The 144,179-nt window shown below is 45.1% G+C and overlaps 3 protein-coding genes across 8 annotated transcripts; 2 read left to right on the forward strand and 1 right to left on the reverse strand.

Moving 5' to 3' along the window:
• Positions 1–9,817: 9,817 nt before the first annotated feature.
• mpp7a (MAGUK p55 scaffold protein 7a) lies at positions 9,818–68,216 on the reverse strand. 2 transcript variants are annotated; one of them, XM_079291681.1, is made up of 17 exons: positions 68,035–68,216; positions 45,442–45,613; positions 41,394–41,512; positions 37,513–37,590; positions 36,880–36,960; positions 34,120–34,251; positions 31,641–31,722; positions 31,090–31,175; positions 30,359–30,433; positions 29,534–29,730; positions 28,902–28,966; positions 20,261–20,431; positions 18,220–18,300; positions 17,925–18,018; positions 13,841–13,949; positions 12,144–12,287; positions 9,818–10,070 (listed from the first exon to the last, which is right to left on the reverse strand). In XM_079291681.1, exons 2-17 carry the CDS (start codon positions 45,476–45,478, stop codon positions 9,891–9,893), a joined length of 1,731 nt encoding a protein of 576 aa, XP_079147807.1. In that variant the 5' UTR covers positions 45,479–45,613; positions 68,035–68,216; the 3' UTR covers positions 9,818–9,890. The 2 variants fall into 2 exon arrangements, with proteins under 2 accessions (XP_079147807.1, XP_079147808.1); XM_079291682.1 differs by lacking the exon at positions 68,035–68,216 and adding an exon at positions 49,076–49,146.
• A 2,568-nt stretch (positions 68,217–70,784) lies between these two features.
• Positions 70,785–89,068, forward strand: waca (WW domain containing adaptor with coiled-coil a). Of its 5 annotated transcripts, none has more exons than XM_079292581.1 (13): positions 70,785–71,013; positions 71,189–71,219; positions 72,056–72,248; positions 79,185–79,276; positions 80,455–80,570; positions 80,694–80,809; positions 84,067–84,315; positions 85,682–85,810; positions 85,953–86,104; positions 86,245–86,429; positions 86,845–87,040; positions 87,160–87,287; positions 87,394–89,068. In XM_079292581.1, the coding sequence occupies exons 1-13, from the start codon at positions 70,973–70,975 to the stop codon at positions 87,461–87,463; spliced, it is 1,698 nt and encodes a 565-aa protein (XP_079148707.1). In that variant the 5' UTR covers positions 70,785–70,972; the 3' UTR covers positions 87,464–89,068. The 5 variants fall into 5 exon arrangements, with proteins under 5 accessions (XP_079148707.1, XP_079148708.1, XP_079148709.1 ...); XM_079292582.1 differs by having other exon boundaries at positions 85,956–86,104; XM_079292583.1 differs by having other exon boundaries at positions 85,682–85,804.
• A 5,671-nt stretch (positions 89,069–94,739) lies between these two features.
• bambia (BMP and activin membrane-bound inhibitor homolog a) lies at positions 94,740–98,966 on the forward strand. Its single transcript, XM_079291833.1, has 3 exons — positions 94,740–95,284; positions 96,955–97,236; positions 97,923–98,966. Exons 1-3 carry the CDS (start codon positions 95,209–95,211, stop codon positions 98,339–98,341), a joined length of 777 nt encoding a protein of 258 aa, XP_079147959.1. The 5' UTR covers positions 94,740–95,208; the 3' UTR covers positions 98,342–98,966.
• Positions 98,967–144,179: the final 45,213 nt, after the last annotated feature.

Consider the following 144,179-nt stretch of genomic DNA (forward strand, 5'->3'; position numbering starts at 1 on the left):
CCTATGAAATATTAAAACAATAAAACCCCATTTGCAAAAAACTCAACTCAGCTCCTCAGGTGAAAAACACGTCCGTCGTCTGAGAGCCATCACGCGAGAGAGAAAAAGACTTTAATTCAAACCTCCCACACATTCGTTCGCGACTCCTCCCCTTCCGTCTATCTCAATTTCTATTGGCCAATTTCCCTACGCACTTTTAGCTACTAATCCTACATCACTTTATGTTTATCTTAATTATGCATTCCCAAACCCTTATGTTTATGACTAATTATGAATTCTTAATTATGAATTATTAAACACTTATTATATCTACTAACTACAGTTTTTTGCTCAAATTTCTTACAATTCCCCCCTAACTCACAGTTCACAGTTCACTGTGAGTTAGCTACTCAAATGTAGTTAGTTATTCAAATGTCCCTGGAGACCTCCCCCCTACTCAATCCAGGGAGAGGCTCCCTATCTATCTAAACAGAGGCAAACAATTCATGCATACAGATATCATTTCAAGTATTCCTGTTCAGTCAAAGCAAAAAAGGAAAAAATCGAATCCGTAAAAAAGGAAAAAATCGAATGCGTTGAAGTTCACTGCCTTCAATGTCTTGGGGCTGGCAGGATCAGGATACAGCCTGTAGGCTAGAGAACACATACTGAGAAGCCTTGACTGTTCTTTTACACTTGACAAAATTGCATTTCTTAATCCTTACACCCTAAAATCCCCTTATAACCCAATTAAACAAAAAATAAAATCTCAAAATACTCATCCAAAACAATCCTTCTATTTCCCCAATATCTCACCGGATGTTTTAGAAGTCCATCTGGGCCTTATCAGGTCCTTCAGGATCTCCGAGAGGATGGTCAGGAACCGCTCGTGAAGTTCCTCTGGTGGCCTCATCTAGACTGTGGCCATCAGAAGCTCCAATTCTCCCTCATCCTCGACACATAACTGGTTGCCCTGGACTGGTGTCTGGCTCATCGGTGAAGCAATAAACCCCTGTAGAAGTCCACGGATGCAAGGGAACCCCCATCCACAGACAACTAGGAGGCCTACGACGACGGCACACAGAGTAATTACGATTGACAAAAATGTATGTTTCCACTGGCCAAACATACTTCCCAACCAGTCGGTGAATGGATTTGTTACACCAGAGTTCCCCGCTAACTCTTGGCTGAGTGCTGTCAGTCCCTCCAGAGCCCTGGTCACCGATCCATCAGGAGCTGTGTTATTTGGAATTAAAGTACAGCACGCAGACCCAAACATCTGGCAAACGCCACCTTTCTCTGCTAAATCATATATAATGCCATTCTGTTCTGCAAGGTCATAAAACTAGTCTTCGCCAGCTGTGCATGCAGTCCTGATATGGCGTCCCTGGTGAAGTTTACAAACCGCTGTTGGTTATAGTAAATGTAGTTGATCCAATCGACATTTTTATTAATCATCACCCTCTGAGAGAAAACAGATTCTAAATCTGCTGCTATTTGATTTCTGGCTTGAAAGTTGTTAGACACCCCCCTTGGCAGTCTTATGACATCTTATGTACACTTGGTCATCAAAGGCTCCCTTCGGGCCACCGGCATCTCTTTTGGATCTTCTGTTAGCATGTGGGCGTGGAGAGATGAGTTCTCTATAAGTTGCATCATTGACAGGCAAGATATAGAATGACAATATAAGTTGCACCAACGCACATCTACCTGTCCAATCTTTAGGCAGGATTGGATATATGATTCTTCCTCCACACCACCACCATAAATCAGCTCTGGATGCTGTCTGTCTTAACACACTGTTATATAGATAGTCGCTAGCATTGTGACTGTGGCTACAATTTGCTATAATTTGCAATAATACTACCTACATTGGGCCCCTTAGCTGTATCTGAGACTATACAATCAAATGGACCCTCTGTAACCTTGAACAGAGGTGGGGTATTATATTCTACAGGGGGGTAATCCCAGTGTAGCCCCTGACAAGTGTGATGGAGGGGCAAAGTGTCATCAGTAAACAGAGTTAAAATACAACTAAATTCAGGACTTAGGAGTCTGAATCTTGAAGGAACTGGTGTTGCTAGGGGTATAGGTCCTGAACACACAATACAATCTGTACTTCTCCGACTTGAAGCCGTATATTGTACCCACCATAAATTCCCATCTGCCATTCCAGTTTCCACCCCCGGTACCTCATTCTCTGCGTCAGTCGTATGTCGAACCTGGTCTTTTTGGCAGATCTTAACAATAATCCTAATGAGCCCTTGTGGGGCAGGACTATCAGTAGTTGCCTTTCCCTGTACTACGTAAAGTCCTCCGTCAGTCAATTTTGGGTCTGTTAAGGTAAATCTTAAAGGATTACATCTACCCACCCCCTTTGTACACATCACAGTCATAATATGATAACAGCTTCCCATACTTATTTGTGGCGGGCCCACACTGGTCAGTTATGATGCACAAGGTTTTGGTCATCCAACCGTAGGTGTGTTCATACTTGGGACAGGAAACTACTTCTCAGAAGTCGAACTGCACCGTTGATGTTGTACCTTCTTTGAACATAAGAGTGAGAGTTACATTTTCATAGGTGAGTGTCGTCAGAGAAGCCTCTCTACGTGGTCTGAGATCGGTTTGATTAGCTACTGAGGCTAGATGTCGAATCTTGATGTAGTCATGCATGTGTTCTGGTTCCTGTCTGTGGTTAATTCCCCATACTAAGAGGGAAACTACTGAAATCAGGAAGAAAATAATTACAAACTTCCATAAGCCACTGAACCTAGAGTCTCCTACTGGACGCCCTCGCTTAAACTGTGGGGGAAACGTCATCTTCAGTACTGTCTAAACCCCTCTATTGAGGTGTCTTTAACTTCAAATGTTTCCTGTTTGATGTTCAATCCTGTCTCTGCGAGTGTCTTACTCGTTACCTTCGCTGCTGCACAGTGAGTGAGGTGGTGCCAAGTCGCTCCCATTTTACCTTTTCTGCATGTGAGGTTGCCAATACTACCTCCCATGGACCGGTCCACCTTGGTTCACTCCACCTGCGCTCGTGGACTCTTATCCACACCAGACTGCCTGGTGACACGTCAGCCTGCTTCCTTTCGTCAGCTGCTGCTTCTGCGTTTGTCACCTGAGAAAACAAAACTCGGCTCATGTTAGTTAGAGCTCCCGTATATTTCTCAATTTCTAGAGTTAGCAAGTCTAGGCTAAGACCTATCACTGAGTTAGAGGACTTGGATTGTGCTGTATTTAAATTCAAAAGTTGTGGTTTATCATGACGTTATTAAATCTCAAAAATTGTGAGTAGCACCTTTACTGTTCGTAAAATTCGTAAAATTGTATTTCAATGTTTATTACAAACTGTTTCAGGTAAACCCTCTACTCTCCAAGATGCCGATAATCCAGACTGGTCTCCGTCTCTAAAACTTGGACATGAGAAGGTTACCGAAGCTTCATCGGCCGTGACAGCAGTCGGTACCAGAGACGTGTCGAGCGTGTACAACAGGCGAAACACAGAGATGCAGCCTCAGCTTTGCTTGATATGAGTTTAACATCAGATCAGATCTATATATATATATATATATATATATATATATATATAGATCTATATATATATATATATATATATATATATATATATATATATATATATATATATATATATGTATGTGTGTGGGGGGGGGATGAAGTTAGGAGTTAGTTTAAAGTTAATTCCTACACACAAGCACACAATGACATGCATGTACAATGTAAACAAACACACGTGTCTGTTTGCACTGAGTAAGCATTGACTATTGCTAAATATCTGACCAGATCTGTATATATTTACCCTTCCAATGACGAGATGAGAATTGTCGACGACCGTTGCTTTGACGTCTCGGACCCATCCACTGACAAACTGATTATAAGCGTCGAGCCCTTTGTAGCACTCCAACTCGTCTGGGGGTGTTCACGAGATACGTGTAGATGTTGGCGTAGTTTACCGATGGAAGATATGTAGGATCGGCACTGAAACGATCTGCACTCATCGTATAGGGATCCAAGTTACCAATAACCTTCAATTTGGCCACGTAGCGAACCTTTGACGCACTATCCAGTGATTCAAAGTATGGTATTTTCGCCGCACTTCCTTGTTTACTCGCCGCCATGTAGGATCTGTATGTACTCCAACATGGCGGACAGACCTCGTAACTCAGGAGATCGTGACGTAGGTGAGACCACTCTATTGCATTAATGTACAGCTCCCTTCCTCAGAGATCCCACTGATGAAGGAGGATATTAGTTAGATTAGCGTTTTATAGGGAGAGAGTTCTTCCACATCGCCAAGATCCGTTATCACATCATGATGACTTCCTATACGAGCGCTATCGATTCTGGCGACAAGGAATCATTTATTTACAAGACCTTCTCGAGCCATACATTGAACACCACACGCCGCAGCCGAGCACTGACTGTCTCACAGACTGGATGCAGCCTTGCGCTGTTCTGCGAGTGGTACATTTTTGTACAGTGTCTGCGATGCAGAGAACATGGTGAAAGCCGCTGCATGCCGTGCTGTTCGTAAAGTTTATTTGGCGCTTAATAAACTTATGGATGTGTTCAATACATGACCATGGCACATATTGTATTGACTCACCATTCTGAATAATGTGTTTGTGCTTCGTGTTTACTTGCTCCCATGTCCTCTTGATGGCTGCGTTGCATACATGGAGGTTAAAGCACTCATAATTATATGACAGTGTTATTAGTACACCAGCATATCATTGTTGTAGAAAATGATTAAGGTGGACTCATGATAAGAATAGAGAGAATCACACACTATTTATTTTCACTGCTTCAATAGATTGAATTTCTGATTATGAATAATACACACATACATACTGATCCGCCCATACACAGATTCACACACACATATTCAAACTGCTAGTTCTATATGGTAATCTACACATACATACGTATATATAGTAGGCTAGATGATACACGCATACAGTACATATATCATATTAATTCGTATCAGTTAGATACTCTTTGGGATTGTTTTATCTACTTATTCTGAAAGAGTTGAGATCATTATTTTCGCTATAAGATCTCATTGGATGATGCATTCCATGAAGCCTTCTGCCAGCGGCACATTTAAAGACATATAATCTGATTGATTGGGGTGATGAGGCATTAAAATAAGCCGATACATTTTCCCAACACTTACGCATTTAACTTGTCTGTGATATTTTGCCGTGTTTCTTGTCTGGCCCTCGCAGCGGTGGCGTTGTTAGATTTTGCCGTGATTATGGTCTTGAATTGCTCATATGCGTTCATGATCATCTCCTGCTCGTCAGCGGAGTAAAAAGAGGCTCTTTCTTTGAGTTTATTTGCCATTATACTGTTAGAAAATCATGTTTTCGGTGATTGACGCTTCCCCCTTTTGAAGTAGGACGGGCACGCGCAATTATCCTGATCCTGATCGTCTGGGTCGAATTAACGAGACAGTTTGAGAGCGGATCAGCCTTGGAGAAACCGACATAGCCTGACATCAATCATCTCGTTAATTTAGGCTGGCTAATAGGACATTTGATCGACTTGCTGAACGTACGAACGGGGCCCAAGCCTCAGTAAAACTTACTTTTGCTACACCCATTCTCTACTGTTTATTTTTTTAGCAATATCATACAACTGAAGTTATAACTTCATCATTATTTGGTTAACTGATAAAATTTTTATTTGTGTGACATTAAAGTTATTTTTAAAGACTCGTAGCATTTTGTATTTCCTAGAAATCTGATGAAATGTAACTAATAATAATAACTCCCTAAATGATCCCAGTGAGCACTAACCCGGATTTCAACCTTGATTTCTGGTTGAAAAAGCGTTTATATGGGGTCTGAACGTCTTAGACGTATTTTAACAGTCTTTTGAACCGGCTAAATTACGGTTACAATATCAACGTGTCACAAAACACCAAATTGTTTTAAAATATTGATGGTTTGTTCAGTTGTAGGTTGAAAGAAACGCGATTTTGGTTACTTTAAATTTCTCCAAAATCATATGCTGGCTGTTCATATGTGGTCTATACAAAGACGTGATTTCAACGCATTCAATGTCTCATATAAAACGTCGTAAATATGGAACTATAGACTGTGTGCTGTCAACAAGAAGCTCCCAGGACATCATAATGAGAGCAGAGCACATTATGTCTGTATGTGCACTAAAATACAAGTGTTTACTGCTGGAATACGCATGCGCACGGACTCTGTATTTTTCTAAGTAAGAGATGGCTGGAAACACGATAAGGTTTGAGCTAGCTAGCTCTTACTGAGTGATGAGGAAGTGAACGAGCTGATGGAATAAACGAGGCTTCACGCTAACGACGTACCCTGTAAGTACTTGAACTACTTTATTCCAGTATTGCAAACCAAAGTATCAATATCATGCTCACCATGCGGGCGAGGCTACTAGCTTGTTAGCATGTAGCGTTAGCATGTTACGAACAGTAAACTTAAACAGTAGACATGCGTGTTAGTTAATGTTGGAGACACTTTCTTTGTGGACTGTCCCAGTTGCCCAACGTTATAAAATAGAGTATTTAGGACATTTCACATGTAAAATACCAAGCGGAGGCCCGTTGAATCCTCCAGTGGGTCGCTGGTTTGAAGGCCGGGCTTCTCAGGAGCGCCCCCGCTCCCCGCTCTGGTGCTTTCAGCAGTAACTGGATTCGGGCCCTTTGCTTCAATCTCGATCCAACAAATCCTCAGCGACTCTTTTAGGAGTTCATGCTCCATCTGGATGTCACAACCTAAAGTGTCTTTTTATGCACATTTTCAATTGGTGTGCGGAGGGTGGTAACACCGGATATTAAAAAAAATATATATTTAGCTTGGCTGAGGTGAAACGTTGGTGCATCCATAAAAGCAACGATGCAGTGCAATAAAACAACCATGATGTTGATGAAGTTTCTGCTCCATTTTCCTCAATGAATAATACATGAAACAAACAAACGTCATATTACCATCACGTTGTCCGCATCCTTTTCATTCCTTTGAGCTATGACTCGTGAATTTTATTGACGTCATCGCTGATGTAATAGCATCCGACTGGAGAACTAACACTAACATTCATATGACAGTGGTGGATGGAAATGTGCAGTTTCTTTTGCTGATTTTAAGAACATTTGTTTGAAAATGAGTGTTAAATGTGACGTTGAATGGAAACCTGGCAAGACATGTGCACTTGTGATGACAAAAAGTTTCTGAATACATTTACAGGAATGTACGAGCTGGATGAAAATCTGCAATGGCAGATGAACAGTTATTTTTTCAAGAATTTCATTTTTTTAAGGTTATTTTTTTTGTCTTTATAAGACAGGTCAGACTATAAAGACACCAGCCAGCTGAGCCACCAGGAAGCCAAATCACTATTTAAAATGCATTAAAGGTGATTGCAGTGTGAGGAAAAGTACTGCAATATTCAGAAACTCTAATTCAGCTGTAACGGCCAAATTTACTCACTGACGAGATGAAAGGTGTCAGCTCTGTTTACACAACTGTGCACTCCGGAGCGAACTTCTGTGGCAGCAGCCGAAAGACGTGGCTGCAATATTCTTCTTCTTCTAAAACAAAAAAGGCACTGAAGGGCAGAAATCCCAGAAACACTGGGACACGTATCTCTGCTCTCAATCTTTGCACGTACGAGTTTAGTTGGATTTTCTTTAATATAAAATGTAGCAGTTATCAAGAATAATGTCAATTCATACAACAGCATTTCATTTACAGCAGGAAATTCTAAATATTTTCTGGAGACTGTACAAATCTGATTCTGATCGATAAAGTAGATGACGGGTGAAATATGAACAAGTGAAATAATATATAAAGAGGGGATTTAATGAGACACTAAAATGAATAAAAGACTCGGGGTGTTAAAGTCTCTTTAAAATGTGTCATTACTGAACACACATATTACCCTTTTTTTAAAATGGACATAAATCAAATATATAAATATTACAGTGGGTGGAAAAGGTAGAATAAACAAACAAAGAAATTTGGGCAGGTTAACCTGAGCTGGACATAAAGCTAGTGTATGAGAGGGAATTCATTCATACAGTATAAAAACCAAATGGTCAAAATACATCGTTTGGGGAACAGTTTGACTTGTGAAAATATGCTTATTGTTGTTTTTTGCCAAGTGTTAGTAATCGATACCACTCATGGCTGTACTCTATGCATGGAGCTAGAGGCAGAAAATAATTAGCTTAGCTTAGCATAAACAAAATGCATGGGGAGACAACCACTCTGGCTCTCGCCACAGTTTAAAAAATATATGTGGAGCAGCTCCTTTAAAGCCTACAAATGAATAAATAAATTGTTCACGGAGTGAAAACACAAGTTCATAAAACCACGACTTTAGAGCTGCTGCATATTTCCAATCTTTGGACGGAGCCAGGCTAGCAGTTGACCCCTGTTTCCAGTCTTTATGCTAAGCTAAACTAGGCTAAGCTAATCGCCTCTTGGCTCAAGGTTCATCAATAATATATATGCATGAAAGTGGTCACTATGGTCACCTTCTCGTCTCACTATAAGTAAGGCGGCAAACTATTCCTTTAAAGTGTCAAATATTGCTCTTCATCATTCATCAGCAAAGAAAGGAGAAGCTACCAGGGCTGTACCATTGTTAGTGACAGTCATAATAATAATAATAATAATAATAATACAGCCAGGATTAATAACTGGCTGCTGTGAAAATCAGTTAGAAGTCAAAAAAAAGAAAAAAAAGAAGTAAGTCAGACCGGGAATAGGACTCAAATTAGCAATAAACTTCTAATGCTCATAAAGTCCAGGGCAGCTACTTAGCATTTCTCTGAGTTAGAACCCTGGACGTGTGCTGCAGACCTTCTATTAGCAGCCTCACTGCAGCCATGTGAATAAAAATAAAGACTCCACCCTAATAAAACACAATTGTGAACATTTTCTTCAAGCAGACAGCCAAAAAGTGTCCAGATCTGAGACATTAAATGGCAAAGCTGTTATGTTGGGCACCTTCGTTTGAAGGGCTTTTTTCATAATGCTCCTAAATTGAAGATATAACACCTAAATAAAAATGGCTCTCTGTGTGCTTTGTAGGGAGAAAACTAGTCTTGACTGAAAGATGAGACGCCTCGGGTGCGAGGAGCTGTCAGATCGGTGGCTACAGTTGAGATCAGGAGTCAGGATACGTGTATAAAAGGCGGATATTGGAAAATATATTAATTTCTCTTAAATAAAATTACACTTACTGCCCTTTCTCGGGACTGTACCGCACGGTGCTTTGTTTGGAGTAACAGTCATGGAAGTATTATTGAAGCACAGAAATAGAGTAAGACAGAAGGCAAATATGTTTTCCTCTCCCCCCCTTAAGTGTTCTTTTATAGACATATGCATGTACGTTGTCCAACAAGAAAGAAATATGTCAATCCCTTTGGTTTCTAATGGCCTAATGTTATAAACACACTAAAGACGGAGTCCTGGTTGGCGCGGTTGCTGATGTGCTGGCTCGCTGGTGAGGCAATGGTCCAGGCTCGTTCCACGTTCTGGTTTTGGACCGAGGAGCTCAGACCCCGTTGCCATGGCTGTGCAGCCCAGACTGAGACCCGGATTGATGTCCAAGGGCCGCGTTCTGGACGGACGCCCCTCAGCCTCGACCCTGTCGGATCTGCTCGGACTTGGAGGTCCGCATCCAGACTAGGACAGAGGTCTAAATCCAGCCCGATCTCACGCAAAAGCTTCTTCCTTTTTTTTTGCTCCGTGCAGCTCAGGTATGGCGACGCAGCAGTTTTATTCCCGTTTCCCCCCCCCCCCCCCCAAGCAGACATCGAAAGATTATTTTTTTTAAAAACCTGCATATTTTGGCCAAAGCCCTTCCCTTTTCTCCTCGTAAAGTCCGTGTGGATCTCAGGAGTGAGTCCAGCTGACCGGAACCCAGTGGGTCTCCGTCTCCACTTTCTTCAGCGCCAACCGGAGCTCGCCGAAGGCCGCCGAGAGGTCATCGTTCACTATGACCTTCTCGAACAGGTGGCCGTGTTGGGCCTCCAGCGTCTGGGCGGCGGTCACCATCTCCTGGAAGTCCTCCTCCTGCAGCGTGCGTGAGAACAGAGAGACAGAAGACAGAAGGTGAGAGACACAAAATGCACGAGATGGCGGCAAAACCGAATGGGGGGGGGGAACCGAGGGTTGCCTCGGTAAACAGGAGGGGAGATAAATTCACATACTGTGAACACAAAATAGATGGCCTTGAACACGCAAATAAACACAAAGTGGCCCGTGTGAAGCCCTTTATAACCTCCCGGAGACACGGTACCTACACATGAACCCGACCACGCACTAAAAGCTCCCCGTGCAGCAACCCGACCTCAAGGAATGTTTATCATTTCCTCACACGGTAGTCCAATTCACAAAGAAAATACAAAAAAAAAAAAAAGAAAGTTCTCAAAATAAGCAGGGGACAAAAACATAACCGGCATTTCCAAAAGACAGACATGTAAAACATACACTATAGCCGATCTGGATTTTATATGCGGGTTGGGGAAATCCACCGTCAGGACTGGGAGGGATCGGACCGCCTGAACCCGGCCGAACATTTCTCGAAGGTCAGAAGTGTGTGTGCGAAATAGATCTCAAAATGGGCACGAATATGTATATGTGATCTACAAAGGAAAAATAAGATTCAAAAATGTGAGGATAAATGATTTGTGCTCAGTTTTCTTTCATAATATCACAACATTTGAACACATGTTCACAGATCCGATCGTGGTCGATCTTCCAAAAGATTCCTGTGTGTACAGAAGATGACTCTAGACTCCATTTAATAGAATCAAAACGCGATTCAACTCATGACTTTGTTTGAAAGTTCAGCGTTTACAACTTGCAAGCATCACGTACAAAGGCACATCAGCTCGTGTTTAGATGTTCTGAACTAAGAAATACAAGTGAATACACATCTTGGGACTCCATCCAGTGTAGGACTCCACTGACACTTTGCATTACACACAAACTTACTCAACTTTCATATCGACTTTAAGTCTTGAATTCACTTATATTAGGCGGGGCGTTGTAATATAGACTTGATGATTTAAAAGGGGATGTCTATGCTTATTTTCTGGTTCGTAATTGTTCTCAGTTTTTTTTTTACTGGGACATGTTTACACGCTTCGGTGTTAAAAACAACTCATTTTTCTCACACAGTCCGTACTGTCTGAAACGCTCCGTTTTGGCGCCTGTCTCTTTAAGACCACGTTCTGAAAAAAGCCCGTTCGGCTCTGATTGGCTTGCGAGAGAAATATGACGCGCCTTTTGCAAAGGTAGTTCTTATTCTAATGAGCATTCAATACTAAAATGCCAGTTTTCAGAATTGTGTGCAAAGTTACATTTTTTGTGTGCATTTAATGGAGGAAAACTAGTACAGTATGTTTTGGGGGAATGTCACGTCCAGTTCATAATACTGCAATTATAAAAATATTGCGACGCTTTAGTCAGTGGCTCATTGTGTTACCTTGACTTAACAGACTTTTATATAAATGAAAATCTTTGAGATTGCCACTTTAAATTAAGTAATGGTTTACTAATTCAGTGGGTGAATGAATGAGCTAGTTCACGACATATTGCGGGCTAGGGTTCGCTTGGTTAAGCACACATCCATTTAAAAAGGTGCCTCGTCAGCACAACACGAGAGAGCTGCATGAAATCCCTGCATGCTGCTGCACTGAGGTTTAAATAGGCTAATTGGTTTCATCTGCGTCGGGGGCCGGGATGGAGGTGTGTGAGGGATGACCTCATCACTCACGCACACACATAACGTACACACAGGGTCCAGATAGTGTTGCTGATATTTCTTCTTGCTGCTAATCTGCTGTGTGTTTCTTCAGTATTACACGATGACATCATTGTGTAGAGCTTCATAAATAACTATAATTGATGGTTGCATTGTGGTTGAACACCATTTGTATCTCCCCGGCCGCTTGTTTAAAATCCCTCCTTATTCTAACCTACTGTATATCCTATTATCTGTTTCCTGTTATTTTCTGTTGTAGCTTTCCTCACAGGGGTCATTCAACTTTCATCTAACTTAATGTCATCTGAGACAACATGTCATGCTGATCGATGTCGGACTCAGTGTGAGAGATAAGCGTTCCCCTCGCGTCCTCTTACCGTGAAAGCCCTGGCGGATCCCTTGTCGTCCTTGCCCGATATGATTTTGGCGTTCTGTCTGGTCTCCCTCAGTCTCTCGAGCGCTGGAGGCTTCACCAGCACGACAAAGGGCTTAAACTCCGCCGTCCGCAGGAGCTTTAGGGTCTGGAAATAAATATGAATTATGACATCGGGTTGCTGTGTGTGGAAGGGTGAAGAGGAGACACTACAGGTGAATAGGGTCAACAATGTATAACAAATATATATAGATTACTCGGGCTACATTAAGATGATAAATACTTTACTTTAATATTTTTGAAAATGTATGTTTAAATATACTGTTTCGGCATCATCTCATCAGACAGAACAGAAATCTGAACAAGCCAGGTTTCATTTTGTTGACGTTAAGTCTTTTTTGGTTTTTACTGAGGGAATGTTGGATATCTCTTTGTATCACTCCGTAAATCAGAAAATACTGTCAACAGCCATGTCACCATGTTTTTAGGAACAGAATGTTTTATAAATCAGGCTGTGAATGATATATGAACAAAGCCCTCCGTAAAAACCTTCAGAACATAGAGAGGAATGAAACTGGGATGTTTGGTGGATGTAAGTGGATTTCTGGATCAGAGTCAGAACCCCCCCCCCCCCTTTTTTTTGCAGGTGAATAGAGGAATTTAACTATTAACCAATATGAATAACCATACAACTTCCCCAAGTTGATGACTGACAATAACAATTTTGCATCACAAGTTTTCTGAAATGATGTTTAAATATGCAAATGAGGCAACGCTAACGCAAATAGACAAAAGCTGTAAAATAAGCCCCTACATGTGTGTTTTTCATTCCACTAGTCCAGGGGTCGGCAACCGCATGCGGCTCGCGAGCCTCTAAAATAGGTCAAAATGGCTCTTTGGATAGAAAAGGTTGCCGACCCCTGCACTAGTCTGAAAGAAGACATCTCACGGGAGAAAAAAAATCAAAAACTCAAAGTTGACCAGTGCTTGAAAAACAACGTTTGTGCCCGAGGTGTGTCTCCTTAAAAGCCAACCAGTGGTTGAATGGTTTGTGAAACTAAGGGCAGGCCTCTGCCACATGGACTTGTGTAGTACATGTGGTTCTTTTGGAAGATACTGGAGGACACATTTCTGCCCACATCTGCCTTCTTGCCACTTATTTCTGGTGACAATTGCACGACACGGCACCGCCCATCTGCTTCTCAAGAGGTGGGAGAGAGGTCAGAGCTGGTTAGCGGTGGCGTCAGGCGAGCTTCGGGCTCTTCCCTGGCAATCTGGGCGTCCCGCCGTGCTCACGGGCGGTGGGTCTGAAACCCGCCACTGATAGCAGGACGGATAAAAAGCCAAAGGAGGGGCAGGAGAGGAACCACTGGGAGGCGTTCACCTCCAGCTGAGTCAGCACGGGAGCAATAACATGCTCCGACACAGCCAGTGTCGTTTTTTTCATGGGGTTTGATCGCCACTACACCCAAGAGACATAAGCCAAAGAGGAAATCTTCAAATAGAGGAAATTAGAGGGAATCGCTCCGGGTACAAAAACCCGAAATAAAACACTTTGGTAACCCAGTAAGCAGCCAAGGCCTCAGGAAAGCCAGGGACGAAAGAGATCTGCTTCTGAGGTATCACAAGGCTACAAGAAAAAACAGAGAAGTGAGGAACAACTGTTGGCGAGATGGAGAGGACGAGGTCTGTGTCACTCACAGGAGGCTGGACATCCAACAGGCACACTTTGTTCTTGGAGAGGACGGAGCGTACGGAGTCTAGACTCGTGCCGTAGTAGTTCCCTTTGTACTCCCCGTACTCGATGAACCTGAGAGGTGAGATGGAAAGAGATGGAAAGAGAGAAGAGGTGAGAGGATTGTTAAGTCAGAAAACACCATTTTTTGAGCAGGGCTTAGTTATCTAATGCAGCGGTTCCCAAACTTTTTAGGCCGCGCACCCCCTTCTACATCCCGACCGGGTTCACGCACCCCCAATCCCCCACACCTTAAAAAAAGAAGAATCAACAGAGTCTATTTATAGCCTCATAGAAATCGGACCAATGAGAGAACAGTTTGCTCGCGCGTGGCGTTTGTTTACAATATTTAGTCCGCTGTTAAATGTTGCAGTGTGAACACAAACTGAACAAAGGGGCGACTGCAACATTGTATCATATTAATCCCTGAATCAGAACAAAGCAAACAAACAAACACTGCAACAAAGTTTCAATAACTTTCAGTTACACAAGGCGTCACTTTTAAAGAGCAATCACGATGGCGAGCACACACGCACAGGCTCAGAGGCAGATTGCATCACATTTAATTTACAATTAACCATACATAGAATGAGACTGCAGTTGTTTTTGGCTGTTTTGTAACTCCTCCAATTTCGATATAAAAAAAAAATGTAAGGGTCTTTTGATTTGCACTGGCATGCTTGGTGTTCAGGTGGCGACGTAAATAAGAGGGCTTCAGACTGTTAGCCAGAACCTCACTGCACACAGTTACTCACTGACGGATAATTTTCATCATATTCCCTCTTTTTTCCCAGTCTGATGCTCTCTCGTTTCCTCTTTTACCTTGACTCCGCGATGGGCCTATGTGCTCCCGATTTGTCTGTGCAATCCCTTCCTCCTTCCTCCATCTCATCTTCCTCTGACTCCCGTTCGATTTCTTCTCCCGGTCTCTCCCCAACGCACCTCTCCGTTCCTCTCGCCCCAGATTCCTCTCTCTCTCTCTCTCTGTCCCGCTCCTCTTTTATGACTGATAGCTTCAGATGTCCCACCTGACAGTTTCCCAGATTTTCAGCCAGTTTATCATATTTGCATGAATGTTGCTGAATGAATGAAGTTAGCTGTTAGCTGAGGTTAGCTGCACAAGCTAGGCTAGCTAGTGTACGTAAAAGACAGTCTGGCGGCAGGAGCTGAAGTGCATTTATTTATTAAATTGTACGTTTTTAATTTAAATCTTACAAGGGGAATTTTTATAATTCATGTAACCGAGCGTCTTGGGTTCGTGTATAAGGGCACTTATCATACAGTAGTAACTGGAGTCGGGAGATTAGACATCTTGTATCAGCCCACGGCTATTCTCATTATTATTGTTTTCTCCTTTAGCCAGAGGCGGGGGTTGCGCATTCGCTACGGCAACCCTCAAGGGACATATCATCGTCAACACCAGAACGACAAACATGAGACAGTCTGTTCCATTCATGTTTTTACTTTGTGAAAAATATATTTAATATTAATTATTACACCATTAGACCACCATTACATTTTCCCTCTCGCGCACCCCCTAGAGCACAGGTGTCAAACTCTAGGCCCGCGGGTCGAATCCGGCCCGCCACATCATTTTATGTGGCCCGCGAATCCGCCAGCAAAAAAAATAATATATATATATATATATATATATATATATATATATATATATATATATATATATATATATATATATATATATATATATATATATATACATATATATATATATATATATATATATATACATATATATATATACATATATATATATATACATATATATATATATATATATATATATATATATATACATATATATATATATATATATATATATATATATATATATATATACATATATATATATATATATATATACATATATATATATATATATATATATATATATATATATATACATATATATATATATATATATATATATATATATATATATATATATATATATATATATATATATATATATATATATATATATATATACATATATATATATATATATATATATATACATATATATATATATATATATATATATATATATATATATATATATATATATATATATATATATATATATATATATATATATATATATATACATATATATATATATATATATATATATATTCTTTTTTTTTTTTGGAAAAATAATTAAAAGTTAGACTTGAAAATAAAAGTATCCCCATGGTCGAAGTTATGAGATAGAAAGTTGAAATTATGAGATAGCATGTTGTCTGTGTACAGACATTAAAACTATAACAGGTGGACAGGAGAGGCAACAACCCGTAAAGCAGTTTTCCAACAATTGAAAAAGATCCCAAAATGTCCACGAAGACAAAAATTGATGCAGAGGGAAGAAAATGTAATGAAAGATGTGAAAGTGAATACATGTTTGTGCTTCTAGGAGAAAAACGGGTCTGTCTTCTGTGTTATTAGGCGTGTCGGTGATGAAGGATACAATTCACGTCGGCATTTTGACACCAAACACGGAGCTACATTTAGCCTCCAAGAAAAACACCAAATTGTCCAAGAATTAAAAGGCAGACTGCAATCACAGCAGAATATATTTACACAGCTACAGCCCAGTGCATGCTGAAGGTATGTGAGCAGTGCTCCGACCAGATACAGACTTTTACAAATGTCAGTTTGTGAAGAAACACCATCGCAGACCGAGTTCATGAACTAGCAGCAATCTAACAACACAGCTAGCTAAGAGACGAGCAGGTACTTGTATTTTTAATGAACTGTTGATGAAAGCACAGACAACACGGATACAGAGCATCTATCAGTGTTTATCAGACCTGACTCTCAGTGAGGAGCTCTTGGATGTAGCTGCCATGCACAGGACGACGACAGGGAGGAACATTAGTGATGCAGAGAGGTGACACAAACAGCTTTGAACAAAGTTAATGTAATACCTTGTGTTTGATATTTGTCTTTGTTATTTTCTTTAATAGTTTGATCGAGTAATGTGGGTTTCTTAACCCTAAATTAAAATGATTTATGTTATGATAACAAATGTGTTTAAATATCATTTTTCATTTATATAACTGCATGTACAATATTTTTACACTTGAACAAACAATCAAATGCAGAGAGAGTTATTTAACAATATGTTCGGGAGAAGTTAGTTATACAGTCTTACAGTTACAACTGGCCCTTTGAGGGCGACCGTGATGCTGATGTGGCCCAGAGTGAAAATGAGTTTGACACCCCTGCCCTAGAGGCAGCTCGTGCACCACACTTTGGGAATCCCTGATCTAATGAAACACTGAAGTCCCTTCAGAGAGTGACATTACAATCTTTTCCCAATCTGGTCGACTGTGTCAGCAAAACTCCTGAAATATTTGATGTATAAAAATCCACGGAGACAGAAGGATTACCCTCAGAAGGATTACCCTCTCGACCGCTGACAGATCTGAAGATAGCATCCTCCAGCAGAACTTAAAAACAGATCATAAACGGCAAAACCTTCCCCCCTTTTAATCCACCAGGATTTTAACCCCGCCAAGCAAAACACGTATCCACCAGATAATCTTCCCCCTTTTGACACCAATCAGCTGTCGCGAGGACAAAAACTGGTCTATTTCTTTTTGCAGAAAACAAGGAGGGAAAACGGGCAGCGAGGTGAGTAACAAGGTGGAAAGAATTTGAAGCTAATGGTGTGGCATGCATGCAGTCTGCTCATGACTAGCGCCGGGCAGAGTGACTGATGCCATGTAATAATAATCCATTGTCTGAAATTGATGGAGTCATATTATTTATGAGTATTTGAAGACACTGGAAACAACTTCATGGCCCACCACGATAAAGGCGCTGTAACTGAAAATGTTTTTACCGCAAAAAAGTCTTGCTTTCTTTTTGTTGTCGGGGAGGTTTTATGTTTTCAAATTGGTAGATATTCCCATACCGTATGTAGTCCATGTCTACTGTATGAAGTTAGAATCTATCCAAAGGTTGACCAGTTTGTTGGCTCAGCCTTTAGTTTTCTCCTTTACTTATACCGGGCACAGTCGTGCTTACTTGTTATTGTGGATATCCGTCTCAAAGAGATGTTTGGAGATGAAGTGGTACTCAACGCCGTCGCTCTCCTGGTTCTTCTTGGCCCGACTGGTGTCTGAGGGAGAGAGCGAGAGAGAGAGAGATTACCTCCTATGATCTACAACCATGCTCCGGTAAAAGGCTTAAGCTTTATGGATACAATGTATAAAACACTCACACACACACACAGAGGAACGGTTGGGAGATAATGCTGGATTTGACCAGTGACACACATGCACAAACAGGGCTTGATCCAACCTGAGTGGAGAGAACTTACGTGGGATGGTCACACTGAAGTGCTCGGGGTCTGAGATCAACAGTTTCCTCTTGAGCTCATTCAGGCCGACGCCTGCGGGTCCTGCACAAACACAGACACATCGGTAATGTGACGGATGTCTCACAATCCATCACTACCTTCTCTCACAGAGAACGTGGTGCAATAAATGCCACCAATACAGGCTCTACAAGGGATGTTTTTATGTAGCTATGATCACATAAATATACTAACAGATTCATCACGTAGCATCAAAATTAACATAGCAACATATTAAAGGTGCTCTCCATCAATTAAGCATTGCACCTCCATAAAGCTGTGGGACTCAAAAGAGACAAAAAGGACACTAAAACATAAAAAGAATGGTTGAAATTGGGGCAGCAGAGGCCAATATATCCTCGCTCTTAGTCCCTCGTTTATGGGTCAATCTCTACAAACACTGGATCCTACATTTCCCATAATGCAACTCTCCCATCTGCGTATCAAGACCATCGCTGCCTCGCACACAACCACATCTTTTAAACTGTAAGACCCCGGGCTTTCTTTTAGCACTATGTAGTCTCAAGCCCCAGTCTATACGGTTACCCCGATGACATCATCAGTTGGACATTTTCAATCGGTGGGGTGTCCCTTTAAATAAAAGTAAACACATTACAACAGTACACCTGCTCCACCACGATATATTACTCGTATAATTATTACTATGAGAGCTGTAGTTACGTATCTGGCACGATGTTATTTCATATTGCACTATATTTACTTATTATAATTCTATATACTATGTGTATAGTTCTTATTTTTTTACAACTTTCTTTTTAAGATAATGTCCTAATTTTCTTTCAATCATTTATTCTTTTATTCAAATAGTTCTCTTATCTGTTTTCCTACCTGTGCTGCTGCGATGTGTATTTTCACTCCGGGATGAATAAACAGATTATGCTGACTCTACCTTTTAGACCAGAGTCCCTTTTATTTTTTTCTAAGAAAGTATTCTTTTAGGTTTTGTGTTATGCAATATTAAATCAATTTACCACCGAGTAAATTTAACTCCATATTCTATTAAAACACAATCAGCCCAGTAAAAGCCTTTGGAGCAAAGATAATTGATTTGATGTGAAAAAGCAAGTTACTACAGTTACAGGTTAATTTTTAATAAGGTTGTCTCTACACTACACCTCCATCATAGGTACACAGGAGAGGAAGAAAAGATTTTTCCCTGTATTGTTGCAAGACTTTCCATCACATCCCCAGTGGGGAAACTGAGGCAATGAGTGAGAAAGAGGGAAGGCGGGAGAGGTTATTGGAGTATTGACGATTGATTCATCTGTGGAACTTTGATATTAAGGAACACAAAAAAAAAAGATGGCAAACCTCACACTCGTGAATCAATATCCACATGTTCTCTCTTCTATTTTAATTCTCCCTCCGTCTCTACCCTCCGTCTGTGAAAGACAGACTCTCGGGTGTTTCGGTGGGTGTTACACTGGTGCTACATCACTCTAATTCAAACCGACTGGCATCGATGTCTTCAGCGGACTGGACAAGAATATCAGTTTTGGAGCAACACGTGGCGTGGGCTTGGCGTTTCTCGGTGTTCCACCACAGCTCCGCAGTGTGTGGACAGTTGAGAGAGACGGTGCTCGATTCGGGCTCGGGATTCCTCGCATGCCTGACGTTCTGGGCAGGCACTACAATCGCGTCAAAACCCCGTTGGAAATTCGTTTCTCCGGGCAAATGTGTTTAGCAGGCCGCTCCTCTAAAAGAAACAGACAATGAGTTCACTCAGCGAGGCGGATTAGGCGGAAAGTGAGGGAGAAAATATTGAAAAGGACGAGCTGCGTATTTCTAAGAGAAAGAGGGCTCCTGTTTCCTCTCGTGCTATCTGCACTTCTCCTCCACATCTCATGTGGTGTGAAGCTTTATTAAAATCTACGGTGCCAAGTTTAACAGCCCCCCCCCCCCCCCCCCACCCCAAACGCAGTGAGGTAAGCAGTGACATCATAGCTTTTTTATTTTAAATTTCGGAGTCCAGTCCTCTACTCACCCACTAGGACCACCAGCCTGTGCTTGTCTCCGCTTGGCCTGCGGTGCGGGGTGACCTCCTCGTACGTGGGCACGTCAGCCATGTCGTACATATCGCTCTTCTTGCACTCGTACATGGACTTGTTGGTCTTCTTGTCCCTTCTGCTCAGACGGAAGCTCCTCCTGAACCCAGCTGGAGGTGAGGATGAAAAAGAGAGAGGAGGGGAGAGGAGACAGAAAGAGACGCGTTAATCTAAAATATACCAAAAAAAAAAAAAAACCCAAAACGTTTGTGTGATTCATGGTCGTTTCAGCATCTTGGCAAACGCCTTCACAGCTCGGCGTCCAATACCTCACACTGTATTGTGCAGCTCGGTTTTTCAGACAGCTATCTTTGCTGTATTTGAAAGAAGAACTCGGCCAAAACAGTTTCCCTGGATATCACACTCGAAACCCCTTATTCACATTCTCCTCTGGTGACATGCAGAGGATTTGAATTTCCTTCTTTTTCTGCATCCACATTTCTCGTGGAGACTGTGGTGATGTTTAAAGACTTTCAACGTTTGTGAGACACGACATATATAAAATGATTATATTACCTTTTTAATCAAGGTAGTGATGACTCATCCTTTTTTTTCTCCACACATCTTGAATCCTGTGGTCTCTCAAACCACATTTCTACTGAGAGTTAATCGTGTGATACGGAAGAAACGAAAGATGTTCTTGTCATGTAATTGACTGGTATGTGAATGTATAGTTGGTGAACGGCTGTAGTGTGTCTATGTACGCGTGTGTCCTTTAGTGTTGTTTGGCTCAGGAAAGGTTACCCCACCGTCAGCCGTCATCTCTGATTGCTTTATGGTGTGCGCCGTCACGAAGGCTTCTCATATCAATCCAAGAGTGGACATGCCTTGATCTTATAATCAACGACCGGATCAAAAGGGAGACAAAACTGCAACACACACCATCTCTCACTCTCTCTCACACACACTTTGATTCAAAGTCCTTTCAGAAAAACAGAAACATGTAAAAAAAAAAGTGGGGGGAAAGAAGATGAGCAGATTTAACATAGTGTAAACACAAGCTGTGACTAAGCACATGCACACGCACACGCACACACACACTGACTGAAGTCGCCAGCAGTCCTTCAAGCCCATTTTCCAGAGTGATAATATCTTACAGCCACGTAGGAAATTTTCAGTATGTGCGTGAAGAAAGCGCCTCTGAGGCCTCTGCGACCCTAACGGCGAATGAAAACTGCCCACTCGGACACGATTATCCCGTGCGTTGCTACGAACCCGCACCTGCAAAAAAAAACAAAAGGAAATGGCTACCACTGTAAAGAAAAAGAAGTACAGTGCAGCAAGACAAATGCTCGTAAAAAAATAACAGATGACTCGAAGAAGACTTGAGTCGTGCATTTGCCTACGGACGTCTCATAGAGGAGAAGCCTGAGAACAATACCGGCATCTTCCAGACATCATACGTATAGGCGATCAGTGAGATGTCAAGACGGAGAATAAGAAAAAAAAAAAAAGACATTTTCCCCTCCAATCAAACTTCATTTAGTGCAGAGAGGGAGACAGAAAACGTGCGGTGTAGCTAAGAGGACCAGGCTCATAGTGAAACCACCTGTTGCGAGGCCCCGGTGCCGCGAGGGCCGCCGTCTGAGGCCCGTGGCCTAACTGCAGAACACCGCGCTGACAGCTCCTGTGCCATCCTGGCTCTCCCGGTGGGGGCCCTCTCTCTCCTCTGGACTAATGGAGACGACATCTATGGAATGAAGCGCGCATGGCAGCTGGGGATTAAGTGAGCATTACGCCCGTGGCTCGACGCCGCACGCTGCGGTTTGACGCTGTAATGCTCCTGGGCACCAAATGTGGGAAGCATTACCGGCTCTCTCGGCCCCACTATGCGTGCCCACTGCCTGGCTCGGTTGGTGGGGGGGATGAGGAAGGCTCATGGCGGGCAGCTGGGGAGGCGTAGGACGCTTTCCACACCGTCAGCCGTTATTACCCCAACACCGAGTAAAAGGACGAGGGAGTGTTGTTGCTCATAATGACAAAAATGCAGAAGCCCGGGGTAGAGAGTGGGACTGCTCTGCCTGCTTATTGCTCACATAATACAATGAAACATGCTAGACTGTTGAGGGAAAATGTGCCCACATTTTATGGAGACAGAAGTTGAGCCATGTCTTTGAGGGCCAACATAATGTACTGTAAAACGCCAAGAAGAATCAGGAGAGGAGAGGAATCAATCGAAGAATCAGAAGAGGAAAGGAATCAGGAGAGGAATTGGGAGGGGAAAGGAGAGGAACCAATAGGGGAGAGAAGAGGGACCACGAGACAAGAGGAGAATTCTGAAAGGCTAGCAAGTGAAAAGAAGGAAGGGGACATACCACGACAGACAGGCGTGTGTCCTTCAAATGATCCCTCCGCACAACTGTTAACAGACATCTGTGAAAATGATTTCGGTACTGTAGTAAAAGTGGGCTCCATGGCTGATCTCAGAATATTTGATCGTATCAAACGTCTAACCGTTTCTGGAAGAGGTCATGACAGTGTAAACACAAAGTGCATGACCCAACACCCGGACTTCAGGGAAGCTTCAGTCAAGAGTTCAATGTAGCCGAAAGGCAAAGTTCGTATAGGTCTTCCATTTGAAATGTACGTGTGGCAGTCCACGGTGGTGAACCCATTAGAGTGTTATCTGGGGAGAACACATTCTGGGAGTAGTTTCCACGGCCCCCGCGCTAAGCATTTGGAAAGTGGTACCCGACCCAAGTGTTACGGGCTTATACGGTGGAACAGCGCTCTAGACCTTTGGCTGCGAGAGGTCCATTTGTGTCAAACGCTATTTGCTTTTCCCCTCCATCTTATCCCACAGCTCTTTGGGCTGAGGAATGTCTCGTCTCAAAACGATGCCTGATGCCTCATGTGTTGGCAAAAAACAACAAAAAAAACCACGTACGCACACACACAAGTACTTCTGCTTTTACTGGAGTCCTTGGAAGCCACTATCAACATGCCAAAGGGGCCCTCTGAGGGCCAAAAGTACTGTAATACCTGCTTGTCTCATCAGTCTGATGCTCAGATGGGGAAGAGGCTCTACGACAAAATCGCATTCAAGGAACTTACACGTCTCTTTTTAGACTCTATAAACAACTACAATGTTTGGTGCCAATAGAGATGTTCTGATGCCATTTTATTCCGTCATGAGTCCCATACCCGAACATGCGTACAGCCAAAACAGAGTACTGAATCGATACCACTGTGTAAAACAATAACTATGTACCCTGTATTGATGTATGATTGCTATCATTGCTGCATGGCCTCACTTGACTTAAACCCTTTGTAAAACATGAATAAATGCGTACAGAGAATGAATGTCATAGAACCTCTTATTATCTAGTTTGACAGATTTTCCAGCGTAAAATATTGCCAAATTGCTGACATTTTGCCAGCTCTGGCTAACATTATGCTCTCCCTATTGCGCATGTGCGGCTCTTACGAAAGATGAGAAAGAAGCGAGATGGCTCTTTCGCACCGATGCAGACGATTGTTTTTTTTTTTTCCTGGATGAGTGAGCCGGCTCGCTTCCGTCTCGGAGCTTCATTCACGTGTGCGGTACTGATCAGTGTAAGGACTTTGGTAGCGAGTGTAACGTGTTGCTGTTGTTCCTGTTCCTGTGTAGAGTAATTGAGCCGATAGATAATATGATATTGAGGTATTGGGTCGGTGAGTAGACTCGCATGCTCGCAGGTACCTGATCCAGCATTTCAGGCTGTACTGGAGGCATTTCCGTATCGGAACAACTAGAGTTGCTAATACTGATTAAAGCACCCCTCCATAAAAATGTGTATCGTTTCAATCTACAGATGTTTGGACACAGACGGGGGGAAAAACTGACTAACAAACCTAACCTTGAACCGGCAGCCTGATGGTCTCCTGTCATTTTGGAAATAGAGCATTTTTTGTTTCAGTGAAATAACACTTTAACCATTTTATTTCCATTACTTGGACATAATTGGAATGAGAGGGGCTGATGGATATTCCAGCCCCGGATCGTTCAGCTTTCACTGATTTGGAGCTACTTGCTTGCCTTCCATCCATCCACCTTTCTCATTTGGATATTCAGTGTGTGACTATTGAGATTGTGTTAATGATGTGTCACCGTGCATATGCGCCCATGTCACAGTTAGTGTCTTCTACACTAAATAAAAGTGCCCTGGGTGTCAAAAACTGCTCTTTAATTCTCCGTACAGAGTTAAAAGTCTCAAAGCACTGCTTCCTAGAAAGACCCGATAAGAAGGCATCATGGGATGCAGTTTTCTTCCTCCTAGGTCTGATTCTCCAGTCTGCTGGCTCTAAAAGCTATCAACATCTGAGCACAGGGATCTGTTCTGCTTATTTCTCTCTCTCTTCTCTTCCTCCTGAGGTTCTCTGATTTCAGTTAAACCTCGTTCTGGGCTGCTGGAGTCAAGAAATGCTGCTAACCCGCTAGAGCGCTGGATGTTGTTTGGGTACCGAGGAGGAAGAGGAGAGGCTGAGGTCATTGACCTCACGGAGGAGGCAGGGTGACAGTAAGGGCAAGCCTGAAGGGGACAGAGAGGAGTGGAAAAAACGGACTGGTGTTTGGCATGGTTCGGCCTTGGGAAGTGACCCTGATTGAGCTTGGCAGACATGGCTCAAACTACGTATTTATAAACTCGCGTGTGCACTGGATATCCTGCGAAATCTGGAGTCTGAACGTTGTGTGCAAAGGAGAGTTCACCTCTCGACCTCAACCTCTGAATACAGACCGAATGGGACGCAGAGAGGGAGACGGAGAGAGACAGAGGGAGATGTAAAGAGACAGAAACGAAAGAAAAAACGGCAGACGGGCAGACAGAGGATTTGTGTACGAGCCAGCCGGTACGGCCTGTGGTCCTGCAGCGGGACGATACCTTGTGATTTGTCGGGAAAAACGACAGCGGTAATAAAATCATGATGGGGAGCATTTTCTGTACAAGACGCAGAATTGGAAGCAGCTCTCTGGAAAGGGCTGCAGAACCAAAGCGGCCCACGGTAATTGTCATTAACTCTGACCGGGACCACATCAACGATGCCGGCGCCGGAGCCGGACCTCCAGGACAAAGCGTGCAAAAAACAAAAACAAACCCATCCAGAGCTGTTCTCGAAGACGTCTGCAAGCCCACAGCGGAGGCAGAACAGGGTAACTACTATATTCTGCAAACCCTCGACGAGATCTGCCATTGGACTCACGCCGTCAGCAAGAGGGCAAAAATAGCACACCGTAGGCTTCTGCACCGCTACAGGACTACTCCTCGTGTTTTTCACATGCGAGTCCAAGTTGAATGAGTTAGAGGGAACACGTCAAGTACATTATGAAAAGCAGATAACTATTTGTCAGGGTTGATAATGTGGCACACGCTATGAAGGCTGGACTATGAAGGAGGGGCTAAGGGGATTAATGTAAATCTAACACAATCCTGGCCCACTGTCCAAACTGCTCATTCATCGAAGGGACAGCTGCATCAGGAGGGAGCGGAGGGCAGAAGGAAGAGAAAGGAGGCAACGTCTCTCACCTAGCTGGAATCCGCTACTATAGTCAGCGTCCTCTGGTGATGAGAAGGGAAAGAAAGAAGCCAGAAGAGAGGCACAACATCATGTTAAAGAGAATAGTCAGACATGAGAGCAACAGGCACCTACCCCTTGAACCACGAAGACACACACACACACGAGAACACACACACAGGTACACACAGTCAACGAGACAGACATCTGACGAGATGTTTGCTGTTATTTATGGAGAAGCGTCAGTTAATTAAGTCCTCTTTGTGCAGAGTGATAGCCAGTGATGTAGTGTTGAATAAGAAGAGAGGTTGACTACATTCTAAACTAGTGATTCTCAAAGTGGGGTCCAGAGGTCTGTCAAAGGAGGTTCAGATTCATTGATTTAAAGTATAACTCGGATAAATAATGAAACTTTTTCCCCACCGGTTTTCACAGAAATCCTGGCAAAACTTTTCTTGACCCGTTCTTAAACCAAACACGAAATGTAAAACAGTCTAAATCAAACGTTTTTTTGTCACTCCACTTCTCAGGTCTACCGCAAAAAAAAAAAACATTAAAAAAAAAGAAGTTTTTCTTTATTCTTCCTCATAAACATAAAGATAATACAATGAATTTACCGAAACTAAACTTGTGGATAAACCCTATTAATGAAAATAATAATGAGCCTAAACTGGATTTAAGGTTTACAATCCACTAATCCGCTGGCTATTGCTTTGGATGTTTTCTTTTTTGACGTTTATGAATCATTTTGTATTATTAGTGCGTTCCGCAGGCGCAAGGTGACTGGAGGTGTCCGTGTGAAGGAACGATTCTCTCCTGTCCGCTCTAATGAAAATGACAAGTCAGCTGGTGAAAGATGAGTCTTTGTACAAGGCAAGAGCCAATAAAGTGTGAACTCTCCGCTGTGTTTGAGGGAAGAAGTTGACCGTCTGATGCGCCCCTTTAAGAGCGATTAGCTTTGACATGAGGACACGGGCCAAATGAAAACAAGGATGGAGAGCAGAGGTGAGAGGTGGACCTCTGGTTACGCACAGACATTATGAAGGTGAACCAATCACACAAATGGTTTTACTGTTTGCGTTTCGCAACGCTATTAGTCAGCAACGTCCTATTGAATGGGAGACAGGTAGTACCTTCGATCTCCTCGACTGTGAGAGCAATGGAAGCAAGGAATGGAAGTGAGTCACGGTTAGAGCAATTGCTGGATTACACAGAATAAGTTGAGGGAACGGGGATGAGAGAATAAGGAAGAAGAAGAGGACACCTACCAAACTCTACAGCCACATCGTCTTAGAAAAGCAAAACAAAAGACAAACAAACGACAAAGAGAAGAGTCAACATCCTAATGTCTCGTGTCAAATACTGGAATTTGAGCCACAGTGACAGTAAGCTAGTTTGTCTCGCTGTTATAAACTAAACTAGTACGCAACACTGTGACAAATTCGTATTGAAATAACTCCGAATTATATTTCATTGTGTAATGTTGCTACATTAATTTAACCAGAAAATACCAGCTCACGGTGCACTTACTAGCTTTCAACTGATTTCAAACTGCAACTCATGGTCTTCATCAGTGGGTCAAGTATGCTCAGCTGTCATGACATGGACAAAGTGTGTAAACTCCGGATCCCCAAAGTTTTATCCAGGTTACGTGATAACAACCGAGTGTACTCCATCCACTGATGAAGACCAAGAGATGCAGCTGAAAGCTAAATAAAAAAAAGCTAGTAACTGGACCTTATGTTCAGATGTTTTTGAGCGAACTCGAATATCAAACTATAAAGGCCTTTACACATTGGGGGTGTGACGTATACTATAAACAACACGAAAATGCGAAATATTCCGCATTAAAACTATCCATACTGGCAGCGATGTGAATTTTCGACAAGTGCAACATTCCAATTGACGGCGTGTAAAGGCCTTTAGACTGGACTTGTACCTTCTACCAAACAACATTTCTCGTTACTATTTAGCTACAAGGCATTGACATCCATTGTTACCTAGTGAGACACAGTCTGTGGGATACGTCTGCGGTGCAGCCACTGTGACTACACAGAAAGAAACATATTTACATTCAAAAGGGTTTAAGGTAGCATTTGAAATCACTCCAGCTGTTTAAGAGTGCCATCCAAAACAGTTATAAAACGGCTTTAATGGTAGCCGACGCAGGACCAGTGTGTGTGTGTGTGTTTGGTTTAGGATGCCGTGAACATTTGGAGGCACTTATAAATGCTTCCTCCCCTTCCCGTGTTCCCATTTTTGGCCAAACAAGGTTAAATCAAAACATACATAACACCAGCGACCACAGCATGGGGGCTCGCCTTACGCTCAGGGAGCTGCTACGTCACCGCACGGAGCTAACGAGCAGCCAAAACAGCAGTCAGGAGCGATCACCGCGAAGGTCGCTCCGCGCTAGAGGACGTCGGGGGCCCCCGGGAGCCGTGATTGTTTCTGAAGTGCGGAGCCAAATGTGTCTCGCCTTTATCTGACATCTTGTTTCACATGTTAGTGTTCACGGTAATGTTCCCCACTGATGTTGCCCTCCACCCCGCCGTAATGTGACAGTTTAAGTCGAACCAGTGGCCGAAGCCCACTTCGAGTAGGATGAGAGGTAATTGTAGAGGGAGACTTGAAAGAGGGGAAACAACAAGGACAATATGAGAATGATAAAGGTATCGGAAAAAAAAAACGTCAACGTGCTGCCCTGACTGAACTCGGGGAGGCTTTTCATCTGGTGCCTATCTGCCTCCGCCCCCTTTTTTTCTTCTTCGCATTAAAAAGCCGACCGCGTCAACACGTGGAGATCAGGCAAGAAGGTGGACAGAGCGGAGAGAGAGAGTCTGGTGGGAGAGTGAACCATGGAGCAGACAGGAAGGCAAATCCAGACACAACACTTACTCTGATGACAGGCGTGAAGCAGCGCAACGGCGCCGGCCGGCTTTGGCGGCGGCCTCGGAATGGGGGGATGAGTCCTGAGTGACACCCCTAGCTTCCACCGCTTGTTTGTGCATCTAACCCTCCTAAACCCGCCCACCTGTCGCAGCCTGTTGTCCTGTGCTGGGCCTATCACGGAGAGTGCATGCTTACATGATCGAAGGCTAGAGGTCCTCTGCAGCGGGAGGGTCGCAACAGGTCGCCGCAGTGCAAATCTCCTGAAAGAAAAGAGAGAGGATGGTGAAGAAAGAGGAAAAAAATAAAACCAGTTTTCATGACCGCCTGGGGGACAATAAACACTTCCTGCTGCGCTTCGATATCCACCAGCTTCACGCGGTCAGCTGGTGAAAGGAAAGAAGGATTGAAGAGAGGCAGGATAAACGCACTATTGACGAAACTGTGGGGTGAAATGTTTGCGTATGTTCTCTCTCTTATTTTGCTCTCCTCTCTCTCTCTCTCGTTCTTTTTCACCCCCCCCTACTTTCCTCTGATGCTCGCCGACGTTGCCAGAAAATTGCCCCAGGCCTCCCGAGCTAGTGCGTCGCACATCAAGTGCGGCCGTCCGAGCTCGCACACTGATGTGCCATTTTTCCCATCCGCTTGCCATCTAATGTGGATCCGTACCAGCGCTATCATTCGCTGTCATTACTCATTTCGGGGGCCAGGCATTGTGCGGAAATCCAGACCGTTTCTTTGGCAGCGTGGAGCGAGAGAAAGAGAAAAGAGGGTGAAAGTTGTGACAGCAAAGCAAAGAAGAGGCAACGGTAGCTGGGGTCGTCTCTTACCTCTCCTGGAACTGCTTGGATGGGATTAGGCCGGCGCGGGGATTGGCCTCCCCCTCGTGTTTGGCCTGCCACCAGGTCGCATCGTCCTGGCTCATGATCTGAATGACGGAGCCCCTCTTGAAGGCCAGTCCGGCCTCCTTGCATGGGATGGCTTTGTCCTCTTTAGGGTCGTAGTCAAAGAGCGCCTTCATGAACACCTGGACATAGAGCAGGAAACAAAGAGCTGGATTGAGGGCACAACAGGAAAAAGCAAGGCTTCACTGTAAACGACCTTTTCCCTTCCACTGCGTGGAGGGTGAGCGCTAAGGGGGGAAGCCACCGCGGCAAACACTGAAGGTGCTTCACCAGCGCTCGGGGCGATTATTCCAGAAAGGTCATTGCAATCAGAAGTTGAAACCTGCAACCTCGGGCCAAGTTGGTCCCGCTGTGTGGTTCCGTCAACACGCAGGCCGGACTAAGCCCCGTCACCATCTTCCAAGTGTGGCGAGACTCAACCTCTCCTGAGTCAGAGGCTCCAGTTTGAATGGCTTTGTTCCACCCGCTGACACAATCTAATATCAGTACTCTTTCCACATTAAGGGAACAGGGGGAAAATAAGTTGTTTTCTTTCTTTAAGGGAGTTGGTCTCATTTGCTTTGGCAGCGGGGGTGGACACAACTCATCAACACAAAGGAGGTTGGACACTACGGTGGAAAAATCTCCAACACAATGTTCTGCATCCACCGAAAATAAAGCATCATGATGGAGCAGAGAAGCTCTCCCTGTTCTTTAAAGTAGACAAGTGTAACCCAATCAACATAATGATTGCGCCAGGAGGAGACCTACCTTTGGCTCCTTGGTCGGCTCCTCCTCCTTGGCCCCAGGGATCACTTTGAAGGTAATGGCTCCTTGCGACTGGGCCTGAGTAATTTGGAGAGACAAGATAGATACACCGGCTTAGGTACAAATGGTGGGGGGGGGGGGGGTGGAAACACCAGTCATCTGTCCAGCACCTAATCCAATGAAAGTCAGATATGTCAAAGCACTGTTTATATTTTTCAACAATGGAAGAGTTATTAGGATTGGATGACTGCTTGGCCGGAATATAGTGAGTGTGTGAATGTGTGTGTGTGGGGGGGGGAGTGTTGAAAGCTTTCATCAGCTCCGGAGGCCTTTGTGTCTGCGAACGCCTCCAGAGTTTAAGAGACTCTCTTTCCTCTCCAGTTGCCCTCCCCCCCTCCCCTGCCGTGGTTGAGGCCCACGGCGGAGCGTATTTGAGGCCTGCGGCGGAGCCCGCTCGGAGGAAACTACCAAGCATCAATCTCATCCAGAGGGAACCGTGTGGCTCGATGCATGTGGTCTAAAGGCTTGTAGAGAAAGGCTTTGGTTTTTCAGCGCTACGACGGGAGGCATGTGGTCCTGGGTGAGTTAGAAGGAGGTATGTTTGCAATCACAAACAAGGAATGTTATTTTCGCCAAGGGACTGGAGATGAAAAACATGGAGAAACTCTTGGCCAGCACACACACACACGGGGCCGAATGCAGTCACACACACACACAAACGTAGGATTGCTTACCAGAATACGAATGATCTCCTCTGGTTTCTTGTCGTCCACAGGGATTCCATTGACCTCCTTCAGCTCATCCCCGACGTGAATCAGCCCTGTCACACACAAGCATCCACAATCATTTATTCTAATGTCCTAATATAAGTGAGCTACTGTGTAGAAGTCCGGCGCTCACAAAGAGCCCGGGGGATGTGTACAGTACACCAGATTACTGTTTATCTTCGCGGTGGCATTTGAGATTGGGAAAGAATCAAAGCTTTATTGTCCGCACATGTGGAAATTTGCCTTTGGCGTCGCTGTGGCAGAGCGGAATAACAGACTGGACACAATGAACAGAAAACGAAACAGAAAACATGTGGACAGCAAGCAGAGCGCCGCAGTGTTCTCGTCATTAACGGGCATATTTACAAAGAGGAAAAGGACAAGTTGCGGGACGGAGCTGGCGTGAGGATAACTCCCGATCACGTGCCTGCTTTGTTACACGCTGGGTGTAATCCCGTTTGTGACGTACATATGCAGATCCACGTACAAATGTGGAGACAAAAATGCATAGAACTGACCGCTTCTGTCGGCTGCTCCTCCTCTCATGATGCGGGCCACGACGATGGCCCCCGTGTGATCGTCACGCCTGATCGTCGCTCCCTGCAAAGCCATCACAGAGAATAACATGAAACTTGGATGAACTGCATCGGTTTTCCACTCTGCTGAGAGCTGCATTGTTCAAATGTCACATGATCAGAGCCCAAAATGAGGTATCTGGCTGAAATTCAAGGATGTCAAGTACATACAAGATGCACATTGTTACCAAAATGGCTGATTTATGCTTACTTTTCTAGAGAGAAAAAAATGGATTTCCTCTTTTAAGTGACCAATCTATGGTGTCTTATTTACAGGGATGCACTCTTTCCAGGTGTGTTTGTATAGGTGAAAGCAGTTTCTTCAGTTGACACACTTCCCAATTGATTAAAAATAATGTGGATCTAAGACCAAAGGAGCTTCTGGTTTGTGCCACTTCGCTCGATGCCATTAGCACGTCATCTTGGTTGTTTTCACGACCTGTTCACACCTAATGGTTTTCCTTCTAGATAATGGTTTCCTCAAGGACTTCTTCGGGTGTGGAGATTGGGAAGGACACCGGGATAAGACAGCGGGGAGCTGCGGACCTAATAGAATAATGGGGCTAATTAAAGAAACCCGAGAGGTTGCAGTCGGAGAGAAATCGGTGGAGCGGGTCAGTGCGAGGGGAAGGCACTGTCAGACCCCGAGGTCAGGGTCACATACAACCTCTCAGTGTGACTTAAAGCAGCTGTATGTGATGCAATGACCCCCAGACAGACAGAGGCCTTTGGTGTGTGGCTGAAAGAATAGAGCGCTGCAGGGAAAGAGACGGAAAGGGTGAGATGGGGAGTCTGCAGGAACTCTCGCAGGAGTATTCAGACATGTGGTCATTAACTTTCTCTCTCCGCTTTTGCTTTCTGACTCTCCTTCTTTGGAGCTGGCCGATGGCCAGTGGTGTGATGGATGTTTTTATTGTGTCCCCTGGGGTCCCTGGTGGCAGTCTAAAGGCTAACTACACAGCGCGCGCGTGCGAGCGAGTGAGAGAACCTTGGACTCAGAGTGTGTCAGGACAACAGGCTGTCTGCATAAACTCTGCCTATCTATGGAATCTGCTCACACATGGTGGGTAGATGTAAGTCGTGTTTTGACACATATGGCTTGAATCACACGCTGAAACCCCGATGCCATTTAGAAACACCACTTTTAAGACTTTTACTGCTAGTGGCAGTGGTGATTATAGAGCAGCACATTTGGCGCGCAAACATGAACGGATGGGGTCGCGAACCCAGATCTCTTGGGGAAAGCAAGGAGACCATTTCGTCCCCATTGAAACCATCGCGTTTTATGTGTTTTCACAGCAGAAACTAAACTAACTTTGGGCGTCAGTGGACAAATTTGCCCATTCTCATTTTCCTTTCACACCTCACTGATTCTCCGCAAGGAGCTATTTGGAGCAGACGTTGTTTTCGATGCGATTCTCATCTGACCCACTACCCTTCAACGTGATGGGAATTCACGGGCAGGCCAAGTCAGCAGCGAGGGAGTTATGAAGGGAGGGGGAGCCTCTCTCTTCATCTGGCCAGCATCTTTTACGAGTTCTTACATACTTCCTCAAACGCCACAGCGCTGCTCAGAAAGAGTTAAATCATGCGATATTGGCGCAGTCGGTCATGGTGAGAAAATCCTTTGAGCCTCACGGTCACATATAAAGATTAATACGACGCTGTAAAGAATTAGCAGAAGAAAATCTATATTATTGTTGCGAAGAGGGAGAAAAAGAAAAAAGAACTGACAGCCGTTGCACGACACACACACAGGTCAAAGGGCGGAGTGAGAGCGAGAATGCGGGCCAAGATGCCGCCACCGTAGAAGAGGCCCCCCGAGACAGACGGGTGGTTGTTGACGTCCGGGACGCCATCTGAAGAGCCTGGACGTGAGATGCGTGTTACAATGAGAGACCAGGATAGAAAAAAAGGAAGCCGTTCGCAGACACCAAGCCTAGACGGGCTGAAAATACCCGCGGCCAGGAGCTGGGCAATTGTGGTCGGTTTTGGTGCGCTAACAACTTCAAGGTTGTGGGTTAGATTCCCACAGACAAGTGTCTCGGAAAAAAAACATCTACGGTACTGGCTTGACTTGTGGTGCGATTGCTGCTTTGGGTGTTCAGAAAGTCGGGGATTAGTAAACAAAGCATAGATCACAGGATTTTCCCAGCATTAAGATGTTGAACACAAATAGCAAAGAACCTGATGATGCAGTTATGCTGGAGACATTCATCGGGGGAACACGACGCAACCAAAACGTCTCTGGAATGTCGCGGCCCACGGTCGGGGCCTTGACACCCAGGACACTGGGGGCGCACCATTTTCTACGACCCGTTAGCTTCCCAAAACCATCTTTCAAAGCTGTGGGAGCTGCTGGAAACCGCCATGTACGATTCCAACCACATAATTTCTCAAGACCACTGCCAACGCTACTCACGAGAGGTTCCTTGTTTTTCACCAGTCTTATGATCTTCACGGAATCCTCGTCGTCGTCGATGTCATCAGGCAGCGGAGGTAGTTCGGGGTCGTAACTCTTCTGGGCGATAGTGTCGTGGACCGACAGGAGGCTCTGGAGGAAGGAGAGGGATAGAGGGGTGGATGGGCGGGAAAAATCAAGAGGCAAGGGTCATCAGTCAAGACGAAAAAAGGCCTTGGCTTTATCTCGGTCTAATTAGCCAAATAAAGTGTAGCAATACACGCTATTAAGGGTTCAATCGATGGTTTCTTTCTTTGAGCAGGACAGAGAACACGCAGGGAGGACGGTTATGGATCGGGGTGTCTCCCTCAAGCGCTGGGTGATGGATTCGAACGCGTTCAGAGCCAGAGGTTGTAGCTACATGCGTTAATGGTCATTAGGCCCACACTCTCCCTCCATACGTCTCTCTGATTAAAGGCAACCAGGGAACGCGAGTGAAGGGGTGTGTGTGTTGGGGGGGGGGGGGGGGGGCGAGGAAGAGCGTGGAGGAGAAAGAGAGAGGGGAGAGTTTTTAAAGAGCCTGATTTATATCCCCGCCCTAGGAATGGATCATTTCAGCCATAATTAAGAGTGATACAGTTACTATCGCACAGAGACGCCATTCAGAGGCAGCGGCCATCTGCTTGTGTTTTACACCCACGGCCCTGTGATTTACACCGGGGCTGGCTGGTACGGTATCAAGTGCCCTGGAGGGCAGATGGAGACAGAACGAGATCTTTCAATACTTTATTCCCGAAGCACACATGCAGCCTATAAGAGTTTGAGACGCAATGTCAGACAAACTGCCAAGAAGCCTCCGACACGTCAGCATGTTGCAGTCGAAGCCCTAACCCTCCGAACAGAGGTGCTGAAACTGATCTATTGTTGACCGAGCGTTCCAGCGAGCAGCGTTTGAGGCCCGGAAAAGTTGAGCGGTAGAGAGACTGTTTGGGAACGCATACAGATGTCAATCGCTCAACTTGATGGGTATGGGCGCTGTCGATCTAAACCGGACACACTGAAGCTTGGGGATCCGTGGATTGTGGCTCCAGCTTTCGTTGGTGTTTTGACGGACAGATTATCATTCTGTTCACGTCCGGTTTTCAATAATCTCACAGCAATGTGATGCTTGAAACAAAGCGATACTTAAGTTCTTATTAGAATTAGTCAACAGATCTGAAAACATCAGAATCCATCACATTTAGAGGAGATGGGACACTAACGAACCATTCTTAAAGGGACAGGTCACCCCAAAATCAAAAACCCATATTTCTCCTCTTACCTTTATCTATCAATCTAGATCGGTTTGCCGTGAGTTTCCTACTTTTAAAGCTATTGTCCGTAGAGACGTCTGTCTTCTCTCCAATATAATGGGACTAGTTGGCAAAAAATACATTTGACAAACTCAAAAGCAATGTCTCTTTCCAGAAATCCTGACCCAGTTATTCAAGATAATCCACAGACACGCTTTCCGCAGATTCATGCAGGAACTATTTTCTTTCTGCTGAACTACGCCAACTGTGACGTTAGCGAGCTCAGTGGCGCTAGGTGAGCTAGCAGTGCCGGTCAGCTAAAAACTATAAACACAAGTTTTAAGTAGATGCACACTTCTCTCTCTCAGAGGAAAATAAATGTATTTTTAACGATTTAAACCATCATGATATTGGCCGATGTGTAGCTTGGCCCAAAGTCCCGTCTGCTGCCTTCACCTCGGCGGATGAAGTTGCAGAGCGTTTAAGATCGATGACTTCTTCGCTTTGATGGATTGACCCCGGCCACTCCAAATACCTCCGCTGTAAGCGCAATCGGAATAATAAAAAAACCGCACAGATCTCTCACAGAGCCACGCTTGCGTGGCGCTCATTTGCCGCCGCATTTCACCTCGGGGGTTGACAGAGACGAAAGAGACCCCGACGTCCCTAACGTAGCAAAGTAGGAGAGCCGGCTGTGATGGATTGGGACGTTTGTCTTCGGGACAGTTGCTGCGTGAGCGTGTGTTTGGAGTGCGTGTGTCCACCATGGTGTGTCTACGTGGGATGGTGTGCGTGCATTGCTGGTGAAGTGGTCATGAACTCGTTGTCATGCCTTGCCGGTCAGTCTCTCTATATGCGTATAACTGTATTGTTTTCATTTTGAGAGATTAATCATGACATCACTAGCGCAGACGTTCAAAAACCCACATGTGAGACTGATCCTTTTGGGAACCCTCTCGTCTTTTCACAACCCTTGACACTGAGAGGTATTGAATATGTGAATGTACTGTAAGTGTGTGTGTGTGTGTGTTGGGAGAGGACTTCATACTGAGCTGTTGTTTCTGGCAGAGCCCAAATAAGCATGACGACAGCGCATTAAAGAAAGGAGTCCCGTCCAGCTCTCCCTCCATCCCCGCCGTCTGGCTCAGACACCTGCGGGAGCCCGACGGACGGCCAAAGTCACGCATTTAAAAATAAGAATGTGTAAATCCGTTTTTGCAGCAGTCTGTGACTGGATAAAGAGACCGGCGGGGCCCGGCAGCCGTGAAGACGAGACAAGGGCCGGATCGAAGCGCTAAACTATTTTGAGTGCACAAACGAGTGACACGCGCCGTTTGTGTGACGACATCGGTGAGAATATGAGCCAAAGATTGTGTAGTTTTTAGACAATACTGTGCTCCTCCACAAAAGAGGGCTTGTGCTTTCTTAACATTCGCTGAATGCTGAAATGAATAAAGGCTGTAATGAACTGACCGGGAGCCAAACTCACCTTCACGTGGGGGGAGGCCAGTAGTTTGAGAAGCTCTTTGATTTCCCCGTTGGCGGATTTCCCCTCCAGCTCCTCGGACAGCTACAGGGGAAAAGACACAACATTTACAATATGATATATCAGGGAAGGCAATTAAACACGCTGATGGGAAGCTAAATAATCCCATTATCTTGTGTTCAAAAAGTGATGACCAGCAGAGATAATTATAATGGAAACTACTATTACCAGTAGTTCCCAACCTGTGGTCCGGGCCCCCCCCAATGGGGACCAAAGAACAGAGTTTGTCTCATCTGAGGTTGTCAAAATGATATGCATGTATAATTATATTAATAATAATACACTTACTGGATCATTTATACAAAAGTCTGTGTATAAACTTCTTTAAAAAGATACATTTGACTTGCACGCAGTCCAAAATATGATTTTGAAACCCGGTATTTGGGCACCCTGAAATTTCAACCGAATTCAACACCTAAAGATGTTTTTTCTTCTAGAATGATGTTCATCCCTCCAGTAGAGTCCCAGAGACCAAGACTTTGTGTTGGTTTTCCCCCCTTTTATTTGTCACCCATCAGTATGTGCAACCAAATAAATGGAAGCCTTCCTTCAAAAAAAACAAAAACAAGAACTTACTTCATGGGCCAGACCTGCAGCGTTCTCCAGGATGGGGACTGGTTTGCTCTCTTCGTAGAGCTTCAGCTGTTCATGGATCTGAAAGGACAGATTGTGTTCATCAGTAAGAGAGAGAGAGGAAGGAGGTCAATGTCTGGCTGCAGAGGCCACGGCGAGGCCTCTCTGAGTAAACACACCATGTGAGCAAAGTGTGCACACAGAACCCCATGTGCACCGCAACAAGCACACATGTACGGAAAACATGCACAGCCTCCATCCCCACCATGTCGGACTCTCGCAGTACATCAAAACGGGGGGCGAATCGCGGCAAAAGCGGATCTTTCCCACAGGACTGAGCGCGACAGAGTTCTTCTAAGTATCGCCGCTCGCTCAGCCACTGTACAAAACACTCCAGTTTTCCACCGTGCATTTGATACGCCCCAGTGGCCTGGTAGGGATTCCAAATCATTTCAACAGCCCGGCTAAATTGGCTAAACATTTCCTTATCAGCCTCAATGTGGCGACTGCACAATGTTGAGAGACAAAACTGCATCTCTGGAGACCAGGCTAAAATGGAAAGTAGGCCCAGCTCTCGTGTTTGCTCATTTACACGCAGAGAAACACTTCATCACTCCAGAAACTGACAAGTGGAGCAGAGGGTGGAATCAATCCAGGGTTTTTTTGCGCTTTAAGAGCAGCCGTGTAGGAATGTGTTGACAGCCTACAGGCTGCTGTCTGGTCTCATCAGAGAACGACAGACAGGGACGACTCGTCTCTCCTCGGCCCTGGCGTGGTGGAGGGGAGCTCGGCCACGGGTCTGACTGATAGCTGGGCCCTGGAGCCTCCAGCTGGATGTCCCACAAAGCATTCCAGCACGATGGTGGAACAGAAGGCCCTCCGGCCTGGGGAGAGAGTGACAGAGAAGCCCCCGGGCCAACGTGGTGTGTGAAGAGCCAAATCGTTTCCCACAGGACTGAGCTCAACAGAGTTCTTCTAAGTATCGCCGCTCGCTCAGCCACTGTACAAACACTCCACCGTGCATTTGATACGCACGTCCCGTAGCTCGATACCAGAGAGTAGGCAGATCGGCGGTGTGAGTCCCGTGGCTCGACACCGGAGGGCTGGTAGCTTGCCGGCGTGTGTAGTCCGTAACCACCAAGGAGGGCAGAGCGGCGGTGTGTAGTCCGTTTAACACAAGGAGGGCAGAAGATGCCACGGGGTTGACGCGGGTGAAAGACGGTACGACCTGACAACCCCAGACTGCAGGACCAGAGTTTATATAGTGTCAGGGGAATCGTAAGTGGGACCTGAGTCTGGTGTGTCAGGCTGCAGGAGGTGATTAGCTGAAGTAGCTGCAGCTGTGTGGCCATGGGAGGTGTCTGGTCTGACAGGGATCCTGACAGAATATTTACATTTATTAGCTATGATCAGCGAATTTTGACTTTTTGCGATTAATTCAATTATTGATAAATATTCTATTAATTGATCAACCGTTGTAGCTTTAAGTTCTGATCCGCAAAAAGTGTGTCGATAAGTTAATTAGAATCTTTGTCTGTCATCTGTCTTTGATATCCACCAGAGTCCATGATGTCATCTACAACATAACACGTATGTCAGCGTTCCAACAGCACTTTTAGGACTTTCTGGTGAGAAAAATGTGACATAACTACGTGTTAAATGTCTTCGAATAAGCACGGCCCCCCCTCTGCCCGTCAGAACTGCAGCCCAACTGTTGGCCTTAAACCTAAGTCTTTCTCAGCTCGACTTATCCACACAGATAAATCACGACCCGTTAGGACTGCGTCTCGGCCAACAGAGTGGCCACGTTTCAAGGTCAGCTTAGAGGTTCAAATCCCTGCGCAAAGCCGAACATTACTCGGCTATAAAACACGGTGCATTCGGCACGTCGCGTCGGTAATCTGCTGAAGGCCCAAAGGGAGACGCATGGCCGCTCGGCTCGGCTGTAGAGCTGTGGCTTGAGGACCCCAGACGGGATGTGAAGTTAGACAAACGGCTTTGGAGAGAGCACGCTGTAAATGGCCCGCTGAGACGCGGGAACTTGCACGAGAGTAGCGAAGGCTTAGTAAGGCTTTGTGCATAGCGCGTTCTCTGTCCCCTTTGGTGAGGCAGCAGTGCTCCTGGCAAACGGGAGAAGTGGCCTGGCCTTAAACTATTTTAAACACACAGTGAGAGACAGTGTGCTACAGCCAAGGAGGGCGTCGCTCAAAGTACGACACCTCGGAGACCTCTCAACAATCCTTTGCAATTCAGTAAGACTAACTGTATTGATGTTCTCTTCGTGATCAAAGTGCAAGCCTTGCGAACGCTAATCCAGACACACTACAGCAAGCAATGTCTGGCGCAGAAAGAGGGAGAGAGCGTGCAAGTGAGTGAAAGCTTGATAGATGGAGAGGTGGGCTGATGGAGGGGGAAAGAGAGGTCTGGAGATCACAGGGCTGGATAGTGTTTCTGCTTCGGAGTCCTGAGCTCGAGGCCTCTGGTTAATGTCCACTGCCCGGAAAAACTTCAGACCCGGACCGGTTGGGGTTGACGATCTTTCTCCCGCTCCTGTTTCTGTACCTACCCACCGGAGCGGATCCGGTATCAGGCCTGCGTTAATCCACCAGGGTCCGATCACTCGGTCTGATCCAGAACACCTTGTCAAGGCACCGTGGCCTGGTAGACCAGACCCAGTTCGGGAGACGGGAAGGGGGGGCATCACAGACAGACGTGCAGGGTTGCAACTAGAATAGCTGTGAAATGACTGTGTTTACTCGAGGAAGCGGAAAAAGAAAAGTTGGCTTTTTCTTCTGTTACAGTCGGTCAGTTTACAAAGTGCTGGCTTTGGACCCGGCGTGATGGCATCGGGTCCTGGACATTGTGCTGTGGTCCGTGAACAAGCCAGGATATGCCCATCATTATCCATGTTCAAGAGGCCGTATTCTTTGGCTATCCATAACAATCCCAGGGTGGAGTCCACCTGCTTTCTCTCCCACAACAAGCGGAGACGTATCGTGAGGCCACATACGTTGCGTCAGTAGCGCAGTGTCTGAGAGGCATCAGTTACGGAGGGGACAGCGTGTGTTTGGGGGATGGCTGTTTCAGGTATATATAATTTTATGTATTTCATGTGCTGGGTAAATTCAGTATAAATAAGGAATATGTAATGGTGTATTTGTGTTATTTTAGAGCTTCCTGAGCAGTGCACCCAATGGTAGCTGGGGGAGTTAGAAGAACTGGGAGGGTAGGCCGTCGGAATGACAATAAACTTAGCAATGTACGAATGAGACCGCACGGAAGGGAGGCTGAATGAAGCGGGATCGTGCTTTTTATGGGAATAGCAGAGGTATCAGGGGGTGGGGTGGGGTGGGGGGGGGGGGGGGGGGGGTTCGTGGGAGACAGAGTTTGGATTCTGTCCCGTAGCGGTGGGTAATGTAGACCGAGACGCAGATTTATGGAGATTCCACATCCAGTGATGAAATAGATATTGTCTGTCTGAACTGAGACATGCAACTTCTTAGATTTCTTCTTTTTTTTTAATATATATTTATTACAGAACTTATTATTAAAACAGTGAGACAAATGACATCCACTTTTCTGAAGCCACCTAAATGTTTCTTTTCTATGCCTCCCGGTTGGAGTGTCATCTCTGGCCGTATGCAGGAGCCTTTGTTTCAAAGTTATCAGATCCTGTGGTGAGATTGCAAGCTAAATGTGATTATTCATGACTATTAAACTGTTACACTGTAACCTTAATATCACAACATTTTAGAAAAGCATGCTGGTTAAAGGATTTGCCAGAACGTGATTTTCTACGGTGCTGGTAACGTAAAGTATCAAAATCTGAAGAACATCACAACACACCACTCTAAAAGAAAGGAGGTGTCCTGTTCTTGTTTTACCTTGACCAGCGAGTGGAGGCTTCTCTCCCCAAACATGTCCTGGAGGAAGGTGTTGTCCTCGGGGCGGCTGACATGGGGCTGCAGCTGGGAGGGCAGAGCCGCCAGCAGCTCATACAGACCTGTGGAAGGAGGGGGGATGGGGAAACATCAAGAGTCAGCATGGCAGTGGGAGGAATTACTGCATGCATTCACAGTCACACACAAAAAACAACAACACATGCATAGAAACAGATGTGCATACATCTGTAGTTTGATAATACACAGCAGAGCATAACTGCTGTACGTGTGCAGGAATATATAATATACATAATATAATACATAATACATAGTCAAGACAACGTATGCATTTGTAAACATGCAAATGAACGGCTGTACTGGTATAGGCTCACACACGTAATTTTCATCTATGGATCTTTTTTATTTTGTCTGTCCAACACACACACAAAAAAAAATATGCACCTGAAAGTGCTACAACCTACAAAATACCAAAAAAAGGCTGTTACCATCCCACTTTTGATCGTCACTGCAGTCCTGTCCCCAATCAGAAACAACCCCCCCCCCAAAAAAAAAAACCCACTAGAAATTCCACTTTTTGATCAGTTGAAAAGTTCAATATCAGCCTTCCTTTTATTGAACTATAAACAGATGGCACACATGGCTTCCCAGCCACGCATCCTTCAAGCCTGCAAACAATCAGTCTCTGGAGTAACGAGCACGTGGGTTTGCTAAACAGACGTTTTGGAAGAAGTAGTAAGGATGAACTCTGTGTGGCTGATGTCAGTATTTTTTTACATTTCAAGATGAAATATCCTTTCGTTTTTCACACTCAAAATGATGCTCACAAGGACGGTGGACGTTTGCATTTAACCCGGCCGTAGCATGAGCGATGCTTCAGAACGACATACGCAGAAATCTGCAAGGCCCGCTGAGGTTGTACTAACCAAGCTTGTAAAAAAATGAAAAGATGACTATTTCAAATTCAGTTTACAGAGAACCAGACTGTGGAGCTGATGGTTTCAAGATTAAGCCGAGGGGAGGAGGTGAAGCGCAAAACCAGCGTGTGAGCGGGGTCCCTTCCAAACACAACAGAGTCCTGGAGCATAACCGATGGAGAGTAGTAGCAGATAAGTGTTTGTTGCTCTGCTCTGGTCTTCAGGGTGGCTGTGATCCACTAAACCAGGGGTCAGACCCATACAGAGTGCAGTCAAGCTGAGTTGTTTGCATCAAAGACCCCCTTTATAAATGCACCATTAAAAGCTCCCCCCCCTCCGTCCTCCAGATTCAAACTCATCAAAACACAACCACGAAAAACCCTTTGAAAACGCTACTTATGTGAGGAAACTCCAAACGCATTCGCCCCGGCAGAGCCATCGAAACGTCAAAACAAACTGGAGCGGCTTGGCTACCTCTCCGAGAGTGTCTTTCATCAGAGGACGAGAGTGGAAGAGAGGAAGGATGGAGGAGGAAAAAGAAAAAAGAAGAAGAAATAAAAAAGGATCCACAGACGCAACCGGAGTAATTCGTAGCCTGAGAAATGATGGATTGAAAACAACGGTTGACGCCGTTGGCTGGACGAATGACTGGCTGACTGAACTGGCGGGGCGCTCTGACTGGGTTAGAGCAAGTGTGTTCTGGCAGCGCCGACCGCTTGGCTCATGTCATGTCATGTGCTGCTGCTGGGCAGTCAGATGGATGGAGTGTCATGTGCCACTCTCAACCCTCTGCTTTCCATTTGGGAGGTTTTTCAGGGGAGATCGTTGAGCATCAAGAGGATATTCCCTCCCTGTTCCCAAGGAGGATGTCATCCTGCCCCGACGAAAACGGAAAGAATTCTTCGTATTCAAACAAATAAAAGTCATCGTTTCTCACTCTCAGTCGCACTCACTTGGTTTCTTTCTTTTACATCTGCTTCCTTTGCCTGTGTTTCTTGTCAGCCGGCAGTCGAGTTAGCGGCACTATTGGGCAGACCAGTCAGTCAAAGCCAGCTGATTTTAGGCGACGACTAAATCAGTAATCCACCAATGTGTGTCTCGTTCACCGAGCACGGCTGGCCACAGCTTTATGTGTCGGATTTAGTTCATAACATCATTTTCATGCATGTTCCTGAGAGTTTAGTTCATCAAAATGTATGTTAACCTGACCCGTGTAAGAAGGCGTCATTTGAAACTTTTTGGAAAAGGGAGGGCACTTTTAAAAAAATCCGTGACAGGCGATTGTATGAACCATGTGTCAATCAAACTCTTGCCAGTCGGGATAAGAGAGAAAACATCTCTTCCATTGAGAGAAGCCTTCAGTCGTTCTTTGCTCTTCTTTCAGTGAAGAAATGCTCTCCAGATCCGACATAACTGATGCTGCAATCTAATACAGCATCTAAACTAACCTCTTCAGGGGCCGCCATTGTCGTTTAGAACGAACGGCCGCCTCTCCATCTCGTCCGACACGCACCGAAGACACCGGCGTGGCTGCAAGTTGCTCCTCACGGGACGCCAATTGGTCCGTGACGCTGTGGTTCGGACACAAACGCATTTCTTGAAGACTGACCAGATGGAATTCGGCCCGATACGTGACCCGCAACTTTAGGGTGATCTCGAGACATTTTGAGAATCCAGCTGCCGTGAAAGGTGAACGAAGGCTTTCTTAGAAAAGTCATGACTCCAAATTACACATTATCCCGACTGATGCTGGAGTTTTGAGGCTGGCACTAATAAAGATATTTAAGAGTTAAAAAAAAAAAAGAAAATCTGAGTTTTTTTCTTTCACATGGCATAAAGAAACACTGTTGATGAGGACAACCTTGTCTGACTGTCTCATCCTCAGGACCTAAGCCAGAAACTCGTAAAAAGGCCATCACTGATTAAGACAGCAGGATGTATTTCCAAAGATATATGGCCCATTGGCATTGTTTCGGGAGAAGCTTTTCAGGATAATGGCGGTACTGGAGCCAGCATCAAATTCCAAGCCGTACCACAATCTCACGAGACACAGTGGTTGTATGACGCCACACAGGAATATATATAGAATATACTAAAAAGGTAAATACACTAATTCAAAGGAATTACATGCTAGTTTGAATTTGTTTAAACTGCGTTTAAACCTAGCTGTTCGTTCTGAGTTCTCCGGCTTTAAATCACCGATAGGATACAAATTGGCAATTTCTCAAAATAGTAGACAATAGCAACCTGGCAATCCACACTGTCGAGCCCTGGGTAGGTAGAAGGTTTCGGTATAAATGCAGCAAAACACACACACACCCACACAATGTAAAAAAGAAAAAGAAATCTCGAAACGTAACCTTGCTGCTAATGGAGCTCAGTGGGGAGATAAATGGTGTGCAGCAGACAGAGGAGTGGGCTGGGTTTGACTGTCTGAAGATCCAAGAGTGGGAGCTGAAATAAACCGAGATGAGCCGAGCCAAACTGAGCGGAGGCGTAACAGTTATCTGTCCCCGACTGAGCCCGCAACAGAGCTCCATCACGGCTGAACAGGAGGAGAAACGACTAAACAGCAGCTGTCTGGAGGAGAGACCTGGAGAGCAGCTGCATTGCTTTTTTGTAGTGGGGGTGAGGGGGGGGGGGGGGGGTGTTCAGGTTAATCCGAGCACAGCTTTGACTTATGGCCTCTGCGGAGCGGGCTGCCCATTATCAGCCCTGTGAGGTGCTCGCACCATTAAAAGCTAACTGTCCGTCTCTTCTTGGCCGCCTTATTAGAATGTGAACTGATGTGCGTTTGTGTATCAGATCCTGAGAACAGCGTCCTAAAGCGTGAGGCGGGGAGCGAAATTAAGTGCAAGTGGACTTTTAGAACGGCCCCTCCGGTCGACAAAAAGCAGCTTTAAGACAAGTTCAGAGCAAATCATCTCTAATTTGAAGTTACATTTAAGTGGCTCTTAAATATAAATGTATTAACTTAATGTAAGACTGGGAATCGCACTTGGTGCTTTTTTTTCTGTGATGGTGGACATAAGAAATGTTAATAAAAACAGTGCGTTGTGCAGACAGTCTTGCGTTTGAGATTGTGTTCGTGGCCCGATGGGGTCTCTGTACAGTACCTGGCTCGTGGCCGGCTCCGGTGGTCAGGGCAGGCATGGCTCCTGCCGGCTGCTTCCCGGTTCCCCTCGGGCTGTGGAAAGTGGCAGCGGGGCGTCAGGGTGGTGTGGGCTCCTCGGGCAGCTCTCCCCAGGGACCGGCTGAATGTGAGCGCGGGCTTTAAGCCATGGAGCCCTGCGAGAGAACAGCATTTTAGAGAGGGCCCGACGGCCGCATGCACGTGTTTGTCAGTCACCGACGGAAACTGTGTTCTGTGTTGTGGGATAGGAATACCTGCCATACTAGCACACATATGCATTTGTGTGCAGGCGAGCCAGCGATTGACAGCAGATGACTCACTCAACGGTGTGTGTTGACAGTACATTCACAGTTGACTCTGGGTGTTTACAACACAACACTTTTTCCCTAAGTTGCTGAACATCCTGCTTTGCACACGAGCGTACCCAGATTGGCAGAGAGAGTGAGGTGGGATGTTGTGTTTGTGCTGTAGCCTGTGGAGAGCTAGTCTATGACCGGGAGCAGATTGTTGAGAATGTTAGAGAACGTTAACGGTGTTGACAGGTTGTTTTGGCACAGGCCCACAGTAGCCTGTGTACTCTCCGCTAATAAAGGGCCACAAGTAAGATAACGTCTCGTAGCTTTCTTTACCAAGGGAAAATACAGTAGTAACAAAAGTCATGACCAAAACAATCTCGATTATGACTTTTGCCGCAATAGAGTAGTCCTTCTCCCAGATGTACACTATGCTTATCACAGCCTCTTCCCCTAGAAACCTCAACAGGGCCCAGCTAAGTCTTATCTGAAACGGAGACGATGGAAAACAATTAGGTCTGCGCCTTTCGGTTCTTTACAACACGCGGCTTAATGGTCCGTTATACGTCAGCTCCCATGTGCTGTGGCTCAGTCAAGCTCAGTCTACCCAGACTGTACAGCCTCGGGGTGCCGTTAGTTGTTCACTTCCCCGGAAGAAAAATGCTCAAAATAAACACACAGCAGCGAGATAAGCCACATCCTGCGTCCACCATGTTGATAAGAGTTGAACACCGGCTCTGGGTAGACACCGAGTCACAGTGGGGCTATACGGCTGAACCGCTTGGCTGCAGATGGGGACCGCCAAGACACCTGCGCCCTCCCGGCTCATTGGGACGTTCAAAATGTGGTGCATTCATCAAACGGCACCCACCGAGAGGAGATCTGGGACTCAGAACCCTCGCTTACGCTGTCACGCCAGCGTCAATTTGGAGGCCAGATTTGTCAGTCGTTTGCATGAGCACAAAGCTGGCGAAATCGGAGGTCGGTTCTGTTCTTTGTATACTTCAGTGAAAGAGGTTAAGGCGACCAGCAGAGAAGGGCAACGGCGCCTCGAGCAGTGACCACAAAACCTCTCCAGCAGGCCGGTTTGAACAGGGGAACCGAAGCTAACAGCCACTGCGCTCGCGCCAAGAGAACTGACCCATGCTAAATCAGTTCAGTGTTTCGCAGAGCACGGTTTTGTCATAAGGCTTCGTGATTGGAATGACAGACTTGAGGAAAAGACAAGGGACATGAATTCTCTTTAGGGATGCCGCGCTGTAACATCAGTCTTTGGTTCCATCCACAAAAAAAAGGAGGGGGGAAATGAACACATATTCCCCAATCTGACAAGGGATCCATCTTTCCATTTGAGGGAGCTTTCAGAGGGCCAGGAAGCATGTCTCAGAGCCGGGAACACCTTGGACTTTTTAAGAGGGCCCAAAAGGATCATAAGAAACATTCCCCGCTGTCAGAATGCTCTAACCGTGTCTGTTCAGATCACACAATATCAGATGGTCACGGGGGGAGCAAAGGGACACCATGTGGACGCTTAATTGCAGCCTCTTGTGCTGTGAAGTCTGACATCTTCAAATGGTTCTGCCACCATCTAGTGGGAAAGTACACCACTGCAGGGAGTAAACCCAGCTGAGACGGGACCTGAAGCACCTCTCCCCCCCAACAAAAGACCTGCATGTATGGATGCCAGGACACGCCGTCTGTGTCTGCTTAGTCGTGTTCCGAGTGTGAAACTAGAGGTCAAATCAGTGTTTACAGAGAAAATAGCCCGGGGTGATAGATGGATGGGTGGAAGGATGGAAACAGGGAGGTGTGGAAGACTGTTATTCTTCCTCTCTATTCAAAAACAAGCCTGTCCGTCCAGCTGGGAGGTCGAGGGCCGGAGCCGCCCGACTCTCAGCTGGATGTTGATGAAGTTAGTGACGGGAATAACAGAGTCAGGAGGTGAAATGACTGAAGACCTGTCATTTCTGAAGGGCCTTTAAACAAAAGGAAAATATGCTTTGAGTAGAGAACTTTCTATCAGTTTTACTGTTCTGCCTTTTGCTTCTTCCCTTCCTCATGAGGGCGGACTGGACCGTAGAAGGATCACCGTTCAGAGCACGTTGCCAGAAGACGACAAGATCCCGAGGGGAGGGCAGGAAGTGCTACAACAGGACGTGGCAAGAGGTCAACTCTGCCATTCAGCGCCGCCGAAAGCTCCCCGGGGTGCTACTCTGAGTGTTGGCTTTTTCTGTCCTGGATTGTCCCGCAATCAAGTGACAGGAAGGCCAGCTACCGGCCCGGGTTTTTTTACTGGGCCACCGTGAACGACACCGATCCTCTTCAGCGCATGACAGACGCCGATCCAACGGCACTGCTGTCACACCCGCTCTGGTTACGGCTCGAAGGGCCGGTTCGCTCCAGAGCGACCCACCGGCTTTACAACGTCTGGGGATCCGCTCCGATCCGCCGAGTTTATCCGTCCTTGCTGAGACGACAGATGATCCATTTGGCAGTCGGCGTGACACCTGTTCAGGTTACCAATTCTGTACCGTGTGTTGCAACATTGTGAGGCTTTGGTTCTCCACTTATATTAAGTCTTTCGTAAAATGAAGGAGATCAGGTGTTATTGTCCAATGTGCTGTTGCTTTTTAGTTTTCATGAATCTCTCCAACATCTAACCCCAATCAGAAGTCAAGTTCTGTTGGGGGCTTTTTTTTTGCCAATTGAAGCCAAAGTAAGCAGCCACACTAGAACTGTGCCGAAACAATACAGCAAGATTTTGATATAAATGAGAGATTATCCGATCAAAGAATAAGCAAAGAAAAATTACAAAACTGACGAGGTATTCCATTAATTTTGGTACTGATGGAATAAACCATGGACTAGGACTGGGCAATAATTCAATATGACTATTTCCTTTAATTGGAATCATATCGGGATGAAATCATATAGAGAGATTGTGAAACACAATTCGACGTCTAAATTGATAAATTTGCGCGCATTCTAAATCAATTTTTTCAGAAAATCTGATTATTTTCCACTATTGTTCTTAATTAAGTGAGAAAATATGATTCATCTGTCAAGTATTCATTTCACACAAGACTATCCCAAACCACGTGGCTGTTTCATACTGACTAATTACCAGAAACGGTGATGCATATCGTTATCGAGATACAAAATGGGTACACTGTCTTCCCTTTTGCATGTTCTTGCGTGCTCACACAAAAGGTCAACAGAGGCGGCACAAAGCACACAATCTCCCAGTACACGAAAACAGGCTCCTAAATAACCGTTTAGAAAAGAGCTCGACGTGAGCGAGACAGACGAAGAGAGGTGTGCTACCGCGTGGTTTTTCTTTGATGGGAAAACTCTGTTCTTCTACTTCGGGCCCCGTTGGGGAGCTTCAGCTCTTGGGGTATTGGTATGGGGTAGCTGTGAAGACAGATTGGATGTAAAATCAATTTGTATCTCAGCTACTCTACATCATATTGGCTTTGAGGAACCGCAAAGTGCAAAGTCAGGCAGAAGTAGATAGAGTTACAGCCACATGCACACAACCCTACATGACACAATCGTAAGGGTGTAATTGCTGTGGTAGCGGCGAACATTCATTTACACGCGGGCACACGGTGGAACTAGATTTCAATGGGCTGTGTATAATTGCAGTGTATTAAACGGTGGTGGAGAGGAATGTTCATCCGCATGACATTTTGAAACTGAAAGACATAAGAAAGTCCTCCTGATGCCAGCTTTTTCTGTTTCTTCTGTGGAAAAACACATCGTCGAATAATGTCTTTCTCCTGGCTCGGCGCGGCACTGCCAAGATGTCACCACGTCGATTCCTATTAAGCGTGAGGCGCGTGACAGGCCTGCGTTTTCCAGGCGCGTGCCATGCGACTTCTCGTTAATAGCCGTTGGCTTTACGAGGGATTGGGGCCACTTAAAGGAGGAGGAGGATGGGTAATAAGGATGAACCGTAGTGTATTCATAAAACTCCTAAAAAAAAAAGCATATGGAAACAGATTAGGGGAGCAAATGCGGTTGGAGGTTGACAGTGAAATGGGAATAGTCTGCTCTCTCGTCTTGCTCTCAGGTAGGATTTTTTTTATTGACTGGTCAGGATCAGAACTATTGCCACGTGTTGCTCGTAAGCGGTCCAGTGTTTCCACATAAAACACAGCCGCTCATGTGTACGTACATGTGTGTTGTTACGCGAATGTGTGTTCAGGTCAACCTGTCTTTCCAGACGCATGAAGTCATTCTCGCGCCTTTCAGACGGCCCGCAACGCCACAACTGGCTGGAACATTTCATTGAGATCTGTGTAATTTACAAGAGAAATGAACCGATGTTTCAGGAACTCTGGGCTCACCGATATGGAAGAATATGAGTCAGGGCACAAGGTGAGAGACTGCAAGTCTCTCGTGTGTTAGATATTTAGTAATACTACAATGAATGTCTGGCGGATGTGTCAAACTGGCTTTAAGGCTTTACAACTGTGCTGTTCCATACATGCAACCAAAATAATGTAGAAAATGACCACAATTTAAAGTCACTTTGTCCTTACAGTATTCCTGTTACCACAGAGACACCTGTTCCCAGATAACAAAAGACGTTCCACAGATTTAAGAGATCTGATACGACCGAACAAAGAAGAGGCTACGCTAACGCAGGTCATGAAGACAACCGGGACAAAAAATAAATGGAAACAAAAGCTGTGCGGTGGGGGGGGACTTACCGGGATACTTTCTTCCTGCAACACAAACAGCAGCTTCTGGCACTGCCACTACACTATCACAGAGCAACTCACACTAAAGCCTCCCGTGCACGATGAAACCCGCCCACCAGGTGTGTCGGCTCAACCTGAACAGACCTGAAACTCAAGTTTATTTTCCTGCCTGAGGGCTCACGGTGCTCCACCTTTCCTTCCGTTTCTTTTCAGACCTCACAATACAACTCCATTGTAACCAGAAAGAAAGTATTTGTCCTTCCCAGTTAAAATAAAATAAACAAAGAGTATTAAAAGGCTCTTTTAAAAGTGTTGCGTCTGTTTGACCAGACATGATTTCCACGGCATTGGCTCTTGACGCCATTTCTGATCATCCTATACAACAATAAACTTGTTGCACAGTACCTTCACTGATGACAATGTCCTTCCAGAAAAGTCCATACATGGTGGGAACTCTGCTAAACACAAATTAGACCGAACTAAAAGGAATTCAATCTATAATTCTTTATTCATCTTATTAGTTTCACAGAATAACACTCAAACCACCTACAATGTTACTCACTGCACAGTGCAGTCTCCTTTCAACATGCAACGACAACAGGTGGCCACAAGAGGGAGCAGTTGGCTCACTAAACATCTCCAGACCACACATTGTGGGGGGGAGAGAAACTATTATAGAAAGTTGCAGAGTGTGTAATTCTGCATGCTTGCTTTCTTGTGTGTGCGTTTGTGTGTCTGACTGTGTGAGTTTGTCTCCGTCCTCACCATGACCTCCAATGTGTCTCAGGGTGCCAGTAAAGACCAGTAATCTCATCCCACTGGCTGCCAGGGCCCCATTGATCACTAAAAGAAAAGGAGGGGCCCCGCAGACACACACAGACACACACACACACACACACACACACACACACACACACACACACACACACACACACACACACACACACACACACACACACACACACACACACACACACACACACACACACACACACACACACACACACACACACACACACACACACACGTTTTATATTGACTATATCCCAATGCAGTCTGAGGAGTAAAAGTATTTTTGCAGCCCCTTGCTATAAGTGTTGTGCATGCTGCCTCACTGTCACGGCTTACCAGGATACTTCATAAAAACAACTGTCGTTAATGTTATTAGCAACACCTGTGCTTCTCCTGCAATGACAAGCCTAAACATCTGCTGTAAAAATAAAAAAGGCCAATAGAACTGAAAGTAATGGTACTAAACTCCCAATTTAGATTTTAAAAAAAACTATCAAAACAGTTTGATGAATACTGTAAATTACATGTCCACCTCCCAGATTATACACACACACACTAAAGAAACTACATGTCTGCATAGTAACATGGGGTTAAGTCACGGTCATTTGAATGAGTTACCTTGGGTTCTGAAAACCAGAGCGATGACTCGTAAAAATACTGAACGCATAATGTAAAAAAATAAATACAAACCTCAACCACTTCCTCCTCTTTGTCCCCCTCCCATCCCTGCCCCTCTGGTTCCCATGCACACACACACAGCAGCTCTTTGTCTCTCCCTGACCCATTAACAGCGAGGGGAGAGAGACCACGGACGCCGCTCACACATTCCACACAGTCTCTGTCACACACGCACGCACGCACGCACGCCGCCGAATTTGTTCATGACCAATTCAATTAATCCTAGACATGAAATGGCAGAATTAATTGTCCCGCGACAGATGGACAGAAAGACAAGAGGACAGATGGGGTGGGGGCTTTTTGGTGGGGCGGGGGAGCAGAGGGGCGAAACACACTTTGCCTAATCAAAAAAAAAAAAAAATCATTGATGTGAGTGTTCACTGCTTTACTTTAGGCCCCGTGGGACCCAACGTGCCGGAGTGAAATGGTATGTATTTATGGGGAGGGAGAGGCCGGTGCGTTAATCCTCTAGAGCACATGTGTCAAACTCAAGGCCCGCGGGCCGAATCCGGCACGCCACGTCATTTTATGTGGCCCGCGAATCCGCCAGCAAAAAAAGGAGAAAAATAATTAAAAGTTAGACTTGAAAATAAAAGTATCCCCATGGTCGAAATTATGAGATAGAAAGTTGAAATTATGAGATAGCATGTTGTCTGTGTACCGACATTAAAACTATCACAACAGGTGGACAAGAGAGGCAACAGCGGGAAAGTGGAAATAAGCCCCATTAACGGATGCATAATTGATAGAGTAGGTCAAAAGGATTGGAGGGGGGGGAGGAGGAGAAAGGATGAGCGATAAGAGAATTTCAGGTGGGGAAAAGTAGATAAAAGAGAGACACACAGACACACAGAGAGAGAGAGCGAGCGACAGAGAGAAAAAAAACTAAGCGGTGGAGAAATCACTTTGTCCCATCAGTCTATTTGTAAACTGCACAACCTCACCACACTAAAGCTGCATGGCCCACATCTGGACAAAAATAACTCACAGTATCAACAAGCCTCTGTGTTCAAATCGTAGACTTGAGGGACGGATCCGCTCACGTGAGGGCAACTCCCGAGCCCGAGGCAGCAGGTTAGAGTAGAGAGTATCACACCAGCTAACATTAGCTTGAGGCAGATACAGCTTCATGTTGTAGATTACCAGGGAGAGTGTACCTTTAAGGAGGAGTCACTGCTGCATGTCTTCCCCTGGTTTTCCTGTCTCTCTCTTTTTCTCTATCAAAATAAAGCAGAAACGCCCGAAACAATAATACAAAAAACTGAACTTTTCCTGATTTGACAAAAGTAAATAAATATGTAAAATATCTGTGTTTTCTGACAGTTTTTGATACAGATATATGTAGAGCCCTTCCCCCGAGGTCTCCTGTGTCACCAGCTGGGCTAAACAGGGACAAGGGGAGAGTTGATGGGGGCTCAGATGGCAGAGCTAGAACCCCAGGACAGCTGGAGCGTAAAGGTGAAGAGGGCCCGGTTAGGTTACATCAATGAAGACCCAAATAAACATGCTATTGCGCTCAGGAGATGGAAAGATAAACACTCCGGTGACAACTTGAGACATGAGCAAGTAACGCGGCCCCTCGTCTACTCATTCTGAATCATGCTTCAATATCTTCTCATCTAATCAGGGGTCTTGTCAGTGATCTGCAATATTCTGTCTGATTGCAAAAAAGCTTATGTGAAGACAATCGTGTATTGTAAAAACAGACATCAGTCTGCATCTGTCCCCGTCATTCTGTCTCGTGGCTCACCTGGCCCTCTTTTGTCCTTTTGTGTTTTCACTGCTTTTGAATGACAACGATTAAGCTGGAAAAAGAGCCACTCCTACAGCGCTCACAGCAAGCACAGGGGGCTCCGAAAGAACAGCCAGACCCGGTACCGAGGTAACAGCCAGACCCGGTACCGAGAGAACAGCCAGACCCGGTACCGAGAGAACAGCCAGACCCGGTACCGAGAGAACAGCCAGACCCGGTACCGAGAGGGAGCGACAGCCCGTCCTGCATCGTTTTGGCTCTTGGAAAAATACAAGACGGGAGCCACCGCTCCCGCTGCGACACAGAAACATAACTTGTAGCAGCTGCTAATCCCGGTGCTAAGCTGCTTATGATAGAAAACAAACAATTATTAGATGCCACCCAGCTGGTGGTGTGTGTGTGTGTGGCATCCTTTTTTCTTTTTTTATACCAGAGACTAGATTCCAGAGCGATAAATAGTCACCCTGCAGCGAGATCGTGTCTAAAACTGTCAAGAAACTGGTTTTCAGAGGCAGCTCAGTCAGATCACTGCTTTGCTTCACTCTACAATCGTTGTATAATTTGTACATGGAAGAAAAACATTTGTGAAAAACAAGTAGGAAAAGGATGTAATCATGCAGCCACATTTGTGGTTTTCTCATGGAAAGTGGATTTACACACAAACAAACAAACAAAGGAAGAAAAAGCAAAAACAGAACAGAAGCCACATTAGTCATCCAGTAATGAAATCCTGACTTAAGAATTCCAAACCACTGGACATTTTTTATTTGGGAGGGGGGGGAGCACGCCACAAGTTGTGTAAAGGTGTGGAAATATCTCGAATAATTGGGAGTTTGGTTTCATTCCGGCTCAGTGTGAGTCTTTACCGCGTTTAGCTGTCGTTTACCGTGTGTCACACTGGGAGGCGGAGCTTACGCACTGTGTGGGCGGAGCAGAGGGACGGCGCTCGGCAGTCCGCTGGCTGCTCTGGTTCAACGATGTCGGGCCGTAAAGAAACAGGCTGAAATTCAACATGGTGCTGTTAACCGTGGCGGGAAGATACAGCGACTTAAAGCAAGTAAGAGCACAAGAGCTGTGAGTGAGGAGGTCTGCTAGCCGCTAGGCTAATTCATGCGGCGTAAAATGCCAAAGCCAATCAGTGCCCCGTCTAATGGGAAAACCTTATTTGTGTGCATCACATACAGTGTTGTTTTTGTAAACTTGTGACTTTATCGTTGTATTCAGCAACAGACGAGCTGTTAACAGAAAACAAACATGTCCGCCATGAGGCGGCGGTCAATGCCTTATTATTACCCAACCAGATGGAGAAAGTCTGACAGAGCCGACGGGGAAAGGTCGCTCAAGCTGCTCCCGTGGGTGCAACGTTCAACTGTCAGCGCAGTGCCAGGCCGGAACCAGAGAGACAGACGGGACTTTACCGATCCATTTCTGCCCATGTGCAAACATAAATGATTATTTATTTATTTTATATATATATATATATATATATATATATATATATATATATATATATATATATATATATATATATAGCGCACACACAGACGGGCAGCATGACCTTGAGGACTGCAAATTGCAAAAATCCACGACACAGCATTTTCCACAGCAGAGCGGGGATTGGAAGGGTCATCATAGCCGTCCCCCTGGGACAGTGACAGCAGCCGCAACGTGTCGTGCAGAGTGTCGGGCGATCAGCGCCTCCCAAATTACCGACCGTGTGTGTGTCTATGTGTGCATGGGGGTTTCAAGCCTTCAGTCTTAACAAATCATCTTCACTCTGACATCGCTCAGACCCTCACAGCAGCCGCTACAAAGTCATTAAACTCTGTGCAAAGAAGGAACTCAGACAGGATGAACTCGAGGCGATGCCAACCGTGCTGCGGCTAACTCTGCCACTTGCGCGTTCTTAATCTTGGTTTTTTGAAAGGAAGGGGGGGGGGGGGGGGGGGGTCCGGTGGTGAAACTTGACGAGTCCCAGGTTATCTCCCTCCAATTAAAAAAAGATTGACGAGGGGGTCGGTCTGTGTAGCAGGTTCTCTGCTACCCGGTGGGTCTGGGGAGCACAATGATGCCAGCACACGGTGGAATGACGGTTTCAATTGTTCTTTATTGTTTTAAACCCTAACGGGCCTGGCCGGGTGCTCTCCTGCCTCGCCTCCGAGCACACGCCGCAGGAGCTTTCCGTCCTGTCCGTCCCTCGCCTCAGTCTCTACTGTGGGATTAAATACAGCCGTGAGTGAGACAATCAGGATCCCTTCCAGCTGCGCCTAATTAAGTCCCTTACCGGCACCGTTCCCCGAACCACTCCCACACTCCGCCCCCTCCACAGCTGAGCCACCCACGCCCACCACCACAGTCTGTTTTTCGAGCCGGGTTGCAGGGTGAAGATGAAGATGATGGGCTTGATGGCGGTGCTTTCAGTCTGTATGGGTGTGTGTGGTTAAGATTAGATAAGTGTGAAGGAGGAACTCTAGATACTCGGGGTGGGGCTTGACCTGAGCCTGTCGGAGCAAGAACACGCGGCTACAACGTGATCCGAACATCTCATTTGGCTTCTACGACATGTTTGATTCTGAGATCGGGCAAGAGGCGTCGGTTAACGCTGCGATGAAAATGAATTGCTAATCTTTTTTGGGGAAGCAGAGTCACATAGCTCAGGTCACGGCGTGTAAAAACAGGCCCGTGTGCAGCAGGTTGTAATAGCCACAAAAATGCCGTGTTATTATATTAGGACGGCACACAACAATTACTTTCCCTCCTAATGCTTTGGTCAATAACCGTTGCAAAGTTTCCCAGAGTTCAAGAGGATGTCCTCAAATGTCTGTCCAAAAGATATTTAGTTTACTGTGATTTAAAAACAGACGTAACTTTCCGAAATTGACAATCAAAGTACGCGAGGTATGAGCTTCCACATCGAGCTCTTTCTTCGTGTGTTTAAAAGAGACCTCGAATAATTTCGGTGCGAAAAAGCACTGAGTGACCTCATCTTGCCCTTCTCTACGACGTCAGCGTGGCCATCAGTTTTAGCCATCTTGCAGCCATCTTCTCCTTCAGACAGACGACACTTCAAACAAAGTCCGACAAATATATTTTGACCGCGACTCAGATGTTAGTGTGAGGGGCATTTCATTCTTGAATCCGCCAAGATAAAATCCTAATTACTACGATAAATCTACGAGCAGAACTGGGCTCTTGAAGGAGAGTTTGTAGTTACTACCACTCTGGCCCACCTAGAGCAGGGATTCCCAAAGTGTGCCTCTAGGGGGTGCGCAAGAGGAAAAATATAATGGTGGCCTAATGGTGTAATAATTAATATTAAATATAATTTTCACAAAGTAAAAACATGAATGGAACAGACTGTCTCATGTTTGTCGTTCTGGTGTTGACGATGATATGTCCCTTGAGGGTTGCCGTAGCGAAGGCGCAACCCCCGCCTCTGGCTAAAGGAGAAAACAATAATAAAGAGAATAGCCGTGGGCTGATACAAGATGTCTAATCTCCCGACTCCAGTTACTACTGTATGATAAGTGCCCTTAAACAGGAACCCAAGACGCTCGGTTACATGAATTATAAAAATTCCCCTTGTAAGATTTAAATTAAAAACGTACAATTTAATAAATAAATGCACTTCAGCTCCTGCCGCCAGACTGTCTTTTACGTACACTAGCTAGCCTAGCTTGTGCAGCTAACAGCTAACTTCATTCAGATATGCTAAACTGGCTGAAATCGGGGAAACTGTCAGGTGGGACATCTGAAGCTATCAGTCATGAAAGAGGAGACGCACACAGCGAGAGAGAGCGATCGGAGGCGAGAGGAACGGAGAGGTGCGTTGGGGAGAGACCGGGAGAAGAAATCGAGCCGGAGTCAGAGAAAGATGAGACGGAGGAGACCGAAAAGGAGGAAGGGATAGCACAGACAAATCGGCCCATCGCGGAGTCAATGTGAAAAAAGAGGAAACGAGAGTGCATCAGACTGGGGGAAAAAAGAGGAAATATGATGAAAATGATCTGTGTCTGCAGATTCCCCAAAGCCACAGTGCGTGGTGTGCAGTGAGGTTTTGGCTTACATCTGTCTGAAGCCCTCTTATTTACATCGCCACCTGAACACCAAGCATGCCAGCAAGTCAAAAGCCCCTTACATTTTATATATAGAAATTGGAGGAGTTACAAAACAGCCCAAAACAACTGCAGTCTCATTCTATGTATGGTTAATTGTAAATTAAATGTGATGCAATCTGCCTCTGAGCCTGTGCGTGTGTGCTCGCCATCCTGATTGCTCTTTAAAAGTGACGCCTTGTGTAACTGAAAGTTATTGAAACTTTGTTGCAGTGTTTCAGGGCGTTTTCACACCTTCAGTTCGTTTGCTTTGTTCTGATTCAGGGATTAATATGATACAATGTTGCAGTTGCTCCTTTGTTCGGTTTGTGTTCACACTGCAACATTTAACAGCGGTCTAAATATTGTAAACAAATGCCACGCGCGAGCAAACTGTTCTCTCATTGGTCCGATTTCTATGGCTATAAATAGACTCGGTTGCTTCTTTTTTTAAGGTGTGGGGGATTGGGGGTGCGTGAACCCGGTCGGGATGTAGAAGGGGGTGCGCGGCCTAAAAGGTTTGGGAACCGCTGACCTAGAGCAAACAAAACATTGCTCGCGTGTTTCCTCATAAGCCTTTCTTTCCTTGCGTTTCGCGCCAATTTCACTCGCTGCTGGTAATCGTGCACCCCTGAGAACGAGAGCAAAAAACGAAGGGGCGAGCTGTTACACGCCACTATCCGTCGAGACTGTGAGAAAGTGGGAAGACAGACCAACCGAGAGGTGTTTGCACACAGATCGGCTGAGGTCGACGTACGGTAAAGCAGCTCAACCGCTTTCTGCTGCTGGGAAAGTGCGTGTGTGTTGATGTCACCTGAGGCAGGGAATGGAGAGAAGAGAACAGGAAGATCCAGCATGGAAAATAGCTCTCTCTCTGTCTCTCATGATTGCATCAGAGGGCCTCCTCCTTTATCTCTTGGTTAGCTTTCACCAATTAACACATTCCTCCACCCTCCGCTACGCAGGACTCTGACATGCAAGACCGATAACTGGAAACGGGAGTGTGTGTAACTCCCCCACGAACATTTTCACTCTGGTTGCTAAGAAGAGCAGAGTAGGCAGGAGGCATTAAAAGAACAATGCCTCGATTGAGTGTCTCAGCGGGCGCCCCCAAACTCTAAATGTGACTCACCTCATTTAAATATCACCGGTCTAACAATGCACTGAAAAGGGGCCGTCGAGAGAGCTTACATGGCGGGGCAAATGTGTCACTCACGTGAATAGATTACAGCTTCGGGTACCCTCCCTTGTCTCCTCCATCAGATGCCTGAGCTGACGGCCAATTGCCGGCCAATAAAGATCCCGATATCATCTTCGGTTTCCACCCTTTAGAGGCTTCAGAAGGTTAAGTTGCAACGGTTAGGGGGTTGAGCTCTGTGGAGAAGCTCGGTGGGACGTTTGCTGCTGTGTCACTGTTTTTTCTGATTCTCGTATTACTGAAACCACTTTTGGGCCCGACTGGGAAATCTAGTGACTCTGCACAAATCAGGAGGGAACCTCCTGGTTCGTGAACTCTGCTGGATGCCAAGTAAACAACTCTTTCTGACGGGAGCTGAAGAGAAGAGAGGACGCTGATCGAGACCAAACAAACACATCGGGTACCAAGACACTTCACACAAACTTATTCCCCAGATCTCCCAAGTTCAAAAGGGAGTAGCCATCTCTGTAACACACTGTCACTTTTTAGTTTTTTTTAAGATAACATATCTTGTGGATAGCCTCATCATTTGGCTGAAAGAGCTCAGATAACTCTCAGTGAGTCAGTGGAGGAGTACCTGCTGTCCCGAGATACTGCCAGTGCTGAGAAATGAACTTCACCATCCCAAAAAAAAAAAAAGAGATGTCAATATGGAGTGGAAACCGCTCAAAACCTACCGTTACAATAAACACAGAGCATAAAGGATGCCACTGAGCAAACTGACCTTTACCACACGCGCTGTGTAAATACACCCAGGTGTGCCACACACACACACACACACACACACACACACACACACACACACACACACACACACACACACACACACACACACACACACACACACACACACACACACACACACACACACACACACACACACACACACACACACACACACACACGGCATTTCTGTCCCGGTTGCTTAGACACATTTGTTTGTTGAGAACTTCTCTGTGTTCCCCTTTCAATCCTGTCGAAGGCTAGAGATGGCGAAACTTACCGGTAGATACTCAGTGTTGTTGTATCAGAAGTGGTGTCGAGTCTTCTAGGATTGTCCAAACCGGTCCTATCTATGATCTAAAGTTTTTAAATTATGCTTTTGAACACTTTGAACCCAACAGGAGCTTCATGCATGAGGCATCATATATAATCCAAACTGCTAAACCACAAGATTTCTGTGTGAAACATCTGCCTCAGCCTTGGGTAGGATGAACATACAGCACATGGAATAACAAAGAAACTAATCCCGTAGTATCGAGCTATGATCTGATCGCTTCTTTGACACAAGCAGGTGGGTCCAGATAAAGCACCGTTTGCTCTGAAGATGACCTGGAAATCGGACATGGTCACCATGTCTCACACTGGTTCTTCCTCTGCAGGCAAAAAGCATGCCGGCAGTTTGGATTATATAGTGAGGATTAATCCAGGTAGATTGAAATCTAGACGGTTGGTAATCATTTTCAAGTTAAAAACAACCTTGACAAAAACCTATCAGGGCTTTAAGACAGTGGTTCTCCCCAGTCAGCCACATGTGGCCCAAGCCTCTGTACATTTCTATTCCCAGCACTGCAGAAGCCGATCTCACTGTTTATTAGTTTCCTCCCTCTGGCCCCCAAGTTGTGCTGCTCAGCAAAAATCAGCTGCTGCGGTGTTTCTCCGGAATGAAATGATTCACCGAGTCGGGATGTGAGAGTCGAGAGGAGCCACCGCCGAGTCGGCCAACACCAGAAAACGGTTTGAAACCGGTTCACTTGATCTAAAGGATTTGTGAAGCTTTCTTTTAAAGGTTTAGGTCGTATATATTGGTGTTCCTGTTGGGAAACTCCCTTACAGTAACACAAAATGTATGTTTCACGAAGTTACACTTTTCACTACATGGTTGGTTGGTTTTGGGATCCGTGAGATGTTCAGAGTATCTGATGCTGTGGGACTACTTCTCTCTGGTAAAGGTAACATAGGCCCCCTAGGCTTAGACATACCTTGGGATTTATACACACTTTTCCAGTAATTATTCAAGAATAATTTATGAATAAATCAGATAAAGAGAGAAGTTTCTTTCAACGCTTTCTTTTTCAACTCTCAAAAACAGTCAAGGAAAAATCTAGATAATTTGAATTAATGAGTTAATTAATGCTTAACGTGCACACTGCTTCCTTATCTTGTGGTGAACAGTGGAGAAATACACATTCAGAGGTTATTATCTCCAAAATGAAATTATAACTTGACATTTGCTGGCCGAGGCCTAAAAGAATGCAGGACTGGAAGCTAGCTAGCTTTAACTAGCTCCCCTCCTGCCCATTTCAACACTGATTTAAATAGGCTGCACGAGTGTGGAACCACATGGGTGAAGTACTATTATTTCACATACTGATCGGGCAGGATGTACAGATCAGGTAGTAAGTGACACGTGTTGTTGTTGTTCCTGTGTAGCATGAGCTGATAAATGATATGATAAAATCGGTGCAAAGAATGCATACTCGCCGATAACCGATCCAGCATTTTAGGCTGTATCAGAGGTATTTACGATGCTGGTTTTGGAACAACTCTAGTCCTTCCTCAGGTGGATGGTCGGGGAGATTTTGGATCTTTAACTCCAGTTCCACCCTGTAAAGAAGCAGTCCGTTCCACAGTGGCCCACTGGCACACAATACCCCTCTGTTCACCAGATGCAAAATGGTCCAGTCATCACCCTCCATGCCACCAACCCCATCCCCCCACCCCCGTCTTTTCTCTCTGTTTCTGTCCTTCCCCGACCATGACAGAAGCTGCTGATGGTCGGTCAGATTAGCATCCAGCCGCTGAAGGGACGACTTCAAAAACGTGACAGAGAAAGAGCCGCTTTGTCTCGACGACCCCGGAAGTTAAGGGAGGAAACTGTGTGGACAGAAAAAAAATAAAAGCACTACAAGGGCCGTAATAATGAGCCTTCTGTCGTTACCATCCACTACTCAACTGCACTCGCTCTAGAAACACTTTAGAAATCAAGACGAGCCATCGCGTCACATGTGCTGCAGGTTTTCAGTTAACATACAAACTACATACAAACAAACTCTCTGACCCACTACTAACCTCAACTCCACCCTGTGGCGCCCATTTATTCAAACTCCATTCAAATCTAAACTGACTCGACAGACTGCACGATGACCCGGTCACCATCACCGCGCGGAGACTAATCTACTCCTACACCTACACACACACACACACACACACACACCCTCTGTTATCAAGGCCCACCATCCAAAGCAAACTATAAATATCACACTTTCATTTCACGAGAGCCAAAAAACCTCCGCTCAACGGCGTTTCCATAAGGCTACTTAGCAATTAGTGGTGAGCTGAGGGATGAGTTCGCCGAGAGGCCCATCCTCTGATATAAGGGCACCATATGATCGGCAGCAGAGAATGATACGCCTCTTAAATAAAAGGGCAAATCCCAAATTACATCTGTGACAACGTTAGGCTCAAATTATCGCAGCTACTACCTTGTAGTAGTCCTTAAAAACTGACTAGCTCCGCCCACGTAACTTTTAGGGACTTACCGAACGTCATTTGTTTACGTACGAGGCTTCTATTGAGCTTTTCAAATGAAGCTTTGAATGTCTGTTGTCATATTATATGACTTCATCACCCTAAAAAGGATTTTTCGTAATTTTTACATAAATGCTCATTTATGGGGCCGACAGGTGTCCTTTGAGCTCGGCGAGCAAACTGATTTTTGACAGCAGTGAATATGCGGTTTCTGAAAGGCTAAACGCCAACGAATATGGATTGAAGCAGAATATTTAGTTTGATAAAAATATGTTAAAATATTATACTCATTCACTTGGTGGTTGTGTTCCTTAATTAGCTTGTGCTTCTTTTATTCCAGATATATTTTGTAATTTTTCTAAATTTGAAATACGTGTTATTTTAAATGAGTGAATATCCACCACATCTGACTAAACCAGATTACTCTCGTCACCTGTAATGTGACTAAAAGGCCTCGCGTTACCACTGAATTACTTAAGATACTAAACTCTGTCTGTTAGTGGATGTGTAAGTAATGCCTAACGTGCAATGTTTAACAACATAACTTGACCCGACTACATCACACAGAGTCCCATTGGTTTAGACGGCTCACAATGCTACCCCCTTGTCTGCCGCCGTGCAGATTGAATAGTTTTAAATCACGTGGGCCGAGCCATCAGAGAGTGAAGATTGCATCGTTAACGGTTCTAATGGGCTCTTGTGAAGGGGTATTCACAGTCAAATTGCTGTAATTGCACTCAATGGGCAACGAGGGAATAGGCAGAGAGTGGGCCAAGTGTAATGAAGAAGAATGAATGCCTGTCCCGACACACACACACACACACACACACACACACACACACACACACACACACACACACACACACACACACACACACACACACACACACACACACACACACACACACACCTTTTTGGCGATCAAACATTTACGTGTTGTGGGCAGAGATGTTAACAGGCAAACGAAAATTCAGCCTCGCGGGGCCTGTAGCCAGAAGGCGGTGGCAGGAGACACGGCAACAAGTGTGCAGCGCTACAGCTGACACTACTTGAGACGACGCCGCCGCCGCCGCACACACACACACACACACAAAAGGGGGATTTAGCCCATAGTTGCCGTCTGGAGTCCCTGCCAACTAAGAGCAAAACAGGCAGCTAAAGAAAAACCCTCTTGGGCTAATCAGCAGTATTCTGAAGAACTCTCCACCCACCGTCACAAGGAACCCAGCATACCTTTTTATTCAGCCCCCCCCCCCCCCCCCCATCTCATCTCATCGAATCAATGCCTAAACTGCAGCGAGGTCAAGGGTGGAATCGACGAGGCAGGAAGTGACGCATGGTTCGGCATTAGATTTACACGGAAAATATGACTGCAGCTAGGAAGCCAAGAGGAGTCATGCGGTGAAGGTTAGGATCCTTTACCGGAGGGTTAGGCTAGGTTCGTATGGTACAAATACGCAAAACAACATCCGAGGATTAAGCTTTTCTGAATGTTACATTTCATGTGACCTCACCACTCTACAACGTGTGACCATTAGACGCTTACAAGATCACTGCGTTTTAATTACCTCTGAGCGAATAGTGGCTTGTACAGCACGGTCAGGTTACCATCACTGTCATCTTTAGAAAGCAAGGCGGGAAGGAGAACATCGGTCACAGGACCGTACGGTAACAGAGCTCTAAATATCACAACACAAGCTACATGAATACTGCAGCCTCATGGTCCATCAATACAGCACCGGATAGCCATCGCTGACAGGCGACATAGATCCGACGGGAGAAACTCGGGAGCCGTGCTATATACTGCCTCCCAGTCCTCTGCTGCGATTTACCCGGACAGAGCCTCAGGCAAGCGCACGCTTCGGCTTATTTTTGGTTTTTGCGTTCACTCTGGGTGTGCTGAATTATTCACGGGGCAGCCATAAGGGGAATTGGTGTAGTAATGCGAGGCGGGGGCCCTGCATGGAACCACTCATGAATAAAAGAAGATTTGACAAATAAGCTTGACGTCAGTGGAGTGAACCCACTGCCTCACCGTGTAAGGCTACACCCTTCACTGACTACTGACAAATTAGTTACAAGCCGCCACAGACTTCAAGTACGTCTCCACTCGATCGCGCGACAAGGCTACAGATGTGGCTGAATGAGAGGACCACTGTACTCTGCATCTGGAGCTTTTGCACTTCTTAATCCACGCTTCAAACAGGACCGAACCAGCATCCCGTAACAAAACACGGCACTTTCCGACCACTCCCGTCTACACCTAAATACAGTAAGACGTTATGGCTTCTCCCCGAGGGTTCGGAGCCCGACTTGCTCCCACCCCACCCCACCCACCACACCCTGTACTGCTATTAATGCTACCGCCGTTCACTCGGCACAGCTGAGCACAGCTTTGGAGCCGGGATACGACGAAGCCCGACGCAGGTGTCCGATGGCTGCCATTTGCTGGGTGGGCTCATTCTAGCGCAGCACCGCGGAAGTTCACGGGGTGCCGAAAGAAACTCTACACCTTTCTGGGGGCAGGCTGGAGGCGGGGGGTGCAAAACAACAACGGCGTTACCGCCATCGGCGATGCTCATCATCTGTGACCCCTGCCAAGTGCATCTCTCCGTCCGGGATCAGCAGGAGGCTCACAAGTCCATCGCGGACCGACTCGCAACCCGAGATTAGCGATGCGCCGTCGAGTGAGCCCAGCGATTATGCAATGGATAGCGGGACGGGTGGATAAATAGACTGGATTGAAGAATGGGTGGAAAAGACAGATGTGCGGTCCTCTGTACGCTGCTCAGTTCAACAGAAGACATAATGATGAGAAATTTGTAATTTTGGGCTATCAAAAAATAAATTGAATTGAATTGAACTAGATTAAGCTACTGTGACAGCGTGGTCGTATACATATTTCATACGATGCCAAGTTTAGCAATGGCTGGTTCACCTCAATGTGTCAGGAAACTCAACGCTTGATGAAGAGGCCCAAATCATCTGACAAACTCTAATTCCAACTCTCTGGCTGCGCTGGTCTTCTTGCTTTACTACGGTACCAGAACAGACTTTGTTGTAGTCCAGGCTGTCACAATGAGAGGAGCCACTGCTTACCACTTGTCCTTAAGACCCCAATTTAATCTATTTAGTCCCTGGTTGACATTTAAGATGAAAAAGGAAAGTAGAGGGAAAGAAACAATGGAGGTTTAAAATGACAGTTCTCTTCAGACAAGGCAATTTCCTGTTTCTCAGTGAGACGATAGGGATCCAACCTAAATCTCGGATTAAGAGTCTTAAACCACTATATCCTACCCGCCCTTAAGCCCCAAGAGAATAGCCTCGCTGCTGACAAGCAGTTATGGAGGCCAACTCTTTGGCTTTGTCGCTTGGCCATGAATTGGGCTGCTGACAGCTTTCTCATCAACACAAGCTGCGCCGCCGCGATGACAGGAAGCGTTTGTCTCAATCAGCAGGTCGCTCTGAGGAATTCTGGGAGTTGAGCATAGCATTCTTTAGTTCCCACACCTCCCTCCCGCCACCCGGTGACCGCTCCACGCCGGGAACAAAACCCCGGGAATGTGAGCTATGCGGGGAGCTCCAGCTCAGAGACACCTGTCCAGACAAACAGAGCGGAGCAAAGACTCATACGCCGGGCCTCGTCTGTGGCCGCAGCCTCCGACCCCGCCCTGACCTCGGCCCACCTGCGGTATGCTCGACACATATGGGCACTACAGCAGTGTGGGACGAAACAAGCATCTGCTTTTATGTTGCATGCACTCACACAGGTCAAGCAAGTGAAGACAACTAGGTTAGCTAACCTTTGCAGCTCTTTTGAACACTTGTGTGAGGCCTTCAATGACTCTTAAACAGTCCATTTACCAATGTGACGCGAGGGGCATAATGAAGCCTGAGCTGTTGACCTCATAAGCAATACAAGCCAGAGTAATAAACTGGACTGAAATACTCCCACCATCTTCTAAAAAAAGAAGGCCGAGGTTACTCCCAGTGAGAGCACGAGGAGCCGGCCCAAACTGCAGACAAGCCACGGAGGCTTCGGAGTTTACACAGATAAATGGCTGCTCCCTAGAGAGTCCCCTCAGTGGCATTCAAATAGCAAGCGATGTCACCGTCTTCCTGGGTCTTTTTGACAACAGAAATGAATGATGAGATGTGATGCAGACGTTGTACCTGGAAGGCAATAAGCGAGGTGACAAATTAATAAAGACATATACACTTTTAGAGGCAAGTGGGAGCTTTCTGGTTCATTGATTTTAGCTGTGAAGACGCTCCTCCAACCTTCGTTCCACAAGCGGTTTAACATCAGAGTGAACTCTTCTGTTTTTCCAGCGTCTAAACGTCGAGCGCAGCACTTTTGCCTGAATGACGACCATGTGTGTGCATCGCAGAAGAATGCAGACTCCATCTAAGGGGAACAAATGACTCAATGCAAATGAGTGGCATTTTCAAGAAATTGCTACTGACATCTTGGGTCTCTCTTTGATTTTTTTTTTTTTTTTAACCACATCAAAGAAGACATCACGGCTGTTATTAGGCACTTACACGTCAGAGTAAAGATACACAGGGGTATAAAGAGTGGGTGTAAGACAGAAACACACATGGCGTGCCCCGATCATTATCATACACAAATCTAAGTATGCAAAACACACGGCCGAGTTGGAATAGGATGATGGAAGCCGGCCAAGTGCTGAGTCTCTCAGTGGGCTGCCAGCTCCGAGGCTTGGCGCTGTCAGCCAGTGGCGCGAGCTCCGTGTCACCACACTTGACGTCGCGAGGCACAAGGGCGCTGTATCCCCCCCCCCCCCCCCCCCCAATGGCCATAATACATGACACCCTGTACTTCCTGGTGGATGTGGAAGTTTGAGAGTTGTGTGACGCGAGGAACTTTTGGTTTTGGGTTGCGTCAATTTTTGCCAACCCCTTCACTATCGTGTTTTTTTCTACTACTACTACTACTACGCTAAACTGTGCGGTAATACGAGGTGCTACTGCAGCTTCTGTACTTTACTATAACAGCGTGTCACTATAATTCCGTCACTTTACGTTAGCCCCGTGCGCTAAAGCTACAGTCACTGTCTCGCGGACACATTGCACAATAAGTCAGGTGAAATTCCATTGAAACGAATGGCACTAAAACGTTTCATTAATTATTGCTCATTTTAGGGGTATGCATAAATTCGCAGAGGGAGCGAAAGGTTCGGTTTCCTGTTAAGTCGAAAAGCATGGCGAGGCTCCCAGAGTTACTTTAATATCACGCACCGAGCTAACTTTTAGGTTAGAGAAGTTCGCTGCTAGGTTAACCTCACGTTACTTCTTTAGTAGCACACACACACCACGTCTAGTAATCCTGCTCTGTCATTATGTGAGTGCTCGTATTAAAGCTCTATCCCCCGCATTCCACATGAAGCCATGGCGGTATTCCCCACTGTTTTACTACGATAATCCCCACTGACTTTTTGTCTTCATTCGCTCGATACATTTGAAGTTTCTTTAGCAAGATACAATGTGCTGGTAACGTTACTCACTTTGCATCGGAGGTCGGAGTTGAATGGTTCCTTGCTGGTCACAATGTAACGTTACTCCAGTGGTTCCTCCGAGAACCAAACTTCTCTTGTTGTTGTATTCTCCACTTTAAAGCGCGATTTGTTCCTTTAAATCTCCTTAATTCATCCCCGCTTTCGGTCGCTTTCTGCTGAACACAACCTTTCAAAAATGTTCCGCCTCTCTCCAAGACGGATAAAGCGATCCGACAAGGCGCTGATTTGGAAACGGTTTGGTGTTTTTAGACACGCCGTTAATGGTTCAGTGTGTGACAACACAAACTGGTCTGAGATCTGCGCGGTACAGGGCATTCCCCACAGAGGCCGCCCAATCTGTTCTTTCATTGGTCAGTATTCTGTAAAGGCGTGGTCAATAGTTCGCTTCTGTGTTTCTATTGGCTTGGGGTGCTGTCAATCAACAGCTGACGCCTCCCTCATAAATTCGCTTCTCCACCGAGAAGAGAAAGCAAAACAATCCCGATTGGACAGCATCATTCTTTCAGATATAGTGTTTATAGATGTATACATATTCATAAGAAGCTGCAATTTACAGAAAGAAATACAAAACATGTGACGGTTGTGAATTGCTATTTAATTCTGAAAGATTTCAAATAAAATCTTTACAAATAATGCCAGTCGATTGCAACAAGTGTCAAATCAACACGATTGATCAATTGTATACCAGATAGCCCCTAATTTTAAACACAAGTTGTAATTTCACTCGTACATATGTTGGACTATCTATCAAGCTGTAGCCTTGTATATAGAGGGACTGAGATAATATATTGCATTGTTTATAATATAATGTTTTGTTTTTCAGTTTCTACACCCTGGACCTGAGAGAAACAATGTTTTATCCAGCTGTATTTTATTATAATCTTAATAAAGTGAACTTAAACATGCCAATCATTTTTGTTGATCAATTGTATCTCATTTAGGAGTGGTTAGCTATTGCGACTGGTTATCAGCGGGGTTTTGCTGCTTTAATATTAGAGATACAGAGAAATGTTGTTTGATACCTCCCCCTACAGGTCATCCTAAGACACAACGCAACAAGTAGTCAAAGACCAGAAAAGGGCACTTTAAGGACGTGAGTTGATTCTTCTACAACAACAAAAGTGAAAAATAAAATGTGTCTAAATATGGCTGATGTTAGATCAGTGTATCCTCAGTCACGGTCAAGTGGGTGTGATCCCACTGAGCACTGAACGAGGACACTGCCAGTACACCTCTGCTGTTGTTGACATTTACCTCCACCATTCCTCTGCATCCTTTTAATATTTGCATCACATCTAATACCTGCACTATATGTAATACCTCATATTTGTCGTATTTATATGTCAAGCACAGTGGCCTACAGGAGGGGGCAGCAAAGCATTAAAAACTTGAAATTGATCCTGAAACTGATCCTGAGAAATCTCACAGTCATAAACACATACGTGTGTGTGTGTGTGTGTGTGTGTGTGTGTGTGTGTGTGTGTGTGTGTGTGTGTGTGTGTGTGTGTGTGTGTGAACAAGTACCAGAAATGTGCCAACAATAGAAGCACCCCCTTTTGTGTTCCCCACATTAAAGTGTGTTGTGTGCCAAAATGCTGAACCGCAGCTTCTTTTGTCCTCGGCCTGGGATATGATGTGGGGCACATTGTCTGGGAACAATGGAGCCCAGCAGCCCTCTTCTGACAGATACTCACTCTGGACCATCAATACAACCTGGTCACAGCCACAACATGTGAAGAGACTGCTCTGCATGCACATGCACTGTTTCATTACAAAGGCCTGAGCGTTGACTTGCAAATGTCCCATTGTACTCCAAGGATGCTTCCCGAGGGACTAATTTGTGGCCCTCTGTAATGATTATATATTTATAAGTCTTTTATGATATCTATTTACGGTATATTTGCGGTAATTAGCCATAACTATATAATAATACTAACTATAGTATTATTTATGTAAGATGACATGTGCAGAACCTTTTTTATCACAGCTAAAGACAGTGAATACTACAATCAAAATATTAAAATAAATTATTTTGATGCTTGCGATGTCACATTACAACCACTAGATGTCAGGAGAGAACAAGTCAGTGCCTTCTGCAGGCCTTTAATGCCTTAATGGCTTTTAAAACTTTATATCTACATTGATTGAAAAATTGACGACGTAGGAATTTTATTCGAACATTTAGAAATGCAATTGTGGAAATAAAATCACAATTCATCCAAGAATACGTTAGAAATAAAAGGTTTTACAAGTTTTTGAGACTGCTCCGCTCCAGCCAGTGTGTGTCCCGGATGTTGCCATCGGAAAGGGGAGGTGGAGAATGGGGGTTGCAGTCAGGTTGCCAGGTCTGTATAATACCCACAATTGTCCATCTATTTGGTGGATATTTACTAAATACTTGATATCTTTCAAATTATTATGGGAAAATCATAATCATGACATCTGATACTCACACTAGAGTGTTTTGATACTCCATTCTTCCAATGTTTGTATTTTGTTTTTAGCAGCAGTGCTAAGATTGTATTAAAAGTAATAGTTGTAGCTGACTGGAAATCAAAATACGGACCCATATCTAAACCAACATGCAACCACACTTCATGTTGGTGACATGATAATAAGATTACGTGACACTTTTCATCGGTACAATAGACTTATAAAGGCTTTCCCATACCGGTGAGTGTCTAATATCTGGCAACCCAACGCGCAGCTCCACTGCTACGTTTTGTGAGCCGATAGAGGCTGTGTGTCTGAGTGGGAGATGGACTGAGTGAGGGCGCTCTTTCGTCCAGTGCTGCCGATAGCAGTGAAAAATACCCACAAGCTAAGTTGAAATAATTGACGATTTTAGGTCGCTGAATCAACCAGAAAAACATAGTACCGTCATCAATCTTTCACATCCCACTCCAAACACACCAACACGGCATTGATGGTAATGTATGCAAGGAAACAACCGAGACTCGGCGATGGGTAAACATCTTTTTTGACGTTACTTATTCAGATTTTCCTACGCTTTGACAATCCGCCATTTTTTTACTGAAACCAAAATAAGTGGGCTTGAATCTGTTGCAGCGCTTTCAACAATTTCTCAACACGTTGACATTTGAAGCTTCACGTTCACGACTGTTTTTCTTCACATTTGCAGGTGCGACCGAAGAGATTCTCAGCCCTATCAGGTACTTGTTACCCAACTGTAGCCCAGCTAGCCTGCTAGCAGCAAATAAGATTAAGATGGGCACTCTAGCTCAGGCTTCTGGAGAGCACAACAGGCCCCACGTCAGTGCGGAAAATAGCGTGAAAAGTAAATGGTTTTGTTAGAAATTGCCGTTTGAACGCTGCAAAGACTCCCTAACGTGGACATTGCCGGGTAAAGACAACACTGCCTCAATGTATTCGTCGAATTCGGCTGTTTTTAGAAAAGGTACGAGCGAGTTTTGTTGCAGCTCAAGCTAATGATAGCTTGTTACGATTAGCTCGCTCGCTAGCCAGTCCGATTAGGGCCTGACCGCAATCTGTCATTTTAAGGATACAGCTAGCTAAGCTCTGCAAATATCAAAGTGCTCTAAATGTATCCCACAAAACCACGTACACACGATTAAACTCAAAATATGGGTGGTACGCAGTGACAAAAGGCGAACACTTGGATGTCTGACAAAATGCTCTGTTTGCTTAATTATCAGTAATTAATAATGTGTCTGTATACATAAGTACGTTTCTACCAAGTGAGAAACGACTACAGTCACAATAGAATCACTATTTATTGATGTAGCACGAGAAAAGATTGACAGAGATGAATCTGCTGCTTTCTAATCATAAATAAACTGTTCAAATTAATAACATACACATTAAAACGTTGATGCATAAGTAATCTGAGTTAGTATTACTCTGAACAGCCAAACATAGCATTAAACGAGAATGTGACACCGGCTTGAGAGACCTCGTGATGGCGACGAAATTGGTTGTACGCCACAAAACGCTAGATTGCAGTGAGGTGTTTGATTTGTGTCTACAGGCGCTCAAATACTCGTCCAAGAGCCATCCAGGAGGGGACCACCGGCATGAGAAGATGCGAGACTCGTCCGATGTCACTCCTCCCTGCAAGATGCTCAGGAGGTCTGACAGCCCTGAAAACAAGCACATTGACAGCACAGGGCACAGCAGAGCAAAGGCTGTCCACACACACCGGGCCAGAGACCGGGACGGAGGTGAGACACGGTGCTCGTTGGGACCCAAACTGGGTTCAGATGGCAAACGAATAGCTCACTTTATAACGGCTATATTTAAATGTCGCGCAACACTGAAATTCTGCAGCTGTGAGATTTATTTATTGTGTTTAACTTCAGACATCGGCACAGCCTGCTTGGTGCTTATTTATGTTTTGAAGTAGTCTGTATTCCAGCTGTTGTAGTTTGGGATCGATCGAGCGTAACGTAGATGAACTTCTGGAGCAACGGAATGAATTTCAATTTTGATCAGGAAGCACTTTATCTTAAACAGTCGACCGATCTGCTGTTGATTTGTGATTTCTGTAACCGAAACCACCGCAAAACTAGATGTTTTGTTCATGCGTTTGAATCTACTGCATCGAGGTGAATATTAACACCACACACTGGGCAAACATCCAGCCTTTTGAAGGAAACATCCTGTAATGGGTGTCTTTTCGTCTTGTTTAGGGTTCATATACGGTTTCACTGACTGTGTCGGAAGTACGGTACTTATTTTAAGGTTTGAGTGATGCAAAGTGGAGACTTCTATAAGGGGGACAGTTTCAAATCTTATTGCATCGTTGGTTTGTTGTGGTTTTTATTTTTTTTAATTTCCAAGATGACATCAACACAAGGATACAGAACCTTCCAACGTTTCTCACTATTTGATTAAATGGCGGACAAACTGTGTGAGCCATGCGTGCGGTGTAATTTTAGTGTGTCTGAAGCGAAGCATTGTTGTGGTGCGGGGCTCAATCTTGGTTTAACATGAGAGCATTGGGTTGAGCTGCTACAGTTGAGTTTACACACAACGTTGTGTGCAGCTGTGAGATATTGGTGAAACAAGCGTCGGGCTAATGTTGAACTGTAGATCAAGAGTTGAAAATATGAGCCTGAGGAACACAGACAAACATTCAGGGATGTTTGTACAGATTTTACGTGACACAATGTTGCATTTTAGTTTGAGATTACTGTCTACTATACTATATTATAGGCTGTTAAAAAACTAGCAAAGAAAGAGCTTTCGTTATTTCAGTCTTCTTTTATTATTATATCAAACAGTTTTTTGGGTGCTTAGACAGCATCAAACTAGGTTTCTAATACCTGCCTGACATGTCATCCCACTGCAGGTCAGGTCGGAGTATTATTAATCAAATTAAATTTGGGTTTTAATGTATCGTGATCAAACTAGCAAATTGGCAAAACGCACACGGACTACATTGGACGACTGCCCTTTTCAGCTTTTCAGCTATATTACATGAAAGAAAAAATGTGTCCTCTACCAAGATTTAACGTCTGATTTCAAAGTTGAGTTTAGTCACAGATGTGTACAGATGAGTCCCTGATCCAGACCAGCATCCGCATATTATTTAAACTGGTAGTTTTCAAAGCTTTTGAAAGGACCTGGGTATTAGATCAGTACCTTTATACGCACAACAGGTCAAATGGCCGTCTGTTATGTTGCTTGTAGTGGAGAACAAACAATTATCAAGCACGGCGGAGCATTTTAGCATCTTCTAGTTTGTTGTTTTCGGGTTTCCGGCCCACAACTGAACTGTTACGGTCGAGTCTCACCGCTGTCATCGGCCCGGAGCGTTTCAGATGTGACTGTCACAAATACACACCGATAAAAGCACCATTAATATGCCTGAGGATTTCTCAAAGAAGGCCAATTTGTTTTTTATTGCATTGGAAACTGATCTTCAGAAAATCTACATTTGAGTGTATATTTTTTGCAGCAAATCGAATTGTTTACATGATGATCAAAATAGTTTCGTTGTAATTAATTTAATACTTAACTTCTTTCTCTCCAGGGCTTGTATAAAAGTGACAAAGTAGGCCATGAATATGATTAATGAGTTTACAGTTAGTGACAATCTCTCCTCGTCATAGTGGATGTCGGTTTATTCCGTCTTTTGCTGGTTCCACTCGTTTTCTACCGGTTTCTCCGCAGCACATTTTGTTTGTTTCGGAGAATAACACGACAAACAGCTCGTTGAGCATAAACGCCTTTTGTGCAGTCTGTACGATGGGCAGCAGGGGAAACTACTACGCTGGGCAGTGAGAGGGAAATCCCTCTCTCGACAACCGCATCAGGCACACGCCAGCACTGCCATACAGACGGTAGCAGTAAGCTAGCTGTCGTGTGCTGATCAGAGCAAATGAGAAAGACATAGCTGCTTCTCTCGAGGATGGACATGTATTGACTGAGGCAAATGGGACGGTGGTGTCTTCTGATGCGTTGAGGTGCGTCAAGATGCTGCCTGTGTGTGTGTGTGTGTGTGTGGGGGGGGGGGGGGGGCTTACATGGGAAACAATGGATGTGGATCCTTTTGACGCACGTCATGCGTTGCCAACGTGCGCTGCCCTTTAGAGCTCCGTTTCCTGTTGTCTCTGTGCATACTGAGTCGTGTGTGTGTGGGGGGTGTATAAGGGATGAGTCAGAAGCCGTTAGGAAAGCCAAACCATGGAAGCTCATTAGGTGGTGCTGTAATATCAGCTACAGGTGAGTTATCGATAGGTTGTTTGCTTAAAGGAAAATACCGTCTGTGTTTTCTACTGATGGGGGTGGATCATGTTTTCTTCATGATTCTGCTGCAGCCATGGTGACGTTGAAATGGTGGCATGGTGCCAGAGAGGGCCGTAGAGGTGCGCCGATCGATCGGCTGTCGATTTAGAGGTGCAACGGATCGTAAAGCTCCCGGTTCAGATCGGATCAGCACAAAAGGAAAAAAGGGAGCAAATGTAACCTTTAGAGATCTGTGATCATATCTTTTTTGCCGCTGATACTAATTGCTGATGATTTGATGAATGTCGTTTGTTTTAATTATTTTTTTCACCGTCTCAAAAATAATTTCAACCGCTCTGAAGTCTGTGTAAACCATAAAAAAATCTAAATGTTTTACTGCAGCCTCAGCCCGACGATCTACAAAAAGTTCCCAAATCTTTACAATACAGCTAAACAATTAGCTGAGCGAATAGCTTTCATTTATTATCCTGTTGTTATGATCAAACTCCGCATCACTCACGTTAGCTGCAGTGGGCGAGGATGGACGGCTGCTCCACAAACAGAAGAACACTGATCATTTCTACAGATTGATGTTCTGCTTGTTGGCCAGATGTTGTGATAAACTGCTGGTGTTTCCTCCCTTACTTGTGAGGGTTTTATTGCAACAGTTATTGGCATTTAGTGGCGTAAACTGTAGCCGAACATTCCATCGTTTTGTTCTCTCTGCCATGATGTGTGTCTCACGCTGTACTCATCCGGAGACGGAGAGGAGTTTTGTTCCACTGAGATCTCACTCAGTAACTTCTAAAGTACCGATAGCAGAACCGCTAACTCCGGACTTTATCGATACTCCAGGTATTTACTGTCTTATCGGGTATCGGGGGGGGGGGGGGGGGCATCCCTAGTCAGTTATAGTTTTTTTTTTTTTTTATTCATTAAAACACACAATTCAAATGATTAGGAAATAAAAGATTGTATTTTCATTGATTAAAACAAATCATGTGTTGGTAGTTTTAATGACTTATTATATGCTGCTTCATCTCTAATATCGAGTTATGTTGTCGTGAAAACATCTTCAAACATCTATTTATTCACCAGTTTCTCACCAACACTACATTTTACGAGATAACATGTGGACTCATAACGTTATATTTTACCTTCACCCAATACTCATTTTCACTGAACAGAGCCTGAACGCATCATAATGTAAACAAACGGAACCTTTGTCCTCGTGTCAAATCTAAACACGGATTGGTTGTTTACAATGTAACATTATCAGATCGGCGTGTAGAAAAGCATAAATGATGTCCTGATCACATACTTTTCTGAATATTGGCGGATAACAATCGTCTTAACGTCCCACTGTAATGGTTAACGTTAAACTGTTAGTAATCTGCGGTTCTTGCGTGTGCCGAACCGTGAAGGAGGATCTGTACTGATCGCGGATCAACGGTGGTCTGTTACACCACTACTGTCGATGGAAACCGGCCCGAATGCAATTTTTTGTTTTGCCAGTCACTTTTACTCTAACCAGCTCGTCTACCGACAGTCCTGCTTGTAACGGAGCTAACGCTATCAGCGGTTGCAATGACTTTCACTATGGTGCGTTCAAGGTTTACTCAGTTAAAAATGAGTTTTGGACAAAGGCAAATTCTACAGCCATCATGATTTGTTCATATATAATCTTGTAACGTGTAGGTTTTGGTGAGAAATCCAGTTGTTTGAATGAGCAACATTAAATAAGGAAAAGGGAGATCAGTGCAGCTCCTGTGAAATGATTGGGAATTTTAACAACCAGTCCTGTCTGGATGACAGAGTGAGAGCAGTGGTAGAGTTCATACATGTCTGCCTAATACATGAATTACTTATGTTCCTCAAGCCAGAATATCTGAGTAACTAAAGATGTCCCTGTCATCCATGTGGTCTCCAGTGTTACTGGATCCCAATAATTTGATTAAAGTGTAATTTAAATGGATGTGAAAAGCCTTTTTCACTTTGAGTCCATGAACCTGTTGAGTCTCTTACTGATTCTTCTCGCTTTTTTCATGTGATCCGAGAGAAATGTCGTAAACATTCAGGTAGCAGGCTTCTTATTTTCGCCGGTCAAAATGACGAACCGCACCGGCAGCAGATTAATATCCGCTGTTGCTGGTTCCAGTTCTGTTTCGGCTAAATTGAGACTTTTGGCTGTTGTGTTGATTGATCTCTGTTGGTGTGTGTACTCTGCGAAAGATCGGTTCTGAGCGATGAGACGCATCGCTGTTTAGCACCACTGTGCGATAGCGAGTGTGTTTGTAGCTCAACAGGCGCAATAGAGTGGCGACTCTCCACTCGAGGAATTACTTAGTTCATCACATCACAGCCATTTCTCTACAGCCCGAGAGAAGGAAGCGACTCAACTGCCAAAATGAGGCGGCAGCAAGCGAGTTGTGGGCTTTACAAAGATGACCAAAATCAGCTGTGTGGGTTTTAATTCTGTCTTCAGTAGTAGTAGACATGTGTTGCACGTTTTGTGACGGTTGGCCCAACGCTTGTTCACTTTTGTCAAGTTTTGTGCTGAGCTTCGTCCTTTTGATGCCATTTTTTTAATTCATTTGTCAATATCCAAAAAACCAGACATAAGATCTTAAGCTTTTGTTAAAGCTTGGGGCGTTGCCTTTTGAAAAATCACATTTTTGTTGGTTATTAACGGCGCCACCATGAGGTAATACCTCTTCAGAAGCATCATTTCCAGTTATTAGTCCAAGTGTTGTGTTTCTACCTCATTCCATCTCACAGGAATTTGAGCCGAAGCGGCACATGTGAGAAGCTTAACAAATAACAACAACAAACCGGCACACACTTAGAAGGGTTCTAGTTCGAGGTAGAACCTGAATAAGGATCTCCAGTATTTTAAGCAGTGCTTACCACCTCCCTAAACCAATTTACTGGGACGAACCCTGTGTTGATGCAACGGAGTCGACGGAAAGAGGAACGTCATTGTGGATCATTGTGGATTGTGGATTGGGCGTGACTTGAACAGCCTCTCTTTGAACGCATTTCTGAAGTTCAAATACACAACACCCATTAATGTCTGACCCTGGGGGTTAGGGTTAGTAAAGAGGAACAAGATATAACGGCGGCACCTGTTGAACCAGCAGACGACGAGATCAAAGGTCAGTCTGAAACAGAGCGCAGCACTGTCTAAGCACTGACTTTGGGTCAGGCCTGTCTAGCTTCAAAATGAGAAAAATATGTCTTTTTCAGCCACTTCAGTTTTTCATATTGACACAGAAATGTTCCTTTTTGTGTTTCCATAATAACCAGTGAGCTGTATGTTTTTCGTTGCCCAGCTGCAGGTAAAATGTGTAGATTTTGCTCTTTTGGTTTACGCCACAGGTTGATGCCGGTCCTGTTCTTGCATCCTCCATAACCTTCTGCTGCATGTAAAGAAACCTCGTCATTGGCGGTGTTTTCAGATCGGAAACGCCAGGAAGGCAGCGTAGTACAGGCGCAGATCTTTAAATCATTTAAAGTAATGCAGTAGCACTTATGGACTTGTGAAAATAGATCTTGGTTCATCTACACTGCAGAGTTTTCCATAAGAAAGAAATGCTGCAGCACTATGCTCTTTTGTTGCCTTTCCAAATAGGCTGCCAGATTTATATAAAAAATGTTTTGTTTTCAGTCCAAAATGGTGGCCGTGTCATTGTGAGACTCTGCAGATAACAGATTTAGAGCTTTGGTCACGGTGCCAGAAATATATGACTCCCACAATGTGACTGCTGCTACTACCCACATTTACAAACCACCAAATCCCAACACCACATCAAATTAACCAGAGTACTCAGCCAGGCTACGTAATGCTCCGACTTTACGATCCTCCTCTGTCGAGGTTTCCATCCATAAAAGTGCCAGTACTGTGACCGACGCTTGTTTATTGTTGTGCAACATTTGTATGAGAGCGGTGCAGACGGATGAGGTTGTAGCTCAACTACTCATCAGGCGTTCACTGCACCATCTTGTCTGTTGTCGCTGACCGGGAACCTGCTTCTGTGTGTCGTTAGCGCTCGTCATAGTGTGGTGTTGCTAACGGGTTACAGCTAAAAATCGCTCAGGCGGTTCTCGCGCTTGTGAACTTTAGCTCCTTATTATTTGCATCAATTTACAAACGCTGTATTCTGCGTGCACTCGATTGTGACCCCTGAACTGTGACTGTTTTAAAGTTAAACGTTTCTGTGAAATTGTTTTGTTAATCGTTGTTACTGAGCATATGACTAAAAGTTATTGGGCATTGGATGTTTGACACCTGTGTTTCTGGGCACAGTCGACCTCTGTGTCGACCTCGGCTGGTGTGTGCATGTTGTTGGTGTTGTTGTCCTCAGCCAGGCTATTGTTGTTTTGGTCTGTTACTGACGGGGACTTTCCCTCTTGTGTTTTTGTTGCAGGGACCAGTTATTCTCCACAAGAAAACTCTCACAACCACAGTTCCCTTCATAGCTCCAACTCACATTCTAACCCCAGCAAGACCTCAGACACAGTAAGTGCCTCTACCTCAGCACGGGGCTGTATGATGATGATGATGATGATGATGATGATGGACTAAAGAGAATTCTAGTGACTGCTGTCCTGTAGTTTCACAGCTTTGATAATTTTGTTGTGTACTCTTGCTGTAAAGGGTGGAAATATTAAAGCACTACTACGATAACAATGATGAGATCTTGGAAATGTATAATATTTTATATTGTCAAATGAAAACTGGGCTCAGGGATGAATTCAAACATTTAATGGCAGAAAAACGATAAGCTTTTCATTTCCTCTAATAACCAAAATGTTTGGAAGATTTTTGCTGATTTAGTTTCCCGTCCTTTTAATGTTCGTTCTTTACATGCTTGTGCCAAAAGTCACAATCAAATCATTTTTGTTTTCCTCTCACCCTCACTTGCTCAATTATATCTGGAAGAGACAGTAATCCCATTTGATAGGGCCGTGTATTAGCAAGCACCTCGCGATGCAATACGTACCGCGAAACACAGGTCACGATACGATATATTGCGATACGATACATAATACTTTTTTATGAAAATTTATAAATAGAGTTGAAAACCTGTAGAGCTCTCCGTAAATCCAGGGATTTACACAATCCATCATGTGGCGAGTCGGGATCACATAGCTCTGCAGTATACCGCCGCTTTCTTGTGAGACGCCATGTTGTGATTTTGGCTGGGTCATGTGACAGGAAATAGGCAGCGACATCTAGCGTTACACAAGCGGAGGAGGAGGTAGTGTGACACACATTACAGGGATTCAAGGCAGTTTAAAGGACATTTTAAATCCGTTTGAAACAGGATGTGTATTATCGTTTAAAAAATGATCGCGATAGTAAGCTATATCGATGTTTAAACAATGATAAATAAAGCAATGTTACTTTGTTGTGCATTACAATATTCAACAACACAATGAAGGACTGCATTACAGTTTAAAATGGAAACCGAATGCAAGGAAATGAGCACAAAATGCCCAAATATAATGAATGTATTTAACTGTTTCACGGTGCATCTCTGAGATCAGCCCCGGCGCTGACGACGCGTCTGTGGATCGCTCTTGTACATTTCATTACAAGCTCTTGCATCACCTCCCCTCTGCACACTCGCACACAATTGTTGTTGTTGTTGTCCGTCTGGCCTCATGTTCCTAAAGATCTGCTCCTCTTCTCAGCCTTACGAACCCGGTGACGACTGGTCAGAGCACATCAGCTCGTCTGGAAAGAAATACTACTACAACTGCAGGACGGAGGTGTCCCAGTGGGAGAAGCCCAAAGAGTGGTTGGAGAGGTATGCTCAAACCTCTCGATTGGACATGCATTTTATTATTCTTTTATTGTGAATGAGTGTCACATAAAGGTTGGATACACGGCTGATACCCGTTTGCATGCACGCTCGTATCTTGTGTCTCAGAGAGCAGAGGCAAAAAGAGGCAACAAAGAATGCGGTTGTCAACAGTTTCCCCAAAGACAGAGACTACAGAAGGGAGGCCATGCACGCATCGGCAGCCCCCGGCTTCACCGGAGCAAGTAAGTGTTCAACAGCACGTGTTGAGAATAAATCTCATGTTGAGGAGAAAACTCAGGTGAACAGACTTAGGTCGAGGCGTTTAGCTCAATTCAAGCAATAAGGTTTATTTGTGACAGAAGTATTATGTCCAGCAGTTAAACGTGCACGGACCTAAAAAGTTCACTCTGTAGGAGTGAATGAAAAGCTAAAAGGCGCTTAGACAGAGTGCGCATGCGTTCATATATTAGGTCCTCCTTTTGGAGCCTATTGGTCAAAGCAATAGTAGGAGGCGGATTTGTTTCTAGCATTCAAATGGCCTGATGGAGCACTGAGCATCTCCGCCCACACTGGCTCACGTCCGGGATCCGCCTTCTCTGGAACGTCAGTGTGAGATGTTGATTCAGCAGCATATTGTTATGTTCGGCCAACTAGATAAGCTAGGCGCTAGATATGCAAGGGCGCCTCTTTCTATCTCTAAGATGGAGCAGGCAGTTGAGACTGGTTCTCTGTAAGACTATGTGACATTTAACTGGGGCAAAAGCTATCCTTCAGAGTTCTAGTAATTTCCACTTTGTTCAGGCGAGTGCGAGAGTGCCCCACCTGGCGTTTTTGACCTTCGTGTACTAGAACTCACATATCCGCGTATAAGCTGTGTTTAACATTGAATGAATGTATATTTTTATTTACACACGCAGTCTGCTACGACTGGTTTTAGTGAATGGTGTGTCTTTATATTTAGTGTTTCCATCTTGGTCTCCATCATCGTGCCTGAAAGCCGAGCAATGCCTCACATTGCCGTTGCTGGTTGGTCGATGATGACCGTTGTTGGGCTGATCTACGGCTGATGAACGCTAACGAACTGCTTACCAAAAGACTGAGACTACAAATGGCTGAAGGACGCACGCTGATGTGGCTTTGAGGCAACGTGCTGCTGTGGCTTTGAGGCAACGTGCTGCTGTGCCCTCAAACTAATCTGTTGATAACCTTTGATTGAACCAGGGTGCACCGAAAACCATTTCCTTCTAGTTGGTGTTGGTTGACTAAAAAATAATTTAGTGTAAAATGTAGAAAGATTCGAATGGATCTTCTGCCGGTAAAATATCTAGTTGTTCTCGTTAAGATAACTATTAGCATCGTCTTTTTGTGGCTAGAGTCTCGACCAAAATGCCTCTGAACACAATTACCGTAGTTTGACATACAACCAATGAGAGCAACAAAACAAGTGATGTAAAGATCTCAGCGGTGTACAGCGTGCAGAGATGAGCTGAGATGGTACAGCGTATCTGTGCGTCTGTTAGCGGTTTCATCGGCTCGTCGGGTCTCTCGTTGCTGGAAGTCTGTCCAAAGCGGAGGCGGATTGAATTCATCTGCCAGAGCAAATAAAACATGAGCTCCCAGGGCCGTCTGGTTCCCAGGCGAAGTGTCTTTGCCTTTTCTCATGCAAACTGCATCACCAATTAGCACGACAACAGTTTCTGTTTCGGTACAGTTCAGTTTTTACGCAGGATTGCATGGGACGTCTACTCACGCCATTCTAATCGTAGTCTGCACGTGGTCCAGACCTCGGTATGTGCTTTGTCAACACAGCAAAAAGTTTCATATTTACTGGTGAACAGCGTTCCGTTCCTGTGATGTTTTGTGCGCCCCTAACCCAGAGAGGAGTGTGCTACATCAGCGCTGGTGGGCGCATGTTGTTTTAAGGTCCAGGTGAGACGATGAAATCCGGTCGAGGAAGTCCAGTTGGGGTGAATGATTGTGTTTAATCTGACACCGGAACCCATCATAACTGTTTGTAATTCAGACAGGATTACAGCTGTGGAGAGCTGTCGCAGTGCAAACTCTTTTTATCTCTCCATGGACCTTGTGATCGCCTGTTGGTACTCTGTTAAAAGTTACCAGGAATGTGCGCTTTCATGACGCAGCGTTCGGCCAAATGAGGTTGCATTGCAAAAAAAAACATCACAGGGTTCTTGACCCTGCGTTGGCGCTGAGCTGACCCAATTCTAATAAAGAGAAGGGTGTGTTATTTCACGCAGGTCCTAGTCTGTCTGAATGCAGCCTCAAGGCCTCGGTCATGGCTGCTGTGAAGTCAGAACCAATGCGCGCCAACGTTTGACCACATATGAAGCTGGAAAAGTAAACTGGACTCTCGTTTGGTGTACTGGATTCCTGATCCATTGTCCTCTTCTTGTTCAGTGGTTGCACACAGTTTTATCTTTTTTAATGACTTTCATATTGTTCACCCAACAAGCAACGGTGTGCTTCTCGCTGTCAGCAGGCTGCCACCATGTTCTCTATTTTGCGTGACTCGTAGACTCCTAATTGCAGGATGTAAAGAAGTTAGGGCTGCAACGGATCACGAACCGCATTGTTCGGAACGTACCGCGGGTTTTGAGTCACGGATCGGATCATTTTTCGGATCTGCTTTCCATTTATTCATTAAAGAATTACAAGAACACTTAAAGCAAAGAACTTTGGGCTATAGTCTTGCACGAAAACCACAATATTTAAGATGTTTTTTTTTTTTCAAAAAGATGAGAATATCTACATTATCTGGGGAAAGGGTAGCGCCAGGTTTGTGTCTGACTCTCACAGAGGGGGCGTGTCTGCCGCACCGGACTTTAAATCTCCACTCCTCCGTGATAAGTGAGTCAGTCTTTTCCTTTTCAATAGATGTGGTAATAGCTTTAGCCCGGTCTGATTCTACCACAAACGGTTTCTTAAATGCCACGATGATACGTTGTTGTTGTTGTTGTGCCTTGGGCCCCGCCGCTCACAGACCAGGATGGTGGCGCTTCAGATGTGTGGACATGCCCGATGTATTGCCGTTGTATGTCTTTCTCGTTGAACAACACGTACATATCGTTTTGTCCACCACCCTCATCCCATCATTATAAGTTACGGGGAAACCAAACATGTGACTTAAAAGACGCCGGGGGCTTCTGAAGTTCCTCCGCTCGCCGTGACTTCCACCGTTAAATGCTTTTAACCGGCGCCGTTCACGTGAACACACTACTGCTTTATGTCTGTTCACTGCAACTCTGCGTCGATATTTAGAGACGTATTACCTGAAAACGTATGAGCGGCAGTAAAACTTTACTTCACAATATGATGATAAAACTGTAAAAAAAAAAGGAAATGCAATTAATGTGCTATTCACATGTGTGCTGACCATAAACCTTTGAGAATGCTTGTTGGTGAGCCAGATGTCTGTTAGAGCCTGTTGGTGGAGTTGCTTTGTGAGACTCTCTGTTGACGGAGTGACTCCTCTCTGCAGAGTCGGCCCAGGCGGAGAAGCCTGCAGCGTCCCTCGCCTCCCAGTCATCGTGCTCCGGCTCGGGGAGCTTGAACCAGTCATCGGGGCCGCCCGGCTCGTCGGCCTCCACGGTGCCCGTGTCCCCGGTGCTGCAGTCCCCCACCCCCACGTTCCTCCAGGACCCCACCCTGCTTCGCCAGCTTCTCCCAGCACTTCAGACCGCCCTGCAGCTCAACAACGCCAGCGTGGACATGGCGAAAATTAACGAAGGTAAGAGGAACCGTGGGGAGACGCGCACACGGTCCACTGCGTGTCTGCGTAGCGCTAGCTGCAGTGGCTGTGTGTCAAGGAGCTTCTGTAACTATATGCTGCACTGGCCTCAGCTGCTGGTCTGACTTCACTGTGTCTCAGTAGGCTTTGACGTGAAATGATAAACTTTCCTCCAAGGGAGTCGACGGGGATGCACGCATTGATTTTCAGCCTTCAATTGTGCAAACAGACTAACGTGTCAACACCACTGTGAGGACGATGGGAGTTGCGGTGGTCAATACCCTTTCCTGTGGGTTTTGAGCCCAGTATTATTGGGTCCTATCTAACTTGACTTCCCCATTGCACTAGGACTTGAACAGAGAATGTCTCATGGTCGGTGTACTCCTGACATTTGACTTATTTGTACAACCATGTCGCAGGGCTAAAGTGTGCAGATTTGTTCCAGTCAGCGAGCGGCGACACACAACGGTTGTAAATATGGAGATAAAAACGGACACTTTCAGATGGTCTGTCCTAGAAGGCAGCTACTGAGGGAGGGGCTACAAATGAATCCCACTAGTACTACTAGTGGGATTCACTACTACTTCCAATAATCCCAGTGTCGGGGTGACGTGAGGTTTCAGATGCCGTTTTACCGTCCGACAAGCACTTCTGTTGGAGTACACGATGAATGGCTGGCCCAACAGTCGGTGTGGTGCCAGCACTGAGTGGAAAACTTGGCTGACATTGTGGGGGGGGGGGGGGGGGGGGGGGGGGGGGGGCATCAGTTCACCTCTGCAGCTGAAGTTCTGACTCCACTATGAAAACGCTGTGTGGCTAGATGATTTGTGTTGATTTGGTCAGTGCTGGTTGCCGGTATTTGTTCGCACATCAGCAAAGACGACATATTGGCTCTGAGGTGAAGTGTGAACAAAACCTAAAAATGATAACATGCTCACTTCCAACCCATGTTGTGCACAATGAATGTTGCATAATTGTCATAAACATGAAGATGTTCAAATGGATTCAAGGATCATTTATTGTCATTACGTAACTCAGCGATGCACAACGAAATGCAACACGGGAAGAACACATGACCAACAAAACGATCGTCGATGTTGATGAAGTATTAATGGCACATGACAGAAAACAAAGACAAAAACAACAACAAATTGAACCAAAAAAAATGTAGCGAAATTCATGTTAGCTACCGGGTTCAACTTGTTTCACCCCAGCCTGTTCAAGCTAAATGGCATCGCTACTGAACATGTGTACACAGGAGACATTTCTGTCAAACTCACCGCCCTGCAGCGGAGTAACCGTTCAAGCAGCAGGACTCTATACCGTCCGTGCAGGTGTGCTAACTGTGCGTGTGTCTGTCTCCTAGTTCTCACCGCTGCTGTCACACAAGCGTCATTACAGTCGATGCTCCACAAGATCCTCACCGCTGGACCGTCGGCTTTCAACATCACTACTATCCTCTCTCAAGCCGCTCAGCTGTCCAACCAAGGTAAAGGTCCGTACCACCGCTGTGTGAGATAGTCTGTGAGTGCGTGCGTTGTCTGCTTCGGGAACCTTCTGTTTCCTGTGAGTTAGATGCTTTACGATGAGGGCGATCCTTCAGATTGTCTCATCTCTTTGTTTGTGTGTCCGTCCAGCAGCTCAGCAGTCGAACCATTCGCCCATGTCGTTAACATCGGACGCCTCGTCGCCCAGGTCTTACGTGTCCCCGAGGATCAGCACACCACAGACCAACGCTGGTCCCCACAAACCCCTCCTCAGCACGCAGCCCGTCATCTCACAGGCGAAAGTAAGACCGGCCGAGTGAACGAAAGAGGCTCTGATGAATATCCAGACAGAATATTTCTATCCTTACTATCCACAAGCTTGTATCTTGATTCCTGTGGAGAAGGTCCCGTCTTGATGTGTGGTGTGTGTCTTACTGTCTAGGTGAGCACGCAAGCAGGGAAGCAGGCCTCCCATCCCCATCCTCATCCCCATCCTCATCCCCATCCTCATCCCCATCCTCATCCCCATCCTCATCCCCCACCCACGTCCCAACAGTCCCTCTCCAGCGACAAGCAGCACAGTCAGGACGCCACCACGGCCTCCCCGCGCACCGTCCAGCGCCACGGGTAGGTACCGACGCACGAGAAGGGAGCTCCTGGCTGTAGATTGTCCTCAATGTGTGGTGCTGTGGCACCACCTGCTGTCCATCGAAGGAACAATGAAAAAAAGAGTTTCTCTGCTTAGCTTTGGTAGAGGCAGACACACGTACAGAGCTGTTGACACAAATATTCAATGAGAAGAATATTTGTTCTTCTGACTTAGTTTCTCTCTGCCACATTTGGATAAGACTGTTGTACAAGTTTCCTCTTTCCTTACTAACACTGAGCAGCTGTACTGAGAGCCTTGATCAAATAGAGACATTAAGAGACCTGTGTTAGGTGATCACAGCATTGGAAGAAGGGATGTTTGGTTTTTCATATTTCTGCTCCGTTTCTTCCTCAACATAACGTCTCACGCTTCCTCCACCTGTGTCGATTTCAGCAGTCACAGGAGTCCCTCCCCAGGTCCCAACCACATCTCCTCCTCCAGCAGCAATGCCCCCCACTCTGCCTCCGCTCCCCCCTCCGCCTCAGCAGCACGGCCCTCCTGCTCCTTCACCCCCACCCTCGCCACCCACTTCGATGAGAATCTCATCAAACACGTGCAGGGCTGGCCCGCCGAACACGCCGAGAAGCAGGTTTGTACCACCGATGCGTTCCCCTTATTTATTTATTTCTTTTTTGGGGGGGGGGGGCGATTTAAGTTATTCACAGCAACACCCTTAACACAAATGGTGTGTGTTTGCGCTTCATCAAGGCATCGAGACTACGTGAAGAGGCTTACACCATGGGGAGCATCTGTATGTCTGAGAACTGCACTGAGCTCAAAAACCTGCGCTCCTTGGTCCGAGTCTGTGAAATACAAGCGACATTGCGTGAGCAGAGGTGAGAATCTGTTTTTAGTCCCCGGGGGGAGGGGGGCGCATCTGTTGACTTAAGTAAAAAAAAAAAAAATCTACAATAACAATTGTTTTCTTTGTCTCTCCCGCAGGATATTGTTTCTGAGACAGCAAATCAAAGAACTTGAAAAGTTGAAGAATCAGAATTCCTTCATGGTCTGAGAACTTGTGGTTGCGAGTTGAAGCGAGAGTTTGGAGGGAGGGTGAGGGAGTTTAAAAAGGGGGAGGGGCGGATAATACCCATTGCACATAGGTGGAAGCTGGAGGGAGAGCGGTTGTTCGGTTCCCTCTGGAGTCTTAACAGGCGCAAGAGCTGCTGCACTCGGGTCCGCTTCGGAGCGCTGGGCTGGGAGAACCAAGAGGGAGACCCGAAGATGGGGGAGGGGGGGGGGGGGGGCTTTACAAGACTCTGGTTTTGTAAACATCCCCACGGCGGTGGATTCAAAAAATGTAGATTCCTTGTAGATGTTATTATCTATGTTGTACATACGTTTTGTAGATTGAAGCCATGGAAAGCCATGCCTATCAAAGCTTTTGACATCCAAACTAATCGACGCCTAGGCGGCTACATTCATTAGCGAGCCTCTCCTTCACGTTAACTCATCTGCGATTTAAAAGCTTCTTTCATTTTTGTCAATTCATGGATCATTGAACCATTGAGCATGCGCGACCTGCACGTCAGCGGAGGAGGATTTTCCAAATCAGTGAATAATACACACACACACACGCGCGCACACACACAAGCGCCGAGCATTAAAAAGCAGAACGCGCCGGCTCACGATGTAGTTTCTGTCCTCCTGAAATATCGGTGAACTTCTCTGATCTACTCTTTGTCTAGACTCTCTGGGTGAACTGTAACCTGTACTCGGGCTCAGTAACCCCCCCCCCCAGGTCTATCATGACTGCTCGCAACGGTTCAGTGATCTACTTGCAGCTTCTGGTAGCCCTGCATGTCCCAGTCTAGGAAAAAAAAAAAAAAAAAAAAGCAGTGCCTGGTGGTGTGGTGGAGTGAGTGATTTAAAAAAACTATTTAAAAACGTGAGATGTGATTGCGTGCTGCATTGGACCCCACCACACACACACACACACACACGCACGCGCACACCGAGGCATCAACACTTCACACCCTCCTTTGTAGTGTTTTCTTTGTGTTCCAACAGTTTGTGTCTCTCCCCCCCCCCCTCCCCCCCCACACCACTGGTTCATTCCTTTTGTACAGTCGCTAACTTACAGTGGAGTTTGTTTTTGTTCTTTAGAAGAGGACGCAGAATATAAAGGTTTTATTTATAAAGAGTCGTAGTGGCGAGCGGTGAAATCCCCATCATTTGCAGTTTAGGAGTGGAGCTCCGGGTTTAGGGGGGGTCACAAGAGGTCACAAGGTGAAATGTGAAATGTATGTATTGTAATAAAGATGTTGAACTAAAGCAAGCGCTGGTTATTTTTCTTGGGTGTGTTGAAGTTTGGTTGATACGCTAGTGCCTTGTTGCAAGTCTTAAGTCTCACAGCCTCACTCCACACTTCCACATTTCATCCCGTTGGACCGGTGAGGATGAGCATGTCGTGCACGGGGGGGGGGGGGGGGGACACACTTTTGTTCCCCACTGTTGAAGAGCAGGGTCCTAAGCTGCAAGGGCCTGTTTATATTGTTTTGTTTCTTCTCCACCGTACTATCGAGTCTATAACTGAACCGCCCCACACATTCAGTAAAGGTGACCACATCATTGCTTTGTATATTGTTTCCTGAAGTATATTGACAAATGAAAATAAAATATGCCTCTCCAGGGCCATGTTGTTCTTGGGTTTTTGATGGTTGTTAAGAGATCTGATGGTTATGAGTATCTGAAGGTGGACTGTGACATTAACAAACCAGAGGATGGATGCTACGCTCATGTGATGACGCAGCATGAGTTAACCAGTAGTGAGCGTGCACCAACATGCAATAAAAGCATGCACGCAGCGCCACTACATCTTTACTTAGATACATAGTTGTTTGCTGCTGTATTAATGCTCTGATCACCATATATAGAGAACCTTAAACTTCTGTCATATATAGAATGTTGTGATATTCGATCATACGCTGTGATGTATGATCTAATCGGATGCGGCTGTTTTCATGTGTGTATACGATATTTTATTTCATTTCTACACACTGAGCCAAAGCGGTTAATGTGCTTTATACTTTATACTTGCATTTCCCCTCTCAGGCTCCAGGTCACGTGTCGTACCATTTTCTACCAGCAGGGGGCGGCAGCTGCTTCATGCGCTTGTCCCTGACAATGAGACAGAATAACGTTCACACAGAGCTTTCAAACAGTTGAAAGTCATGTGAGCAAATTAACTTGTCTGTAGACCGTAAAACTTCCATTTCTATGTTTTTTTTGTGAATCACATAGACTTTAAATGAACGAGGCACAACAAACAGGATAGGATGACTTTGCATGTGACTAGACGAGTATAGTGTTATTTATCACATCTGTATTCGCAGCTATAAAAATGGAAACTTTTTTTCTTATTGCAACATTTTGAGTGATCATCTCTAACGATTTATACATTTGTATAGGCGCCTGTGTCATTTTTCTTTACATTTTGGGTTTCCAAGAGCGTCATACTTTGTTGCATTGACAGAACGATGAGCCAAAACGTACAGCTGAGTTAGTGCTGGGAAACAAACTAGCAGTGGTGTATAAAGTAGCCAAAAGCCATGCTTGAGTAAAAGTAAAGATACCTTACTGGAAAATGACTCCAGTAAAAGTCACCTATTAGAATACTACTTGAGTAAAAGTCTTAAAGTATCTGATATTTATTGTACTTAAGTATTGAAAGTAAAAGTACAAGTAAATGCTGTTAATAAAAAAGCAAAGGGTCAGAATTTTGAGAATTATGAAGTTTATTCTTTTAAGTGCTGAGGCACCATGACCAAGGACATGAGCTGTGTTGACAATAATTGGGTTGGCACAAATATATTGTACATACGTATACTTTTGCATCTACTATGAACTTATCATAATTCTCCAAAAAGCAATATGACACTATGAAGGAGTTGTAACAGTGCGTTTATAAGTCTGCTCATTAGACTAGAGGATGTAGAGGGAAAATGCATAATATTATGTTCAGCAAAAAATATCCACTTGATGCATCAGGTCAGTGTTTAGAGAAAGGACACCTGCCTTGTAAACTCCTATGGACCTGATTTGAACACAATAGGCAAAGGTTTTGCTGAAGCTGAATCTGCAATTGGGCGACTGCTACCATCATAACTCCATCTGATCATCCACAACATGACTCAAATATCAAAACATGATCAATACTAAAGCAGCACCGAAAGTAACAACCCAGTCATGACTTGAAACTGAAAAATGTCCTGTTCATCTTCAAAAGACAATTCTATTAGAATGTAAAGAAGTTACATTCTATTAGAATGTAACTTCTTGACATTCAATTATAATGTCAAGAAGATACAGTGTATAGAATGATTCTATTGAAGTTATTCCTTTTTTTAAATGTTTTAGACGAGTCACTAATCACTTTAAAAGAGTGATTGTAGCTGATTTAACTTAGACATGAGATTGATCTTCTCATGTCACTCTTTATACAATGATATAAATTCATCCCCGTTTTATTGATATCTTACGAAACGTTACTCCTCATTTTAGATTTAATTTTGTAGCGAGTAACGAAGGTTTCAGGGGAAATGTATCGGAGTAAAAGTATCAGTTTTATTTGGAAAATGTAGTGAAGTAAAAGTAAAAGTCAACAGAAATATAAATAGTAAAGTAGATGTCCAAAAAAACGACTTAAGTACAGTAACGAAGTATTTCTACTTCGTTACTATTCACCACTGCAAACTAGTTACCATGCATGTGGGGCAAAGACGGTTTGAAAAGGCCGCTGAACAATCTTTGTTATACAGTCATTCATCAGTACAAGTACGTACCATCTCACCTTATTCAGCGATGTATCATTTGTTTTTGCTTTGTATTTTGCACTTCACAACACATTTTTTAAATACTTCAAAGACAAAATGTTTTAAAAGACAGATTATCGTGTCAGAATGAACTGTCCGACTCAAAAACCAAACCCTTCCTTTCTGCAGAACTGTACCACTGTCAGGTCACTTGTGATACAAAGTAGGATCAAATGCAGACTGCCCACAAAGTCCCCCCCCCCCCCCCCCCCCCCCCCCCCCCCCCCCCCCCCCCCGATAAGAGGACCATAGTGCTGCTGAATTCACTCTTGGAGAAAAACAAAATTGGACGTCGTCGGTTTCTCTGCCTCAAAGGCCCTCGAGATAAAGTCTGAGCCCCAAACCCAAATCTGTGACATCAGACACGTCTACAGTGTACGGATCCACGTAACCGCTGGACCCTCTCTGGCTCTGATGCTTCGCTCCATTATCTTCAGGGAGAATAAAATAGATGGCGTCAGGAAGGAGACGGTCTGCCTGTCTCTGGCTCTACGGAGACCTTGATATGGCTCACATCAAAGAGAGGGGAGGAAGCCGGGAGGTGTCGGAGGAAGTCTGTCTGTCTGTCTGTCTGCCTGCCCTGGTGTACCATGGAGAGAGAGAGACAGACAGTTTCAGGTTTAGATCTTCAAAGTGGGCCAAATAAGGTCATTTTGGTCACCTAGGACTCCTTTAAGAGGGGTCAGTTGGAGCTGGTGTTAAAGGGCTGAATTAAAAAAAATCCACACATGGTTTGATCCCTCTCTCAGGTAGACTTGACCTCTGCCCCCCCCCCCTCCCCCCTCCCCCTCCCACCATCTCCTGTAATTTCCCCACTGAGGGACTAATAAAGGATTATCTTATTTTATCTCATCATGCAAAACTAAGCGTCTTTGCCACCGGCAGGAGGGGGGTGGGGACGCTTTTGTGAAGCAAAGCCCCTACAGTCTGTGCCCGGGTCACACCTATAAGTGTCTCCTAATGTGTGAAAGCCGACACAACCTGTGGGGTGTAACGCTCCCTAAAAGGCCACTTACATGACCCCCCCCCCCCCCCCCCCATGTGCTGATGGCTTGTTGACGCTCATCCTCTCAGCATGACAAGACACACAGTTTTGTAGATAGAAAACATGTACCCCACCTTGTGTCGAGGATTTTGATGGAGATCGTCGTCTTTCTTTATTATCTACAGTCAGAAATGAAAGTGGTTTAAAGGGGCACTCTGCTGATTTTATCCATCGAGTTCGGTTTAGTCGTCACAAAGAGCTCCACTCAGCGTGAAACCCGTTTGGTAAAGTCTTCTGTGTCTCTGGAGGGAGCGCTCTCAAGTCTAAAAAAAATAGCCATAGTGATGTCATGCACGTTGTTGTTGTTTTTTTCATGAAAGGCCTGCATTACAAAAGTGTAGGTGTGGGCATTCACCGGGAAGGTCTGACAAAAGAAGAATGCATTATGGGTAACGGAGGATCCAGTATGGGACTAAAAGTCAGGTTGTCTTGGTCATTATTTTTTTTATTTGATATGCCTCTCGCAAGTCCCTCAACCTTTCATTTATAAGGGCAATACTTAATGGAGGGCATGTGTATTTTGTCAAATTTAAAAAAAGCTCATTCCGGGTTTTGACCACCAGGTGGTGATGTTTGACCATCCACCACCAGGTACAGGCAGGCTGAAGGAGATGGAGCTGCTGCTGGCAGTCTAGTGGAGGGGGCCTTTCTGATCACTTTAAGTGGAACATCTTATGTACTGAAAAGTATTTTATATCTTAACATATATTAGGCGCCACAGTCGAAGACCAGCTTTATGTCACAGACAATCATACCCAGTATTACAGAAACCGATTGACGACACGCAGGAGGACGTCCGGCATGGAACTAGTGTTTCTGCTGACCTCGACCCTTTCCACGTAGCCCTCAGTGCAGATACACGCTGGCGCCTCCTTGGAATTGCAGATAATTACGGTCATTGCAGTGAGTAGTTTTCGGTGCTCCCTGAAGCGGTATCCGCATCCTGTTGTCTGTCCGACCCAATTACGGCCTGTAGATGCTTTACTTGTACGAGCATGGAGCTCTGACAGACACACCTCGGTCTGGAAAATATCAAATAAAAAAGGCTCATAAAAGCGTGCAAAAATATAGTTTATTTTAAGTGACTAAGTTGTTTTTTTTAAGTCCGTTTTTTTTCCCCCGGGGGGTTGCTGATACAAGTCGCGCGCGTGCATGTGTGTGCCGATTGTTAAAGGGCAATTGTGTCTGGGTGTGCGCGCGTGTGTGTCGTCTCGGTGGCGCCATGTGCTCTTTTGGTTTGCTAATTTCTCTGAACGTCTGTCCGCTCCTCCCCGCAGCAGCAGCAGCAGTCTGGTAGCCGGAGGGGAAGCGGCTCAACCCGGCTGGCTGCCGGCGGGGTGTCGGTGCAGGTATAGCTGCTGCTTCACTTACACAACACTCTTACACACCACCGGCTTCAGATGAAACGTAGACCTAACTCAATGGACACCTGGGATGACTACATACATGGGCTCCAGTTTTATTTTACAACGCCAGGAAACACGCCCGTGAAGTATCTTTATTCTTCTAATCTGGAGAATGATCTGTATTTTGGGAAACTATTTTCTATGTTCTGCTGGTTTCATATCTCACAAATAAGGGTTGTAGCCGAATTCCACATATGTTAGGGCACATGTTAGAATGTCTACAACTGAAATGTTCCAGAATTAAAACAATGAACTCAATGTAATCTCAATGTCCAAACTATGCAGCGATACAGTCCGGCGGCAGTATCAGTGGCCGCTGCCCCGACCAATGGAACCCAATAATGACATGTGGAACACATGGTGTTATGCAGGTGAAGGACGATGAATGAAAGGATTGGACTGACCCCGATTCGTCAAGCCAGAGAGTGACAGAGACAAAAATAAGACCGGAATGTGGATGAGGTGGCCTAGAAAAATAAAAGCATCAAGGGGGAAAAATTAACAATGAACTAACAGTAATGTTGAAAACGTTAAGGGGACAAAAAGTCAAAAATAATAACAATGCTATCAGCAGCTTATTATCCAGTCATTCGTCAGTAATTTCCCAAACAGATACTCGCTGAACATAAACACAAGTTTGCAGTTTTTATTTTTTTCAATGAAACATTGATACTGAATACTTACAGTTTTAATATATTTGTTATTGATATATTTATATATTTGTTTCATTATATGTTCTTCTACTTCAATTGCTGCTCCCTTTCATACTTTTTGTTTCTCCAATGTTTGTTTTATAATGCATTTTTCTTCTTTAATGGCGCAGCTACACTATCGAAATAAACTTTCCTTGTCTTATTTTGAAAACCAGATAAGTACCGGATACAATGTAATTACACATTCTGACTGACTTCTCGCTCGCTGGTCTGACCAATCAGCGTGGAGGGGGCGGGGCTCTGACAAACCACAACTATTTCTGCTGCTAACTCTTGTGTGTTCGGAGTCTGCGTGCAGTCTTGTGGTACCTCGGAGTTGTCCCGTCTTTTTCACCGACTTTTCGCCGTCCAGGAATACAGAAAGTGATGCTTCACCGTGACCGGCTGCACACAGAGGCAGAGGACGACCAGCGGTGACAACTTTGTATCTCATTTCACTCTCTTCCCAGGAGTATATTTCTCTTTTTTTGTTACCCCCCCCTTCTTCTCTCGGCTTGAAGAAGAAGAAGACGCTGTGTTTTTCGTTTTCCTCCTGTAATGTCGGACCGCTTTTAAAAAAGAAACACAAACTTTTCTGTCTCCATGCGGGAGAGGAGACACTTCGGAGTGGGTTTTGCTACTTTTTCGTTTGTTCCAGAAGGGATTGTGTGAGCTGTCGCCTTTCAGTGCGGGAATGACTCACTTTTCGCCGTAGCTCCATGTAAATCCTTTCTTTTTTGTTGTTGCTGCTACTGGATATACGAGGACGTTGTTGTTTTTTGCGCAGTACTTTGCTGTAAATGGAGCGCCAGTCCAGTTTCATTTCCATTTGGCTACAACTGGAGCTCTGCGCCATGGCTGTGCTTCTCACGAAAGGTACACACTGCGGGACGGGCCGGGTTCGTTAGCGACTCCTAAAACTCAGGCTCCGCGATATTTAACGTGATGAACCGGGACCGTGTTTACACCTCACTCACCGAGCCGGACTTTACTCTGTCACGAGAGTTGTTAAAAAGCTAACCAACGTAGCATTTAGCCCAATTCACTAAAGACAACATGAATGAACTGCTGCGGAGAGTTGGATAACCTCATTTGTATCAATTTAACTAAATATAGTAGTTTAGTGTGTTTTATTAACATAACCAGTTAAATATTATATCCTTAGATCAAAACCATTTAGTGCAATGACTTAAATTAACCAAAATTAGACCTATTTTGAAGAACAGTGCGTTATTAATCAAATTCTTTGAACCAATGTCATTAAATGGCAGCCGTACGGATAATACACCATCACCGCTTCACTTCGGCTGGTCTGGAAAACTGACGTTTAAAACTCATTCATAGAAGAGTGATCAGAGGCTGAAAGGCTCTCAGTGCTCGGCCTGTTTCTCTCTCTCCCCCTTCTCTCTCGCTCTCCCCCCTCCTCTCAGCCCACAAAGGGGCCTCTCCTCTCTAATGAAATATTCTCCAAATGACCTGCCCGGGCCCTGCTGCTCTAATCATTCACAGAGAAAACACTGATCTGATGAATGTGCTCCTGCCTTCACAGAGGGGAACAGTTTAGTTCCTGCAAACTTGTTTTTTTTTTTTTTTTAGCTCAGCTTTTAAATGTAGCAGATGGAAACCCAATTTTTCAATTATTGCTTTGTTTATGGAGCTATTTCCAATGTTTCCCCCACTTGTTATAATGCAACATAGTCACCGTCCCCAATGCAGACGATAGACATCCCACTGTATGTATTGAAGGTCTACACAGCACGAAGACAGCAAGCGGTCATAAATAGAAGTTCTCTAAATACATCTGAAGTCATGTCTTTGGTGTGTTGGGGCCTACACTTATGTTTGGAGACGTATCCTCTGAAAAACAGAGAAGCCACGGGTGAAGTAATGAGTGAGCAGGCAGCCGTAATGATAAGGTTGCTGGAAGCTCTTTAGATGGGACCTCGGTGCGCCCCCCCCCCCCCCCCTCCTCCAGGCAGTTATGACCACAAGTAAAGGGGGGGGGGGGTGGAGAGGAGACTCCCGGCCCCCCCCCCCCCATCCTCCCTTCCTCTTTACAAGTTTCCATTTGGGTTGAAAGAAATTGACTTTGGCAAAACAAACCGCTAATTATAAGCTACACGGTTCCTGTTTTATAATACGGTCCTAAAAAAATGGGGCCATTTTGCTTGGAGAAGCTCTTAAATGAAGGCATACTTGCTGAATTGATGCAAAAGTGGAATATTCCCATGGGGTCTTTAAAGGTACCAGGCTGTGTTTATGGCAGGACATAGCAGACACTTTCAAAATAAAAGCGGAGCAGCCCACAGGTGGCATTTAATAGGACTAAACCCCTAAAACACCAGTAAAGCAGTTTTGTTGTTGTCGGATATGCTTTCATACAAGCTGACATAACTGTACTAAAAGTTAGGAATATTAACACCGTGATATTGGTGAACCCTAAAGAGTCCTGACAAACACACCAACCTGGTGCTGAAGGTTCATGACAAAGTATTGTTTTAAAGCTAAACTTGTTTCCCTAACTCTGCCCCGTCTTGTGTTTCCAGGAGAAATACGGTGCTACTGCGACGCGCCGCACTGCGTGGCCACCGGCTACATGTGCAAGTCTGAGCTGAAAGCCTGCTTCACCAAGGTCCTGGACCCGCTCAGCGGAAACTCCCCCCTCACCCACGGGTGTTTCGACCCCGTCGCCAACGCGGGGGACATCTGCGGGAGCAGCTCCGGGGCCGCCGACGTCCTCGCCGGGGCCTCTGCGCTGGGGTGTTGCCACGATGACATGTGCAACTACAGAGGCCTGCGAGACCTGGCGCACACCAGGGACTTGACAGGTAAAGAAGACGCCACGCACCGCTGATGGTCTGTTTGTGTTTCTCACTCAAACTGAACTCCTCTTTAGCTGTTTAAGAATGATTACACTCTGTGGGGGGATTTTTACGATTCCTCCTCAGCAAATAGTCAACATTTCCCTCTTTCCTGTTCCAGAAGCAATACGTTGAGCCGTAGGGTTTTTCAAACACCCTTGCCCCCTCCTTCTACTTCTTCTTTTCCCCTCTACTTCCCAGCTTTACAGAACGTTGACTTTTAATGGGCTCCAGCTCTCCGCCTGGGAAGCCAGGGAGCAGCCAGTTTACCTTAAGCACTTGGAAAGAGATCAGATGTATTCGTTCTTTTTATTTTTTTATTAGTATGTGAGCACCATGTAACTTTCCCACCGAGTAGGAATGTGCATCTCAGAATGGATATTCCCTGACAGCCCTTGCATGTTGGGCAGAAGTAATGAAAAGGTGCACAGAGAGACAGAGAGGAGGCCGTCCTGTGGGATCGGTCTGTCGTGACCCCTGACCGGAGCGCGCTGTGGTTTATTAGCTCAAATTAATTCCTGGCTCTCAGTCGGGGCCGGGTGACTCATTTGCGGCCCTTTCTCACATCATCGCTCTCGTCTGCGTGTCTTATTTTCTCTCTCTGTGGTTATGCCAGTGTGCAGTTAAAACAGAGCCTCTCTCTGTGTGTGCAGATCACAGCCGGTACCAGCCCGACGGCGGCAACAGGAACCTGGTGACCCGGGTTCAGGAGCTGGCCTCGGCCAAGGAGGTCTGGTTCCGGGCGGCGGTGATCGCCGTCCCGATCGCCGGCGGCCTCATCCTGGTGCTGCTGATCATGCTGGCGCTGCGGATGCTGCGCAGCGAGAACAAGCGGCTGCAGGACCAGCGGCAGCAGATGCTGTCGCGGCTCCACTACAGCTTCCACGGCCACCACACCAAGAAGGGCCACGTGGCCAAGCTGGACCTGGAGTGCATGGTGCCCGTCACAGGCCACGAGAACTGCTGCCTGACCTGCGACAAGATGAGGCAGGCCGACCTGGGCAACGACAAGATCCTGTCCCTGGTGCACTGGGGGATGTACAGCGGCCACGGCAAGCTGGAGTTTGTATGACTCCCGCCGGGAGCTACGTGACTGTCAGGACCGCCTCTTCGCTGTCGGCTTCTGCTTCCTTTTTAAAAGACATTCCCATGTTTTTGTTTTTTCCATTGGACTTTTGGGTTGCTGGTTCATTTCAACCAGTGGCGGGAAAAAAAATACGAGACTGATCTCATGCCGTGTTTATTTTAAAAAAGAATTTTTGCTAGAGGAGCACTTTACTTGAAAAAAAATGAAAGGCAGAGCAACGAGGAGCTGTATTTAAAAGTGGAGACGGGCAGAACTGAGGTGGAGCGAGAGCTCCGTCACTGCTCCGGAGGATCCTGGACTTTCACACTGAGCGCTGAAGGATTCCAAATCTGTCTTATTTGCACATTTGTAAAAAACAAAAACAAAAAAGTCGTTAAAACACAAATTTTACACTTGACGCCAGGGTACAAAAAAAGTGTTTGACTGTTGGTGCGCACACTCCTCCTGTGTACGTTTTCATGATTCAAGCTTATTGTAAAGATTTTATATATATATATGTATATGTGTGTGTGTATATATATATATATATATATATATGTGTGTATATATATATATATATGTATGTATATGTTTTTTTTTGTCTGATGAAACTGACCGGTGTGCGTCTTGTTCTGGGTGAATGTCCACCCTGGGTGAAGCTTGAATGTGAGTGTGAAAGGAAAAAAAACTTCCATTAAAATGACTTTATTTATTTCACGATTCATTCTTGTGTTTTTCACGTAACATTTAATGACTGGGGGGGGGGGATATATTACTCTGCTGCTGTCATAACAGTTTGGCACATAAAGTGTTACATGTTGTTAAAATCAGGGATACAAAGGTGTGTGTATTCGACCTGACAGTGCGGCCTTGTTTTACAGTAGAGCGGCTACATCTGTCAGTAGTTCTTGAACCCTCTCCAGAGGTCACGTTACACCCCCCCCCCCCCCCCCCCCCCTCACTGGTTGGATTTATCCTGGAAGTAGTGGTGGTGCTATTTATTTTATACTCTCTCTAATGCCTCCCAGAGTCTGCTTTCCTGGACGTCAGTGAGAAACACTGTCCCTCCTGTGTTAAAGAGTGTCAGTGAGGAGGGATTTTAAATATTACTTTGCTCTTATTTTGAAACGTATGGTTGATGGTCTTTATTCATCTCGTCAAAGAATCAACTGAAAAGACAGAAAAACAACCAAAAAAAGCCTTTTTTTCTGTGCCATAGAGCTCCATTGGTGTCCTGAAACTATTAATGACAATGCACGAACACATTTATTTTGACTCAATCCCACGTACACACTCAAACACCAGTGTTAATCCGCAGTGGAAAATAGTCCCAGAGAAATGCACTATTTTCTTCTGTTTGAGTGGCGTTTGCTCAAAAACGACAGCGACCGGCTGTTTATTTGTGACGTGCATCTCAAGTTCTCTTCAATGGTTGGTGAAATGGTACAGAAAGGTGTTGAAAAGTTCACACCCTAAAGTTGAGTCTGTGACGTGTGTGTGTGTGTGTGTGTCTGTCTCTGTCTCTCTGTGCTGAGCGGTGACCCTCGTGTCTTTCCATTAGGACAGGAAAACACTATTAGCTGCTAACCACTTAGCGGCAGCTTGCATTAGCTCACGCTCGGGGCCTCCCCCGGGACTATTACCCTTGTAATAACAACAGTGTCCTCCGCCTGGCCTGCCTAATGTGACTGCTGTTTTCTTTAGCCTGATTCTACTTTTGCCGGCTCACCTCGGGAGGCGACGTGGAAAGCCCTGTGCACGAGCATAAAAAAGTTAGTTTGGAGGAGACGTCAGTTCTGCGTAAGACACGGGGGGGACACTTCTTTTTGTTCCTTTGAGTGGCTGCTTTTGTGCTTCAATTACACGCACACACCACCTGGCCCACCACACACACACACACCGGAGTGCGCTGCTATAGCCGGGCCTCCTCCCGTCCCGCCGATACCCAGCGGTCTTTGTTGCGGCTGCGTGGCCATTAGCAATCTGGCCATTTTGCGCAGCACTAGGCGGTCAAGCTGTTTGCATTCACATGCAGATTTTAACGAGGCGGCTCACCGGCCTCCGTCAAAAGGGCCCCAATTTGTTTTGAAGCGACTTCAAGCCGACCCCCGCCACGGTTTGCCAGAGTTTCTTTGGTCTTGGAGTTGATTTCTTTCTCTTTGTATCTGCCTTCGCATGGGTGACGTTCCTGCAGCACGGTGAAAAGGGACTCGAAGGGATTTGAATCTGTGAGGTGCAGCCTGTGCGTTCCTGTGGTGGAACAATATATACGAAGTGTAAACACACGTGGGACCTGTTAACACCTGAGCGCATTAATGGATGCACACCTCCCAGGGTAGCAACAGGTTCCCTTCCCCTCAAAGTCCTCACCAGTTCCCCCTTCAAATATAAATATACGATGCAGCGCTGAAACAATGCATGGATCAGTCTGTCGGCTAAAGCTTCGCGGGACAGAAGCAGCCCTGGTTACTAAATCATACCACCGACACTTGAAGGCTGTTTACCGGTTCCCGACCACAAACAAATACAGACATCCCAGAAAATAAACACAACTTCCAGAAGACAAAAAAAAAAAGGATTTTTAATTGACGAATCGGCACTACTGCCGAGACAAATCATCCTCTGTGGTGACAGACATCTGCTAGGATAAGACGCAATCTAAATATTTACCCAATTCATTTCCTTCCACTGGATGAAGCTGTGGCTCCAGTGGATGTCCTCGTATACCCCCCCCCCCCATATCTAAACATTTACCCATGTGTGTTGTTAACATTTAGATATAAATCTGCCCCAGAAGAAAAATAATAATGTTGGGAATGTTTACGGGACGGACGGGGCTTCTTGAAGCTTAATGTCACCTTGTGTAAATAGCACAAAAAACAAAAAAAGGTTTGAGAGTTTTCAGCAAAGTCCAGCAAGAAAGTGCAAACAGAGTGGCTCATTTGCACACACACACACACACACACACACACACACACACACACACACACACGCACACACGCACACAGAGAGAGCTTTAGGCCTCGGTGATGAGCCGTCACAGAACTGTCAGGTGCAGGTCTACTTTTTCTCAGGAGCTTCATGGACGACGTGGTGTCCTCCTCCTCCTCCTCCTCCTCCTCCTCCTTGTGCAGCCAAGGACTCTCAGTGGACCTCTATCCGTCAGCTGGGGGCCACGGGGGCCCCTGGAGGACAGATGGCATAACAATGTCAACCGCCCCTCTGGCTGCCCTGAGAGGCAGATGGTCCCTCCAACCACTCATCCTCTCGTGGATGACATGAACAGGATAATGTACTGTAAGTGAGTGGTAGAATTTCCCACAAAAAATCTCCAATAAAACAAAGTAGTATGAAATGATGCTATGCTAGTTAGCCAGACACGCTGGAGTTTGCGCTTTACGTTGGAGCGAACAAACAAACCTGCAATTACCGCTTGCCGCCATAGGTGCCGCCAAAGAGAACGAAACGGAGATCTTTATATATTTATTGAACATATATATTTATTATAAACCTGATTCTGTAACAGCAGGAAAGGCGTAGTGACCTCCCTAATGTCGCGTGCAGGCTGAGGGCCGATCACAGTGGTTCCCATGAAGCCACTTTGCTTGGCAGTGGGCCAGCCTCCTCTACCTAACAGAGATGTGAGCCTTGGGCTGCCGACGCTAACTGGCGGGCTCTGTTATGCGTGCTCATTGTGTGGCGTAGATCTCTGGGATTACCGGGCTGAAAGCAGAGACGTCTCTCTGACAACGGCTCTGTGCGAGCGAAGCTGAACCACTATCGGAGTTTAGGAAGTGGTCTAAGATAACATACGGTCGGCGGTCAAATTAAATACCGACACACAAAGTTATATTCCAGGATTTTAGCTGTATACCAACTCCATACTGATTCTAAGCAGGTATGTAATGTGGAAAAGTGACAAAATAAAGTATTTCTGAATGTGTTTTTTTTTGGTGTTATTCTCCCACAATGCAATGCTGGATGCTGAATGCAATGGATTTGACTACTCTGTTTCTTACCGCCACGGTTTCCCATTGACATTAATGACAGCCAGGTGGATGCTCGCTGTCACAGGGTTGACCCCTGGTTTTCTGGTTAGAGGACAGTCTCTTAAACACAACTCCACTCCGTTGCCTCGTGTTAGCATTTCGCTTTCAGCTTTAGAGAGAAACGGCTCATCCAAACTTCATCCTCAAGGAGATGGATAACTTTTAGCTGTTGCACGGAGAGAAGCAACTCTCCCTGATAAATGTGATTACAAGACTCTAACAGACTAAATACCGTGGGCCGACTGTGTATCCATACATATTTTACTACTCCCTCTTCATCTCGTGTTTATCCTGGCTGAGTCAAGTGAAAAAAACTGCCCGGGCGTGTGTTTTGACAGAGGAGACCCACCACTTCACGCCGCCAAAGGAGTCTGAGTGATAAAAGCAAGTGGAGGGCTAAAAATCCTCTCCGCCTGACAACATGAATTTATCTGTATGTTTGCGTCTGAGCACTTGCTGATAGACATGACGTCCACGCGTCCAATGCAGAATATGACATTTAGGAGCTGCCGTGTTCTTTGGGGATGTGCATATTAACAGGCTAGTTAATAATGTGGCGCTGAGTGAGACAATCGACGTAGCAGAATGTACACAGCCGGGTTTTGAATCTGTGAATTTAGAATGTGAAAAGTCGGGGACTGTTTGTGCATGTCAGTGGGAGATCACTGAGCAACAGACGCCGACATCAGCACCACCACTGTCTATCCTGAACAGCCGCGTCCCCGCCCCCCGGGGAACGACCGGATACTTGTTAGCCAGTGATCCAGCACATGAGGCCCTTAACCCGCCACCCCCCGCAGCACAGAGACACTTAGGGGTCAGCGCCTCCCCCGTCACGTCCTCATCTGCTTCCCCCCGAAGCACATTCACATACGGCCATGTGCACACACCCGATTAGACCAGAGTCGGTGTCAAGGCCTGATTAGAAAAACTCCATTCTACTTGTTTTTTTAAACTCACTGTTGGCGAGAATGTAAACCGCGTCAGATGATTGTTTTGTGTGAAAGTACAGATACACTGACGTGATGGACATTGGCCAAATTACTTTTACGGCAATTGATACACTGTAAAAATGCCAATTTATATAATTTGGACATAAAACAACCACAAAATTCTCTCCGACTTTCATTATTAACTTAATTGAATAGGTTTGTCAATTTCAAGTCAGGTTTAATTAAACTATTGACCCTCATAACTCATAATCACTAGTTTAGTCATAATCGTGAGTTATAATACTTGAGATTGTCCCAAAATCAAACTTTGCTTTTAAATCAATTCATAGTCTATACCTAGTCTATTAATATAGTATATTAATGATGAATGTATTTACTTTCTTTAATTACCTCTATAATAGTTTTCACGGTGGCGGGGTCCGCCGTTACGGCGCTGGATTCAAGGGATCCACAGGAAATGATGCGGATTTACAATATTCTTTCACATAACTCATGGAGTATTGTTGTATTTTCATACGAAAGAATTTCACTGGGATTGCATTTACCGTGAATGTCTAAAGTCTGCTCCTCACGCTCGTCTACTGTACCATCTAGAATATTCTGGCACAGGTGGTCAATATTTTCAGCAGTGTTTAGATGTTGCTGGACCGTCTTCACAGAATATTTATGAATCGGATGTCTTACTAAGCAAAGAGCCTTGTCGCCCCAGACAGTTTCCCTGGTCCATCAGTTGATCCCAGACCTGCCCCAGGCCTCTCTGTGCTCTTCCGAGTCTGCGTCCTGTTTGGAAACCGGAGCGTGCAGAGACAAACAGCAGTGTCTCTGCTGATCTGGCCTAAAGGGTCAAACTGGCATCCAGAGGGAAACCGGTCTGGCAGGACACGTTTCTTTACTCTGTGGTGTTTTTTGTAGGCAGGTTTGGTGCGGCCGGTGGTTTTTAGTGTTAAGTGACCTCACCCTAACCTCGGTGTTTGAGGCTCTCAGCGGGGGAACCGCTCCGAGTGCCGAAGACAGTTTTCACACACGATCTAAATATGAGGATCTGACCGCGCACCCGTCACATCCCAAAAATTTGAAAACAAGATCCGTAGACCTAATATGGGCACCACACTAGCTGGATGGCTTCACGATAAAATGAAAAGTCGGTAAATGTAAAAAAAAACTGCCCTTAACCTTTACCTCTTCGGACAAAAGGGGGAAGTTCCGAGCCAAAATATGTCGAGACGTGGGCTTGTCTCCGGGGGATCGCCTTTGAAGAGGTCAAGCAAAACAAACAGGGGGCTTCCCCTGTCCTCGCCGAGCTAAGGATCGGGAGGTTCCCTGTAGCTAGCAGAGCCTCAAAGACATTCTATTAGAGATTAAATACAGTATTCCGCTCTTTCGGAATGAGTCTGTTCTCGTCGTGTTGGAGTACAACGGGCCTTTCCTCGGCTCCCCGGCCTCTGCTATTCATCATCAGGTGGAAAGACTGTTTACTCCCGGGGGTCAAGGTCCCAGGCATATGTTTACGGTCCCTCTCAGATGAGCCATTGTTGTTAAAGATCACCCCGTGCACGGAAATCGGCCCCACCGAAGATCGTATCTAACAGGGTGCCCCCCCCCCCCTCTGTCCCCGGGGTCCAAACGAAGCCCATCTTTTAAAACGAAGCCCATCTTTTAAAACCACATTCATGAGATCGAGCCACAAAAGGACGTTTGAAACCCATTTGGAGTTTCAGGATAAGACATCCGTCACGCTTTGTTATCTATGTTCTCAACTCCTCCACGTTAATGTCATTGTATCTGTCCTTTGATTTGCCCTGAGAGATGCTGAATTAAACATTAGATCCTCGAGGCCACTTCTTATAATTCCATAACCTGCGAGCTGGAAGCCAGAGCTCTGGCTTTCATTTGCTCTCTTCTTTTCTTTTTCTTTTTTGTCAGTGTGGGAGGTTATGTGACCGCTCTAACCTTTTTTAACATTAACCCCCCCCCCCTCTCTCAAAAGATCGTTGTGATAATCCTCTCCTTCCACCCCTTTGGTCCTCTGACTCCACTCCCCCGTGGGGCGTACAGGAAAATGCTTTTACTGCGTTACCTACGTCACTCTCCTCTCCTATCAAGCCCGGCAAAGCCGCACTGTGCCTAACCCAGCCCAGCTCAGCCCGGCCCAGCTCCGGAGCGTCCTGTGTGGTGGAGCCCGTCGTGGCGTCTCTCATCTGTGGAGCATTAAGAGTGAGAGGTAGATTACGGCTGTCTCCCCCACTGGACACTGGGCAGACCTCTGCAGTCTGCAGTCACAGTCAGAAGGGGGATGGAAGTAACAAACTAACTCTTTTGACTGAGGAAATTCTACTAATTGTGTGTTTCAAATTGTGGAATAATATTACAAAAGCATTACTTATCTATATCTTGTTATAAAATACACATTGTGTACCCTCTCTGGAGGTTTTGCACCAAATATTTTCAAACAGTTCGCAGTAAATGATAACTAAAGCTTATATTAAACACTCCATGATGGAGGCTTGGACAACATTAGCAAAAAAAAAAGAAGATTGTTCAGAATCTTTCATGCTTACTGGTTCGCTGTCGCACTGTGTTTCCAGTCTTAGTGTTAAGCTAAGCTATGCGTTTGTTAATTGTAGCTTCATATTGAATGGGAAAATATGACAGTGGTATTAATCTTCTTATCCAACTCTTGACAAAATAACATTTCCCAAAATGCTAGTGGTGTGGGAAGGGTTAGTGCGGCAGTCTGGGACAGACAGGCATAATTTAGACCAGAGGTGGAACCTGAGAGCCACGCAGTCTGACAGGAAGCACTGCCTTAACTCCTGTCCCATTGAGATGACAGGAGGCCCAGCCTGGCCTGGTACGGGCTGGCTTTGATGGGACCTGGGCTAGCTTTAGCAGAGACAACCGGACTGTTTGTCCTTTTATATATATTAATGTGTTGTTTATATATAATGTGTTCCAGCATTAAAAAAAGAAGAAGAATTGTTGTTGAGCAGGCCGGTCTCATCCAGCATTCGCAGCAAAACCTACGTAAAAGTAATGAGCCATAATTTGTCTCGGAATTATTCCGTGTGCTATCCACGTAGTCGAACGAGGAAGTATACATTTGAACCCAAACAACGCTCTTTTCCGAAACCTAACGAAATAGTTTTCTTGCCTAAACCTAACCGAGTAGATTCCTGTGAAGACGGAAGCTTATTTTGAAAAGGCCGCATGCACGAACTTCTCGTTGATGCAGGTTGTGTGAGGATACGTTGTGTTAAATGATAGATGTCTGAATATTTGTAAGGAAAATTTAAAGTTTTTTTGATTGAACACATTGCCTCTTGTTTGTTTGATCGGTACAGCGACAGAAATGTAAAAACGATGAGTTGTGGTTCAAGGGGGAGCTAAGTGCTTTATCTGTCTCCTTGCTAAGCAGTCATCTAGCATGTGCCCCATCTGACAAAATGAATAATCAAACCCACATCCTGTTTGGTATCAGTCCCTGCCTCTCTGTGCCACACTGAGGGATTGACACCATCAGTATCCGCTATCTTTTGCCGGGTACGAGCACACATACCAGGAATTTGACTCTCAATCTACACAGAAATATAACAAGCTGAAAACAAGGACACCAAGCTGAACAAGGGAACACAGAAACATTGAGCTGTTATTTACAGGGGAAAGAAGATGAACATATATCTAAAATATATATAAATAACACACACGAGGCAGGCTTATAGACATTGTGTATCGCTGATGTACTCGTTAATAAGTCCATAAACTGACTGGTGCCGTGTTAGAGCCTCTGTCTGGCACAGTGGAAAAAAACAACAACATGAGGCCCATTTAACTGTCTCTGCTTTTACTATGGTGTTTGCAAGGAGAATCTGCCCCTATTAAAAATAAAATGCTGCATTTAAAAGTCGAGCCCAGTCTGGCAGCCTCAGAGACACAGGAGTCACGTGATGTCAGGCTGGTGAATACAGCAGGAGTGTCAGCATGAAAGAGCGTCAATGCGACGTTCCCTTGGGTGAGTCTTAGTTATTTCATAAGAGTACCGTATTTTATGAATCATCAAATATACAATCAGGTTAAAACATACAAAAGCATGTGTAAAAACACATATACACACATATGAAAATGTCCAAACATCAGCTCAGGTCAGAAAAATTTACCTGCCAAACTTCCAGTCTCTTTGTTTTACTTGCGTAACGTCAGAATAGTGAGTATATGTGTGTTTTCTTTAGCAGTTTGGACACTTAGTCATTCACAGAGTAGGTCTGCTGTGTATGTGTGTGTGTGTGGGTGAGAGAGACACAGTGTGCCCCGTCCAGTGGATTAGTGTGTGTGTGTGTGTGTGAGAGAGAGACATATCCGCTGCTGGCAAGACTTTTCCGTTCTCACAGCAGCGTCCAGGAATTTTTCATCGTCCATTTCCCTGTTTTCGTGACCAAGGCCGTGTGATGTCATCTCCATGAATTTCAAACACTATGTCGGCTATTCCTCTGATTTACCCCTCTAGTGCTTTTTGCATTTAACTGTCCTGTAAAGAAAACAAAAATCCATATTCGCTGTATTCAAAAGGATTATGTTGCTAATACGGCCTGGTCTATTGTTTACATCTTTTGTTTTGTGTCCAATTACGTGGCAGCTGCAGCGATCCAGCTTCACCACAAGAGTCGTTAAAGTTTCATCGAATCTCATCTGAATTAAGTGAACAGCACATTGTCGCAGGAGGTAAAGAATGTGTGTTAGTTTTGGCAGCAGCAGGACGGCGGACTCCGCTGCGCTGTTTGCTGCTACTGTAGTGAGCAAAACCCGCATCAACCAGTGTGCGTGTTTGTGCAGGCAAATGGCAAAGCGGCGGTGGTGGCGGCGAAACCATGAGCGAGCTGAGTGGCACATGGCAACAGCTTTTAAAAAAAGAAACTGCAAACAGGAACCAGATGCTGTGCTGACAGGCTTCCCCTCCTCTCTGCGCTGCTGAGGAGAGTGGCGCTGTTTGTCTCCGACCACAGACCCAAACACGGTGACTTTACACATGACATCTCCTCAGTGAGCATCGTCGTCAGTGAAATGGGTGGATTGAGAGATTAAATAGCACCAGGTCGGCTTTATTTAAAAAAACAAAACGATTTTATTATATCGAGTCCTAATGGAGATCAGGATGTGACAAATTGGCCCCGTCCCAGTGCCAAACTGCATTGGATCACGGCTCGTAGAAACAATTTGTCCCTCGTTTGTAAGCATCTGCAGCATCGCCTTGGTCAAACAGCTTTTCCTCCAGCAGCGTTCGTTCCCAGTGTAAGCAGCAAATCAGCAAATGGCCAAAAATGAAATTCACGACCACAGTGCTGGATCGATTTCCACATTTCCCCTCAGTTCCCATGGCTTCGCTGCAGTGAGCTGTCCGAGCGGTGCAGCAGTCTGCACAATGAGGAGAGCAGTCGTGTGGTCCAAGACGCCGGGCCCCCGGGCCTGTTCGACAGCGAGGACTCCCTCGCAGCTACTTAATTAGATTTGATAGGCAGACACCGGCACGACCGGGATACCACGGTTCTCACGACCTCGGCGATCCGCTGGTGTATAATCACATTTGGGATTTTATTACCCCCCCCCCCCACCCCTCCAAGAAGAGCAGGGGATGCGATTGGCATCGGTGAGCTGCGAGCGGGTTTTCGCTCCCAAGTACAGCATTGGAAGAGAAGCTCAGTTAGTGCTGGAAAGTAACTCTTTGTTGGGATAAGTTGACTTTGCCATAACATCGGCCAGAGGAGATATTTAAATGGGATTCAAAGCATTGCACGAATCAAATCTGTTTTTCATCTAGGTTGTTAAAACTGTTGGCCTGTCTGACTGCTCGTGTTACTTGCCCAATGGGACTTTGTTATAGCGATGTCGCCATGTTCCTGGATACATACAATGAACTTGATGAGTTCAGAGTTATCAAAGCACATGCATTGCGTTTTGGTGTTGCGTGCTGTTGACACATTTAGCCGTTGCGTGTCGTTGTGCTCCAGCAGCAGAGTGAGTGACAGGGCCCCGCTGAGTGCTCTGCTAATGAAACTATTTCCCCTGCATGTCTGTCTCCACGGTAGCTTTACCCCCCCCCCCCCCCCTCAAACAAGCTCCCCATGTCTGCTGGTTACAACACACACATCCCAGCGCCAATCAGCTCCGACCCGCTTCTCGTAAAGCAGAGGAACACTTACACCCCCCCCCCCTTTCTTTTCTCTACAGCGTATATATTCTCGGGTTTCCTCGTTCTGTCCCAACTGTAGGAAGGAGAGGAGGGAAAGCTCCAGCGGGAGGGGAGGGTGTCGTCCATGTTGACAAGTAGTGAAGTCTGCTGGGTGGTCGGGCCCCGTGTGGAAGGTCAGGGCAACGAAACATTACACAGTCCCGGAAAAACTACAGATCCTGACAAGTTGTTTGATCCAGTATTTTATACAATTCTTTAAAAGAGGTTAAAAAAAATGCACACAGATTTGAAATTCACATTAACTTTCAACTATGTCGTGATGGAATAACTTTCCTTCTACTGCGTTAAAGTTAGTTATAACGTTTGTTTATGTGATCTCGTAATTTTTGTTCTTTGTAACAGATTTATTCCTGGACACAATGAAGCAGCAGCTTTTCTTATTACTCCATGATCTCCATGCAGGGCTGATCCGGTGATCATCATCAAAGTGGTAATAACGGTGAAACGAGGCGCGTTACGTCAGCGTCATAATGTAACCAAATCAAATCACCATCAAATGGGCTTAGTTGTCTCCTGTGCAAATGAATAAGAAAATAACAACGAAAACAAGCATATATGTAAAGAAAATGAGATGAAGGCCAGGTAGACTGTCTCAGGGAGAGCAGAGACAGGAAGAAATTCCCAGCGGGGCGGAGGTCAGGTTATTATGATATCCTGTTACAGCCTGAAGCAGCCTACCAGCTACAGTTTAGTAGATGTTACGGACTACCTCCCTCTCTCTCCTGTCTCTGTCCTACATGAAACAGTTGCAGGAACACTAACATTCATGCGGATTAGAGGATTAGAAAGAGAAAGGTGCAGAGGTCTCCGTTTGCTCATTTAGACGCGTTAACTTATTTTTCAGTACAGCTATTGTCTCTTTTTTCCGTTGTTGCCCTTTTCCAACTGCTCCTCTCTGCTGTAACAGCCCACTCCTTCTGTTCCTTCTCAGTATTTATTGCACACGATGATTATACATCATTGAGGCTGCCTTACCTTTTCATTTCCATGCAACCAACTCCCAATTACACTCATCAAAGGTGGGGAGTGGAGGAGGAATAATGGGGGGGGGGGCGCAGGCGTGGTTACAGTTTCAAACGTCACGAGGCTTCCTGAAAGAGAGCCTTAGTAAAGCTGAAGGGCTGTTTACTTTATAAATTCCGGTCCAAACATAATAATGACACAGCGATGGCTTTTAATGACAACGGTTCAGATTTCTGTCCTCCTGCGATGACTCGCCAGCGACCGAAGCGTCACTCCTTTTTCTTCGTCCTGTGCTCGTGATCCCATTGGCCGCTACGTCTGCCCCGCCAGAAACAGTTGCAATTTTTACGTCTGCCATTAGCAGAGGTGCTGACTAGGTTCGAAAATGTAACACGTTTTTGTTCGACGAAGCCGCAGCTTTATGAGTTTTCAGGGGAAAAGGTACCACACAGTGAGATGCAGAGATGGTAGTTGGAGGTTTTTGTTTCTTTCGTTTTGTTTTTTTTCTTCTCACTTGTGTGCAGCTCTGTTAGTGAATTCATATAAATTCCATGCCCTGATTTGTTACCACAGGCGCCAAAAACCAAAGCATAATTGCATGCGACTTTATGAGATCCATTTAGCAGAGTGCGTTATTTGGCAAAATGCACGTGTGTGCGTCTGCTAGTATGACCTTTTCACTAACATACACTCTCATATGTACACCCACCCACACACATATCAGACAAGAAATGAAAGGCTGTCTGTCGTTCACCGTGGGAACTCAGTAAAGGTCAGGTGGGAGGTATTATGTCTGCCCCGTCTGCGTTTTCCCACATTTTATTACCACATTATCTGTAATCGTTCAGGGCTTAATTGAGTCAAGTCATGATTGGGGTTTCAGTAAATGCCTTCCAACAGTCAGGAGGGAGAGAGCAGGCGCAGCTAACCAGCAATATATGTGGATTTAGTTTGTGGTGTCATTACAATCTGTTCGTGTCAATAAATATTTGACGTTTGCATGAACTCTACTAAGCTAGCAGAGGATGGACGGTACTGGAAGTGATCTACTGGTGATCATGCTGTGACATTGTCCGACTCAGGATGGGGTCAGCAATCTCATATGGAGTCATACGGCGCATCACACTCGTCATGTCCGAAGTTTGGTTGTGTAAATTTAGACAGGAGTTGTCACTTTTTTATCTGATGAAGACGCATCAACATGGAAGCAATTAAAAAATGAAAGGGTCAGAGACTCCGAAGAGACCAAAAACAAATCTAGTGGTATCTAGCCATACAGATCTTTTTGGTTTTGACGTGTGAGATTTCTACGTCCAAACCAATACATTCGTGCTTGAAGCAGTGAAGAAGAAAAAAAACTCTTAAAAAGCAACATGTCCTTCCAGAAAAAAAATGTCCCAATTACTTGAAGAGGCTGTTAGTATAATCCACAGATGTCACTGTGGGGGCTATACGAAGACCCAGTGAAATGTATTTATGCCTAGATGACATCAGTGTTGATGGAGCGTTTACAATACCAGCAGAGCCTAGCAACGAGCGATCCAAAACAAAAACAAAAAGTTCTTCACTTGTGGACCTAAAAAAGCCTGAATTCAGACTTTTTACCAATAAACATTGTCTAGCAATTTTGGCGTCCTAGTTTATCCATTTTTTGCAATTAAATCACAGCAAAATCTACATGTCACAGAGCACCTTTGTTCAATGTTTTGACCCCAGACATGATGGCGTTGGATGTGTCTTGGAGTTGCATAACATGTACAAAAACGTATGTACCGGTACTAACAAGGATTAGTCATTTCGGCCATGGTTGATGAAAAGTTCGTATCTACATGGAGGTAAGCCCTCCCTTCCCCCCCGGCTTGTCTAGCATAACTGACTCAAATTAACACAAAGAACCCGCGGCCAAACTCTCGTGAGTCAACGTGAAACAACAGCAACAAACTTGGAGCTAACCTACACATTGAGCTTTTTTTCCCCCCTTGGAGCGGAATCATGATGGCTTCAGCCAGACTTTTCTCCAGCGCTAAAATAAAGTGTGGAGATAAGTCTGGCTTTGGTTGCCTTATCAAGACTCATTCGGCTGTAAGTCACCAGTTAACACGGCTAGCACAACTCGCCACTACGGCAGCGCTAGTTGGTGGACCACGCATAGCAGTCGCTGGATTCTTCTATGGAGAATCTAACGTTAGGCTCCCCTAGTTTCTCCAGTCAATACAACGGTAAGGTTGCAGATAAATGCTCCCTGGCCTCGACACAAATGTGTACGTGGGAAACAGGCTTTAATGAATGTTTCACTTGCTCATTTATGATAGCAACAAATTGGAATCAATTCATCGCAGGATAATTTAAAGATTAGTGTCCTTGGTGCGTGTCGGGTTGTTACTTTATGTCATTCCTCCTCCATCTTTCCCCCCAGTTGGCTCATGTACTATCTGGAAACATTACAAGGTGCTCTGCTGTATTATGAGCTCGTTAAAGGCCCAATCAAACATCTTGTTTCTGACACCTCTGTTGGACACATTTCTCTCCCTGCTGTTGTTTTCTGTGGTACAGTGCCAGAGGCGCTTGCTGTCATGATAATGTGTACCTCGCTCTGGCCTGGGAATGGTTTACCACGATAATTAGTGTTGTGAGCAGCACTGAAGAAATGAGAAGAAGCACCTGGTGACAAGCCTGCACACACACACACTCACACTCACACCTATGAAGCTGAGGGAGGAACAACTGGTTTTTGTGCAGAGTTCAAAGTTTTCCCCTCCTTTCATAAACACACAGGCGTGAGAACACGAAATACTGTTGACCACTATCTCGTCAGGGACGTTCCCTCAGGATAGTAAACCCGCGGAAGCACTAGCTCCACACGCCGCCTTCCAAAACAGAGCGGCGTTTGAACAATAACAGTCAATTTCTGCCGTAATTTTCCTGGAGCAGAAGCTTTCTACCAAACTGTGTAATTCCAGCAGCTCTAAACCTATCATTTAAACGCCCGAAAACTGGTTTCAACCAGCTCGACGGGACTTTCTGATCACTGAGAGACAATGAAGAAATGCTGAGCTATAGAAGAAGCTCTGCCTTCTCAGCTCCATTGTGTTTTTGTACTTGAATTTGATTTGTCACTAGGACACATCTATAATTATTTCAGACCACATCAGGAGGATTGACATCAAAGCCCTTGAAGCCAAACAGAAATTTGAATTGTGTTCACTTTTTGTTTGAATGCAAACGTAATGACAATGCAGTTATGAGTATATTCTTTCTTTCAAAAGAGGATCAAACACTTTTGGAAAAAGCTTCTAAGCTTCATTGGTGCGCTCCTGATTTGGGGCATGTCGTACCGCATATCCCACAATAATTAATTGGAGTCTTATCCTGTTTTGCAACAGGGCCACCATTCAACTTTTGAGAGGACCCATTGTGTTGTAAAATGTGTATTTCACCTGGAAAGTAGTTTTCATTGATGTTATTTCAACACCTGCTGAGTCATTGGCAGCTCCCACACGTTCAGGGCTGTGTCTGTCTCCGAGGGAGTTTAGCTAGCGTTAGCTCTTTTTCCCGTTAGCCGTCATGTTGAATGCAAATAACCAGACGGTAAATCATTTCAAGTTCTTAATTGTCATATACACAATAATTTGAACTTCCTTCCTTTATTGATGTATATTCTGATTGCCTTTAAATTGATGAAGATAAATAACTACAGATATTTGTGTTATACTTTATCCAAAATATAGTTGGATATTTAAAACATGTTTAAGGTTTTTGTTCAGTAAGATGAGTAAAAGGTATCTCTCATCCCTAGCAGCTTCATTATTGAAGGTACAAATAAATATTTTATGTTTTTTATGAAATGCTAGGGAATTGCAAATTGCACCATTTTTTAAAAAACATCACCTTTTCACCATTGATTAGTTTGCAGGCCTGCCCTCTATCCTCCCACACAGCTCACAGACTTTAAGTGTCTGGGACAGCTCTTGAAGGTCCCATCACCCTGTCATTTGAGCCGTTCCAACCTCAGGAAACCGCTCATCTTCCCCCGGTTTCTCCATTCATTTTCTCCTAAGGGCTCTGTTCCAGCGCCAGCTCATAATGGCCGCGCCACTAAACATAGATCCCTGGCGTTTACATAGACAAGAGACAGAGGTGAACATTTGCATGGGGCGCAGAGTGAATGGTATAAGGAGGTTAAGTGTGAGAGAAGCCTGCAGGCTCTTTGCAATGTTACATGATGAAATGTCCTGGACCATTACATTTGTTGAGGCCTTATTTAAGGTTTAAGAAGTGCCATTACTTGACATTATAAATCATTATGGGATTTGGGACTTATTTTAGGCAAAGAGCCACAGAGAGGGCTCTGTTCATCCCAAGCTCAAATGCACTGATACAAAATCTACAAACTTCAGTTTTTGCTATTAGCCAAGCCACAATCTCAGTTTGGCATGTAATAAGCAAAGAATGGCATACTGTACATTCCAGTTAGCCAGCCTATATAAAGCTTTAGCATGTAGCCGGCAATGACGTTGGTGCTCATATGCTCACTGTTTCCATTCCAGCAGAGCACAATAATGCCGAAGCCTGAGGTGCTCAACAGGAACATTACAGGGTTTACATCTATTATAATCTGAAGCAGTTGTTGGCAGTTGTTACGATCGCTTAGTAGACCCCTGTGAAGTGGACTGCACAAGGTATTCAGCCATACTAAGTAAAACCGTAGTTAGCTCAGTTAAAAGGAAACTGTGAGCTTAGCAGAGAAGAGCTGCTCCGTGCTTCAACGCAAGTTGGAGTTCATTGCGCCTCACTGGAGCGCCTCACTGGAGCGCCTCACTGGAGCGCCTCACTGGAGCGCCTCACTGGAGCGCCTCACTGGAGCACCACACCAATACCGAAGTTATCCAACTATTAATTCTGGGTCCTGGGAGGAGTCCACGGGATTTATCTAATTTTAATTCATGGTCAATATATTATTTTAGTGGTGTATAATTTACACTGTAACAGCAACAGGTATCGGAGGTGTTGAACCAGGGGTAACGCACTGAGGAAGTGCGTGCTTCCATTACGATGCATGTTGTTCAGAATGGAGGAATTTTGTGACATAGCTAATGAGTTAGCATTTTTGCACTTCTGATTGCCTTGTGTTGAAGTCCATGTGTTTTAAGAATTTAGAACGCTTGAAACAAGGTCCGTGGTTAACGAAGGTTGACGAGATTAAAACGTTTTGTCCTAAAATATAAAGTACATCAGTAAATACCCCTCTTGTGAATTTTGAAGCTTTGACGTGTGGTAAACAAAGTGGTTCACAAGTGTGACTGCAAAACGTAATCAAGTCCAATAGTCCGCCAGTACAGCCTCCTGGTGTATTCTTGTGCTCATGTGAACGCGCTGTACTTCGTTTATAACGTTAGCTTTGTTTATAACATTCCCTGTTTATGAACACTATGGAACAGAACGCAGCTACTCAGTCACATGAACACAAAGTTAGGTTGGTGATGACTGAACTAAATCAACAACAGCCAACAGCTTGTGGCTTTCATGACTGATTAAAGGTCATGGGGAAAGAGTGGAGAGAGAGAGAGGTATATGGTATGTTTCTCCGTGGGTCCTAGCACCTTTATCCAACAGAATTATTCAGATCTTTTTCTTAAAGCAGCACTAATTATTTCTGTTGGACACTTGTGGCACAATATGCTGTAAACTATGCTTGGGCGGTATCTATTATTTCATACCTTGCTGACATTTCATATATACTGTAGGGATGGTATTTGCGTAAAATAAACGACATAAAAAAAAAGTTAAAGCTTCTCTGCTAATTGAAGTCATTGTGGCAGATAACATGGTTTATCCTATAAAGCAATTAGCCTACTTAGACAATTCCTGCTGCATTTCTAAACACCTTGGTATACTGTAATACCTAACCTCATCTCACAAAAATATGTGAACTGAGCACAAACTGTTGCACAGTGCAATTAATGGTGGCACATGGTGTGTTAAAATGAAGTGTTGGCACCATGAAAACAACACCAATGGAAAGTCAATTGGGATCCTCTTTTCGTGGTGGACACAGCAAATTCACGGGAAATGCAGACGTCAGAGTTAGTGATGTAGTATAAACAGTGAGAAAGACTACTTAGCCTGTAAACACAACAATGACATATCGCCTTTGGAATTTGTGATGGCGAAAATGTTAGCAAACAGTTGTCTATTTACAGACCTAGAAGGCACAGTGTAAGAAATGCACTCATTTTGGAGTTGTGTTTCTGGTGAGCCGTTGAATACTCTGTAACCTCTGTTTTTGTCCCCACCAACTCCCGAGGGAAGTATCGAACTCTTTAGCTCCACTGTGCTCAACAGCTCGTTGCATAATATTAGTTGCAATGTATATTATATTATTCGATTGTTCAAGCTACAGTAACAATTAAGGTAAAAGATTTTTCTGTCATTTTGCTCTGCTCCGTGGAATGGGTTTCTTGCCAAAAGAGAAGTTCTGTTTTTGTTATATCAGAGTAATATAACAATATAAAAGCTTGACTTTTGTTTTTAGCTTTGTGTGATAGCTATAGAATAGAATAGAATAGAATTTGTACTATCTTCATCCCTTTAAGGGGGAAATCTTTCTCTGCATTTGACCCATCCCTGTATATAGGGAGCAGTGGGCTGCCAATGACAGGCGCCCGGGATATATTGAGGGTTAGAGATTGGTTTTGTGACATACAATAGTTTTGGTATGTTAACACAGAGGTACACGTGATGAAAATCGTTGTTATTCCAAACGTGATCTCACAGAAATATGTGAAATGATCACAACCTCTTAACAGCGCATTATGAGGTGGTGGCAAATAGTGTGTAAAATGATGTGCTGCCACCATGTAAACTATTTGAATGTTAGATTTAAGCACTTAGTCAGGCCTAGGAAAAACATCACGGTTGGTCTTCGTAAAATGTAACTCTTCACAGTAACTCAACAACCCTTAGGGACACGAATACCGGTCTCCTGGGTGAAAGTCCTGTGTTTGTTTGACCTAGCCGCCTCCCCGCCCACTGTATAGTCTTTCTCACTGTTTGTACTACCTCACTAGTGCTGACCTGCCATATTCACGTGGATGCGTTTAATTTGTGTGTCCACTATTTCAAAAGATCCTAATTGACTTTCCATTGGCATTGTTTTCATTTTTTAACTCGTGCCACCGCCATGTAATGCGCTGCTAGGAGGTTGTGGTCGTTGCACATATTTCTTTGAGGCAGGCTGATTTTTCCAGCTAATATCGATAAGTATAAAAGGGCTATGGTAGCTATAGCTGAAGTTTAAATGAAGATGTGGAAAAAAGTGGTCACACTCAAAAAGTTCAAGTATTTTGTAAACTTGTATATTCTACTGTACTCCACTACTGCATCCAAATTATATTGTATCGCTGTTGTCTGGGGAAATCCTTGTAATTGTAATTTTGTTAATGTTTGATTTTTTGTTGTTGTTGTGGGCCTATGTTTTCAGTTTGGGAAACATTTTCAAAAAAGGCAATGTCTCGCAAAATAAATCTTTTCACGAAAAGAAAATTGAATTGGACAACAGCAGTTCACGACGGGGAGCATTGTGATGACGTCAACATTTAACGGCCCTTGTTGCAGAAAATAGAAAATAAGTCATTCCTCCAGATGTAAATAAGTGCAGTTAATGCAGCTGCTCTGTCCACAATGCCCAGTGTCTCTGTGTGTGTGTGTGTGTGTGTGTGTGTGACATGTGTTTAAGCTTAACAAGCAGCTCTTGGACTGTTTACCCTGAGTGTTTTGTTTGTCCTGTCGGCTCTTCGCTTTCATTCTCTGTTAGTAGAAGAAGAGACGGGAAGGAGAAGCAGAAAGAGGAAAAAAGAGATGGGGGGACAAATGCTCATGTCAGCAGAGGAGTACAGACAGATAGTAGGCAAATATTTACTGTGCTGTCCGGTGGACTCCCCAGGAGGACTGCGTAATGAAAGACGAGTGCTGTTTAGAGGAGGGCGCGGCCGTTCAATTAGCATCTCCCACCAGCAGCTAGTAGTAGTGTTCAAACACTCTGCGACTGTGTGTGTGCCAACGATGTTTATGTGTGTGTGTTAATTAAAGCACGTTCATAATTTAGATTCTTCGATTGGTGTTTTTCACGGGGGGAGTTGTGGAAGTAGGCACTGCAGGGTCGGGGGAGGAATGTGCTGAAGCGTGTGTGTGTGTGTTGAGGAGGAGGGAGGGATGAAGGTCTTCCCAGCTCTTCATTATGTAAACAGTGTTTATGTTGTCCACTGAGAAACCCCAGAGGGATGTTTAGACAGAGGCCTTCATCAACTCAACGCTGAAGCCATTAGCAGCAGACACACACACAAGTTCTTCAATACATACAGTCCACACAGGCACATGCACACGAACAAACACACTTTCATTCTTTCTTCTAGGGTTTTTGTTCAGCTGTTAAAGGGAGTACCATGAAGATAAAGGAAGGGGCCACAGTCACTTCACCACACACACACACAGACATACATACACAACTAAAGATAACCTTCATATCTGCATGTGTGTTGGAGGAAAGCGTTAAAGCCGCAAATGCTTTACCTCACGCGTCTGAAAAAACAACTCGGCTGCGTTGTGAAAGCTAACCGTACTGCCTGCGAGGTTTCCGTCCAACAAACACAATACCATTCCCTTTATGTCACAGAGTAGCCGATGTCAGCCAGCTCTCATTTCCCTACATTTAATCAAAATCATACTCGCCCCAAAGCTCAACAAACAGGCATCGCAACTCACAAAACATGCAGCATGTATGGTCTCTGTTATCAAACGAGTGGCCAGCGTTTCAGAAAAATGGGACGAAAGAGATTGGAAGAGGCACTTAATTGCCCCGGAGCAGCATTCAGACATCATAGGGACGTTTTTCTCTCATTGTTGTGTAACTGTTGTACGTTTAGCTGTGGCTGCGCTCATCCCAGTCAGAGCAGACATCACTGAGCGGCTACACAGGACAGGTTTCGACAAGGGCCGCTCTGATGCACAGCTGGACGCCAGTGCTGGGGAGGGAAAATAACTGGAACTTAAACTGGAGATCTTACAATAGACAACATTAAAAAGTGTAAATACAATAAACACAATACAAAGTCCATGCAAACTGTGTTGATTCCCATTTAAAAAAACATATCAATCTGTCACACCTCATTTTTGAGAACCTGTATCATGTCCTCGGGTGTGATTTGTTAAGAAAAGTTATTTTGGTTTTTTTTGTTTTGTAACTACGGAAGTGGCATTACTTAGGTATGGAAGTTACGAACCACGGCCTCCTGATAGTCTGGTGTTGCTTGATCCACCCCAACCTCCTCCCTATGCAGGGATAACGTTGGTTATATACAAATTACAGAGCACTCATTTTCATAGGTATAGCTATGAAAAGTGTATGAGCAAAGCTCGATCCCTGCGATTAAAATAATCATTGATTAACCATGAGGCAAACAACCACGACATACATGTATTCATTTAAAGCTACTCTAATTAATATTTTCAAATGAGAGGTGTCACAGAAAAAGATGAATCCACTGAAAATGATCACCTGACTCCACAGTTCCCCTCTGCTATAGTGAGCTTTTTAACCTCTTGCATGTCATTGTTTTGGTTTCCCAATTTTACTGTCTTGGTTCGCTCTCGCCGCTCTAAAACAACTCAGCTGCAGCAACAGCACTTCTCTTTAGTTGGTGGAGACCAAAACAGAACTAAAAAGAGAGAGAAAATTGGACTTAAATTTGTTATAGTATGTTCAGTTAATGTAGCTTTAAACAAAAAATCTGGGAATATATCATATAACAAACTTTGATAAACGTTGTGAGAAAATTAGATTTACAGAGAAATCTTTTTTTTTAATGTAATTTAGGACTTTTTAGAGAGACTCGTGCATAGTTACATCTTATTTGCATTCTTTTCCCATTACTCTCCTGACTTTCTATTACTGGAAGCATTTTCTGGCCTTGTTTACTGTAAACTGTCTCGATCCTCAGGACATGACTACTTTTGAATGTGCGGTTTATGTAAATTTGGGGTGAAAATTGATTTAAAAACGTCCAGGGACTTTTACCAAAAGTGATAGGAAGTCACTATAAGTAATCTCTACCGTTAGAGAACCAACTCTCTTATAGTTCCATGTATGATAGCAAACCGGACGTCGATGGGGCGGAAAGTGTTTGAAGTGATGAGATTTGATAGGAGGACGGGACTTAATCAGGCACTTGGTAACGACTCCGCTCATCCTCTTGTTGCAAGTTTCTGTTGTAGCTCGGAACGCCTTGAAGACGTTCAGAGTCACCGGCTCAGCATGGAAGTGTTTCATCTCGTTCTTATCAGGAACTCTTCCTCTTTCCTTCCTCTAGTCCACCACTTGACATGGGACGCCAGCCACGCTGTGTTTAAGAAAGAGGGTCTCAGAAGTGAGGCGACCGACTCATCAAGACCTCCAATCTACTCACGCACATACAATGTTCGAGTGTGCAATGTGCTGCCCTCAGGTACTCTAAACACACGCCATGTTGCGTGCTCTCCCTGTGTTTAGTCTTATAAAGTCCAGGAAACGCCCCTCCTTTGAAGCTCCTAAGAAGCCCGAGCATGCCTTCCAGCGTCTCCTCTGCTCCGGGTTAAGAGCTGCTGTGGCCTACATGGATCCAGTTAGAGCCCCGCCAAAGGAAAACCTCCATATTTTGTCTTTAACGGGCACGTAAAAACCTTCTGTTTATATTGCAATGCGCCACAGACCGGTCTATTAGTCGTAATTGCTCCTTGGCAAACCTTCAAATAATGAATAAAATAAACAATGTGTCTATTCGTCCCCGTCAGAGGCTGCGCTATCTAAACGGAGTAACAAAGAAACGACAAAGAACAGCGATTTTAAGAATAATTCAGTGCCTTGAATTAAATTAGCCGCGCGGCCCCGAGCAGCGCAGAGAGAATTGTCAAGTGCATTTTCTTTCCCCAGGTTCTTTCAGCCACTTCTCCCCTGGATTTTGTAGGAGAATACAAAACTAACATTCTCGCTTTAACAAGACATTTTAGATGCGTTTTTTGTTTGGTGTGCTCCTTGATTCAGAGTAAGAGAGATTTATTCTGCTATGACAACTACAGGAATGCTCTTTAGTTGGCTTTTAATCATCCCAGACATCGAACTGACATATATTTATATGCTGGTCAATGAAAAAAGCCAATAAATGTTGATTTTAAGCAGGATGCAACACAGTGTGGCTTCTGGCATTTGAGTTTTGGCCCTATGATTTTGACTCTTATCGCTTCATTTTGATTTGAAAAAAATGTATTATATGCTTTCTAAATGTGAAATGAAACAAGCTAATTTAGTTTCAACCATTCAATGAAGCCTGAGGATTCCCAATGAAACCCACTGCTTTTAGCCCTTTTCTCTGCACAATCTATTCTAGGAACCCAGGAGCATTTTTAGCATTTTCTTTTTCGTCAGCGTTGGAATCGCTGGACCGCTGGAATCGCACCACGAGTCTGAGTTTAGTTCCAGGGCTTATTGTACCTGGTCTCAAAAAAGTCCCCGCCCTTAGGGACTACTTTACGATCATCCGGGAACCGTGTGACTGATGCAAGGACTGTTGTTGGCACGTTATAATCTTTTCTACTTTGTACGTAACATCGCAGTCGCACATCAGTAATCAGCGCTGAGTCTCTGTGTTGTTCGTGGACAATAATTGCCTCCAAAACAAAGCCGTTTTGTTTTCCGTAGACGTTGGACCCTGGGTTACAGAAGCTCAGTAGTGGACCAAAGCAGGTAAAAACACATTTCAGCAGCCAAAAGGCAGGCTCGGTCTTCAGGTGAAGGACGAATTCCCCAAACATGTCGCCTAGCTGCTCTATTTTTTCAAAGCACACGAACATTACACACCATTATCCCATAATTAGAGCTGGTATAAAGAGTAGCCACACCCATTGATTCAGTGCTTTTCTTACCACACCCATCAAATCAAACCTCCAGGTGTTGTGTGTGTGTGTCGGGTCTTCGTTATGTACGGTATAATTAAGTCTGTATGTGTGGCTCCTCTTCCGAGACAAACAAAAAGCAGAACATCTGGCATGAGATCTTTTTTTCCCATCAAGACAAACAAAGACAAGCTCAGTGGTACGCTACTTCTGTGCAACTGATTATGATACGCCGAGGGCACACAGAGCAGCCAGTGTGACCTCTCCGATGGCAGATAAGGCTCCGTGCAGAGAGACAGACGTTGGTCCACGGCGAGGACAAACCCTAGAGGAAGACACGCAGAACACATTGCACCATCAGATAAGCACGGAGCACTTCAACAAGAAAATAGCAACAAAATGCCCCTTTTGCTCTCCCTCGAAATACACGAATGCATGTGAATATATTTATGGAGGCAATCATGTGAGCGCACACAATCGCAGATACACATATCAGTGCTGGGATATCTTAGGTCAGTGTGAGTGAGGCGGGCGGATAGGAGTGGTTGAGGATCTTCCCTGGGGAAGCTGGCAGTTCCTCCGGCCTGTCTGGAGATAAGACCTTGAACACCCTCCAACAAAACAAAAAAGAATCCCCACGTTTCTCCTCCTTAGTCTGAGCCTCCTTCTTTTCCTGTCTCTCCTCGTCGTCTTTTTTCCTCCCCCAATGTCTCCTCTACCTCCACCCTTCCTCGGCATCGCCAGCAGTCCAGAGGCCGTACTCATCGAACATCTCAGAACCCCTCCCAGGAGTTGCACTGAGAGTTAAGAGCTGCACTCCAACCTCAAGAGTGAGACTTCATTAGTATTTATGATCATTTCTATGCAGAGCCTCAGAAAAGACAACAGCTATCCCTGGGAGAGATTATGTTTTCACCGGTTTACGACAGTCTCAGCCTCAAGTAGACATCATGATGACGTTTTGTAGTTTTTGTCAGAGTATTAAATTATAGGAACATTTTAAACCCCAAAATAGCAACACTTTCATGTGTATGTGAAAATAATTGATCAGATTGGAGTCGTTCGTTAAAGGTCCTACATTGTGAAAAGTGAGATTTTACTTTATTTTTTGACTTCAAAGATCTAAATGCTATATAGATACTGTGAAAGTATCGAAACGCTCAATCCATGAAGAAATACACACAGAAACTGTGCCTTTAAACGAACCGTCAGGACTTCCGTACGTCAGTGATGTCACAACTATGCAATATAAGGTATATTTCCAGGTTGCAGCGTATTTGAATGACATCAGCTGACAGGAAGTAAAACATGGAACCAAACTGTTTCCTACGTATATTCAGATGGTATGAGAAAAATAAAGATATTTTTTTTCATGAATGCATGTACATTGTAGTAGAAAGCCAAAATACCAGTATGAACATGGAAATGAACATGATGTCTCCTTTAAGTTACGAAAGTTGATAAAAAAGCTTTTACTTCTAGTCCTAAAAGTAGGAGCAAAGGTCAGTCAGAGGGATTTCCTACTCTGGGAAAATTGATAAAAAGAGGCCTAGATGCCTGGAACGTTGAAGGTAGGAATTACATGAGAGCATCAGTTTTCTTTAATTACTCATTTGAACTGAACTGAAATTTTATATATGGATATAAAAAGTCCCACACTGCATTGGTCATCTTACTTTTGCTGTGTTCTCTTGTCCTTTCAGCAGTTGAAGACTCTACTTTTGCTCCTCTTTCTGAAAACACCAGAGCAAAAGCTCACTGTGGAGAACGTAACCCCCAACTGTTTGTTTAACTGCTATAAAAAAAGATAATTTCCCTTCATTCTGAATAAAGCGGTCCAGTTTGACAGTGTCTGAGCTGATGCATCGTGGCGGCATGACAAATTCCTCCATGTTTTGTCGGTTAGCGTGGGGGCCTTCAGCACGGTGACCCCAGACTCACCCCTGTGCACAACGCTCGGGCCCAGGGAACCCACTCGGCCCCAATAATGAGATCATTACCAACAGTTAATTAAAAGCGATGCGTCTTCTAAAGCTTTGCCCCGTATCGCGGTGTCCAAACAATTGCGTCTCTTGTGGAGGTCGGAGGATGAAAGGGTGAGCCAAATGGAGGAGAACGCCCATTGTCCTTTTCCTGAGAAACTGTCTTCCCCTCGCATTTTGCCACTCAATGAATTCTTTGTGTGCGCGCCACGGTCCGGGGCAGTCCCCCTCGGGTTCAGAGGGGCAGAACCAAGCCGGGCCCAGCGTCAGCGGGCCGGAGCCTTGGGGATGGACAGAGGCCTGGTGAGTGTGGGCACGGTGAGGAGGAGCAGAGGGGCTGCCACGGACAAAAGATGATCAATCGAGTGCAGAGATTTTCTGGAGTGACACAATGTTCAATGGCCAGTCAAAGCTCTGCATCACTTTTAAGTGGACTACAACACGTAGATTAGACTTTTTGTCTTCTGCATTTTGCAGATTCAGGACAAGTATTCAGTGTTTGCACCAGAGTTTTATGACTGCTTTATTACAACAAGAATTATGAGAAGTTACAATCAAAATTCTTGACTGAAAATGGAATTCAGAATGTAACAATTTTACAATGGGGAAAAAAAACAACCATTGACTTCGAGATGAGGTAACATAAAAGTGCAAAAATGCAGACTCATGTCTTGGGTTTAGGACTCTAGTGCAGCTGGTCGCAGGTCTGGAAATGCCAGAAATCTGAAACAAAACTGAAGGCTTTTTCTATTGCGCAATTGCAAACAGATGAAATGTGCACATTAAATTCCAAACAATATTACAAAATGTCACTTTTTTCAAAAAAAATAGGTGGCAAAATGTACTAATTTAAATGGTTATGAGTCTTGCACGCTTGACTTTTTTCACCATTCATTCTTGTATAAAACCTTAATATTTTTAGGATTAAGATAATCTCAAACACCAGCTTGATTGTCTAATACTAAGTATTTTGGATGCAGTTTTTATTACTCTTATTAAAATGCCATAATCTGAGAATGATGCAATGTATTTCTCCTTTAGCTGAACTGAATCAACTCTGTAGTCCCTGCTTATCCAACACTTGATAATACCCGGCAACATACATAACTTTCTGTGTGATAATGTTTTAAAGAAACACCACCCACCAATTATTTCTCCCGTCTGCACGATAACACCGGGGGTCACATGTTCCACATGTCGGAGGCTCTCATTTGTTATCTGCTGTGTGCTTGCTGTCAATCACTGAGACAACCTTGGAAGAGGAATACCAGCACATCCAGGATATCTCCTGGTCCGGTGCCGCTTTCTCCTATCGCTAAACCCGTGTCTGCGTGACCCTGAGAGGACGCCATCTGTTGTTGGTAAAACGAGAGAGAGAGGCCTTCAAAGATAATCCCCAGAAACTGGAAGGAAAAACATAGAAGTTGCTGCGATGAAACTGCTTTTGTTGTTGGACAAATAGTGGAGTGACTCTTGATCAAAAACCGCACTGTACAAGTCTGTTTGAAGTGGTCCAGGCCTAGAGACTATATTTACACAAGCCTCAGATTAGGGGGTTGAGGTATGTTACAACTCATATCACACAAACATAACCTCTTTCTGTCTTTTCACTCGCTGAACACAAGGTCAGTGTCAAGATACCGGCGCTGTGGAGGGGGAAGTGATGCGACAAAGGCACCGGACTCCACGGAAACGTGTCAATCTTAAGTGACATGCTCGGTAGGGGAATGCGGAACAGTGGCTCGTGATTAGTGGCTCGGCGACAGACATGAAGTTTGTGTTGTTCGCTTGTCATTTCACAAGGCATTTCACGCCGAGAGCAATGCGCGGAATGGCGAGGAGTCCTCCGACACCCGCCTCTTAAACCCCGTGAAAAGGCTTGTTGGCCAGTTGCCGTCACAGGTCTTTTGTCATTCCGCACATTCTCCTCCGTTACATTAACAGGCTAGAAGCTCACCTTGGCGCCTCTCCTCCCCAAGCCGCCCCGCAGGTGTGTAATTAGGCCTAACCTTTCCCGCTCAAGCATTGTAATGACATGATTTACACGTTCGGCAGAGGCCCTGCAAATGCGGATGTCACTTGGACGGTGCCTTTAATAACCGAGATGCTCCTCTTTACTTCATAGCTGCCGCATGTTGGTTGCCATATCAAAGGCATATAATTTACTTCTTCTCCAATGAAAATGTCTCCTCGAGACAGAGGATTTGAAAAGCTGCCAGTGAATCCTATTAAAAGCAATGTAATATAATTCAATTCATTTTTTTTATGCTTTCTTACCAGAGGGGCCCATGTGAACAAATGCGACATCTGTTTGTAATCCCTTTCAATTCTGGGCACCGGACAACCGAGAGCCGGGAAAAGGAAGACGTTGCTTTTTCGTCATCGGATACAATTTGATTTGCACACAACAAAGCAAGAGGATATAAATCCTCATTTCTTGACATTGTGGTATTTTTTTTATTTTTTTCAAATCTACATATATCGCATTTCCATCAGGGTGATGTCAGTTACATTCTTATGGTTTTCGGTATGACAACTTCGTTGGAAGCTGGAACGCTCCCCCTTGGGTTTTTGCATGGATTTGTTTCACTCAATGGCGGCGTCCCTGGTCTCCATTGAAACCTCCCTTTTTCAAAGAGGCCACAGAGATTTTCTCAACTATTTTGTTTAACTTTCCAATTCAGCCATTCCTTTTTGTTGTTCCTTGTTCTTTCTTCTTTTTAAGAGGACACATCCGTTTCCCATTACCTTGCTCCAAAAACATCCCTAATTGGACAAAGGGCGGCGTGCCCGCGAGTCGGGAATATGATGTCACGTAACGTCCTCAAACATGACACGGTGGCGCTCTGTGCTGGCGAACACATGTCCGCCGCGGCCGCCTCTCGTTTGTTATGTCCTTCCGCCTTGTTTTCACAGCTGTAATCATTAGAAGACATCAGAGATCAGCCATGTAAGCAGACAGGGAGATGATTCAAATGCTGCGCTCCCCGTGACTCACCTCGCACCGTGTCATAAGAACGAAATTAATTACAGCCAGAGCCTGTGAAGCACGAACACCCTTTTGTTACGACGACGGAGCGGTTTGCTGGTCGTTTGGACGACGGGTCATCCCCCGTTAAGAAACGTCTGACATTAGTGACAGAGCGGGGCACTTTGAAGTTAAACTGAAACCCTGTTCTAACTGGGAGGCCGCCTGTCTGTCTGCCACGACGGGAATAATGATAAACACAGGCAGACGCTGGGACTGCTGACTATACACTGTGGTAGGGGAAAACAGGTCTAAGTAGAAGGGGACGTGCTGGGCTATGTAAAGCAAAGGTGGGGGTTAATAGGTGAACGCACAACCTACGTTTACCTCTGGCCTAGAAAACCTGTAGGTTGTGTGGAGAGCCGTGTGACAACAGCTAATCCCGCGTCGGCGGGATTGATGCGGAGAGGCATGGCAGACAGCTCCAGCTGGAGATCAAAGAGAAGTCTCTCCTGTGCAGCAGAAGAAGAAGAGGAGGGTGGGAGGGGCGTCCACCAGTGCCAGATGTTCCACTCTCTCCGTGTCCCATCATGCTTGATAATTGCGCGGCGCACCGTAGGCTCCGCCCATGCCCCCTTGACATTAAAGTGCAGCGCCTGGTGGGGTGTTGGACTCGGCAGAGCTTTGAATTAGCACTGCAGCGCTTACGTCCCCCAGGCCAAGGGGCGACATCCTCGGCCGATTATGTATCCGCAGAGTGGCAGCTGGTGGGGATTGGAAGTGGCTGGCGTGTTTACGCGCACGTTTTGCGCCACGCCAAACCTCTAATTTCCCGGTGTGTGTCTCGCGTCTGAATGTCCGGCCGAGTTGCGTGCTCATCGCTCCTTGTTATAGCATGAGTCACCCCCGATGCTGGCCCCGGGGCTTGTTCCACTGGCACCAGCCCTCCCCTCTGCGTTGCCATCATTATAGGTGTCCCAGGCTGAAATTAGGGCATGCAGGGACAGATAATGACAAGGTAGAGACGCTGCAGACATGACACTAGCTTTTAGTGAGGCAAACTGGCTCCATGTGTCCAGAGTCAGTCCCGCTGTCTCCTCTCTCTCGCTCCAGCCTCCATCCCCTGACATGCCCCCCCCCCCCCCCCTGGTCATTGTGCCTATAGTGAGAGGGTCCCCTCGCTCAGTTCAGCTGTCTGGGGTGAGTCAGGTGCCTCCTCTGTCTGTTCTCCGGGGGCCAGATGGGAGCCGATAAGCGGCTGCGGGCTGCAGGTGGTGCCACGGCTGCACACACACTCAGCTGTTAGGCTACTATCTCTGTCCACACACACACACACACACACACACACATACACACACACACACACGCACACACACACGCACACAATAGTCCCTCATTAGCTGTTCTATCATCACCAGCCTTGGCCAGATCCAGACGCTTTCACCCTGGTGCACCTGTACAGAGATAGACGACCTTGGTTTTGCTTTTATTTTCTCATTCATTAAAGCCCTGGTTTGTTTCAGAAGGGGGTGTGGGGGGGGGGGGGGTGCATTCAATGTGCTATGTGAACAGTTGGACCATTGAAAATGTTTTGGTGAATGGATCCAGATGCGACTGGATGGGGATGCACCAGGTTTAATACGCTCTTTGTTTTTTTTGTCAGTTTGGATACAAAAACGTATTCATCTTACACTGCAATAAAAAGCATTTTGTTCTTGACATTACGCTCAAATTTCACGCTATCGTAACTTTACAACTTATGGAATGAGACTTGACCGCACCTCCTGCAGCTCCGCCATGTGCTCACCTACAAAACATAACCATTAATTAACCGACTGTCGATACATTTCGCCAGCAGTGTGAGCGGGATGTGTTTACATAACCTACAGGGTCGCTCTACCAAAGTTATGTTTAGACTTTTCCCATATTGCCCCACATTGTTTCCGAACTCCAGGTTCCCCCAAGATCGTGTACCCTGTTAAATCACTAACAGAGGCGCAAATGCCTTCCTCCCATTCAGGGAGAGAAGGGGGGGGGGGCTTGTGGAACAGTTTCCTGCCAACCCTTGGCATGTTCCTCCCTTCCAACTCATGAATGAACACTAATATAATATAAAGACCGCGTAACACCCATCCCCCGCCCTCCTCCGTCATTCCTCGCGCAGCGTTAGGCCCCGGAGCCCGTTTGACACGCAGAGGTGCGAGGGAGCCGGCGACTGGAGTCGGACCGTAAAGCTCCCGTCTCCTTGGAGATCCCTCCGAGTCTTTGATGCCGCTTCGACGCTAATGCCCCCGTCTGCTCGAGGCACGGTGAGCAGGCCGGCACTGTAAATGGGGGTCATTGTGCGGGGGGAGAGACTGTGGCCGTGTGTGGTGTAATGCAGGAAGGAGGTGTATGACTGGCAGCGTGTCCCTGTGGTTAACATGCGAGATGAAATGATATACCGTCATAAAACATAGACGGGGGAAATTCTTAACATATTACGTTTGGCGTACGGATGGGGAGTATGAGCAACACGGGGGGAAAGAGTATGGATGGATCTACTGTGCATCCACATTTTATATGAAACCTATAGTCCATAAAACATGCGCTTCATTACGTAAATGCGCTGGCAAGCCTTAATAAGTGACCAAGTTACTTTTCAGTAAAAGTCATGACAGGAAATCAACATTTCTGTCACACTTACAACACACCATGTCTTAATTAAATGCCACCACATTAACATAAAGGTCACACCATGTACTCATATAAAGCAGAGAGACATTAAATTAAGTTTTTTTTTTACTCTCATGTTAAAAGAGTTATTAGTCATTGTAATGATTAGGCTATGTCTTTCATTAATGTCTGTTAAGATTCGACAAATGGGGGCGAAGGTTACCTGCGCTCACCATGGCCATTCATTAACCTACAACCGCAGAAATCTGTTTTAAAATCGCAAATGCCGTCAGTGAGAGAACTGACTGCATTCATTGTGTTTGAATAGGGGGATATGCGTGGTGGAGACCTTTTTGTTTGAACATCCAAACGCCATTAGTTTGTCAAAGAAAGCATGCGTTACAGATTCTATGTCCCAGGCGACCAGAAAAAAAATCACATTTATGTGACAGCCCAGGATACCAGATTATTTTCTTTTGATGAATTGTTTGCTGTCAGGATGTAATGAGAATTTCAACAAAAATGTGAAAAATGATTTGGAAAAGATTACCAACCCTGCTTTTAAGGTTAGCAAACAGATCATGGTTTGTGTTGAAACAGTAGCTCAACTGCGTAGTGCAACAATGTAACAACGTAGCGGAGCCAACAGTGTAACGTTACAAATCAACCATTAAGTCAATGTTTACATGCTGTTTCACACGGGACACTTGGGTGAAATTCCTGTGTTTGTTTAGCCCAGCGGTTCCCAAAGTGGGGTGCACCCCTGGGGGTGCGCGAGCTGCCTCTAGGGGGTGCGCGAGAGGAAAAGTGTAATGGCGGTCTGATGGTGTAATAATATTAAATGTTAAAAAAAAATGTAATTTTTATTTAAAAACTGTCAGGTGGGACATCTGAAGCTATCAGTCGTAAAAGAGGAGAGGGACAGAGAGAGAGAGAGGAATCGGAGGCGAGGGGAACGGAGAGGTGCAGCACAGACAAATCGGGAGCACATCGGCCCATTGCGGAGTCAAGGTGAAAAAGAGGAAACGAGAGTGAGCATCAGACTGGGAAAAAAAAAGGAAATATGATGAAAAGTATCTGTGTCTGGGCTTCACTTGGATTGGCAACGCAGATTCCCCAAAGCCACAGTGCGTGGTGTGCAGTGAGGTTCTGGCTAACAGTCTGAAGCTCTTATTTACGTCGCCACCTGAACACCAAGCATGCCAGTGCAAGTCAAAAGCCCCTTACATTGTTTATATCGAAACTGGAGGAGTTACAAAACAGCCAAAAACAACTGCAGTCTCATTCATGTGTTGGGTCTATAAATGACGCACTACGGGCTTCATATCTGGGTACAGAATAGCGAGAAAGGGGCTACCGCACACAATCACTGAAGACGTGAGCTTGCCAGCTGCCAGAGAGATGGTGGAATGTATGATTGGGGAGAAAGAAGCAAACAAGTTGGACATGATCCCGGTGTCCAACAACACTGTGTCGCGCCGCATCGATGCTTTGTCCGAAGACATCCTGGCTACATCAGTCGCTCATTAATTGTAATTAAATGTGATAATCTGCCTCTGAGCCTGTGCGTGTGTCCTCGCATCCGTATTGCTCTTTAAAAGTGACGCCTTGTGTCACTGAAAGTTATTGAAACTTTGTTGCAGTGTTTCAGGGCGTTTTCACACCTTCAGTTTGTTTGCTTTGTTGCAGTTGCTCCTTTGTTCGGTTTGTGTTCACACTGCAACATTTAACAGCGGACTAAATCTTGTAAACAAATGCCACGCGCGAGCAAACTGTTCTCTCATTGGTCCGATTCTTATGCGGCTATGAAGGCTTAAAAGGCTCTGTTGCTTCTTTTTTTTTTTTTTTTATTAAGGGGGGGGGGGTGCGCGAACCCAGTCGGGATGTAGAAGGGGGTGCGCGGCCTAAAAAGGTTGGGAACCGCTGGTTTAGCCCATCCACGCGCCCCTAGTGGTCATTCTTGCTTCTTATACTTGTTATTACACCATGTAGCTTTCAGTAACGTTCATTTGATATGCCACGTCACTTGCCCTGCATGTTGCTCGTTGTACTTACGTCACTTGCTCTGACCGCATGCAAAAGCGGTCACATTCAACGTATCCGTGGTTTGCAGAACATACAATCTCAACATCCTCCTGAAAGGGGATGAATACAAGATGGTTAGAAATATTCCAGCCTACGATCCATATTCATCACATTTAACCACAAATCACATCCAAGCCGCCTCCTTTTTGTCCAATCAGCGCACACTGGCTCCCTTGTTCTTTGCTTTTAGGATTTGCTGTCACATGTGAGGGGTGGCTTGTGGAGCTTGTGGAGCTTGTGGAGCTTGTGGAGCTTGTGGAGCTTGTGGAGCTTGTGGAGCTTGTGGAGCTTGTGGAGCTTGTGGAGCTTGTGGAGCTTGTGGAGCTTGTGGAGCTTGTGGAGCTTGTGGAGCTTGTGGAGCTTGTGTTTTCGAAGCGAGGGGAGTGATAGAATCAGCGCTCTGATCTCACCATAATCACATCAGTGCTGTTTGAACTTTGTTTTCCTCCACCTCGCAGGGATTCGCTCTGGACAAATAAACTTATGTGAAATGTACTTACAGAGGATCACAAACTGATGGACAGCAGATAGAAAACATAGAAGATTTGTTTCATGTCCACCCACCCACCCCCGTTGTCTTTCCTGACTCTCTTTCATGTTAGTTTTTATTCTACGCGTCCCTCCGCCACCCTCCTATCTGCCTGTATCTTTCCTCGCTTTGCTGTCTCTCCTCCCTCCTCTCTGTCTGTCCTCTCCGCAGGTTATCAGGTCAAAGCGAAGCGCATGCCAATGAGTACACTGGCCTTTCCCAGGGAGACAGGACAGGAAGGAAGGAAGAAGACGCAGGCCTTACTTATTTAACTCTCTTGTGTTGAATTTAGTTTTTTGGCATAGAAGTAAACTTTATAAGCCAATTGACTGTTTCTTGAAACTTTAATTACTCATTTTGTCCGTCAACAAAGCCTGACACACAATACAGGAGCCTGAGGCTAAAAGGTGTAGCCCACAACTATAACTCACTCACTTCATGGCAACATTACACTTCTTGTTTACATCCCCAGAACCCTAGCGAATTACTTTTATGTTCTTGAAACCCAGACAATCTCCTCTATCCTTTCATATACAGATGTCTTCTGTGTTTACAGGCATGCAGGCAAAGTAACATTAATTTAAAGCATTAACATTTCCCTCGTGTGTGACTATGCCTGAAGCACAAAGGACTGGACATGAATCAAGAACAGCTTTAAACTCATCGTGTTAAGGATTTCATGAGCTGGTCACTTTAGCTGTAGAAATGTTGCGGCAAGGAACCTTTGACTATTCATTGTCAATAAGTGAAGTCTTAAAAGTCATTGCTAAAAAGTTACACTTTCTTCAGCCTGGCGAGAAGTTCAGACTGTATGACAGATTGACTGGGATGTTAAAAACATCCGCTGGAGAGCTGGAACCCACATTTTCCCCCTATAATGTCAACCCATCTTTTTATAACGTGCCTGAAATAGTGCAAGATAAAATATCAAAAGGCGACTCAGGAAAAGAGGAACGTCTGCACAGTTATAATTTAGCCTTCAGAACCAGCCCGAATGGAGCTTCTCTCCTACGTTATTTAAGAAGGAGAGGAGGGAGAAAAAACATAAAGGAGTCATGAAGCCAAACCATCTCTGAATGATTTAGAAGTCTCTCTGCTTGGTGTGGCCATAATTATGGCTGTGCGCGATTTAAGGGTAGGAGGAGATGCTGCAGCCCAAGCCAAGATTATAGTCTGTAAAGAGAGGCTGAACGAGCGACAGAGTGGGCGAGAGTGGGGTTGAGAGATAGATAGACAGAGGGAACAAAAGATTAAAGACAAAGACAGAATTAAATCATTTGAGAAAGAGGGAGAGGGTAAAAGTGGAGAGAAATGAAAGAAAACAGCAACGTGTGAGCAAGAAAAAAGCTTACACTCTGTTAGCGAGAAAGTATTAGCAAGAAACGAGAAAACACTGTTAGCAAGAGAGTGTTAGCAGGAAACAAGCTCTGTTAGCAAGAAAGTATTAGGAATAAACAAGCTGACACTCGGTTGGCAAGAAAGTGTTAGCAACAACAAGAAAACTGATAGCAAGAAAATATTTGCAAGAAACAAGAAAACACTAACTAACTCTCTCTAATAACGAGAAAGTATTAGCAAGAAAAAAGCTAAAACCCTGAGAAAACACTGTTAGCAAGTGATAGCAACAAACAAGCTAACTCCATCTCTCTGTTAGGAAGACAGTTTCAGCAAGAAATGAGCAGACGCAAACTAAATAACTAGAATACCAGCAACGTAGGAATAGAAAAAGAAAATGGGATTTAAATAATAGCCTACAGTCTGAGCTCTCTGCCATAGTTGTCTATATGACAGTCTGCTGCGGCACATTTTGCTGCGAGTTTGGATCTCTGCCCTCCCGCCTGTAGGGACATCCATCAAGGGTCCACCACACATCCAGATCCACCAGCGTGGGAGGCACAGAGGCAGGAAAGGGAACTTTTTTCATTTTTTCAATGAATCCCATCCGAAATAGCTCAAAACAGGCAGCACATCAAGCTGCGGCATGAGAGCGACTCCCCCCGCAAATGATTTCTCCATATTGGATTGAAATGAATCGGTACATTGTGCCAAGCCAAAGATGTCCGAGGGTTTCTGAGGGCACTCTGTCTCTCTATCTGCACATTCCTGTTCCAAAAGGATGTTGTACGTCCTAGCTACTTACATCAATTAAAAATAAATTTGTTGAATGAATGAATGGAAGAGAAAGAGAGCGAAACACCCACACAAGGCCACACACATAAATACTCCAAAAGTAGAACCTACACAAACACCCTGCTGATTAAAACCAGTTCTTTCCAGGGTCATGTTGTGATTGGTCGGGCGGAGAGCAGGGTTTTTTGGGCCGTGGGGGAAAACTACACTCTGATATGGCTTCCTAATGAGTCCAAGCACACACAGGGAACGGATACAGCCACACACACACACACACACACACACACACACACACACACACACACACACACACACACACACACACACACACACACACACACACACACACACACATACACACACACACACACACACACACACACACACCCCACCCTCCCTTTCAAGGAGGGCAAACATTATTTATGAAACTCGAGAACTGTCCCTGACTTACCAGTTTCCTGCGAATGGGAGGAAAAAGGGAGATTCTCAGTGACTTTGATGAAAGCCAGGGAGGCCACTTGACTCTTCGGGGTCCGGCGTTGTTTAGGCTTGGTTTTGCTGGAAGACAGTGACTAATTGAACTTATCCAGCGGTCAAACGCCGGGGAAAGGATCCAGCGAGGGCATGCGCCAGCAAGCTGAGGGGGAGACTTTGATGAATGTGAGAGAAGCTTCCAGAAGATCATCCTCAGATAACACACTTCCTTCCAGAGTCCACGCGAAATGCATGTACTCATGTGTAACTTTGTCACATTTATTTTATTTACAATGCACAGTAAAAATACTGACATACAGGTTCTCTTTTGAGAGTAAATCCATCAAAAGTTTCTGTTGACTTGAAATGAAAATACAAATGTGCTGCAAACACCAAATATATCATCAATAAATCCAATAATTGCAGGTTGTAGTACGTGGTATGCAGTAAGTTCAGAGTGTGAACGTCAGCCGAACATTAAAACGGGTTTGGTCATGCTCAGTTAGTTATGATCTTAAAAAAAGAGAAGATATGACTCGAAAAGGAGCGCTTTATAAGGGGTGTAAATTGTTCCTTAAAACGACGCGGGGGAACTATGACATAATTATTGTTATTGTATTATATATTGAAGTTCGGCCCCACGTACCAAGGCTGACTCCTTACCGGAGCGGCCGGCAGTTTGAATCCAACCCATAGTTCTTTGCTCCATGTTACAATAAAGGAAAAAAATATATTTAGAACAATTTAAAATAAATGTGAAGTTCGCTTAAAATGCAACAAGATAATTAAATTTGCTGCTCGTAAATCAAGGTGAGTCAACCACTCAAATTGGAAAACGGTGAGGTAAGCACAATACAGACACACACACACATATTGCATCACCCAGGAGCAGAGGCCGGTCGGCATCTGAATGAAACCACATCTGAATGACAGCTTGACGCCTGTTCGTCTATGGTAGCATCGCTGGCATTGTTTACTCCAAACTGGCGTCTCCGTGAACACAATGGCGGCTAAAGTTTCTCCCCTGCAGTTTGTGGTGGCTTTTGGTTCGATGACTCAGCCCATACTCGCTTGGAGGAGAAGACGGAAGAAGCAGTGAATGACCTACAAGTCACACAGGATGTGTCATCCTGTGTGACTGTGTCAATGATAGGTCGTGAACAGGATCTAGTATTTATCAAACGGAAATCAACGACTAACACAAAGAAAATACACAGGTAATTATAGCCTTCATATCATTATTGCTTGATGTGTATCCTGACTTCAACCATGACTTTCATATTTTACTCTACAGCCATGGACCAGATCCCAACAAACCAAATCAGGGACAAAGAGTATGTTTGCGTGGGAAAATGTGGGACGCATAATGTCGTCATACCCCCCCCCCCCTATTTGAAATTGAAGAATAAGTTTTGCAAAAATTCTCACACAGCCCTGTGATTAGCCGTTCTTCACAGCGATTGGATAAAAGCTAAATATTTGGAAAACGTTTCCTGTGACTAGTCCAGGAAGTAGTCAGACACATAACCTCCTAACATCTATGTGTCATTTGTCACACTTCAGTTTTTGTACAGATTAAATATTTTATGACTTTGGACTGTTTCCAGTCTTTATGCTAAGCTACGCTAACCAGATGTGGGCCTTTGCTCCTGACTTCCTGACTATCAATCTTCTCATCCAACTACCTACAAAGATATTTCCCAAAATGTCGAGCTATTCCTTTAAGACTAAAAGCATTCGGGTGGACTCCGGGGAGAGTTCGCTTGAGTCTGACATTGAAATGTTTCTGGCGGTGTATTTGTTAAAGTGATGGCTTTTTTGTTTTTGCTGCCATTGGTGTCTTTTAGAGAGGCAGCAAGAGGGAGACAACTGTGAGTTAAAACTGTCATGACGGCGAGGAAGAAGAGTGTTTTCTGCTTTCTCACGTGCGACATCACTGACTTCAATGTATTTTGCCGTTGAAGCCTTCCGAGGGTCCCTCATGAGGCCGGGGAACGCTTGTTCAGTGAATCCACGAATACATTTCATCAACATCATCATTTAACATTAATTACGAGATGTCAGACAGAGCACAAACCCTGAACGACACAATGTTTCTCTGCTCACATGTCGAACGTGAAGCGTTTTGTCTTATGCTCATTCCGTCCACGGGGCAGTCACGGACGCAAATCAAAAATGTATTGGTGAGATTATTACTGTGGTAGTGCCGCAGAGGCTTTCAGCCTGCATCGCAGCGAGATGAGAAATCCTATAACACACACACACATCAAATCCTGTTGTCCGTGAAAACAAACCCTAGTCCGGGCGACTGCGACTTGAGCACAGCGTTTTGTTTTGTTTTTCAAGGGCGGTCGAGCTGTTTTAGCGTCGACAACAAACAAACACACCTCGCAAAGCCTCCTGCTACTTGTGCAGCCCGTCCACGCCCGCATTGTGCCGCTGAATGGCCGCTGCGGATAATAAACTGTTCGGGTTACTGAAGGAGAAAAGCTCTTAAGTCAAGAGAAAGGGAGGTTTAAAATAAAAAGAAAAGGCCCCTGCGGCTTCTGGAGCCGCTACTGCCTCTCGGCTCACACACTCCTACGTAGGTGCACACACCCCACGTTCACAGCCTCCTTATGTGCACAGGTAAACCAACACACACACTAAGAATCTGTTAAGTGTGTGCGTGTGTGTGTGTGTGTGGTGGTGGGGGGGGGGGGGGGGGGTCAGCAGGTCCCACAACAAAGCCTCAGTCAGACGCAAGTATGCAGCCGACCATGGAATCAACTGCTGCTGACAGACCTGCCCAACGCCAGCAGAGACAGAGGGAGAGCGAGATCAGAGGAGCGAGAGAGAGGCGGAGAATATTACCGAGCAGGAGAGAGAAAAAAATGGGTGGGGGTAGGAAGGAAGACGGGGAGAGATAAAGAGGGCGGAATGGGTCCGGGGGGTGAGCGAGGCCCGAGACAGTGGAATTAGCAGATTTGTGAAAAGCCACAGAGCCCCTGCAGGTTGTTCCGTGTGTGTTTTTGTCAGCCATTATGGCCCATTAGTGCTGTGTGTGGCTCTAGTTTCTGGCTGAGATTAAAGTCTTAGCTGAGGGATACCTGAGAGACAGCTCTAAGCTCTCCCAAGACAGAGGGCCATCACAGCACGGAGGGGAATGGGCCCGAGGGTATGTGTGTGTGTGTGTGTGTGTGTGTGTGTGTGGAGGGGGGGGTCCTGCCTAGGTAGCTCTCTTCCCTACAGTTGGTTGCGAGTTATTTTGTAGTTTTAGTGTCCATGGCTGCGTTGTTCCACATGGGGGTTCATGCGGTCATCTGGCCTTGTTCTCGAGGGGTCACTACGTCACAATTGGGAACATTTTTATCGCTAAGTAGTTTGCCCATAAAAGGAATTTGTCCGATGCGTCCGTCGTCTTCTGAGGGCGATGGAGCGTGTTCCTGGCGTGCTGTCTACGTGTTTCTGCATGAACACGTGTATTTTCATGGGCCATTAACAGATTTTCCGATTGACATACATGTATATGATTGATTGATGCTCCTTTTCTTTTCTCTTTTTCTTACATTAATATGAACTTTCCCCTTTTTTGAATACGAAAATACGGCCACACTTATTTTCAATAATAATTCAGTACAAATTATGTAAATATATTTTATTTAATACAATCAATTTTTTTATGTGGATAATTACATTACATTATATTACTAGGGCTTCGTTTTTTTGGTCCTTTAATAATTTAATCCTTGTGACTTTTCCTTTTCCTATCTTCCCTATCCCATCGTTCATACAAACATACTATGATAACACTTATTTTTATGAACGTATCGGCACATGGGTCGTTGTGGCCGAGTGGTCAAGGCGATGGACTAGAAATCCACTGGTGCTCTTCCGTGCATGTTTGATTCCTGCTGACAACGAATGACAGTTTTGAGCAGTGGGAGCTCACCAGTGATCACCAGTGGAACATTTATTGTGCTTGCACCTGCACTTTAAATATCGCCCGCTGCAACTGCACACATTGATACACAGATAGCGCAGACATATACGATTTTGGGGCAGAAGGAAAGAGTGTGTGTATGTGACTGTATACACAGTGTGGCTGGTGAAATGGGAGTAAAGGTCTCTATGTCGAGGTAGTCCAGATGGCCCGTTAGTGTCATTAGATGACAGTGGTATTTTCTCTCTCTCTCTCTCTCTCTCTCTCTCTCTCTCTCTCAGACCTGGTTGAGTGAGTTATTGAGTGAGAGAGAGAGGAAGAGATGACGGTATGATATTGACTGATTTATCAACATGCATGTGAAAAAACCTCAATGCACACTTCGACACTAAAAGGACACAAACAAAAACTGAACAAAATATCCAATCTGACTGACTTCATCTTCACCTTTGTACTTTGCATCGTTCACACACACACACACACACACACACACACACACACACACACACACACACACACACACACACAAAGAAGCCCTTCATCTGCACTAACCCTACAGTAAGACAGTAGCGTGGTGTGGTGCAGAGGTGTAATTAGACTGTCTGCCTGCACTCCGCCACGAGAAAAAAAAGGCTTCTGTTCGACTACAAACACCCATCCGGAGACCTCCCCCTCTGACTCCATCATTATGTGTGTGTGTGCGTGTGTGTGTGTCGACAACACTGACATTTTGTGCTTACAAATGTCATTCAGTTAAAAATACTGCTTTGATTTATGCAAGGAGCTAAGATATTTTGAAAACCCTGAATTTAATATATTTTTTGTTATAAGTCAAGGGTTGTGTCACTTTTTGTGGCAACCTCCCCGATGAGCCCCGCCTCCCCACCCACACACACGCACACACACTTCCATTCCCTAACACCTCATCCACCATCCAGCATGGCTGTTAGGGACCCGGGCTCGTCACCGGCAGCTCCTTTGTCTTCTGCGACCTGATGAAAGTTAACTCTCTCTGGCCCCCACATCGTGCTCCTGCTCCTGCTCTGTAATCTTCCATAATCCCACTCCTGCAATTTTCACCCTCCAGCTCTCCAAACCAGCTTTTCCTTTGCTGTTTCCATCCCGATCCACCTTTCTTCTACGTCTGTATGTGTCTCTTTATAGCAAAAAATAAATAACAAAGAGCCTTTACTTTAGCTTGAAGATCAGACGATTTTCAACTCATCAAATCCCTAAAATATTGTGACGATCAAAAATTGAAATTGTTGTGCAATTTAGATGTTTTTGAGTTGAGCTAACCTCACCTCAAAATGTGTCAAAATACGTATATAATTAGTCTTTATTGTAAATATGCTTACACGCACATTTGCGCATTCAGACGATGTCATAGCTCATTATGTTTAAGTGCATTAGGTACAGGAACGTTAAGATACATGCTTGGCTGTCTTATAGGAAGCGACACATAAGGGGGCTAGAACTTCAAAACTTATAGGACAAACTGAAAAGTCTGCACAATGTGACTTATGCAGAAAACATGATTTAATGCACGCTAAACAGCCTATTAGCACAATTAGCACGCTGAGGAAGGGCTCGGAATCAACTGCATTAAATATTATTATCTGCATCAGTCACGGTGTGAAGACTTTTCCGTCGGTCCAGAGTGCTTTTGCAGCCAGAAAACAAGTCTACTTTTGTGTAAATTCATGTCTTTTTTTCTGTTCTTCAGGACGCTAATGCTCACAAACTCTTCCTCTCTCTTCTTTCTTCAGTAGAGCAGGTTCATCTAATCCCCACAGTCTTATTTGGGGCCCCTGAGAAATCCGTGCACCATTACCAATGGGACAGGTATGAAAATTACCCCCACTACCCCATGATTCCCCCTTGGGCTTCCAAATGGGGCTCATCCCCTTTCTTTCACACACACACACACACACACACACACACACACACACACACACACACACACACACACACACACACACACACACACACTACTGTACTTTTACTAATTGTCACTCATATATACATGTGCACACTGTACATACATACTCATGTAATACTCATGCGGAACATGCTGCTTCCCACTGTTGCTCCCTCACACACATACACGTCCACAAACACACACACACACACGCACACACACACACACACACACACACACACACACATCCACAAACACACACACACACGCACACACCCACACACACATCCACAAACAGAGGCCTCTTGGGTCATTAACGTCTGCCAGCGAGTGCTCCCTCCTCCACCTCCCATTAATGGAAAACATCCCTCTGTTAACCAGGGGGCCAGAATTAGTTTTTCCACCAAATGATCTTTAGCGGTGGACGCAGTTACATCAACGGTTAGCATGCGGCTTCGATTGGACTCCCGCTTCGACTCGCCGTTTGGTGGCTTACATAAGAAGAACCCTGGAGAACTCTTGTTGACATTTTCAAGAAACACTTAACGGTGGTTGAAAAAAAGATTGTGGTAAAGAGAGGACATCCCAAGAGGTGTGGCTAAAAAACACAAAACACTGTTAAAACATTAATGAAACAATAGAAAACGGTGAAAGAATGTCACTGTGATGTAGAATCGTTTTCTGTTGGAGTCCACGTCTTTTTTTCTTTTTTTTTTTGCCTGACAACAGTGTGTGTGTGTGTGTGTGATGTATTTGCCCCAGTGACCGCGGCACAGCCCCGTGTGTGTATTGTCCACAGACAATGGCACTGTATGGAGGACTGTATGGGGCTGCACCGGCCACTGTGACCTGAAGCCATGGCGCTTCAGACTGTGGGCCCAAAAAGAAAGAGAGAGAGAGAGAGAGAGAGAGAGAGAGAGAGAGAGAGAGAGAGAGAGAGAGAACCGATTTCTCAGCATTATCACGGTTGTCAGTTTAGAGGACTTTGCTCCCTTGTAATTAGCCAACACAAATAAAGCTCAGATACCATTAGCAGCTTCCTTGCTGTGTTCATAAATCGGCAACATCTGCTCCGCGCCTTTCCTTTGAAGTGCGCGGAGCCTCAAAGCGGCAGCTAACACACCCGGCCTGCTCCGCAACAATCCCTGGCGTTAAGCGACACTGCGCCCCGCGCACCGTACCGATTTACTTTTAGCTGTAACTTGGTGTCGGGAGATGGGGATATATGTTTTGGAATTTCTAACCCACATTGAGGTTTACTGTTGCTTAATGGATCCAGAGGAATTTCATTTCATGGGGAGGGAGAGAGTGGTTTCCAATACGTGGCTCTTAACTAGACGTGGGATGCTGTTGGATGTTGGTGGGTAAATGAGTGTCGGTCGGTGTCAGACTCGGTAGCTGAGAAGTAGATCACTTTCAGATGTTGTGTGAGTGCAGCATGTTTTTTTTCGCTCCACTCCCCCCCCCCCCCCAAATCTTTTTTTGTAGTCAACTACCACTCAAGGTGCTCAGACTTTAAGACGTCATCCCGCTGCGTAATCTCTCTGCAGATTGTTTGAAAATTACACCCCCTGCTTTTAATTATGTGTTGTATCCTGTCCCAATCAGCCAATGCTGGAGGAATTGGACATCAGCCACTTTTTGTATATATATATATATTTATCAATAATTGTCCCATTTGCTGTGATGAGTGCAAACAGACACAGTCAGTCTGTACATTCAAGAAATCCCAAGTGTTTTAACCAGGTCAGCGGCGGCGTGGCTCTCTGTGTCGGTGCCGCCACTTTGATTCAGGCGGAAATGTAATTTTGATAACGATTTCCAAGATTATCTGACGTCATCACTTCATTCTAAACCTATGTCTGAATTTTGAGTGCAACCACTATATATTGACCTCAAACACTTCAACGTGGTACGTACAATATACTTTATGCTAAAAGTCCACATTTTATACGATGCGTGACCTCGTGCCCGAGCTGTGCGGGAGTGAACGAGGGAGTGATACAACAGATACTTTTTCAATACAACAGAACGTACAGTCCACATGTCTTAATGGGGCTTATCAGCGCTGGTGACGCTCCCTCCTGCCGCTCCAATAGAGGTGGACTTGGATCAGAGGCCTTCATTTGTTTTCCTCTTGATTAGATCAAACATATCTATCTCTGTAAACCCTTCTGTTCTCTCCCTTATCCCCCCCCCCAACACACACAAAACAAACTACATTCTTACCTTTAGCCACAAATGATAATGCCCGTCGACAACAGCGGCCTCTGTTTTGTTTGTTTTCCCCGCTACACGCACATACCTGGAGTTTCCTGTCCATACCTTCCTGTCAGTGCAGCGTTCCTCTCCCAGACTTTCGGCCTGAGCCAGGTCCTTTCAGCCGGCACGTCCCACATTCCCAGCTGTACGTCCGCCCGCGATGAAGCCATAACACTGCCGTCTACGCGGCCCGTCAGGGGGGTTCTCTTTGTGCGTGCACATGTGTGTGTGTGTGTGTGTGTGTGCGTTGATGACTTCATCCTCACCCCCCGGTCCCAGGCGTCGGGGCATATTTTTAACTACGTGCGCATGTGTGTGCGTGTGTGTGTGTGTGTGTGTGTGTGTGAGACTTGTGAATGAGAACTGCTGTTATGGAGCACGATGCTGTTTCGCATTACAGGGAAGCTGGGGTTAATTTCCTGTTGATGGACGCGGCTGGCTTGCAGATAGGAACAGGTTTTGGAGGGGGGGGGGATTAGGCAGAGCATGTAGCACTCAGCTGTTTAGGAGATGAGACTGGTAGGTGAAGTGTAGCATTAAATCCGAGGTATTGGGCCGATGCGTACAGGTAGTGCGGGGAGAGCGTGGAATTGTTGAGAGGAATCTTGGATACGGAGGGGTTGAGATTGCGGTTGCCTGGAGCCAGGTTTTGTGTCAAGCAGTGTCTCTACAGGGTTTCGTAAGCTAAAAATAAAAAGATTACCCAGTGTTTGGAGCAATATATGTGAAGAATTTCCAAACTCTTACTTATTGCTCTGATGAAGTGGTCGAAAAAGGAGACCAGCAGA

This window comes from Melanostigma gelatinosum, assembly GCF_949748355.1.
Source record: "Melanostigma gelatinosum genome assembly, chromosome: 20".
NCBI lineage: Eukaryota > Metazoa > Chordata > Actinopteri > Perciformes > Zoarcidae > Melanostigma > Melanostigma gelatinosum.

Bases quoted from the DNA above. Each gene is read 5' to 3' on its own strand.
- mpp7a (XM_079291681.1), bottom strand. From the start codon at position 45,478: ATGCCTGCCCTGACCACCGGAGCCGGCCACGAGCCAG. The intron at 36,961-37,512 runs GTAAGTTCTTGT...TTTCCCCTGTAG, and splicing joins CTGCAGGTCTGGCCCATGAA to CTGTCCGAGGAGCTGGAGGG. The intron at 30,434-31,089 runs GTAAGCAATCCT...CAAATTACTCAG, and splicing joins AGGAGATCATTCGTATTCTG to GCCCAGTCGCAAGGAGCCAT.
- waca (XM_079292581.1), top strand. From the start codon at position 70,973: ATGGTAATGTATGCAAGGAAACAACCGAGACTCGGCGATGG. The intron at 84,316-85,681 runs GTAAGAGGAACC...TCTGTCTCCTAG, and splicing joins CATGGCGAAAATTAACGAAG to TTCTCACCGCTGCTGTCACA. The intron at 86,430-86,844 runs GTAGGTACCGAC...TGTCGATTTCAG, and splicing joins CGCACCGTCCAGCGCCACGG to CAGTCACAGGAGTCCCTCCC.
- bambia (XM_079291833.1), top strand. From the start codon at position 95,209: ATGGAGCGCCAGTCCAGTTTCATTTCCATTTGGCTACAACTGGAGCTC. The intron at 95,285-96,954 runs GTACACACTGCG...TTGTGTTTCCAG, and splicing joins GGCTGTGCTTCTCACGAAAG to GAGAAATACGGTGCTACTGC. The intron at 97,237-97,922 runs GTAAAGAAGACG...CTGTGTGTGCAG, and splicing joins GCACACCAGGGACTTGACAG to ATCACAGCCGGTACCAGCCC.